Source organism: Perna viridis, chromosome 14, assembly GCF_037379345.1.
Source record: "Perna viridis isolate PV_CMFRI_1.1 ecotype Kerala chromosome 14, ASM3737934v1, whole genome shotgun sequence".
Taxonomy (NCBI): Eukaryota; Metazoa; Mollusca; class Bivalvia; order Mytilida; family Mytilidae; genus Perna; species Perna viridis.
In genome coordinates, this window is record NC_142458.1 from 19,310,096 (window position 1) to 19,444,496 (window position 134,401).

The 134,401-nt window shown below is 32.3% G+C and overlaps 5 protein-coding genes across 11 annotated transcripts; 2 read left to right on the plus strand and 3 right to left on the minus strand.

Moving 5' to 3' along the window:
* Window positions 1-871: 871 nt before the first annotated feature.
* On the minus strand, window positions 872-13,966 carry LOC148598526 (leucine-rich repeat-containing protein 14B-like). The gene is made up of 8 exons (XM_088561044.1): window positions 13,895-13,966; window positions 11,244-11,521; window positions 9,996-10,135; window positions 8,221-8,325; window positions 6,649-6,756; window positions 5,771-5,903; window positions 5,155-5,230; window positions 872-3,607 (listed from the first exon to the last, which is right to left on the minus strand). The coding sequence occupies exons 2-8, from the start codon at window positions 11,501-11,503 to the stop codon at window positions 2,783-2,785; spliced, it is 1,647 nt and encodes a 548-aa protein (XP_088417170.1). The 5' UTR covers window positions 11,504-11,521; window positions 13,895-13,966; the 3' UTR covers window positions 872-2,782.
* A 162-nt stretch (window positions 13,967-14,128) lies between these two features.
* On the plus strand, window positions 14,129-28,922 carry LOC148598527 (uncharacterized). 2 transcript variants are annotated; one of them, XM_088560752.1, is made up of 12 exons: window positions 14,129-14,253; window positions 15,101-15,179; window positions 19,604-19,656; window positions 20,385-20,451; window positions 21,831-21,898; window positions 22,057-22,096; window positions 23,092-23,877; window positions 24,750-24,880; window positions 25,339-25,407; window positions 26,093-26,207; window positions 27,283-27,327; window positions 27,953-28,922. In XM_088560752.1, exons 2-12 carry the CDS (start codon window positions 15,110-15,112, stop codon window positions 28,774-28,776), a joined length of 2,268 nt encoding a protein of 755 aa, XP_088416878.1. In that variant the 5' UTR covers window positions 14,129-14,253; window positions 15,101-15,109; the 3' UTR covers window positions 28,777-28,922. The 2 variants fall into 2 exon arrangements, with proteins under 2 accessions (XP_088416878.1, XP_088416877.1); XM_088560751.1 differs by having other exon boundaries at window positions 14,129-14,227.
* Window positions 28,923-40,761: 11,839 nt separating this feature from the next.
* Window positions 40,762-88,351, minus strand: LOC148598528 (dyslexia-associated protein KIAA0319-like protein). Of its 6 annotated transcripts, none has more exons than XM_088560746.1 (30): window positions 88,302-88,351; window positions 87,199-87,324; window positions 76,643-76,963; window positions 75,961-76,143; window positions 75,417-75,549; window positions 74,844-74,992; window positions 68,116-68,274; window positions 66,295-66,471; window positions 65,040-65,234; window positions 60,306-60,334; window positions 59,937-59,997; window positions 58,568-58,666; window positions 57,845-57,945; window positions 57,083-57,260; window positions 56,684-56,816; window positions 56,014-56,078; window positions 54,748-54,908; window positions 54,206-54,329; window positions 52,862-52,994; window positions 51,884-52,032; window positions 51,226-51,377; window positions 50,620-50,758; window positions 49,607-49,677; window positions 49,127-49,212; window positions 48,042-48,187; window positions 46,447-46,569; window positions 45,276-45,372; window positions 44,512-44,603; window positions 43,036-43,067; window positions 41,766-41,905 (listed from the first exon to the last, which is right to left on the minus strand). In XM_088560746.1, exons 2-29 carry the CDS (start codon window positions 87,281-87,283, stop codon window positions 43,051-43,053), a joined length of 3,558 nt encoding a protein of 1,185 aa, XP_088416872.1. In that variant the 5' UTR covers window positions 87,284-87,324; window positions 88,302-88,351; the 3' UTR covers window positions 41,766-41,905; window positions 43,036-43,050. The 6 variants fall into 6 exon arrangements, with proteins under 6 accessions (XP_088416873.1, XP_088416875.1, XP_088416869.1 ...); XM_088560744.1 differs by lacking the exon at window positions 43,036-43,067 and adding an exon at window positions 43,769-43,787; XM_088560743.1 differs by lacking the exon at window positions 43,036-43,067 and having other exon boundaries at window positions 41,616-41,905.
* Window positions 88,352-88,402: 51 nt separating this feature from the next.
* On the plus strand, window positions 88,403-91,513 carry LOC148598529 (putative peptidyl-tRNA hydrolase PTRHD1). Its single transcript, XM_088560753.1, has 2 exons — window positions 88,403-88,662; window positions 91,326-91,513. The coding sequence occupies exons 1-2, from the start codon at window positions 88,474-88,476 to the stop codon at window positions 91,494-91,496; spliced, it is 360 nt and encodes a 119-aa protein (XP_088416879.1). The 5' UTR covers window positions 88,403-88,473; the 3' UTR covers window positions 91,497-91,513.
* A 6,446-nt stretch (window positions 91,514-97,959) lies between these two features.
* LOC148598530 (uncharacterized) lies at window positions 97,960-115,212 on the minus strand. Its single transcript, XM_088560750.1, has 11 exons — window positions 115,070-115,212; window positions 112,500-112,556; window positions 109,354-111,783; window positions 108,790-108,883; window positions 107,340-107,426; window positions 106,260-106,313; window positions 104,732-104,829; window positions 103,570-103,671; window positions 102,765-102,843; window positions 100,500-100,652; window positions 97,960-99,186 (listed from the first exon to the last, which is right to left on the minus strand). The coding sequence occupies exons 1-11, from the start codon at window positions 115,139-115,141 to the stop codon at window positions 99,116-99,118; spliced, it is 3,297 nt and encodes a 1,098-aa protein (XP_088416876.1). The 5' UTR covers window positions 115,142-115,212; the 3' UTR covers window positions 97,960-99,115.
* Window positions 115,213-134,401: the final 19,189 nt, after the last annotated feature.

Sequence of the window (134,401 nt, forward strand, 5' to 3'; positions counted from 1 at the left end):
ATACATCAGCTAAAAACTAAGAAAAAAATGTATGCAAAAGAGAGTCTAAAATGATGGGTAAGGCCAAGTAAACTTGAATGGTGGATTCTCATCCAACCTTCACAAAAAAACAAACTATGAGGAGGTTTTGAGGATTTAATTTTTTACCATGTATTTGCAAGCTTTATCTTAGCTATTTGAAGTATTGGTTTGTTCTAAATCCATAGCCACTTCAGTTTCAGAACAGAAATGTCATTTTAGGTCACCAAGAAATGAAAGATTTGTTTGTTATCGTATCCTCAAAATTTGAAACCTATGTGAAAAAAATATTGATTTTGAAAATCCCGCTCCAAATTTTTCAAACATTTTTTGTCATTTTTTTAAGTGGCGGGAGGTAAAGAGAATCTACTAATTAATTGTATTTGGCCAGAGTCAGAGGTTAACACTAATATACTGACCAATGAATGGACATGGAAATTCTCAATTGTTTGGGATATAAAGCTAATTTGATATAAGTTACTATGCAACTAAACCAAAGAACTTCATTAGACTTCAGTGGTCCTTTTCACCAGAAATCGTAAGAGTAAAATTAGTTGTAAGTTATGACGTGACAGTAAATAAATGTATTGTGACGTCATAACTTACGACTAATTTTACTCTTACAAATTTTTGTGAAAAGGGCCATAGCTCTTGTAAAAGTAATGTGGCATATACAGGCTCGAAGGAAAAACTAGAAAATTTACCAATGTTAATCAATATTTTATTTAGAAGACATTATTTAAGCACAGTTCTTAATTAAAGGACAAACCCTTTGTACTCTGAGGCTGAATTACATTTCAGGGCAGTGTACATGTGCAGTATTCTTTTTTGGAACACAGACAGGGTGATAGAAGGAACACAGACAGGGTGATATAGAAGTTTATTTGTTCCTTCAGGAAGCAACTATTTGATCAAACAGCTGATCCACCAAACCAAGCAACAAAGGCATGTTTTATCATGGAGGCTTTGTTGGTATATGAATGGGATCTTTGGTCATATATTGCAATATAGAAAACAGAACGGACAATTACACAATTAATTGTGAGCCATTTGCTAACAAAATCCTTTGCTATGTGTAGCATGATAAGACAGCAGAGGTCAAATCCTGGACAGTCTGGTTAAGTAAGAAAACATAGTTCAAACCTGATACTACTCTTAATTTGGATGAACACAAGATAGGATTTGACCAGAATCAAAGTGGCTTCCCCCCTTAATTCTTCAATAAACTGAATTACAAACAGCCTTTCATGCTATGGCACCTTATGGTGAAATCCAGATAACAAATATCTATGAAAACAATAACAGCCAATAAAATTATACAACTATATACTTTCTGTTTTCATTTCAAAAGAATTCCTAGACAAAATAGAACAGAATATGTTATTTTCTGTTTTCTAGCAGTAGAATTTTATAAAAATAAGAGTAAAATTTTAAAACAAAAATAAGGCAGGTACAGAATATTGAGAAAATATTGTCAAAAAAATAATGACAGATTAGAAAGCAGAAAACAGAAATTACCATAATCTTTTTTTCATACAGATGCCTCTGATGATAAAAAAATACATCAGATGTATGTAGGTTAAATAAGTACTAATAGCACTGGAGGTTTTTTATTCTAGTGAAAATTGTAAGGAACAAACTTTCGAAGATGTAAAGTAAAACTGTAATCATACATTTGTGTTTCGAATATTATTAAGAATTTTTTTTTTTCGAAAATGTAAAATCTGAATGTCAATCTTGACTACTAATTTCTGAAGTATGAACTGTAATCAGCAGTGAAACAGTGTCCAATGGAGGTCCCAGACCTACCTACATTGAACCTCTGTAAATACAAATGACAGTAAATATATTTCAATAGAATTCAATACAATTCTAATTGATATTTTATCAAAGATATTACTTTTTGATAAGATTTTAGGTTCTTAACATCATCTGTTTTCCTTGTTTGTGCGATTCTTACATCATCATGTATTATTTTTTAGTAGACTCCAGATAAGAATCGTGCAAAATGTGATTCATGGTTGGAAAGCCTACATATTTTTTATTTTAGATATTTTGTTTCAAATATTATAGTAAACAGAAGTTAACATGTTGCTTTTCATATAACCATTGTTCTTAGGAGATAAAAATTGCATACAATGCACTGTATATTCAAAATTAAGGGAGATGACACTGTAAGTGACACTAAAACACAATAGCAACTGTTGGATTTTCAATGTGGATCATCTCCCTAGAACAGATTGGAATGAATAATTATACATTTCATCATATAGACCAATAAAGCAACTTAATAACAAAAATAAAAATGTGTATTGGGGTGTAACACTTATTACAGAATTTGCATTACTACTACTTAACACAATATAAAAATACAAGATTTGGTGTGATTGCCAATGATACTGTCATCCATCAAAGAGAAAGAATCAAAGAAAGAGCTGTACCACCATAGGCAAGATTTTAAGACTGAATGACAACCAAAATTCTCTTAAGAAAAAGGTTCACAAGGAAAAACAAGGAAAAACAAGATTTCACATTTCATACATAATTTCTGTGAAATTATCTATGAATTTTTTACTGTTATAGACTTAGGGAACGACCATTTGATTTCTATAAGGTATCTAGGATGAAATATGAAAAAAAAAAACAAAAAAAAAACATTGCCATAACACAATTCTTACATTGTAAAAAAAAAGACATAGAGGATCAAATTTTGTTGCTGGACCCCAAACCATGAAATAGTTGCTCCCTGTAGAATTTTTAAAGATTATTCTGGGTCCATGATGTCAACTAGATCAACGAATATTGCATAAGACAGGCTTAGAAGATCCACAACTATGTCTGTACGGCCTAAAGATGCCAGCACACCAAGTAATTTTTTCTCCATTTCTTCTGGATTGTTACCACCATTGAGTGGTCCCACAGCCTCCTCAAGTAAATTTGTGGTGGACGTTAGACGGAATTTTTGCATTGTAGCAATGTGACCAATGGCCTTTGTGACATCCACTAAATTTTCCTCTGTAAGAATATTTCCTGTAATGTCCAGTAATTTGAGGTATTTTAAATGATGGCGGAGAATGTCACAGAATTCTGACATGGAGGCATCTGGCAAATGATTTTGAGCTAAACTAAGAATTTTCACATTAGTAAAATATTTTGTAGTCTTTAAAAGAAATACTGGTGATATTCTGTCATTATCATAAATAGAAAACTGGCACACTTTACTTAAGTTCACTTCCTCTAGGTGAGATGCATGATGGGATTTTGTTAGACTAGTAAGGTCATTTTCATTAAGGTCACAACCTCTGACACTGAGAAAATCTAAGGGCTGTTTCAAAGATGTCAATATTTCACCAAGGCAACCCAACAAGTAATTAAAACTCAAATCTAGCCGAGTTAGATTAGGAAAACAGTTTAACGTTTCAATCATCTTATGACGGAGACCTGTCCGGCTTCGAGTTCGACCCTCTTGAAGATAAATATTACAGTCCTGAAGATCTAAAGCATGAATGTTTGTGAATTTCTGAAGATCAGATGCTACCAAGAAGAATATCCCTTCTTCCAATTGTTTCAGTTCTAATCCTTCAATGACCTACAATATTTCTTTTCTTTAGAATAGGGTATGTAAGTCTCGTCATGTGACCCCCTCATTTTTATGAGAATGGGTCCTCGTCTACCATTCAAAAGCATGGAGATTTGTCATTTAGAGAGTGTTGAGTTCAGTGTTAAAGGCAAAACATCTTTTTGTGTAAAAAATACCAATAAGAAATGACCAATATCTATTTTTACATGATAAAGGTATTAAAAAAAATATAAAATAGAAGATTTTGCATTGTTATACAGCGTTTCAAGTACCCGGAAGTATACATTAAAATACAGATCAGTCTTCGGTTTTCAATATGTTTTACGCCAAAATTCCGGTAAAGAAAATGAAACTAGAACGAGACTTACATACCCTATTACAAATTATCACAGAAATTTATATCATATAACACACATCATGTTATACATGTATATGTACTAACTACAGACATGTACTTTTATATACTTTCTTTATCTCATTTTTATTTTCCAACCGTATACTTGTTGCTACAACTAACATGATGAATTTTGCCTTGTGTTTGCTCCATAATAACATGTCTATTTTTATACAAATTTACATTTGTCTGGATGAATGCTTTCTATTAATATGATAAATTAAAGTGTTGATTTTAGCAATACCAAACTACAGCTTTTTTTCCTGATGGAATACGAATGAAGTCACCAATATAATTGAAAAATGCTACATTACCATTCAGTTAGGGTGAAACTAGAAATACTGTTAGTTTTTGTATGTACTCATTTATTGTTAGTACCCCTGCTAACCTCCTAGAAACCATATAAGAAACCCAAAAAATCATTTAGATGGAAAAACAAAATAGGAGGTCAAAACGGCATCGTGCGATGAGAATGTGAGAAAGTCTCATTAAATTCCATTCAGCAATTCTACAGGAGTTGCAGATAAGAAGATGATTCCCTTGGTCGACCAGTGACAAGGTCCATGTTTTGAATCGGGAAACCCCAAAAGTCCTTCAGATCAAGGAATAATCTCACTTTCATTTATATTCACAGTCAAATCTGCTGGATTGCCAATACTATTTGTCTCATACTAAAAATTCACTATTTTAGTTGGTATGAAAATGTCAGACCATAATTAGCCAATATTTCTGACACAGTCAATTACATGTACATGTATGTTTGTGAAGCTGAAAGAACACATAAAACATAAACCTTTAAGTTAGAAAAAAATATTTTTCATGCAGTGCATATATATTACCTTCAAATAAAAATTTTTGAATACCTCCTTTCTGAGGTCAGAGGCCACCTCCCTTGAGAGGTCATTTTTTGCATATTACATTGCAGGGGACAACAAGTGAATTATATCAACAATGGGTCTAGGACATGGGGGCTTTTATCCGGGTGAGGGGGGGGGCTTTTGTCCTGATCCCATCAACAATATATGTCAGACTACAAAAACTTAAATTTTGTTTGAGTAGAAAATCGAAAATTTTAGAGACATTAGTTTAGTTGCTCAATGATTAATAAATTAATACAAATAAAAGTTACCGTTCCCTGCAATAAATGTAGTATCTATGTTACCTTATGGTCCAGGCCTCTGAGTACAATAAATGGAGCAAGACAGTCAGTAACATCATCCCCAATAGAGAGATCAGACCTAAATAAGAACAAGTGAGTAGTTTTGTACAAGACAATTTTAGACTTAGGTAGGTAGTAATACAACTATAATTACTTGCAGAACTTTTTAATGCTAAAATTTATTTTAAAAAGTGTAGTGTATGTATAATACCTTCCAATAAAATTTTTTTAATACCTCCTTTCAGAGGTAATTTTTTTGCATTTTACTATTAGATTGCATATTCAATCTGGAAACACTCTTTCACATTTATCAGTGGTCAGATAATCATGGTGAAGAAAGATAACTAATTAGTGGTTATTAACACATAGCAAATGAAAATGGCAAGAAAAATGTTTTTTTTAATCAATTTTCAATTGATTTATAAATCTTACTTCAGCATTTTGATCTGTGCTATTAATATATTGAAATTATTTCTAAGATACACAGAATATATTTTAGCAATGAAATGATCTGCATTTTTTTGTATCACTGTAGGACCTGCCTGGTTCAAAAAACTATAAAAGGGAGAAAAAATGTTATGATCAAGGAGATAGTGTGGTAGAATCTGTGGATACTTACTTGATACATATATTTGATACACAGATGTTGATTGGTGTGATTGATCTCAGTCCATTACAAATCAGATAGTCCATGAAGAATGTACGATTTGTTGAAAAATGGAGACTGTCAATCTTCACCAACATTTTCTCACCTAAAACAGAACATAGCGTTACCATTGTGATTTTTTTGGGGGCATTTTTTCATTGCATTACACAAGGACTAGTTATAGTTTGGTTATTTCACGATAATCAATCAACTATCCTATTTACTATATAAAGATTTTCTAAATACATGCAATGCATTGTTATTTTTCAAATGAATTATTTAATTTTGTGAACTGTGAACTAATGTTATTTTGAATAAGCTTATCAGAAATTAGAAACATTCCTAAAATACATAACTTATTGAAATCTGTCTACAACACCAATGACAATAACAGCTATACAAAAGATTTTAGTGACATATTAAGACAACTTCTGAAAAAAATTTGACCTTTGTGTAATCAAGGTGCAATATAGCTTCTTAAATTGTAACAAATGGATCAACCGATTTCTTCCATTTAGATATTTAAATTACAATACTTTCAGCTCAACATATAGTGAGTGCTTTACAACAGTGTCATTAACTATCAAGATCGTTTATAATCCACAGTTTATAATGTAAGACTTTCTACCTTTCTCTATTTTTTTTAAGTAATGAAATTAACAACTGAAGTTCGAATTCTCCCAACCTGTGTGCACAATGTCATAAAGCATAACTAACTATTACAGCAGCATTCACCCCAACAATCTGTAAGGAACAGTGTCAGTATTTACACAATGGGTCAAGGGAAGATTAAATTTGCAGGAAATGAGAGAAACAAATTTTTTATAGACTATATATTATACAGGTTTCACCTCTAGGAATGTGTATTGAAAAAGTAGAGTTTTTAACCATTTCGTGACCAAGTAATTCCTTTAACATCTTTGGTATGATTTCATCAGTCAGTCGACTTTTCTGTACACCTACAACAGAGGATATTAATTAAAAAAAACAGATATGTAATAATTGTACATCAATTTTGCTCCCACTCTTTATAGCCAGTGATTAAAAATGTATGTGATTTATGAACCACCAGGCTGTGATTAAATTTCTGCAATAGTTTTTCGTTTACTTTTTTCAATAGGAATTTTAAATTTTGTGAACGGAAGATTGATATTCATGTTGTGACGTTTTGGTGGGAGAAAGTCTCAGTGTGAAATTACCAATTATATTTCACTGTGAATAGTCGAAATTTTTTACACTGAGTACAGTTGTAAATCACTGGTATCTATATAATAATTCAGCACATTCTGCATAAGAATCAGGCAATGGGTGCCAATCATTATTTTCTTAACTTGGTCTCAGATATATTCAAAATATCAAGATAACAATCGAAAAGCTATTCAAATCTATCCTGCAGAATCTGTGATCTGTGACATAGACATTGTTTGACTGTTTAAACCCTACCAAGTTTCCATTGTGCATTTCAACTAAATTTGACCTAACAATATCTTAAAAAGGCAAACTTAACACTTTGATCGTTATTTCTTAGGTTATGAGGTATAAGTTCTTGGATAATTCAATAAAATCTCTGCTTTTTTTTCTTTATGTGCCACCCCTTACATACATTTCTACTACATAAATGTATCTTCCATCCTCAAAGAATTATTTAATATTCACACAACTTATAAACCATTGGGTAGAATTTAAATCTCCTGCAATTTAATTTATTTTTCAAATTTTCTACAATTTCTATGGAAAAAAAACTAATGCATTTCCAGCCAAAACTTCATGAATTCAACATATTCAATTATTTTTTTACTCTTGATACTAAGAATACAGTTTTAGCATGCCCACTAAAGCTTGCAAGTTGAAAATCCAAATTAATCAAAAACAGTTTATATACCTGAAGGAGAATCTAAATACATGTACATGTATATAGTTATTCTATTTCTCAAATGAAGAGACAACACAAGAAAAGTTCATCAGACTGAAAAGGCCTTTACATTAGTACATGTAGTACAAAATGTAACATAAACAGGATACATGTAGGTACTAAAATTGTGTATGTAAGAAACAACTTTCATTCTATAGTTAATTTTTCCACAAAACATAAATTCCTGACAGTGTACATGCACGTCTCCATGTGGTTATATTATATGCCACAAAGTTTCAAAACAATGCTGCAAGCTGTTTAGAAAATTGTTTGGACAGGCAGACAGGGTGAAACATATATACCCCCACACTTAGTTTGCCGGGGGTATAATGAGTTGACCCTGCTATATTTTTTTATTTAAAGTAGACAAAACTTGTTCTGAATTTGATACAGTTATACATGCTATACTAAATTATAATTTGTAAAACTATTCCAATAAAAGCTTGTTGGAGGGATTACCAGAAAATCCATAATACATGTACATTTGACTAATATAAAAAAAAACACTTACCTGCATTTTTGATAATGGTCTTTACTAAATTTTTTGGTTTGTGTTGAGATTTCCTAAGGGATAATACTGGCCACATTTGAACAATCAGTTTACAAAATGTACCATCTAGAATTACCAATTATCAAATAATTAAATAACAGGTAATCATAATCACGCCTAGAACAAACATAGGACCAACAAAAAAATGTCTCAGGTTTATATACATTGGATGAAAAAATAGGGTAGGTAAGTAAAATCATTTTATTTTTTTTAATTCTTTTTTATTGACACTTATTGGAGGATTTCTTGACATTAATAGTGCTCAACTAGAAAATGAAAGTGACATTTCATATAAAAATACTAATAAAATGTGCTAGGAAAGGCAGAAAAAATAGGGCAGGTAAGAGTAACCTTTAACAGACATGTTTTTTTCTTGGCCCAATCATTCCAAAAATAACGTATAAATCATATACCAGCATAATTATTATCCATCAAGGGGGAGTTCATGTTGCTAGTGCTTTGTTTTTTGTTTTGGTGACATTTTGTTTTCCTTATCTTTAATTCATTTTATTGTGTTCACCACATTGTGTATGAAGATTGTCGCTGTTTCCTGTTTTCATATTTAGGCCATGTACTTGGATTTGATGTCACATTTTTCATGCTTCACTATATTTTTTGCAGATGTTTAATTTTTCAATTTATCATATGTTAAAAAGATGTTGCATGTTATATGTACATCATGCAAAGAATACGTCCACTCAATCATATCTGTCAAACCTGGAAAGGGGAGAAATAGTACAAGTCATCATGCTAAAGCAAAATACTAAATATCTAACAGTCCCCTCATTGGAAGCTGAGAAATCTTGCTTAAAAAATTTCCTTTATTTGTAACCTATAAATTACTAGGTTGTACAGTAAACAGAGAAAAATAAGCTAAGAACCTCAAAAAGGGAGACACCATGCAAAACCAGTTTACAAAATATCTTCAAGAAGCATTCCCTGATTTGTTCAATGTATCATAGTTTTCCTTTCCTCTACTATCTACCCTGGGTTTGACTTTTATGAGCAACTTGGTGGGTGTTTCTAGACAAGCAGAGGATGCTAACCCTGCTGGTGCACCTGGTCCATGTTCCCAGTTTTTAATGGAGTCTGAGTTGCTCATTTACTTCTGTTACTTTGTATGTATTATTTCGGTTACTCTATGTTCTTTGTTGTGTGTGTCTGGTCTTTGTCCCTGGATTACATTCTTTTGATTACCGCTATAACTTTGGTTCCCTTGATTACTCTTTCCCTCCAATATAAGCTGAGAAATATGTTACAGAAAAGTATACAGATGGCCAGATAGACAGACAATGTAATTGCAATATAGCCCTACTCTAACGAGTGGGGTATAAAAAGTAGAAAAATAATTTTTATTTAATCAAACATTTTTGTTGTGTTGGCACCCCTTATAACACTTTTACTACATCAGACTATGGTGTAAGGTAATTATCTCAGTTGATGGAAAGTAAATTGACCTATTAAAGGTCAAAATAGTGCCTCAAAACTAAGATTTTGCTGAGGCAGAGTGAACGACCATAAAATAAATAAATCATCACATATTTCTGGGGGAAACTTTTTTCAGTAATCTCTGCAGCATTTAAAAAGGTGGTGTAATCCAGGCCAAAAGTGGCATTTTAGCAGGTTAGTGCCTAATCTATAAGCAGTAACATCTTAAAGTAAAAATTGACAAAAAAGGTCAGCCTGTTCGGCTACCCAAAACCATCTGTAAAGAACACTAAGTTTAAATTTCTTACTAAGTTTGAGTCCCCTGAAGTCTATGCTCTTTATTCGACAATGCTTTGTTCTGTTAATGACCCCTCTAAATACAACCAAGTCATGACCAAGTTCTTCCTCAAATATGTCCTGATACTTGGGAGCCAGGATCTCTTTAAAACTAAGAACAATTAAAATAGCATGTACTTCAAACAAATTAGTATTATGATGCAAACTATGTTCTCTTAAATAATACTGTTTTTTTATCAATAATCTGGACTTTCTCCTTTGATCTCCATCAAATTAAAATGACTAAAATTACCTATAAACAGGTAAATATGTACTTACGATTTTGAGATACTGACAATATCATGTGGAATACATGTGTACCTCCACTTGCACTGATACCCTTTTCGAGATATTCCACATGATATCATCAGTATCTCAAAATCATAAGTACATGTACATTGTAACTATTATTCTATATTGAACAAGTCCAAATGACCATCTGTACTCAGATAAAACTTGTCTTCAGAGTTATGGTATAAGTGTAGTGTACTCTATCTTAAATGAGTCTGTCTCATGTGACAATGATTTTGCCCTCCCTTGGAAGGTCTGATACTTACAACAGGTTACACTGAACTCCAGGCGAGATTGTCAAACAACCATTAAAAATACAGTCTGACTTAGTACATGGATGGAGAGTAAGGATATACAATAAACTTGCGGCGTACTTATTTTTGGTACTTTTTGCAATGGTCAAATAAGTATGAAAAATTAACTTTACACTGGAAAAGCTATTTACCTTTCATGCTTTTTAAAACCAAGAAAATTGATTGCCGATTACAAATGTACCTCCAATTGTATTTTGTAAGAATCAATGAAAATTAGTAACCATGAAAATTAATGTGTTAACAGCAATGTACATGTAGTCATATATGTACTCAGTTCAAAAGTTCAATTAAATCTAACTAAGACTTTCATTCAATCACAAATCTATCAAAAATTTGAAAAACAACATTTTTGTACATCAAATAGTTTGACTGACATCCTTTCGACACTAACTGAAAAGGTATTATTTTCACGTAGGAATTGGGTGCATACATTTACGTACAACTGACCACTGTTTAACTTAAGCATGTTTAGTGAACAACTAAACCAATATTAATATACTGCAGATTTTTTGGAAAGACTACACGTACATACCCACCCCAGCCCTCCCTTACATTTATCACCTCACTGCTATTGTTACAGGGTCTATTGATCTAAAATATAACTTTATAATTTACCATAACTCAGTACATGGCCAATTTGATATAATAGTGCTGATGGCATTTGGTTGACCTTTAATGATAGCTGCCCTCAATAGATCTGCTGCTAGATGGGTTGGTATACATTGAATCGCCTGATTGGCTAATGTATCAGTTTTGTTGATCACATGACCACAGATCTGTAGTAAAGTCTCTGGCATCAAAACATTGCTTTCAGGTTCTTTGGGTTTATTTAGAACTAATGTTCTATAATTAACTCTGTCCAATGCTTTATGCATAATTTCAAATGTCTTGTTCTGAAAAAGTAAACGAATGCAAAATTTGGAGACATATAAATTGTATATAAAAATGTACTAGGATGACTCAAACAGTACATGTATATAAATGTCCATGTAACTGCTCATGGCAAATACCTACATGTCTATGAAAATTCATATTATATCTACTGGTACATGTACATGTAAATGAGTCATCACATGTAAACAAAAAAGTATCTCCATAAAATGATATTGATAAGGACTGGGAGTAAAATCTTCAGATTTCATTTCAAGCCCAACTGTTCTCCATGAGAACTGGGAGTAAACCATCAGGTTCCAGTTCAAGCCAAAGTGTTCTCCCATGCAGATCTTTGTAAGGACTGAGAGTTAAACCTGCATATTCCAGAGTAACTTTCAAGCCAATGTGTTCTCCAATGTAGATCTCCATAAGGACAGGGACAAATGTGGAAGTAAAACCTTTATGTTCCAGTTCAAACCCATGTGTTCTCCAAAAGGACTAGGAGTAAAACATTTATATTCTAGTTCAAGCCCAAGTGTTCTCCCATGGCAAATACATATGTGCATGTAGATGTACATTGTTTGGCTCTGCTATACTATTTAGTGCTGTGGTTTCTAAATTAATTTTGAATAGAATGCATGATGGCCACTGTGCTAAATGTGTACTTCAAGATATAATAACAAGATATCTTATTTATCTTAAATTATTTTGTACATGTATCTACAGGCTATCAGCCTCAAGATCACTCCTAAATATTAGCAAATTTTAGGATGCTCAGAAAAACAGATATAATGAAAAAATGTTTTGGGACAAATGACTGTCTCTACATGTGTAGTTCTCACAGACAATTCACATCTATCCAATCCTGGACCACGTGGAGCTAGTGCTATTGGATGTATATTAACAAAGAAAATGAAATGAAACAGTCAGTAAGAAAAAGGGGATCAATTCTGCTTCCAAGGACTTGTTACTATTAAATTAGTACAAGACTTCTTTTTAAAAAACAGAAAAAAATCAAACATTACAAAGTAATTTTTACCAGTCAGTCAATCAGCAGTTGGATCTTTACTACCAAATCATTTTTGCAAATTGGAAATGGGTAACCACAAGGAAAGAATATTAAAACTGAAACAAGGATTGAAATGCTTATAAATGTAGGAATAAGATTTTTTGCTACTTTTACAATGACAAAAGTTGATTTTCCAAACACAGTGAACATAAACAACAATAGACACAGTGCATTAGAGACATTCTGCATACACATGTACAATTGATGCTCTGAAACATGAACGGCTCATAAGTGATGCATTTCAGAAATGATGTATGTAGTTAGGAAGTGATTGATTTTCAAATAATTTTTTTTATTCAACCCTAGCTGCTGCTGTAAAAAATACATCGCAAAATTTTTTTACTTACTCAATATAAAATCCCAGCCCCCCACCCCCCAAACACGAAAATGCTCTGTCTTACCTACATGTATCATAATTTAGAAGTTTGAGAGACAGTACCTGCACTGATCCATGCTACAATAATTGCAACTATTTATCAGTCACTGATCAGTTTCCTATCATCCATGTGTCAAATCACTCATTTAAACCAGTGATTGATATATATTTTACAGATCGGTTCGTTTGGATTTCTGTTTTTACACACATATCCTGAATTACATAAATTCTGATATTTATTAACTTGTCCATTATATTTACTTATGAAATACAAAATATTGATTTACAATTTTAAGCTCAAAGTAAATTTACAATGGCTGATTCCTTCAAATTTACATCTACTGATCGTCTGTCATTTTAGAAAACAAAACAGTGATCAGATCTTTCACTGATCACGGATTCAGCAAATTTTTGCATAGATCATTGTAAGGACAGTATACATGTATACTGGTCAAGGAGTATATGTCTCACCGGCAAGTAATTCTCACCAACAGATTTCGTCCTCTCATGTGAAACAAGTTTATGCCTAAAATTAAGACAAAATGTCTAACAAATTGCTGATAGTATTTTCCTTGATCTATCATACAACAATTTTTGTTGAGCCTTAAGAAATAAATTTTTGACTTTTTGTTGAGCATGCTTGCGAGAATCGCTTCTGTCCCCCAAAATGTCAGGAATGAGCCCATAACATGCACAGTGAAAACCATTTTAATTTAAATAAAAAACTATGACATAAAATCCCTTTCGAAGTGATTCATTCTTTAAAACATGAAAAAAACCAATAACAAACAGGATTTTAGATGTTGTTTACAGTTTAGAATCGAGCTTCAAGGATGAAATGCGTCCACAAAACAATCTTGCTTGGCTGCTTTCTAGGGGTAAACGATATCTGGGGAGCTGTCATGTAATTCAAACTGAGCTTTTATTAGAATGATCTTGAAGAATTACCCTTTTTAACCGTTAGACAGGCCGCTTCAAATTTTCCTCCATTGCTGTTTCGAATTTTTATTTTGAAGAAACGAAACTAATTATTAATTTTATACTACATGGTTGTAAATTGATTGATGCTCGTAAACTGTAAAACTTAACACATTTATCAATACCTTATATATTATTCTTTACTATGTAGAAAACAATAAAAAGATATCAATAAAACCGTTTGCTTCGTTTTGTTAAACGATTATAGAATCTGAAGTCATGGAAGTTGGAAGGGTGAAGGGAAATATTTTAGGGTGTTTCACTTGAATTTGTTAAAATATTTCGCCCTGTAAAGCAGAAAAGGTAAACAACAACTTTTTGCACAACTGGTATGAACATAACTTGTAGCAGAGCTCTTTAAATTAGTGTAATATGCATTAATCATCTACTTTCACTTTCACCGTTCGAGGAATTTTTTCCTCACAGACTTCGGGGATTAAATATAACTAATTGAGCTGTCGTCTTTTTAATTGACATGCTCATGATTTATATATTTGTCATTGATTTTGCAATATAAATAAAAGCATTTTCACTGCATATGTGTTACTTCATTCATGAGATATGAAATGCAGATGATTTCTCCTCCTATTGCCCTAGGGTACCTGTATTTAAACACACCCCTCTAAAAGAATGTAACTCTTATTTTATGCTTTAAGATATGTTTGATATGACAAGGATGTAAACAAAGTTAGTTCTTGCCCCCTTGATACTAGTTACATTTTAGCATTTCTTTGGGCTTACAAGTTACACACATGTACATTTATAACCTACAATGTATATACATCATAGATCTGTAATTTAAGAGATTTGCAACCTACTGAAATCTCACATTATTACACTGTGGAAAACAAGATCTTGTAATTATAATCATTTCAGATCATTTCATCAAAAGGGGAAAAAGTAGCTTGATAAGTAAGTGGAAAGGTCAGGGAATCTTGTTCTCTACTGCATAATAATTTTGTCGATAAACTGGCTAATTAACAAGATTTTTATCTCTTTAATCAAAGGTCTCTGTACACGTGTACATGTACAAATATAAGAGCATGAAGATAAAAAAGATCCTCATCAATTGTATAACATGTATGCAATGTATGCACTGTTAATAAACATGATAAAATTTTTGATATATATTTATAATGTACCAAAATTATTTTGATCAGTGCCTTAATATTTTAGGCATAGACAATGGCTAGTAGACAAAGAGAAAGAAGGCGCTGTTTAGAGGTGTTAGGGGTACAGGAAGATGCAACTGATGGTATGTTATTAAAATTGGCTTATGCTATAGAGAATGACTTATCAATATGGTTAAACTGGTCAGTGCAGTAAAACCTGTTTAAATTGAACTTAAGTTAAAGAGGTAGACCTAGGGTAAGGGACATAACTCTTGAAATCAATGATATGTTTGTATCATATTCAATTTCACAAAAAAACCTTTAAAGTTTTCATTTGAAACAGAATGAAATCAATCCAAGTCACTTTGATGCTTACATGAGATTAATATAAAGAGCCTGAATACAAACATTCCAATGGTTTGTAAGAGTTGTGTCCCTTATCTTAGGTCTACCTCCTTAAGACAGGTACTCAGTTTACACAGATCTACAGTACAGCTCACAGCATAGTCTGATATATACCTGGCACACCTCATACCTGGCATTCAATGCTAGGTATTTATTGCTTATTGGCTCCTAATTAACAGGATCCCCATCCCCCAGCATCACCTTTATCCAATATACAAAAGGAATTGACTAACTGAACAGGTACATGGACTTACTGGTGGTTTTACCTGTACAATTAATTACCTCACACAGGTTGCTAACCTCAGTATTTTAAAATTGATATACAAATAGAAAATTAAAAAAAATTGTGTAAAAAACTTTTTTTTTTTGTTATTTTCATATTTTACAAAATTTTAAATATAAAACTTGACATTTTTTTTCAAATGACTGATTTAATATCAAATTTTGCTTTTAAAAGTAAATATTGTTTTTTTCTGATTTAAAAAAATCAATTTTGAATATACAATCACAGTGTACCAGGCTCCATAACATTATACTGACTTCAAATTCTTTCCTACAGTATTTTGGTAACATTTCAAGGTCATTAGTTTTACTAATATTAACATTAAATCTCTAGTTAAAATTGGAATTTCGTTATTTTCTTTTAATTTAAGTCTCAGTATCTTATTAATTTTCCCATAGACTTCTATGGTGAAGTGCATTTTTTTTAGCATTTTTTAAAAAATAAGTAAATTGATTCAATAAAACTTTCACTTATGTAGCATTTCTAAGGACATGTGAAAAAAAAATTTCCCGCAAAGAAAATAGGGTGAGCCCACGAAGATCGGACAGGAAAGTAGTCTTGAACTATAAAGTCATTTTCTCTACTTTCACTTTGTTTTGCACTCATCAAACCAACCATTTCAGTGGAACCCTTTTATGTTATTAGGTTAGATTTTCTTTCAAAAAGTTCTTCATCTTACAGTGTGATGTTTGCTCTATTTTATAAGTCATTGCTCATATCTTTTGACAAAACATTAGTTTGTAGAGAGGCAAAAAGAAAATGCACTATATTTTTATAGCATCCATGTTTTGACATACACCCGCTCAGGGATATGCAATTTGATACTGGTACCTATTACTAATAAACATTTCAATATAATCATAAAAGTTGTTGTTTTTCTGCTAGGGTATTGATTTTTATACTGAAAATTCAGAATATCATTGCCCTGCTACACACATGAGTTTTCTATTAAAATTTTTATATAGGAATATATTATATATGAATATGATGTTCGCCAGAAAATATTACTTTCAATAAAAAGCTGTTGCACTAGTCAAACTAAGCAAATTTGTGGTTTATTCTGACATGGTAGATATATAAGCTGTACTATGAGTTCCAAATCATTATTTAATCCCCACTTGGGAGTTCCATGTATGGAAATATTAATATCCGAACCTCCTTTTTTGTCTTTAACACAAGGGAGCCTCTTGTTTAAAGTAAAGTATCTGTACCGGTACAACCAACTATTCTAAACTATAGATATGGTCATTTCAATTACAATAAATCCAGAAAAAATGATACCAATATCATAGTTTTAAAAAAATATAGCTTTTCATATGCAGAAAATACAGATTTTAAGCCATTTTGGTACCCCAGGTAGATACAAATGGACCTCAATATGACAGGAAAAGGATTTTTTCTTTACTTTAAAACAGATAGCTATAATGCAAGAAAAATAGTTTACTGGTATAAATATCATAATAACATTTGTCTGCTTTAGATACTTTTTGAAAAAATTCAGTTTTTATATGAAAAAACACCATTATTTTTCTTGCCGCATTAGAATCTGTCCATTTGAACCACTAAAAAAAGTCCACTAAAAAATTGGCTGTTGACTTTTGTGACATTTCTGTGTTTAAATCAATCACACAGTTATATGGCAACTCATTTTAGCTATTTATTTGAAAGAAAAACGGAAAATAAAAAAAATATTCATTTTTTCATATACAAGAGGCAATGTATGGAAAATGACTATTTTCAACTCCTTACCACATACTTAAAATGTGTTGTAACTTGAAAACTATCCTTTATGCAGGAGTATTACTTGCGTCAGGTTACCTGAATATAGATATGCTCATCAAAAATATTTAAGATAATAATTTTATTGAACTGATATCCTAAAAATTCATGAAAACAAAATGCATTTCCAAATTTGGTAAAGATTAACAATAAATGCAAAAAAACAGCTACCACAAAAAATCAGGTTCAAAAGTTGGCTAATTCATCTTAAAAGTGTTACCTGCATTAGGGTACTACTTTTTCAGCTGGTTAAGACCACTTGCTGAATATCCAACTTTACTTGAAAACCTGGCTTACAAGGTCTCAGTATCTTATTAATTTTCCCATAGACTTCAATAGTGCAGTGCATATTTTTAGCATTTTTTAAAAAAATATATAAATTGATTCAATAAAACTTTCACTTATATAGTATTTCTAAGGACATGTGAAAAAATAATTTCCCGCAAAGAAAATAGGGCGATTCCACGAAGATCAGACAGAAAAGTAGTCTTGAACTATAAATAGTCATTTTCTCTACTTTCATTTTCGTTTTGCACTCATCAAACCAACCATTTCAGTGGAACCCTTTTATGTTATTATGTTAGATTTTCTTTTCAAAAAGTTCTTCATCTTACAGTGTGACGTTTGCTCATATCTTTTGACAAAACATTAGTTTGTAGAGAGGCAAAAAGAAAATGCACTATATTTTTATAGCATCCATGTTTTGACATACACCCGCTCAGGGATATGCAATACGATACTGGTACCTTTACTGTTCAATATTTACTTGTGTAACTGTGAAACTAATTAACTATGTATTCAAACTTCAGACTTGAAACTTTACATTTTAAGATTCAGCTTTGAGGCCTGAATAATATATACCATATCTATTCTCTTTATATTTTTAAGCCAAAATTTAACAAAAATCAAGAAAGAAAATTTTAAGTACAGTTATCTATTTTTTATATAACAGATTTAAGATTTTCTTACCCAGTTTTATTGCAATAAAAGAAACTGTTAAGATTTTAAATATATGATTAAATAAACTAGTTGAAAATGTATGAAATATTCAGATTCTGTCCTTTAAAAACATACATCCAGTGTTTTTGTAATTGATATTTGCAACCGTAATTCTTATTAACTTTTCAATTTCAGTTTTAGTACGAATTTGAAAACCATAACTGACATTTGTAACTTTTTAACTCACTTTTTACTTTTCCCATTTGAAATTGAATAAATAAAAGCATTTTTCTGCATTGGAAGAAAAGGAAAATAACAATTTTTTGCATTTTATGCACTATTTTATTACAGGAATAACCAGTCTCTTGAAGAAAAATATATAGATTCATTGTTATAAGACTAAACTCTGATAAACCAACAAATTAATTACCTCAGGTGTTTTGTGTCAAAAAAATACTAACCATAACTTAATAATTCACTAAATACCTATTTAACTTGGCTACTAGTATCTGTCCAGGTGAACAGGTTAAATTTACCTGGGATACCAAAACTTACTTTCAATTAATTGATGAGTTGTATATTAGAAATTACAGAGATAAACTTCTAAGAATTGTGCCAGGTATGCCAGGTGTTGGAGGTATACCTGGCATTTATCAGACTATGCTGCGAGCTGTACTGTATAACATGTTTTGAAACTGACTCAAAAGTACTATTGAAGATGAACGGTAACCACCAACTCTATTAAGAAAAAATCAAGAGACAAACAATATGTTTATATCAGTTTGGCATGTGTTTGTATTCAGTTTTGTTTTGACAAGTTTTACTATATATGTATATGGAAGGTTGAGAATCTGTAACATTTGTAAAAGCTCTATTAAGTGATTTTAGTTATCAAGATTACAATAAAATATAAAAATATTAGATGTGGTATGATTGCCAATGAGACAGTCATGTGCCAAAATCAGGCAACAAACAATCAAACATCAAAGTATCATTTTTATAATGAATCAAAATATCACAATCAAAGTTTTTAGCTTTTCTTTTGAATGGACATGTATGCTTTATGTATAAAAGTAGAATTAAAATTTGTATTTGCTTGAAATCAGACTGTATGGAAAAGATCAGAAAACATTCTTTCACCAATTTATTGTTTTTTTCCAGATGACATAAGAAAAGCCTACAAGAGAATGGCCTTGATATTCCATCCTGACAAGGTATACAAGTTTTGAACTTGAAATGCACCAATGCAAGTATCTAGATATCTTCATGTATCACCGGGTATACTGGCTTCAAGAATCTCTTAAACCAGATAGGTCTGTTAAAAAATGTTGGTATAATTAGAGAGACCTTTCTGGTTATGTAGCTTTGCAGTGGTACTTGTTCATGTACATGTATGTACATTATTAGGTAGTTTCAGAATGATACATGTACAAGTAAGTAGCTCTAGAATGATACATGTACATGTAGGTTAAACCATATGAAGGACCTTTGTGTACGTCATACTTTACCTTCCTGTTCACTAATTATCTGACTTTAAATATAGATGTTCTATAACTTTTTATCTGCTAAAACTCATTTATTTGTGTCGCAAAAATTTTGTAACCCTTTTTTGATTTATCTAGAAATTCTGACACTGCATTATTAAGGTTGAACTTATTTATTATTAACTCACCTGGCCGAATTATTATTTGTGAGTATTTGTCTTCACCAAAAATCACTTTCCAGTTTATTGAAGTGACATTTAAATACACCTTGATGCTACAAAAAAAGATAATTGTGTCATATATGAGTGATATATTTCTTGTACATGTAGTATGTGTTTTTTTATTTATGTAGGACTGATTTGCATAACAGACTCAAATAATAACTTATCATGTACATGAAACATCTTAATTATTCTTTCTCCTAAGGTTGAGAAACTTAAAGATTTGCTTAATTTTAGAATGATAGTGATGATGCTAAAGAAAAGTTTCAGGAAGTTAGTTATGCATATAAGTATTTGACGGAAGGTAAGATGTTACCAATGGCCTCGATAAAAATAAAGAATAAATTGCTAGTTTTTGCTTACAACTTCTACAATTATTAAAGGTTCAGTCGAAGGCAGACTAAATAAGTGGGGAATTTACCATAGTTCATTGAAGGGTTATTGTCTCTCTCCCCATCTCCACTTTATCCTGTATTTTATAATACAGTACATCAAAAGAGTATAGATTCTCAAACTCCCATTGCAGGGTAACTTTTTGGAGTGACTCCCCAAAATGCCATAAAAATCCTGGCGTGATCTTGGCATACTTCCTCCAAAAGGCAATAAAATACTCCCAGCTGGGAGATTTTTATTGCCCTAATTATCCTTTGAAGTACCACCTACATATAATTCTGTCTTACCTGTCAGGTGAACATGATTACTTTACACAAGGTAATGAAGCACTTGGAGTGACTCCGAAATACTCCCAAAAAGGCAATAAAGTACTCCCAGATGGGAGAAATCACTTGTAGGATTTTAGGAGTGGACTCTGTAAAACTCTGTGATCCACTGGACACCAAAATAAAAGTAAGAGAGTCCTCCCTCTCTTGATGTATATACTACACATAGATTTTCATTGTTTGCAAATTTTGGTGTTGCATTTAGTACTTCTTTTTAATTTTGAAGAAACACTGTGGTATTTTTTTCTAAATTTAGTACAGAGAGCTGCCTTACATCGGAACATAATTTTAGTTAAACACGTGGAACAGGTCATGTGGAAGGTTTCTCCCATGACCCCTTGACACTGTCCTATGTCAGAGATTTTTACGTTATCTATTAATAGAAAAATATTTGATGTAAAAGTTCAATTATTCAGTATTTTTCACAGAAAATATAGTAATTTTTAACCATTAATGTTGGTGGGTTGACAGGTATGGGAATAACTTACACTGATGAAGAAATAACAACTAAAAAATATTGGGTTCCTTTTTGAAGCTTCAGTATCTGTAACTTTGTGGCAGAAAAAGTCATGACTTAGAATACTGTTTAAGAACTTGATCAATATTTCCCAGCTTTTGTTTTCCCAGTGTAAAAATTCAATCACTTTCACCAGCATTTTTCTGTGATTTTTAGTACTTTTTTTTACTCATTAATATTTTTTTCTGTTTAATATGAAAAACCAAATGTTAATTTCTGTTTATTAAAGCATTTTAAACAAAATATCAAAGATAAAAATATGTAGGCTTTCCAACCATGTATCACATTTTGCATGATTCTTAGCTGGAGTACTACTTAAAAACTTGATCAATAATTACCAGCTTTTGTTGTTTTCCCAGTGTAAAAATTCAATCAGTTTTACCAGTTTTTATTGTGATCTTTAGTACTTTTTTCACCTATTAAAGATAGATATTCTTTCTGTTTAAGGCCCAAGTGCTGTTGGTTTTGAAGAGGATGGACATTTTACTGGTCATGCTGGAGGACATGATGTTCCTGTAAGTAAACTTAAAGGTTACTAGGAATTAATGAATGCAGATTTATTTCAAGTATTAAAGTACTGCTGTTTTAAATTGCTGAAGTATGCACAATTATTTTTTTAATATATAAATCTTTATTTTTTATGTCTTATTTTTGTGTATCTTTTTTGTTTTAGATTGAGATTCTCATACGATTGTTCCCCTGGATGATGGGAGGTAAGTCTGACAGAAAAGTTGTTTCTATTTAATAATATAGTCGGCAAATTTATCTGCCCATTCATCAGTATAAGGGAGCAAATAGGTTTGTAATTTGTTGTTCTGTCTGTTTTCTTTAAGTACTTAATGAGTCTGCCCATTCATATCTATGTTTTTACTTAGTTCTGAATAATTTTTTGTAGAGCATGTCAAAGTGGGAATCATATCATCATGATGCTTTGTATGAATGTTTTAAAAACTGATAAAATTGATTTGTTGTATGTATTGCTAAATTCAGACTTCATATCTAGTATCTATTATTCAGGAAATTGATCATACAGTACATTTATCTGTGCGTTCCGATTTTTGTGGTGCACCAAATTTTCTGTAGATTGAATCTGGTGTATTGCTTTTGTATGATGACTTTTATCACACTCCCCCATAGGCGTTAACCTTCAAAAATTTTAAAATGGAGATCTCCCATCAATCGAATATTTCGCAAGGCAGGAGATTTGCTGAGGTTTTGTTTTTTGCAACATGTTTTAATGTTTAGCAACAAATCTTATTTGAATTTAATTGCCATTTCACTGTGACAATATCTCATAATATCCCCTGAAAGATGACATACAATGTTTCCCTATATTACAATTATGGTCTTTATCACAGGTTGAGATCAGTTTGTTTTGACCAGAATTTTAAGTAATTATTACACTTTTAAGCTGAAATTTCAAATAGGATGGGAGAAATTTTTGAATATGGCTAAATTTCCTGCTTTGATAGAGACCAGTAAGGAGATAGTTGATTTTTATAAAATGTTGGCAGACTTAACACCTTTGCTTCCCTTTCCAAGTTTGACAGAAATTGTTGTGTACTTAGCATACCATAATGTATATATTTTTTTTTATATTTTATATCGGTTTTTAAACTAATATACAACTGTGTCCACTGATAAAACACTAGTTCTAGACAGACTGGTGACATGTACATGTACATATATACTACATGTATCTTTTCAGATTTTGGTATCTCTAGACCCTCCCCATTTGGAGGACTATTTGGTAGTCCTTTTGGTGGTAGTCCTTTCCAACACAGTCCATTTGACTCTTTTTTCATGGATCCCTTTGGTATGCATGGTTTTGATGATGACGATGATGATGAGGAGGAAATCGTTGTTATGCAAAATGGTCACATAACCATTATCAACACTGGGCGGGGCCATGGACATTCAAGAAGACGGAAAAATAGACGTAGACCTAGGCAGCACCATGATCCATTCCATGACCCATTTATGCATCACTTTGGCCATTCAAGGTCACATTGCCCTACGCAAGAGAATGTTGGCTCCCATAGCAGACATTCTGCACACAGTCACAATGCAGGTTCACAGAGCAGGCATTCTGGACACAGCCACAATGTAGGTTCACAAAGTAGACATTCTGGGCATAGTCAAAGCTTTAGCAACAGAGATCATTCTCATTCTGAAATCCACCAAAGAGAAAAAAATTCCAGTCATTCAACTTCTGCTAACAAAACTCGATACTCCAAAGACAGAGATGATAGATTTCCAAACATGGACCAATTTACAACTGATACCTCTGAGGCAACAAATAGGGAACCATTTACCACTGGTATATCAAACAGGGAATCTTTTACCTCTAGTTCTACCTGTTCTTCTGAATCCCCTTTTCTTTCTTCTAAAACCTCAGGAAAGCAAGATAATAAAAGTAAGAAGACCAAACCTCAGACTGTGATTACATCTCGAAGTGAGCGGAAGAAACAGAAGAAGGCTGCGAAGAAAGCCGGTACGTGTATGATCAAACTGCGTAATGTTTTTGGTGTATTGCTTATGTTCCGGACATTTCTGTCACTTGAGTTTTATGTGTTGTTTTTTGCTCGGCTCCTTTTAGCCTTTGATGCAAGCTATATGTCAGTACTACTTCCAACAAGGTTTTTTAAGTATTCACTAACAGGGCAAGAAACTGGTATAAGGTATAAGAGGATAAACCCTCTTATAAGGATGAAACGATTTGTCGCGATATTGATGTATCACAATTCTTATGGTCACAATATGATAATTTGACTGAGGTTTCTATATGATACGATACAGATAAAATATGACTTTTTTCCATATAACTAAGAATGAAACCTGGCTACAACAAAATTAATCATTTTTAAATTTGTTTAATAATTTGTATTCCAAATTGAAGAAAATATATGCTGTTGTGTATCGTATCCTAACATTTTGCATTGTCACACTTGTATCACGATATATATTGCATTGTGAGGTAGATATACAGTTACAGCCCCACCCTCTGAGGTAGATATACAGTTACAGCCCTACCCTCGTTCTTAGGTTAAAGTTTAAGTTTGGTTGTAAGGCTGGCCAGTTAGCTTTAACTGTGGACATTTTTCTTGGATATTTTTTTTTTACAATTTGCTGGGTCTAATTTGAAACATGGGTGTAAATTTATGGACATCTTATTATCTTAAACAGATTTTAACAAAGACATTTTCTCATTGGGGGTTATTTTTGTGGATATTTTGCAGCTACAAATGTAGGGAAAATTACTCCCCATATGAAAATTTTATTTTAACTCTTTAAACACATAAAAGTTTATCATTTCTTTTTGTGCAAACTGAGTTAATTTTATAGAGGATGATTCTTATATTACAGAGCGCCAGGCTGCTGCAGCAAAGAATGCTGAGGATGGATTAGAAGAAATTAGTGTCTCATGTGTGATTGAGTCTGAGTCTGAAGATGATGTCAGTCAATATGACAATATGGATGATGGTGATGATTCTCAGGTATTTATTTTTTTTTCTAAATTGCTTGATAATTCTCTTCATGTAAGAATCAGGCAATTTATGGCACATCATTATTTTCAATTTTTTTCTTTTTTGCCTCAAATATATTCTAGAAAACAACCACAAAGCTTTTGAAATTTTGCATTTTGACTAAATTTGACCTATGAATATCTTTAAATTTTCAAATACTTTTATGGTCATTTCTGCAAGGTTTTAAGATATAAATACTCCGATAATACAATGCAATCTTTGCAATTTGTTCTCCATGTGCCTCACCATATAAACTGTTTGCCTGATTTTGAAAGGGAGAAGTACTTCATTGGTTTTGATTATTCAAATAAGTTTGATATTTTCATGCCTCACACACAAAGTTTATGTAGGAGACGCCTTATATATGTATCTTATAGTGATTAGCTTGGAGTTGTTTGTTACTATTTTCTTTATTTCTTGTGTTTCAGAATATACCTATAAAACTAAACAAGAAGCAGAGAAGAAGACTTAAGAGAGAAAGGGAAAGACTAGAGAAGGTACTGTGAAAGTACTTTAATTCGTGGATCAGGGAAGAAACACAAGTTTGTGGATACTTGAATTTGTGGTTTTAATGTTTTCAGTATATACATTAATGGGAATCTCTTATTCTTTGCAAACCAACTTTCATGGTTTGGTCTATCCACGAAAACCACGAAATTTAGTACCCCCACAAACAATAGTACTTTCACAGTATAAGAAAATAACCACTATTTTGGTCTAGGAGTAGTATGCTTCTCCTTCAGAGCAAGGGAGTGTGTTTACTAATGTTTCTAAGTAATAAAACTTTTAAATAGAATACATTTTAAGGGCATGTTAGATGGTAAATTAGACATTGTTAGGTTGACAGGTTTTCAATTTATTGATTTCATTAAAGGTTTATCCAGTCCCTGAACTGATTCTCACAACGATCCATTATACTGTAGAAGTACTAATTTTTGCTGGTTTCATGGTGGACAGAAAGTAGTAAAAAATTGTACCCACCAAATTGATTTTTAAACACTATATAATGCTAATCATGTTTTTGAAACCACGAAAATTGCTACCCATAAATATGTTCATTTGTACGAATCCACGATAATTAGCAACGGTGAAAATTAAATAATTTCTTTCTTCTGCAGTTGCAATAATATATTTATTATAGTAATTTCCTGATCCATTATCCTTTAATTTCCTTTTGATCAGGAAATGGCAGAGGCAAGTAATGAGCCGAAACCAATGGATGCTACTGTTATAGAGGTTGATAGCAGTGTTGATGATGATGTTATCTCTATAGCTTCAAATGATATGTCTGAAAAAGGTGAAAGTTTGCATAATATACTGTTGATATATACAGTAACGGTGTATTGACTTGAAATAAAAGAGATAAATGGATGAGGCTTAAAATCAGGGCTGTGCAGAGTATTTTCTTTCCAATTTGTGCTAAATTCATATATCGTTATTATTTCTTGTCAATATACATGTTCTTTTATTGTTTTTATACTGCAATGGTAATCATTTTTTTAAAGCATATTAATCTTTATATGTCTGGATTATTACATGCCTTCTCCTCTATTGTAATGCAACGTTTCTACATCCTGGAGAAATAATAAAATGCAGATCAGTCTTTGGATTTCAATGCGATCTATATTGGAAATTCCAGTAGTGAAAATGAAACTGGAATGAAACTTACAAACCCTTTTAGCTGTAAATTTAAGTCTACTACCTACATGTACCAAAACCCAAGTAGGCTGTCATGTGATATACTGGTGCATTAAGCAGAGGTACCACAGTACACAGTGAACCATTTATGTCCTCGTAGTTACATGTTGGTGTTAACTTTTTTTTACTGCTCTGTGTCATCGCAACAACAATAGTGTGCCATTAATTTTGCTTAGTTGAAACATCAGAACCTTCATTGGGAATAAATTGAAATTCGGTATATGGCTAGATATTGGTTGTGACTTTTGTTTCTGTTACATATGAACTTTCTGTTTACCAATTAAGATTTTTTTTAGATTGCTATTTCACTAATATTATCTATTCGACAATTGCATTAGAATAAAGACAAGTTAGTGTATTATACATGTGCATTTGGAGATTTGTTATCATTAATCTTGATGTATAAAAATAGAAAATGTTGTATGATTTACAACTAGACAGTCATCCACCAAAAGCCAAGCAACAATCAATTTAACTTCTTCACCACACAGTCTCAAATTATATTGTTATTTGATAGTCCCATATTATTGTTAACAGCCTCCAATTAACTCAATTTGCAATTATCAAATCCCAAATTTTCAAATACAGTACAGCTTCTCCTTTGTTTTAACACAGAATCATTTTAAAAAAAAAAAAATTTAAACCAAACCATTGTCAACACTTTTGTTTTGCAGATTCAAATAGTATGGGTTCCAAGTCGAGACGAGCCAGAAAAAATGGTAAGTTAAAGCAATAATTGGAGTTGAGAATTTTAATGGGATGTTTAAGTATAAAATAATAGAAAAATGTTGACTTAGATGTAATTATATTTAGTGCCACAAATCTTTCATAGCACTAGTTTGTTGTTTTTTTTTTTACCAGAAAATATTCTCTTGATTATTTCTGTGGTTTGTAGATGTCTTACTATCTTTAACAACAGGTTGTGAATAGTTTTACTACTACAGTGAGACCAGTTTATACCAAACCCCTTTAGGACTTCAGAATGTGTTAGGTTTAGACTGGTATTCAGTTTATCCAAGGTTTAAAATACCTTTATACTGATTTAAATGGATATAAAAAAGTGTCTTGTTTAGATTGGTTTTTGGATTATTCAGTGTTCAGGCCCTGGTGCCACAAAAGTTAAAAAATACTTAAAAGTTTGAGAATATTCTCAACTTCCATAGTAACTCCAATCAAAGTCTTTGAAATTGATGACGTCACAAACAGTTAAGAATTGTTTTGTGGTGCTGGGGCCTGTTTGGATTCACTGTATGAGAGGAGAATATAATAAACGTTTTTAGAGTCATCAGCACATGTATTTATAACAAGTTAGTTACATGTACATGTAAATATTTGATTTTACAGAGAGAAAGAAAATGAAATCTGAGCAAAAAAAGGAGGCACCATTATTTAATGATCTTGAACCAAGGTCACAAGCAGATGAGGAAGAAATGCTTCGTGTTGCTATGGAGATGAGTAAAATGGACATGGAAAATATTGATGATGACAGTAAACTTTTTGCTCAAAGCAATGAAAGTCTAAAGTCAGACTCAAGTAGTCAAAGGTCAGATGCAAGAAGTCATAGTTCAGATACCTCAAGTCGAAGGTCATCATTGTATGATAACCCTTCATGGTACGATGACATTGATAATGCTAGCCCCTTTGAAAAATCTCCAATGGAAGATATGAAAAAAACTTATTATAAAGATTTGACCTCAAACTTCGACCCTGGGTCATATTACAAAACAAGTCAGCCAAAAGGATTCAGATCTGCTAGGAATCATCAAGAAGAAAAGGAAAACTATGATAAGGGTTACCATGGTTACAAACAAACTTCTGAAGATCATAGCCATCACAGAGGTCAAAGGCCAAGTGCAGGCTATTCCACTCGTTATTTCACATCAAGGAATAATAATCAGCCAACTGATATGAGATCAGGCTATCAAAGACCAGTTGATCGACATCATGAACAGTACTTTAAAGCTCCATCTTCTTCCAGCAGAAAACCTGCAGAAAACCACTCATTTGACTTAGATGAACCAGATGATATCAACCTGAATTTACACTCTAATATTTCTAGAGATGCTGGAGGTGGGGATTTCCATGTGCGTGATGTATTGGATGGCTCATTGAATGTTCCAAAGGGTATAAGTGTTAACCATGGCAAATATGGGTACAGGAAAAAGTAGTCATTTTATTATGATAGAGTTGCTTCACGTTAGTTACAAGATTCTCATCCACTTTGTCAAACTGTTACAGAGAGGACTAAAATGAAATGAAGACTTGAAGAAGTCTTTTGCAATTGTTTTATGTTTTTATTTACTGCAGGCACATGCTGCTGAATGATTTCTGTTTATAATTGGGGAAAAATTGTAGAAGGACCATAAAGGCAGATTATACCTCTTATACAGTGCATTCTTTTCTGTCATCTTGCAAGATCATACTGATATATGTATTTTCAATGAACTAATATTGTTTTAAATGATGTGAAAACAATATGTTCCAAAATTAATTTAAAAGAATTTTTTAACTAACCATTTCTATGGTTAATGTACAAACATTAATTTTAAAAAGCCTCTTTCAAAGGGAGATAATTGGCATGACAAAAAATGTTCTAATAGAGATGTAATGGGAATTTAAGTTTTTTTTTGTAATTTTACAAGGAAAAGAGTTTTGATGAAACCCTATTTTCTTTTATGAAATATGAACGAATGTCACGTGATTGTTTTTTAGATAAATTTATGAGAAATTCTGTATACCAGTTTTTTTTTCTAATTTGCAAAATAGTGAAAATTCCCTATAGACTCCATATAAAATGTTAAGGCTCAGTTATTTTGAAATCAAGTTCAGTGACCTATGTTTCTTATCTTTAAATTCATTCATGTTCAACTTTGAGAAAAAGTAGAAAAATCTATTGTATACTAGAAATATTGGGTATGATCTACCTTAAGTCGTGACTACATATGAAATAATTCCATGATTTTGTATACTTTAATTTTATGGAACAAACTTATATTCAAAAGGGGAAAATTTTAAGGATGTACAGAATTGAGCATCTAGGGATAAATTTGAAATGGCCAATTCTACACTTCACAAAATGAGATTGAAAGCTGACATGTAGGTAACACTTTTTTATGTTATAAATGGAATGAAATATGTAGAGGAATGTTTTGTTTTCTTAAGGAGGTAGACCTGGGTTAAGGGACACAGCTCTTAAAAATCATTGGAATGTTTGTATTCAGCATTTTACATCAATCTCATGCAAGCATGAAAGTAACTTGGATTGATTTCATTGATTTCAAAGAGAAGCTTGATAGGTTTTGGTGAATTTAATATGATACAAACATAACCCTGATTTCAAGAGATATGTCCCTTACCCATGGTCTACCTCCTTTGTGTTGTTGCTATAGTTTGTGTAAGAAATACTGTGATTTCACATTTGATTTTCATAGATGTGAGTTTTTTTACTGCTTGTTCTCTTTTGAAATATTAAATTTATTGTTATGAATGAGATTAAAGATGCATATTTTTGTTCACTTTCATTGGTTCAATTTACATGCAGTTATGCTTGATTCATGGTTTCATTACAGCAATAAAACAAAACTAAACATTTGATGGAGATTTATTTGATTTAGAATCTGTCACATTTTGTTTTCTTCAAAACGTAAAAAATGCCTTAATTAGGGCTAAAAAAGAATATCTGCTCCCTTTGATGACTTCTATTTTGGCAAAATTTTTGCAAATTAAATAGCATCTGCTATCCTCTCAATTTTATCTAAATATGTTACATTATGCATTTTTTTTGTTGATAACTTCATTTAGCAATGTAACATAAAATTATGTTAATACCTATGCAATTTGATACTCCTTTCAAAATTAAGGTTTGCAGATGCAAGGCAACTGTGTACGTTATACAGTAGATATAGACATTGAAGTAATCTTTATTATATACATGTATATTACCATACATCTACATGTATTGTATGTGTGTATTACTATATTTAGGTGACGGCACTTTCTATTTCTTGAATTATAACGATAGATATTTGTATCTAAAGTAAATACAAACTTTCAGGGGCGTAGCTAGGCCTGTTTTAGTTGTACGCAGAATTACGGCAAGGGGTCTTGGTGGGGGGGGGTCGCTCAAGGCCCCCAGCGAGTCCGGCAAGGCAAAGACCTGAGGGAAACTCCTGAATTTTAATGATTTTGGAGCCAGTTTTTTAGAATCTATACAACATTCATGCTATGCATATGTGATAAATAACCTTTATTTCATCTTTAAAATGTGTGTTTTTATTTTTGTTACTTTTTCCGAAAGTACGCAACTGCATATTTGCGTATAGGCAGCTATGCCCTGACTTTTATAACATATTTTTGCATTAGCCAAAAAGATAGCGTGTGTAAATATTGTGATTTTAGAATTTCAAGAATTTTTTGTTTTTATGTACTGTTAAAAAAACAGGTGTGCCCATCTATCTGTCAGTCTAACCCTGACAATTTGCACATTATAAGTTGAGAACAGATCAGTGAATTGTTTTGAAACTTTGCACAGTTTTTAAGTACCATACAATTCAAATTAAGTTTAATTTTTAGCAAAATTCAAACAGTTTTTCTAGTTAGGCCATTTTGAACATTTTGCCATCCTTTTTTTACCATGATGTGGCAGGGTATCACTTATTTTTTCATTAATGCCCTATATTTTTTATAAGTGCTTTAGCTCTTGGTTTTCAAATGTGTGGGTTATGCAACATCATTACAGTCTGAAATGGAAATTTTACACTTGTTGCAAGTATGAATTTGTGCTTTGATAGAATGTAAAATACGAAAGAAATAATTGTAAAATTATGATTTTTTTTGTACAATGTAGTAACAATGATTTGCTGCATCTTTACATTTTTTAATGTACTTTTTGTTTTTGTTTCTTTATAAATAAATTTATATTTACTTACCATAAAGCATGTAAATTAGGTATACGGAACTTGGCACTTGACAGTTACATGTTCAACTGCTTTAATATTATACTACATGTACATGTTCAGTAAAATCTGTTAAAACCAAACCTGTTGTAGACATTAAAATTTGTTTGGTTTAGACAGTGTTTGGTTTACCTTGGTTCAAAGCACATTTTTAACTAAGAAAAAAGGACTTTAAAAAAGGTTTATACAGATTTTCAGGTTACTGTGAACATGGTGAAAGTACTACTGTTCATGGGGTAATCATTTTTGTTGATTTCATGGGTTAGGTAAGTCAAAAGATTTGATTCCCAAAGAAAAGGATTATTTACTTAAAAGTGTATGACAGGATCATCAAAACCACGAATTCAAGAATCCACGAATTTGTGCTTATTTCCTAAACCACAAAAATTTATACCCATGAATATAAGTACTTTCACAGTATATAGTGTATGGTTTAGACACTGTACAATAAAGATATATGCAATATTTAAAGCCAGAGCAGTCATTCTTGACATAGGATGTTTTGCAAACTAAGATGAAGTGTGTGATTTTGGACTTGAAAGGAATGATTATTTGCTTTATTGACTTGTATGATTTATAACTTGGTTTCTAATCTCATATTGCTTATTTTGGATATCATTTTAATGATGGAGTTAATACCCTTTGATAACTACACTGGCATTAATGATACATCTAAATTAAATATAGTTACATAGTTGAAAATGTTTTGAAAAGTGGATATAGTTTTTCTTTATAAGCCTACTCTTGTCCTTGCTCTACAGGTAAATGCTAAACTGGATTATAGTTTTAAGGTTAATCAGTGGCACCATCTCTCTGCCATTCTACATTATTTTAAGTCCAGACACTTTTGATGTGGTCTAACATATAATTGTGATATTTAATATATAGCAGTAGTGTATAGAGAAGTTAAAATTTCAGATTTAATGATATTGTTACAAAGTTATAGCCTTTTGATTGAATTTTTTCTATTTACCATGAGGGGACAATACATTTATTTTAAAAAATGCAATTTACTTGGATTGCTTATTGAACTATGAATTTTGTTATTTGCAAAAGACTATACTATTAAATATGTACATCATTCATGGTTGTCTACTTATTTATGATTATGTTTTTTTATATATCTTTCTTGTTCCAAGAATTAGGAAGAAAGGTGCTTGTTCAGAAAATATCAAAATCAGCCCCAAAACTTTTAAAAGTATCTAAAAAAAATATCTTTAAATTTTCCTAATTCATTTGTTAGATACATGTCTTCATTGAAAGCAAAGTTTATTGCTGTTCATGCATGTATTCCATTAAAATTGAAAACATAAATTTAGACATTTTTATGCAGAAAATGTAGAGCTTATGTGTCTAACTCTTGAATATTTATTTAAAATTTTCTTTTTTTATGTCATTACAAGTTAAAGCAAAATGCTCTGTTGTTCAAAGGTTGTTCTTTTTATGGACTGAACAACTATACCATGTACTCTCATTTTCATACAAATTCTTAAAAAAAAACTACATATAATGTCTAGAATCATGAAAAGCATGAATACATTTACTTGATAGAATCTTGCAAAATTTGGTATGCTGATAGCAATTTTTTATGGTATATCATAAAGATATCCAGTTATTGGTGCTATTAATTAGTTTGTGGAGTTAGATTTTGTTTTTTTTTTTTTGTTTAATTTTCAGTTGTATTATTGTTGTTATGTTCTTTTTGTTTTTTGTTTTGTTTTCACAAATCACATAATCACAAGATCCTGTCAGATATATCTTTTCTTTTTCAATATGTGGTTTTCTTGTGAAAGAACTTGATGAATGAAAAGACTAATATATGAAGTTTTTAGAATGTTGAAAATTAAGTCTGTTTAAGGAGAAACTAACTGAATGTTAATGTCAAAAGTTAAAAAATTTGCTGTGAATTGCACAAGTAAATGAAAATTCTTAGATAGCTATTTTCAATATACTGTGGATTCCACTTAATCACATACCTGTTCATTGCATATTCTTGTTAATTGCATAGAAATCAAAAGAACAAATCCCATCTTATCCATGTAAAATATTTATTTTATTGGCATAGCATAAGACCAAAAATTAGAAAATTCCTTTTAATTGCATAAATTTTTTTCCAAATATACTCGAAAATGTACCTAAATGGGTAAAACAACAATACATTGTTAGTGAAACACCTCAGTTTTATAAAGAACTTTGTTTTTACAACAATATTATCTCTTTCATTGACTGGAAACTATAGCCACAATGTAATTAGACATGATAAAAGAATATGACATTGTCCTACTAGATAAAATATTAAGGTATTTTCCCTTGAAGTAATAATATACAATAACAGCCCTCTGAGGAGGTGAATATCGAATATTGTCAACCCAAACTAGGGTTATTTCTCTGAGGGCTTTAGCCTGAGGGGGAAAACCTGAGTGAGGTTGACAATTTTGGATATCCACTGAATTAGAGTGTAGTAATTGTTTTATTACACTCAACAAACAAAGGACTGACAAAAAATGCATGGTTTCAAATGTGCTTGATGGGTAATTCACCTACTCTTGTATTTTGGATGGGTCATTCGCCAGTGAATAATTGAGTTATTCAATGATAGCATGTATTTTGGGGGTTAATTGCTTATTTTTTTTTGAGAAATGAGCTATGTAACTAACAGGAATCCACTGTATAGATATATTTGATGTGGAATAATCAAAATTAAGTTATATGCTGTATGAATTATGCTTTTGTATGTTCTATTTGCATCTGGATGGATCATGTTATTCAATGATAATAAATTTAAGAAACAATGTCTTGTTATTTTCATTGATGTATTTGTAGCGGGAGAGCATGATTTGACTTCCAAAATTATACTCACCAAGGATCGAACCCTAGACCGCTCGGTGACAAGTATAATTTTGTGAGTCAAATCATGCTCTCCCGTTACATTTGGCACCCAACTAAAAAACCCACGGAGTTTGGTTAGCTATTGAGCTAGTGTTCGAGTTGTTTGTGGTACGAAGACTCTTAAGGTGGGGGAAATGTGGCAGGACGGCCTACCTGCGTTGTAGTAGGTAGTGAGATTTAAATAGCCAGTTAATTGACTTGGCTGAAGGATTAATTCTTTAGTCGAATTGATTTGTCGCTGGCTTGTTACCAAGCGGTCTAAGGTTCAATCCTCGGTGGTGGAGTATAATTTTGGGAGTCTAATCATGCTCACCTGTTAAATATTATAGTATACAAACTGTCCCTTCATCCCTCCGTTTGTATGTCATACAATTACATGTAAGGTAGGTACTCCAACAGAATAAAATAAAATATCAAATCCAATGTTCCTTACCATGCAAAACAATCAAAAGTAAGACATTTTTTCCTCACTTCATATTTAAGGAAATTTAATGAAATTGAAAATGCATTATTTTTTTGATATTAAGTGATTTTTTTTTGTTTGTTTTGTTTGCTATTCCAGTCAATATAGCCATTGAGTGTAAACGGAAAAAAACTGGATCATTTGAAATAACTGCACTTTGACCACTAAGATTTTGTTATATATGAAAACAAAGCAGTAAGCTCTTTCATACACAATTTGAAATTGTCCATACATTTATGCACATTCATGCTTTGAATAAAGGAAATGTAGGTTGTAAATTAAAAACCTCACATACATGTAATAAGCATTTTCAGGCAGCAGCCTAACATTCTAAATTTTGTCAATAAAAACAGCCACATTATCAAATTTTCTGTACATAAATCATCGTTGGATTAGCTACATGCTAGTAAGTTTAAAATAGCTGGGTGTGAAAGAGGTATTGGACCATTCTAATTAATATGTGATCGCAATCCTCCCTATCAGTGGAACATGCAAAATCTATTTTTTGCTTTTCTTAAAAGTTTCATCATGTAGAAATAGACATACGTCATTTTTCATCAGTATTTTTACACAAAAAGATGTAGTGTGTTAAATACTGAACTCAATCCTTTGTAAATGACAAATCTTCATGCATTTAAATAATTAACTAAGACCAATTCTTGTGAAACAACGAAGTCACATGATGAGACTTACATACCTTATATCTGCCTACATTTAACAAAACTCCCAGGGTTTCACTGTATTTTAAGGCTTTGGTATCAACAGGGTTTCACTATATCTATAATCCAATGCTTTCTGTGTTACTTGTTTAATTCTAGTATTTCAAGTATTTGATTTTAGGTTGTTGTTTTGTTTTGAACAAAAATGGCACTGAAACACAAAATCTAAACTAATTCTTTCAACAATTTTTATTAAAAATTTATTGTTAACATGATTTTAAGTGCACACAACCCTATATTAACATTAAATACTCGTAACACAAACAAATTTTATACAATGCCATAGAATTTGCATGTAAGAGTTGAGTCCCTTAACCCAGGTCTACCTCCTTAAGAAAACATTAGAATGTAAATTGAAAACTACATTTCTGTTGGATTATTTGTGTCAGGTACCAACTTTTAGTGGTTTAGTGAAAACAGAATATCTACCAACATGTTTTGTCAGAATCCTTACTTTACAGTGCTAGATTATACTTTTTTTGTGGTAATTAATTTTGCGATCAACTCGGCATATTCAAAACCAAGGCTTGCTGGAGATAATCAATTGGTCTATTTTTAACACTCATGAGATTGAGAGAGATTGGCAAAATTTATAATTTATACGGACAAATAAGTACGGGTAATCCTGTTAAACCAACTAAAAATAAATTTTGCAAAATCAACGATAGAAATTTAATCACTGCAAGGTGGTAAAAAAGTGTCACATGCATTTTTAATCACTGGGTTAGAATTGGGGTAAAGTATTTCCATCAATCTTGCTTGTCACAGGTTTAAAGTATTCAAACTTCCTATTCTATAGTAGGGCTGTATATATTAGATTTAAAAGTAATATCCTATGAAAATAAAGTAATTTACTTGGACATATTAATTATACATAGAAATATCTAAACTTGTATAAAATAAAATATGATATATATGACTAATTATTGCTCCATAATCATATGGCAGGAAAAATAAAATTAAAGTGAAATGATTAATAGGATAATTAATTGGAAGGAGTGAATAACCAATATGATCGTGAGTGTAGAAAAACGCCTAGATTTAACGAGTGTGCGGAACATATTTCGCACTTAAGTTAAATCTTACTGAGTTCTTGGCATAAGTAATCATTTCTTGTTTATTCACGATAACCAATTTATTATCCTATTTATTATATAGATTTCCTCAATTATTCGTTGCTATTTTCAACATAAATTTCAAATTTTGTGAACAGTGGATTGATTTCAAAGTTATGACATTTTGGCGGGAGAATGTCCGAGAGTGAAATTACTGAATTACCACAATGAAAAATTTATAAATCTTAAGATTTGTGAAAGGTTTTCGGTTAAATTACTATATACTCTGTGAAAAATACAAAATAATTGAAATTTTACATAAAAAATGCAAAAATCTCCCACATGAGACAATGTCAATGAAAAGAATCTCCCATATAAACTGTTCCAAAGGTTAACAGATATGCTCAAATCATATGATAATTTTCTTCAAAAGAAAATATTCACAGTTTACAGTGTCAAATATGTCTCTTGGATAGTTTAAAGATTTTACAGTTGAGAATTAAAATACAAAAGATTTAGATGTTACAAGCAGATTTGTTAGAAATAAACACCAGCAAATATTGTAGTGACACAGGTTTAACAGAATCTGCCCATCATTGGCTGACGCTGGCTTAACAGAATCTGCCCAGCATTGGCTGACGCAGACTTAACAGAATCTGCCCAGCATTGGCTGACACAGACTTAACAGAATCTGCCCAGCATTGGCTGACACAGGCCTAACAGAATCTGCCCAGCATTGGCTGACACAGGCCTAACAGAATCTGCCCAGCATTGGCTGACGCAGACCTAACAGAATCAGCCCAGCATTGGCTGACGCAGACCTAACAGAATCAGCCCAGCATTGGCTGACGCAGACCTAACAGAATCAGCCCAGCATTGGCTGACACAGGCCTAACAGAATCAGCCCAGCATTGGCTGACACAGACTTAACAGAATCAGCCCAGCATTGGCTGACACAGGCCTAACAGAATCTGCCCAGCATTGGCTGACGTAGACTTAACAGAATCAGCCCAGCATTGGCTGACACAGACTTAACAGAATCTGCCCAGCATTGGCTGAAGATAAATGTATTAAGAAAACTGTCAAAACCTGAATTTGACAAAAAAATTGTAATGCACGAAGAGTATTTTTGGCAAGATAGATGAATCAATTATAATAGCCTAGAAATTAATAGACAAATATTATTAAGGGACTATGTATATGTGAGTTACCTTTCTTTTGCTAGTTTTAAATGTGTACAATTAGCTGATAAAAATATGAAGCGTATACAGTTTTATCACAAAACTTCATTCACTTTGAAATCTTTTTATAACCCAATGGTCAACTTATCCAACTGTTGTACAATAGTTTAGACAGGTTTGATTGTACCATACTTGTACACAAATTCTTTTAAAGAAATTAACAACTGATTGGCACATGTAGGGGTGCACAAAAATGTAGAATTATTTGCAGAGTTATCTATAATTATAAGCTGAGCTTGGATAAAAATAAGTACATTTGAGCATTGAAAACACTGGATAAAGATGAGTCTTTCATAGTAAAAAATAAAGAAAATGAGATACGTTGTGAATTAAAATCATGTCATAATATGTACATGTACTAATGCACAACAAAAAATGTCATAGCACTTATAACAACTCAAAATTTCATACTGAGTACTCGGAAATATTTTTCTACCGAGTTCTCAAGAATTGAATCTAATGCCAACAGGACTGTACATAAGTAAAGGTTCAAATCGTGTCGACAAGCTTCCTTCAAAAATTCTTAAATCATGCATCTCAAAATACAAGATATTGATAAGCACAATCTCCTAAAAATTCCTAAGTACAAGCCATGAGGACACACCAAATTAATACCATGTTATATACATATGACCATAACTACATTTTAGTATTGCACATTGCCAATGCCCACACTAAAAGTTAGCAATGTAATCAGAGACTGATCCAGACACTTTGAAAAGCTGAGGTTCCTAAAAAAAAGGAAGGTGCTAGGGCATTAAATGCTATTTTTTGTCAATTTTACAAATGAAAATGACAAATTTTCCAATAAAAAGGTGGGGGGGATGTGCCAACCCCATACATCCCCTTCTGGATCTGCCACTGGTAATCTATAACAAAAGAAATTCACCTAACAAGAAACTATCCACTAAGGCTGATCATTTTCACATAAATATGTATACACATTAAATGTTGTGTAGAAATTCCCCAGTGAAAAAAAAAAAAAAAAAAAAAAAAAAAAAAAAAAAATTTAAACTATATAGGATTTAGTCAAATTTCAGATTAAAAGACAAATTTTGGCAATTAGCAAAATTAAGAAGCCCTTGTACACTCATAGCAACTACTCTATCTGTGATATTCTTACTAATTTAGGTACTTCAAACTCAGTTATTGTAAGCATGACTTTCTCAAACAGAGGAAAGTTAACATCATCAAAACTGAAACAAAAAATACTAGAAGTTTTGGATACTATTGTAATGTAAGTGATCTTACTACAAAAAGAAAAGTACCGGAAGTTTTGGATACTATTATTATGTAAGTGATCTTACTACAAAAAGAGTTCTAATGCAGTACAAAAAATACAACTGACTTTTTATAACTTTACTCAACCAGGACTTTAATTCAATATTTCCAAAATTAAATTCCACTTTGGCTCTCAACTGACAAAATCACAACAATAAATGCATACAATAATTTCTGAGTTTAGAGCAATGTTAGAACACATTGTGTATTCTTGATGTTTGATGTCAAGTCATGCGAAAAACCTTTAATATCAGGAATCAAAATTAACTTTCAAGAATGGTGATACCTGGACTTTTCCATGTTTCAAATCAATGGTCCTCTTGAGGAAACCAAAAATCCTCAAAAAGTGTCAGTGAATATGGTTCAAGGTCAAGGACCTAAGTAAATGAAATGTCAAAGGTAATAGGTCAGATATTAAGGGTCCTTGACCTTAGACCACCATTAATTCGAACACTGGGTACCATAAACCAAAAATATTTCTTCTGTTCAAATTGAAATATACCAATACTTTACAACATATTAGTCTGGTACTTATTCTGAATGATAAATGGTTGGTAGCTTTTCAAAATAATGACTTGACAAAAAACTTGCCACAAATTTGTGAATTTCAGTTCTAACTGCTGAGATTTTAGTCTTTTTGATATGTATTTCATTTGATTAAGTATTTTGAAAGGGCTAAACTACGGCTAAACTACACTCCACTTTCAGGTGTGATATTTTGCATGAAATGTGTATAGATACAACAGGCCTTAATTTGTTCATTTCTGTTGTTGAAGACAGTTTTCCAAATGTTTCAACACAAACGTAAGAACATGCAAAATGAAACAGAAAGTCGGGACAAGTTAGGAATGCACCAGTTTTTGGAATGCACTGCGAAAATTAGGGAATGTTAAGAATCCAAACGTAATATATAAAAAACCAAGTTAACACTGCAATCAAGCTTCTCTAAAACAAAATCAAAGCAGTTTTCTTCTTGGAAGAATCATTAAAAAAATTCAGTTCAAAAATTATTTCAAAAGATTCAATGAAATTTGTATGAGATCAACAAAAACATAACAAATTCTTAAATCAAATCATCAATGTATGCACCATATCAGATGACCAAGGTACAATGTGACACATCAACATATGATATGTCAGATGAAAGATCAAAAATAAAAATGACTGAATGACAGTTCTGAGTATATTGTATGTGTTTGAGTTAAGCAGTCTATAATGAAAACAAAACTGATGTGACAGTTTTAACATTGCATAAGATATTGCATGGTGTTGCTAAGATTATTTCTATAGTCAATAAAAATTATCATGGTTAAAAGTTTAAACAAAAGTTGTGAATAAATGGATATAGGGACCAATCTTCAGATGGGCAAATAAGGGCTATATTCACAAACAGTAAGACTTGGGGGACAAAGAAATCCAGCTTTTGCTATTAAATGGAGTTTAAACAGCAAAAACTGATGTGTTCAATTGTATGTTACAGGCCCTATGAATTTTGCCACATATCTCCTTCCAAATTAATTCCTTAAATGGGTTTTACACAAGGAATAAAATTTAATTTGTAAGATATTTTTATATTGCTGCAAGCCTGAGAAGTTTGTGTTGTTAACATCAATATTACTAACTTCACAGCAAAAAGTGTCACACATGATAATCATGTGTTACTTAATTCATATGGTAATCATGTGACTATCATATAATTTTATGAAGATTTACTTATGATTCTCATATGTAAATACTGGCTTTCTGGCAAATGATTAACGAATGTTTGTGGAAAACGCACCATAATCTTACGGTCATTATGTGTAACTGAACCATATGTTAATCATACCATGCTCAATTCATATGATAAACATATGCTGTACTTCCTATGATTCTCATGTGTGACATTTTCAGCTGTGTACCTTTGGTTAAATTTGCATACAATAAAATGAACACTTAATAACATTATAATCTCAATAACAATAAAATACAACTCCATAAAAGAATTATGCATAACAACTTGATGTATTTGAGACTATAAATACATGGGAAATTTCTTGATTTTTTTTATATTCAATAACACTGTCAGCCAAGACAGAAACAAGGAAACAAAAAGCATAAAGGAAAATTTCAAGAACTAGTTTCTGCAATTACTTAACATAAGGAAAAATTAAAATTCTCTGAGACATATCTGGCTTGGTAAAGATTCAGTCTGAAATGCTATTTGCTAGTACTTTTGAGAGTAAATCACAAGAATTTTCACTACATGAACAGCAAAAACTGCATATTTCTTTTATGGGATGGTATAAATTTGCAGATCTGATTCACGTATAAAAATAATTGCAATTTTTTACAAAATTATGTCATGGGTTGCCTCCCCTTCAGGTAGGCCAATAATATATCAACCAACACCAAATGAATGGATTTCTACTTCATTAACTGAGAATATAACTATCACATGTTTTTGGGACATTATCTGATCAAAAGATCTATTTCCCTTTCCAAAACTTTGTGTCAAAGGATAATCTTTAATGCTGTGTATGTCAACATAAAATTTCATCTGTTAAGCCTTCATTTTGTTCTTTAAATGCTGTTTGTTAATTCCATTTGGAGGTTTTTTGATATAGCCATTTTTCTTATGATTGATAAATAACGTTTCTTCATCACTAGTAAAGTCTGATTCAGAGATCATCATACTGCTGTTCTGTGTTTTACCTGTACAAGACAAATAGAACAATAACTTAATTGAAGGTACATTTTTAATAATCATATACTGTAAACCAACTATTTTGGCCAGTGATTATTTTTTGTAAATTTTACAAAATCCGCCCAAATACCAGAAAGTCTCTTTATAAAATGATACATTTTTGAGAGAATTTTATGAACAAAATTTAGTAGTTGCAGATTGAATCACAAAAATAAATATCAGTGGAAATAAATTAATTTACAGTAGTTATACAAAACATAAACAAAAGCCAAAAACAATTAATGAGAAAAATATAACCATAACAGCAAACCGTAAAAGTACTATTGTCCGTTGGGTATCAATTCTTGTGGATTTTGGGGGTTTAGTAAACCATAAAATTTGATTTCAATAAAAAGGAAATGTCCCCTTTGTTTGTATGATAGAGTTGTCAAAACCACTAACTAAATCCACTAACTGAGCATTTTCCCCTTAACCACAAAAACTGCTACCCACAAATAAACCACGAAAACTGCTACCCACAAATAAAAGGACTTTCACAGTAAAACCTATAAATAAAGTGTAAAACCAACTTTTTTTTGTGAATACTTCAATTTGGTGAAAACATCGTCAAGTAAAATTTCCTGGCATTTTCATGATTACCCAGCACTGTACATGGATAATGTAAGCAAATGTTAATGACTGTTAATAATTCTTGACAATTTTCCCCAAACTTTCTTTACCCTTGCTTAACTCATGAAATTAAAGTTGGTTTGCAGAACAACAAAATTTGCATGATCCAAACAGCACTTGACATTCAAAACTCTCTCTAAATGCTGCACAAAAACCTCTCTGGAAGTGCAAGTAGTTTCCAATATGATATTTTATTTTGTTCTAAAACAAAGTCGGATTTGAATACTGTCCAGAACTTGAAAGGTTTTGCTGCAGTAGTTACTTAGAGATGAAACGACTGTCAGCCACTTCATGGAGTCAAATTTAACTGTATAGAAGAAATACATTTTAAGGGTATCAATTTTCGTGATTTGTCATATTCCATTGGTACCTTAGTTCCAGTTGAAGAATTATGGTACTTATAGTATGTGGTCATTGAACCATAAACATCATTAAGTTTGTTAACCTCAAAACATAGAACCCGTGTTACCTTTCCAACCATATCTCATTCTGTGATTTCATCTGAAAGCATCACACAATATGCCAATAAGACAAACAGAAAAATGCATGTTTACATAGCATGAAGCACTTGCCCATTTCATTCAAATTCCTCTAAACGATATGCAGCTTTATACTTAAATTGGATGATTAAGGTTTAACATCTTATGGCATATATTTCATGCAATTCTTGATGAGAATGTTTTCCCAATCAAACAGACCCTGATTATTACTCATCTAACAGTGGTTGGTCAATTTTTTTTTTGGTACTAGCCCACAGAAGCAACAGCCTACAAAAGCAACAGCCCAAAGGTAGGCATGTCAACACATACAGACACATTATTCTGACTCTTGAGTCAAACAGTCTTCACTTTTTCTCCCTAAATACTAAGTGGTTGGCAGAGACTACCATTTTGAAAGATTTTGGTGTAACTAGGTCAGGGATCAAATCGACAACCTTCCTCACTTGCGGCAAAACTATGCTACACTGAGACCACTTAACTTTGAATGAAATACATAGTAATAAACCTAGATAAATATTGTTGGTTGTTCATGTGCAAGTTACTATAAGTTCATGCCAGGAAAATGAAATAGTAACTTGACAATAATTGTGGCAGCAATAGGAAGATTCCTGTATCAAATGTGAAAGGAAATTGAGTGCTTAAAAATTGTGGTGCTGCACTTCAATATGCATTGTGTTGTAATGATCCTACTTATTAACTTACATCCTGGGCCATCTTATACCTAGAAACATCATAATGTGAAAAAAACTAACAAATCTGACTTATCACTAAAACTATTTAGAAACAATTGATGCATAAAAATGAAAATGTATCAGAGCTGATACTTTCAAATTCGGTACAAATTGTCAGCATAAAGATCATGTGTGTAAATCATACTTTTATTTTGAAAACTACCATTTAGATATAACAGATTGTTTAGGTTTCAAAATTGTTTCTTACATGATATAACAGTGACAGCCAACTAAAGCATGTTACATGTATATAACAGAGCTCTGTTAATTACTGTTTCAAGTTCCATAACTCTTGAACTTCAACAAAAAATTGGAAAAAAAGTCAATATGGGAGCACCCTTTGGTCATTATGAAAATCATATCAAATAAAGTGGTAAATCCAATACCTTGTCTATGACAGTCTATGTTAATGAATAAGTCAAAGTACAAATATATTTAACTGCCCAAAAGTTTCACTGACTGTGCACAAAAAAATTAGTAACATAGATAAAGTTTCATGGAAATCAAAAACCAATATATAATGCCTTTACTATGCCATAATTTTGGTCTGTAATTTAAGATATGAAACCTAAACGATAACATTTCATAATGCAGCAAACAATGTGATTCAATTCCTAGCCACTTCTTCTCTATGGATGGACAAAGAGTCAATGAAATTCTTACTTAGCCTATTGTGCCACCTATCCGAAAAAAAAAAAATCATATTTATCATACCTTTGGGCAGGAGTTTGATTTCGTCTTTATAATCAGTATCCTGTAACAAAGAGTATCTATGCCGCTTTTTGGTCCGCCACCGGAAACGGCATCTGGAATATAGATCAATCCATAATGGAGATCTTGTAAAATAGTAAATATAGTAATTCCAATATGTACTAATTTTGCATACAAATAAACACTGTTTACACTTTCATACACTGGTCATTTTTTAAACATCACAAAAATTAAAGCCAATACATATTTATTTTTCATTATATCTTACATAATTTGTGAAATTAGCAACATTTAAAGTAATCACACCTACTGTACGTTACTTCAAATTTCGTTTTATTTATTATATGACTTAATCTTTTTGACTAGTAAAATATGTGTTGTTTTATCTTTTTATTTAGCTGTCTGTTAATATGCAGGAATAAACAACAAAAGTAGTTATCAACAAAAATCATTTTTTTATAATCCATACCCTTTTCTATAATACTATTCATGGCATTTAAAAATGAAAAGAATTACTATCAATAGTAACACCAATTCTTTGATACTATTTTTAGCCCTACCTTTTATTTTTAAACCAGCAGATAAATTTCCATACTATTGCTGCAGTAACCACCACTATAAATACTGTAGTAACACCAAATGGTTTAGTACTATTTTTAGCCCTACCTTTTATTTTTAAACCAGCAGATAAATTCCCATACTATTGCTGCAGTAACCACCACTATAAATAGTAACACCAAATGGCTTAGTACTATTTTTAGCCCTACCTTTTATTTTTAAACCAGCAGATAAATCCCCATACTAATGCTGCAATAACCACCACTATAAGGAATGTTACAATTATGAAATATAATATACTCCAATCTAAAAATAGAAAAAAAATGAACTACATTGTTTAGAAAAAAAACAAGCATTGTGGAAGTTTATTTAATGTAAACTGGGAATTTTTCTTAGAAGCTGATATGAAGAACATCAACCTGATATGGGGAACCCTACAAAAATTTGCCACTGACAGAGAGAAATGAAGGGAAATGTTGCTGCCCCAGATGGCATAATGGGCAGAAATAAGTGAAACTTTCTAATAGAAATAAAACAGTATACACAGGCACATATTGTTCACATGAAATACATGTAAATCTAGCGTCACATTAGATCAATCTGAGCTTCACAAAAAATGAATGTGATTTTTACATGAACTTCATGTGAAAAGTTCAGATGAATTTCACATGAGCTCTGTCACAAATTTTATTAGAGAGGGAAATTCAGGTGAAAATCACATGAATGAAAGGTGAAATAATTGTGCCTGTGTGCCCTTACCCAATGGAGACATATTTTATTTAAAATACTACATATTGCAAGATTTATAATTTCCAATACTATTTCATGTATATATTTTGTTTGTCTTCTCCCATTTTAATCAAACTGGTTTGCCTTATTTTAATCAACAATATTATACTTATTAATCAACAACTACACTTAGGCATATAAAATGCGCCCCCCCCCCCTGCTTACCCATTGATATTCTCAGTCCCATAACTCATCCCCCCAACCCAACTCAGAAGTTAGAAAAAAAGAAAAATAATACATACACAATCAACAAATTATGAAAATGACTGAAAATATTTTCGAAATACCATACAATATGTAAAGAAGTAGACAAATCAACAGATGGGCGCCAGTACATTAAATTACATTTATCAAATACTGTGAAAGTACATTTTTTCAGGAGTACCAATTTTTGGTGGTATAGAAAAAAATCATTAGTTCATAGATTCTTGAATTTTGTAGATTTGACTGGTCCATTAAACAAATAAATGGGTAATTTCCATTTCCTTGGGAACTAAATTTTGTGGTTTGCCCAACCCGCAAAAAACACGAAAATTGTTACCCAACAAACAATGATACTTTCACAGTAACTAGTATCCATAACATCCTTACCACAATTACTATCATCATGCAGTATCAGTGTTTTAAGGAAGTTTTCCATCCAGAAGGCATCGCACACACACTTTCTTGTCTTCTTATAACAATGACCATGACCTGAGCAATTGTTCTGGCACACTGTAATACATGTTCAAGGAAATTCTCAATAATGGTGAGAAATTTGAAATGTGGCCCAAGCACCACACAATTTGAAAAATTACTTAAGTCTAAGAAAATTCTTAACTGTTTGTGACATCATCAATTTCAAACACTGTGATTGAAGTTACCATGGATGTCAAGAATATTATTTAAGTAATTCTAAACTTTTGTGGCATTGACCTGAGCAACTTCATTAACGTACTGCAAACACTTCTTTCCTACATTAAAAAAAGCTTACATTATAATTAAGCAGCTGGCTCACACCACTGACCTATAATAACCAAGCTTGCTACATTATAATTGAGTAGCTGGCTCACACCACTGACCTATAATAACCAAGCTTGCCACATTATAATTGAGTAGCTGGCTCACACCACTGACCTATAGTATCCAAGTTTGCCACATTATAATTGAGTAGCTGGCTCACACCACTGACCTATAGTATCCAAGCTTGCCACATTATAATTGAGCAGCTGGCTCACACCACTGACCTATAGTATCCAAGCTTGCCACATTATAATTGAGCAGCTGGCTCACACCACTAACCTATTACCCACATTATGACTGAACACCTGACTCATGCTACTCACCTATATCCAAGCTTGCCACATTATAACTGATAAGCTAGCTCACACTTCCTACCCATACTAAGCTGGACACTTAATAACCTAGAAGCTGACTCAAACACTACTTATCTATAGTATCCTAGTTAGCTGTATTTTACCTGAATACAAACATATAGTATCACACTTAACATATTACTGTAAACTGTGAAATTTTGCGGCAGTTTTATTTTGGCTATTTTCGGGCCAAGATCCAAAAAGCCAAAATTAAACTGTCAAGAATATTTTCTTTGAAAAACCTAACAGTACAATTCGATGACTGATCGCAAATTTTAAAAAAAGCAGATTATAGCAGAAACAGCCAAAAAAAGATGTTGCAGAAATTTCCTGGCTTACAGAATTACTGAGTAGCTGGCTAACTTCTTACATATAGCACCCAAGCTACCCCATTATAACTCAGTAGCTGGCTCACACTACATACATTTAGTATGTGAGCTAGCAATCTTATAACCGAGTAGCTGGCTCACACAATACCTATGTATAGTATCAAAATTCAACACATTGTAACTGGCTCATGCTACTTATCTAAAATATCAACCTAGCCACATTATAACTGTATAGCTGGCTCACACAATGCAAACCTATCCAACCTAGCCACATTATAACTGTATAGCTGGTTTACACAATGCAAACCTAGCCACATTATAACTGTATAGCTGGTTTACACAATGCAAACCTATCCAACCTAGCCACATTATAACTATATAGCTGGCTCACACAATGCAAACCTATCCAAGCTAGCCACCTTATAACTGAATAGCTGCCTCACACACCGATAGTATCTAAACTATCCACATTATAGCTGAGTAGATGGCTCACACTACTTACCTATCGTATCCAAGCTTGCCACATTATAGCTGAGTAACTGGTTACCAGCTGCCCTCATTTTCTCCTTCAATAACTGAGAAATTTCTTCACCACTTTTATTGAATTTTGAGCCTTTAGGAAATTCAACATGGAAGTAAACCTTCATTCTAAAAAATATATGAAAACTTATAATTATCACGGGAAACTAGAATTACAATTAACAGAGCTCACCAAAGAATAACCTCTAGCCCATAAATTTCTAGAATGTATTTTAATCAACAAAGTTTAAGTAGCACTCCAGATAAGAATCATGCAAAATATAATTTATGGTTGGAACACCAATATATTTGTATATTTAATATTTTGTTTAAAATGCTTAAGTAAACAGAAAATTACATGTGGCTTTTCATAGAAACCTGTCCATAAGTGATAAAAATTATATAGAATTTAAAATTAAGGGAGATAACTCTGTAAATGACACTAAAATACAATAGAAACTATTGGATTTTAAATTTGAATTAACTCCTAAGAGGAGACAGATTGGAAGAATAATTATTAATTTCATCATATAGACCTATAATGCAACTTAATAACAACAATAAATATTTGTAGCCTTTTTTGGGGGTGTATCACATTTTACAGAATTTGCACAATTCTTACAAAGACTGCCACTTAAATATATAAATGATATATAGTAACAGACCTTCCCTTAATGTCTCTAGAGGATATGTCTAAGTCTTTTTAAAGTTTGTGTAGTTGTGACAAGTGAAGTCATGGTCAAAATGTCAGAAATCTAGAAAAATCATATTCAACTGTTTCAAATTCATCACCTTTTTCAACATTAAATATCAGTTTTTTTTTAAAACCAACATGTACTATGGTACAATCCAATTTACAGACAAAAGTTTAAGTACAGCCTATATTTTCTTTGTACATGTAGTTCATATACTCAAATTAAACTGACCATCATCTAGTTTGAATGATTAGAGAAAAAAAGTGTTAATAAAATATGCATGATCTGTGAAATTTGCCTGATAACTTGTAGCTAAGATGAACAGTATTGCATGAAAAACAGTAGAATTTATAATCAAAATAGATGCACTTACAGAGAAGTTTGTGTATCTTCCTCTAACCTATCCAAAACCACTATGGACTTTGGTAACAGTAATTGTAACTGACTTTGTAAATTACTCTGAAAATAGAAAATGGATCAATTAGGAAAATATCTACCGATAATTTATTGACAGATATCACCGAACCATTGCATTATAGATTCTCAGTGGATATCACATCAAGTAAAGATAAGAACACCCTAATTCTTTTCACTTAATTGTTCTAAATGGAAAATTTCCCTTTTAGCTTGTTCAAAAAGGGGAAGATTTTCTGTAATGGTGTTTACAGGATTTATTCAACTGTTTTACATACATGTACATGTGTGCTATCCCTAAGATTTAAAGATAGCACCCTGGTAACCCCTGAACTTAAGTTCTTTTCCGACAGCATCCTGGTAAAAATTATAACAGAAGGGCAATGTGATGCAATATGGCCCAGGGGAGACCACTGAATAGTATATGTTTATTCATTACCTTGTCTTTTTCCGTAAACTGTCTGATATCTGTTTCTAGATCTAACTCTATCATATCTTTCTCATGGGGATCTGGAATAAAAAATAGTTTAATCTATTAGCAATCAACATAACGATTCCCTACAGTGGACACTATTTATCAGGTGAAATTGTTGTTTTAGAAGGCAATTGTTAAATGAATCATAGCCAGCACTCCACAGTTTAGTTTAGTTTCGCTAGGGATGAAAAATGACATAAATGGAAACCGGTGGTTGCTATAGTGATTAAAAATGAAGAATCTATTGTTGTAAAACATTTTCTGAAAAAAAGGGGATTTTTAAAAGTTTTTTGCAATGTTTTATATTTTTTCAATGTTGAAGGGGCTTTTTTTCAATGACAATTTGACTTCATTGTGAAAGTGAAAGTAAGTCAATTTTTTACCATGCTAAATTTAATAAGTGGATTACAAAGTGAAATAGCTCAAAATCTAACCGGCGATGCCCATATGAGGAAGAGGTTTTTGAAAGGAAAAGTTTGAACAGTTTCAGGGATTGAAATAAAAATTTCAGATATTTTGCGGGAAATTTGATATTTTTAAACCTGATTTTATTAACTTTTTTGCAAATTGTCGCATATTTGTGCATGGTTTCTATGGTAACTCTATATGCTGTGGGTAATTTTTTTCCAGAAAATTTTTACTGCATCCTGAAGGCCTTGGCTTGAGCTATTTCTAGATATATAGATTTACAAATGCTTGACAATTTTTTAAAGTGATAAATGTTACAAAGCATCAAATTACAAGACCAAAATTAGGCAGTTCTACAATACTGTGGAGTGCTGGCATAAGGAAAATTGAAGTTGCAGTTATGCAGTCTATGAATATTGTTTTATATACCCCTTCTCATTTACATTTCATGACCCCAGCAGAAAGTTAAAAAGCTTTGTTTTACAAGTATGTAAATTACACTCTATGTGTTAATGGTTAACTTTCTTCCTTCAATCTTTGAAATTAAAATCACACACCAGTGAACTAACCTTCTATGATGCGGATTGATGCTGTATCACTAGCTGATAGCCCCTCAGCATCCACAACTGTCAGCCTAAATGTATACTGCCCAGCCACCATATTAACTAATTGAAGTACTGCCTGGTGGTCAGAACCATTCAAAGGATCCTAGACAAAAAGGAAAGAGTAATAATGAACAGTTCTACATTTAATTATGTTCTTTGGCCCATGAAAATGTAAGTTTAAAAAAAAACCAAATTATCATCAGAATTTTATTCTTTCATTGACCAAGCAATATCTCTCCCTGTATACTTGTCCCATGCTAACATTACTCAAGTGGACATATTTTCCCTCCCTACTCACCCATTCCATGCCAATAGTATTTTAAGAACATTTCCTCTCTCAGTGTGTATGTATCATGCTAACAATATTTGAGACAAGACTGTAAAAATAGTAATTTTCACAGAAACATACTCACAGGTATAAATTTTTATTTTGGTGTTTTTGAAAAGAATTGTTTCATAGCATATAAATCAATTTAGTATGTACTATTTTTGTGCCCATTTGTCTATAAAGTAGATACCTTTACAGTTTAAATTTAACAAGGATGAGAACAAGATATTCCCAAAACGTACCCCTGCAGCCAGACTGGTTGGTTCTCTAGTCCAGCTATAGGTTGCTATGCCCTTATCATCACTGGATTTGGAACCATCAAGTTTGACTAAATCAACCGGTAAGGTAAGAACTTGGTCTGCACCAGCATTGGCTACTGGCTTTGTGTTTGGGCCTAAAACAAAGAGATATTGAGTCAATAATATTAAAACAGATGTAAAAATGTACTAGAACCACCATTAATACTTTCATGTATCCGTCAGAATTAAACTGTACGTTTCTCATGTCTTGTTTTATTATTCATTCAGCCTAATCTTTAACAAATGGCTGTGATAAGTAGTTGCAAAGAAAACTGTGATGACACCATGATCACCATACACCATCTACAAAGCAGTGGGGATGTAAAATATTTAAAATTGTACCTTAAAACACAGGCAGTTATTAATGTGCCTGCTCTGGCAAAAAAATCTATTATTAGTAAATGTTCCTTGACATTTGGTATACTAAGTGGTGGTTCTTTAAATCTAGATTCAAACTGTGCATATTTTCATCAGGCTTAATTATATTCAAATAAAGCAAACTAGTTTCCTCATATACAATTTCAAACTAAGTAAAGTTGATCAACACAGGTGTATTTACATGTAAGTCAGCAAAACACAAGACACAAATTCACAAACTTACGTTCATTGACTTTAACATCATAGTTAATTGTAGAACTAATGTGTTCAACATCTCTCACTGTCAATACAAACTCATACAGTCCATTGTGTATATGTCCTGTTGCTATGGTGACTGCTGCTTTTGGGTCTTTGATAATTAATTCATTTCCCCTATAAAATGGAACAACTGCCAAAATTGCAAGTTATGTTTTCAAATGTTTTAAAACAAATGGAAATACATATGTTTTGGATCAATAACGAATTACACATGTTTGTTTTATGCATATGGATAAACCTGAAAAATACATGCATATCTTAAAAAATTATTAAAAAATCATAGGTTTTCCAGTAGTATTAAACTCCCTACAAAAAGTGTACACCTGGACACAGGTATAAATACTAATATTTCATGAAATGATTTGAGAGTCATAAATATGTCTCTCATATGTTTTATGTTGTTCCTAAACACATGAAAAACATGTTTTCCAGGTGCTGTACTAAGCATACAGTATAAAAATATTATCATGTTGCAATTTTTCCAGTGTATGCATGTTTTTTTTTCTTTTGAAGTCTTCCATATTCATATTAGACTGCTGTGCTCAATGAACATTTTTTAACATATCTGGCCACATAAAGTATATTCAGGAAATTTGTTTTATCAAACATATCAAAAGTACAATTTGACCAACTACATGGACATTGTATAATTTGCCCACCCATCTGCCACCTGACCAACATTCATCTTACCCTAACATTTTATACTACGTGAAATTCGGGCAAAATTGAGAAATTTGTCCAAATATTGCATATCAGGTACTGTAAATTCAGAACTATTCAGTGCATTTATCATTATCACATTAACCAAAAATTTATTTAAAAGGAAAAACTGTGGGAAATCATGGTAATACTTCAGGAATGGGAGTTTAATTTCTTGCAATAACATAACTCCTTCCTATTTGGCAGTACTTTCTGTGTTTATACTACAAGAAAATTTACTTACTTGATTTGTTCCCAGTTATACTCCACAATACCCTTATCATCTGTGCTATTAGAACCATTCAGCACTATAGAATTTACAGGAAGGAACAGGGTCTTTGGACCAACAACTTGGGCTACTGGGGGATGATTGGTGTCTGTAAGAAAAAAGCACCTACATCTGTATCTCTCATACAAAAACACCAGATATATTTTGTTGCCATCCAATTCATTTGTCATATACTGTGGAAGTACTTGCATTCATTGGGTACCAATTTTCATGGATTTCATGGTTAAATCAATCCATGAAATTAAAATTCCAACAAAATACATAGTTTCCATTTCTTTGTACTGTGGAAACCTCAAATTTCTGAATCCACAAACCAACAATTGGTATGCAATCCACTAAAATTGATATCCATGAATAAAAGTACTCTCACAGTACATGTATCAATCTTCATCTACTCATTCCATAACAAGTAATTATATTGAGATAAAAACACGCCTATGGAGTTTTCATATCAAAACTCATACGTTATGCCAGAGCTTGCAAACTTTTTGTATTGCGCTAGACTTCTTACAATAAGGCTACTGGAACTGGAGTTATGTTGCTACAAGACTGAAGTCATCACTACAAAAGTTTTATGATTGTCATGAATTCGTGGATCTTTACGATGTATCCATCTGCGCCATGTAAACTGCTTTGTTCAATGTGTCATAGTTTTCCTTTCCTCATTTGTCTACCCCGAACTTGCCTTTTTATGAGCAACTCGGCGGGTGTTTCTAGAAAAGCAGAGGACGCTTACCCTATCAGTGCATCTGGTCCATGCTCCCAGTTTTTAGTGGAGTCCGAGTTGCTCATTTACTTTTGTTACTTTGTATGTATAATCTTAGTTACTTTATGTTCTTTGTTGTGTCTGACTATTTTCTATGTCTGGTCTTTGTCCCTGGATTACATTCTTTTAGATTTCCGCTAGAATCTTGGTTCCCTTGATTACTCTTAGTCTAAGCAGAGAAAAATATCTATGTTAAAATTTCTACAGCGTGTAACGTGAGGATTTCAGGTAAGACCTGAGTTGTTAGATCATGGAGTTGAAAGTTACTGAAAAGTTACTACTTTTCACAGGCTTAGTTAGAAAAAAACAAACAAAGTGATGTGCCAATTCATTGAAGTTAATTTTTGGCATGGTTCTACTTTCCATGATTTTTTTTATAAATCCAAAGAGGCAAAACTGGCTGTAATCCACAAAAAACTAAATTGACATGGGAATTTTCTCCATATTACTACAAATCTATATCTGTAAATTTTCATATGTAACATATGTAATTGCAGTCTGATACAACAACTAAAGTTTTAATTGTTTTTTACCTGGCTTAACGAAGACATGAACATCAGCTGATGAAGTCTGTCCAGCTGTATCTGTAACCTTAAGTGTAAACATGTAGTCACCTTCTTGGAGGTTAGACAGATGGAGATAAGGGGTCCTCACACCCTGGAGAAAAAAGACTTTTTTTTTTAAATAGAAGCATGTCACCTTTTCAATAGAAGTATAAAAAAATTTGTGAGTTAAAATCTGCACCCCAATCCTCCATCTTTTTTTTTCAAAGTCCAAAATACATATAACAATGACAATCAACATACATATGATATATATACATTGTATTGCACCCCATTTTTAGTACATGGTAAAACTATAATTTGAGTCAACAAATGGGATGTTGCTTTTTACCGCAGCAATGTCTGTACATAATTTTACTCCTCTTCTTATTTATACATCTCATTTCACTTACAGTGCCATAGTACTACTAGGTTTTTTTTCCACCCTACAAGATACACAAGTTCCTATTCATTTCTTGAGTTTTTGAGAAAGGGGGAAGTGTATCTCCTTAAAAGTAAACAAGACACCATACCGTCATATCTGCTGTCAGTTTATCATCAGCAGATTTAATCCACTCATATTCTCTGATTCCTTTATCATCAGTACTCAGGTTACCATTCAATATCACTGACGTTTGTGGAAGGCGAATGATAACATCTGAACCTGCATTTGCCTTGGGTGGGTAATCTGTCTCTGAATAAGGAAAAATACACTGTAACAGGTATGCTCAGAATACTACTTACGTACAGCATTAGCATCATTATACATGTATAACAATGGCATGCCAAAGTCATCATCACCCATCAATTTAATTTTCTATTGATAACAATTTCGACACACAATCTAGCAAAAAACATAAAATCTGTGAGCAATGACTCACTAGTGATACCCCTGCTTTCAGTCCACAGTAAACAGGAAGTTGTCAAAATTGTCCAAAATAAATCCCACCATATGGTATACCTACAGGAAGAATGCCTTAAAATTTCAAGCCACTGAGAATGTTAATTGCTTAGAAAACTGTGCCAAAGAAATGTTATAGACTGAAACACAGACAAGGGTAAAACAGTATACCCTCCTTCCTTCGGAGTGGTCTGATAACCGATAACTGGTGACCAGTCTGATTACAGTTTTGTTATGTAAAAGGATGAATGATCTGTTAAAAATAAAGCAAATGTAAAATAAAAGTATTAATTAATATTTAAATCTACTGCATTATGTTATTAATATGTGTAAAATTGAAAAATATAACAATGGAATCCATTAAATATATTGACCGCTCTGGGGTCACATGATGCGACCACCAGTTTAATGGATTGGTTTAATGGATCTATGACTGACTGAAAACTGATCAGTGAACGATGACTGATCACAATTTGTTGCAAGGATCAATTCAGGTACTGTCAATAAAAAATTGTACCACTGGTTGTCTACCAATAACAAGTGGCTCCCAAGAGCCTGAATCACTCACCTGGTAATTTTTCCCCATTCAAGGGCAATCTTACAAGGAGTCGTCTGACAACTTTTATCCCTGGAGACTTTTTCAGGCCTTACAATAAGGTTCATTTCAGCAATTGAAAGAATTTGGATTAAACTAATGGTTTTGGAGATAAAATAAGCGAAAAACTACTCTCTGAGCCCTATGTTCTATTTTTAGTAACAGTAGCCATATTTTTGACAGATCAATAATCCCATCAGTTCTAAGCAGGATACCCAAAAGAACATTCATCCCAAGTTTGGTTCCAATTGGTGAAGTAGTGTCAAGCCAATCTTCCTGGATACAAGCTCTAAGAATATTTACCTTTAATGACAGTTACATTAGCAACAGTAGAATTAGAAGCACCATCAGAGTCTGTAACTGTCAATCTGAAAGAAATCAATCAAACATTTTCAATTATTAGTTTAAACATATTTTATTCATAAATTAAAATGAATAGGATTGGATAGCAGGCTAGGCCTATATACATCCTCTCCATTTTTAATTATTACAGTGAAACCTGCCTATAATGAGCCACTTTGAACCATAAAATTTGTCCAATTCAATATTTCAATATACATTAAAACTGCTATGAAAATTTGTCAAACAGTGTTTGGTTTATACAAACCTTTTTTTCGGTGTCTGGTTTAGACAGGTTTTTGCCTTCAGCATTCAGTTTAGGCATGTTTTTGCCTTCAGTGCTCAGTTTATACAGGTTTTTTGCATTCAATATTCAGTCTAGATAGGTTATTGTCTGCCGTGTTCAGTTTAGACAGGTTTTTTGCCTTCAGTATTTAGTTTATACAAGTTTTTTGCCTTCAGTGTTCAGTTTAGAAGGTATCACTGTACAATGTATTTCAAACATTAAAGGAAGAAAGGGCAGTTATTTTTGGACTTATAAAAGGTAAGCTCAATTCAATTTTGTTATTTAGTTGATCTAAATAAACAGTATCTAAGATAATGAAGTATACAATCTAATAAAATGATTTCTCACTCAAAAAGATAGCTGCCTGGAGCCAGATCTTTCAATGTCAACATGGCTGTATCATCTTTAAGCTGGTGTTCTTGTAATGGCCCACTTTTCTCCTCCCATTGATACTTCACTATCTTATCATCATCTGTACTGTCTGTAAACATTACATGAGTTCATAAAATTTTTAACTACCTTCTTTAATGCAAAAAAAGAATTTCATATGTATTGTTTTTGCTGTTGTTTAAATGGTGACCTAAGTCAATATAGTTACATGCACATAACATGTAGGCAATTTCAACAAGACAACTCTTTCTGATTTTTTAGTTCAAACAGATTATCTGTTAAATTGGACCATGATGTCAAGTCTGACTTATCCTCTGATATCATACATGTATACCAATTATATTGATAGTTACTTACCAGAGCCGTCAAGTATGGCGGAGTTTGGTAGTTTAACAACTTGGTTGACAGGCTTGATGACAGCAACAGGAGGAGTATTTTTCCTGGCAGGGGGCAGCACTGTTACATTAACAAAAGCTTCACCTTCCTGATGTGGTCCTGTTACATGTATTTTAAAAGTGTACAATCCTTCAATCAACTGTAATAAGAAATAAATTTGAACATTCAATTGCCTTTCATTAAAAAAAAAAATTGAATTTATCTTAGTTCAAACACTACAAATTCTGGTGAAATCATTCTTTCCACCTTTATGCAAGCATTACTAATGTGTTACACTGACCAATGTAAGAAAAATTATAAAGACTTACATCAAAACGTGTTTATTGTTAACCGTGAAATTTTCGCTACATTTGCAGTTATTGCTTTAACACGAAAAATGAAACTGTCATGAATATTTTTTTGAAGGACATTATACTAAGTTGGAGAAAGACCATGAATTTAAAACTGCACGAATTTAGATTAATGAAAAAAAATCATAAAAAAAAGATGGTGCAAAGTTCCCTGGATTACATAGTTTTGATTGACGACTCAATAAATATTTAAAACAAATTCATAATCGTACCTTTTTAAAATCATTTTGTTTCATTTCTCCAATGAGGAACATATGTATTCGTTTATATAATATTTCTCCTTGAAAAATACTTAATTGAGAAGCAAATAATAAAAAGATTTTACTAAAAATTTGTTTGAAAATTGAACCTAGAAGTGTTCATTATAACTTACCTTAGATAACTGTAATGTGTCTGTATTTTTCCCCACCATATTACCAATTTCTTTCCCATCAGGCATGGAGAGTAACACCCACTCATAATTAAACTTACTCCCTGAAGCATGTAATACAAACATATCAGAAACATAACACTGACCCATATAATGTTTTCTTTAATTACTTCATAAGTTTTTTTTTATTTTAAAATAAATTCAATATTTCTAATAAATATTAGTTTGTTTTAACATGTATGAGCAAAAAATATAAAAAAGGACATCAATGGAACACTAAATGATACACCGCAAAATGGTGAAAAAACGAGGATGGCAAAATGTTCAAAAAGGCCTTACTCAAAAACTACATTCTGAATTTTGTTGACAACTGATCTTAATCTGTGTTTTATAGCACTTAACAACTGTTCAAAGTTAAAAAAAAAAAAACCAAATTAATCTTTTCTCGAGTTTTATCATTTGAAAACCATCATGGGATGGACAGAAGTACAAACGGAAACAAAACTTTTCGAAAGACACTCAGTGTGGCAGGGTATAGAAATGATGAAAAACTGAACATGGTTTCATTTGTTAGACATACATTCTACCAAAAAAATATGAAAATAACTGAAAGCATCAATTATCAATTTCATAAGGCAGACACAGACAGATGGCAGCTGTATACCAAAATATGTCTGCCAAGAGAAGAGTATATGAATTCATTCCTCTACAATAACTGTGACCTACCTTCATCTCCTTTCCTGATGACATATGCATTCAATGTAACCTCATTCTTCGGTAACTGTATTACTTTATTTTCTCCAGCTGATACTGTCAAGTATATGACTGGAAAGGAAATATGAAATAATTATTAATGGATATTTATTTCCTTGTATGGTGCAGGGGTAGAAAAAGGAAAACTAGCTAAATCTTTTTTAATGAACTGGTCTGGAGTGAAGTTTATTTGCCCTTGTGATTTGTTTTTGGACGGAAAAAAAACATCAGAATTATGTGGCTCAAAAACTCTGTTCTTGCTGTAAGACTTGACTTGCCCATCATGGATTTTGCTTGCTGCAGGCTAGTGTGAGATTCCTTTTTTTTACCCCTGAATGAAATTCTGATGCTAAACCATCATTGCATTAGTTGTATTGTAATTTGGGTATTAATTAGTATCAGGATAAGAATTAACAACAAAATAAAAACCACATCTAAAATCTACCAACAATCAGAATAAGTCTTCTCAATGTTAAAAACCATAAAAATTAATCCCAACAAAATTAGTGTTTAATTAAAAACCACAAAACTTTAAACCTTCAAAAATAAATGTTTCTACAATATTCTGGATATTGTACTTCTTTTTGTTTACGTCGAGAATTAAACAAGTTAAGAATATAATCAACATAAGTGTCCATTATCTGTCAAAAATTTCATGGCCAATTTTTATGTGGTTGACATTGGAATTTTATTCTACTTTTTATAATATTTAAAACATATTGAAGTTAAAAGTAAATTTGATTTTATCTGAAATACTACAGATAGCTAAGATAGATGAGGCAGGTTTAATCTGTAAGAGGACAAATTTTAAGATAGATAGGCCCTATCAATTATGATCCACTTCCAGCAGACTTGGGACAACTTGTCTGTGGGCTAAGATGTTCCATAGGTTCAGATACCAAAACTCTTCATTCAGTTTGTTTTTCTCATTCAGAACTATTTGGTCATTTTGCCTGAACTAAAGTTAAAAATCCTGGAAGTTTCACTACATGTACAGTGTAACTTTGTATCAGTTTAAGGCGGTATATCTAGGGTAAAGGACACAACTCTTATAAATCATTTGAATGTTTGTATTCAACATTTTATATCAATCTCATGTAAGCATCAAAGTAACTTGGACTGATTTCATTCTATTTCAAAGGAAAGCTTGAAAGGCTTTGGTGAAATTGAATATCATACAAACATATCACTGATTTCAAAAGTTATGTCCCTTACCCTAGGTCTACCTCCTTAAATTGGATACATTAGTTGAAGGCAGACAAAATGTTGATTACAAAATGTTCCCAATAATGTTATGGAGTGATTTCTCCATTGAATCTATTCCAAGATGAACTTGACTTACTTTTCTGAGTCGTTGTTGCAGATGTGGTAGTTGTGGGAGTTGTTGGGGTCTGAGATTTATTCTAAAAAAAGACACTACAGTGATGTAATTTTACAAACAACACAAGAGGTCCTGATGTCATTGATATAAGCTTCTGAAAACATGCAATTACATGAGGAAATTGAAATGATTTGAAATTTCTAGACAGCTTTTTTACTAACCGAATTTAATTTAAAGAAATCGCTTTTCTGTAATCTTAAATATACATTTCTCATAAAAAAAACTGAAGTATTTGACAACCAAAAGTAAATTGGTTAGACAAGCAAATTTTATAAATCTTTATAAATTTTATTACTGATGTACAAATATACATAGAAAATAATCTCTTACCCTCTTGGCTGCTGAAAGGTCCAAGTCATCTGAAAAAACCAAAAGCAGCATTTACTGTATAGTAAAAAACAACATATTTTTAAACCATCAATCAATTATCTAAAACTGTAGTTGTTGGAAGCCTTGATATGGATAAAACCATACAACATAAAAAGGTGACATTGACAACAATACCTGCTCAAAAGATATTGTTAATTAACAAACGACAAAGAAAAGCTAAATATAAAAAACAATATATGCATGGATACACAAAGTTTAATATTTCTCATCCATACAAAAGATAAAATCAGCAAAACAATTTTTCAGAAAAAAAAATCATGGAAAGGTGATAAATTTTGGTATTCTATTCAACCTAATATATTAACTACCAAAATATAACAGAGATATTATAATAGATAACCATTATGATTATTAAAATTCCTGTTTATGATTTTAAGATGTAAGCACCATTAAAGTGCAAATTTCAGGTAACAGAATTAGTAAATAACCAGTTTTCTACACCACAGCTATAGAAACTAGCAGATACATAAAACCAATGCAATAAGTACAGCATACAAGGCCAATTATAACTAGGCTGGTTCTCAGATCATTTTTGTGAAAATCAATTAAGGGGAGACATATCTTTTCACTACAATGCCTCTCAAAAAAAAATGACGAGGGTATGTGGTTTTTATGTTGTTCATACCCTAAGAAGAAATGATGAGGAATTTTATTTGCTTTTAATTTAATAAAAATTGGCAATGATGCACCTTAAAAAAAATTGAGAATGGATACTGAGAACTGAGAACCAAGAAGTTATTTAAGTTGGCCTTGCTGGCATCAATAAAGTAATATTTGCCCTTCTATAATTAAAGGATCAAGGGGAAAATAATTTGTGCATTCATAGATTAATAACTTTTTCAGACACTGACATTTTTCTTATAAGAGAAACAGGATCACTCACTTGAACTAGTCAGAAACCATATTTCTCCTTAAGTAGCAAAATATAACAGAATAAAAGATTATTGAGATTTAAGTAAAACAAATTTGAATTAAATTTCATTTACTGATTTCAGTTACATGTAAACTTCTAAAAGCTTACTACAGGGACACCATACCATATTCTCCTATACAGCTCAGAAACAAATTACAAAGCTAAAGATACATTCTATTACTTCTGAAACAAAAGAAAAATATTCAAGTTTCTAATCTCCAATTAAGAAGAAAATTGGCTTCTATTAGCATTCCTGAATTAGACCAGATAATTTGATAATTTTTTTTTATAAGTCAAACAGAAGGGCAAACAATACCATAAATACAGGTAATTTTCTAGTTTATCTACAGGTAACAAGCAATATCCAATAAGTTAGTTATAAATGGTACTCTTCAGGTTGAATCAGGCCAATCTTTCTGTCTAAACCCTATTTGGACATTAAAATTGGTTAGGTTACGACAGGGCCTACCAAGGTTCAAAATACAAGTTAACTGTTAAAAGTGTCTGGTTTTTACATGTTTTTGAACTACTGTGAAAGTACTATTGTTCGTGGGGTACCGATTTTCGTGGTTTTAGTAGGTAGGTCAAACCATGAAATTTGGTTCCAAATGAATAGTAAATTCCCATTGATGTGTATACTGAAAACTTCACAACCATGATTTCAAGAATCCACAAACTGGTGTATCTTCCCTGATCCACGAAAATTGGTATCCACAAATTAAAGTACTTGCACAGTATTCTGGGTTCAATTAAAACAGGTTTCACTGTGAAGTAATGTAAAATATCATATTTAACACATTACAAATATCACATTCTTTTCTTTCAACCAAATTATATTGCTTATCTTTCAAATGAAGATAATTAAGAATTTCCAGCTTACTTTAAACACATACAGCTTTAGTATGTAATAGACACCAAATTATTTGATCTACCTGAATACAAGGTGATATAAGAAAGATCAAGACATTATACTGATGTTTTTCTTGAATAAATCACATTGTCATTTTTTAATTGCAGTTATACCAAATTAACTGAAAAGGGATCAGTCTTAATTTGGTGAATAAGAAGAAATTCATGTTAATGAAACATAATTTTTCAGGAATTTTTTAGCTTAAAAATTCTTCCTAAGTTCAAGATTGAACAAAAAAGGTGAAAATGGGCAGCAGAAAGCATGGTATCCCCTGAATATTCTGTGATCTTGATTTTAAACAAATTTTGAATAAGAAATTCATGATATATGGGAATGTCTATACTGTATTATTGACAAGACTTAAGCTTCACAATAGATCTCTGAAACTTCTGCAGTAAGGGGGGATACAATTTATCTATTAAGATATTCTTTCATAAACATGATAAAGTAATACATTCAAGAAATGGCTAAATCGATATCCCCCGCCCAAAAAAAAAAATGATTATTTGTTAGAGCCATTAAAAATATCATCCTTGAAAATAGCAATGTTTACAGTAGCTTACTATTATGTTAAATCTCATACTTTACGACTGAACTAGCTGAAACACACAACTACTATCAAATCAGAAATTATTGTACGCATAAATAATGCATTTTGTCATTTTTTTCTAAATTTTAATCTTTATGATTATCATATATTTTTTTTAGTGAGTTCGAACAATTGAGATTTAAACCATTACAGTTATTTTTTTTTTCAAATCCTAAAAATATTACAATAATTTCTGAATGTACAGTATATAAAAATCCAACTTCATGGTTAGAGAATAAATGTCTGAAGATGATGGAGGAATCCCACATCAATAAAAATAGAAATTCATTCTTATCTTTGACATATTTCACTATAAATTTCCTTTCAGACAGTTTAGACAACATTTATATTTGACTCCAAGTAAACAGGTATTTGAAGGGTAAAGTCAACATTTTTGACAATTTACAGATTTTAAGGAATTAGACCTCAGGTAAGGGAAATAACTTTTGAAATCCGTGATACGTTTGTATTATACCGTATAGCGGGTTATTTTCGCGGGTTTACCGTTGAACCAGAAAGCCCTTTGTATTTTTGATGTTTTTAGAGCTCAAATGGGAGACAAATTCTTGGAGTTCCTAAACGAAAAAACCATCAAAGTTGTTTATGTTCCCGCCTGTTGTACTGATCAATTACAACCCATGGATGTGAGTGTACAAAAGGCAGTCAAATACCATCTTCATGGTTCGCATGAGAAATGGTACTCAGAGGAAATCGTGAAACAATTTGACAGTGACAAAAATGCAGCGCAGTGTGAGATTGTCAATCAGGTGGATTTATCTTTATCTAGACTTAAACCATTGTCTGCAAAATGGCTTGTTCAGATTTTTCAGTACATCTCAAACAGTCCGGAAATTATCCAAAGTGGGTTTAGGGAAACTGGTATTAGTGTTGCCTTAGACGATTAGCTTGAGGACGAACTTCCGCTTTGCCGAATGTCACGATCAAAATGAACAAACATGAAATTTTAACTGGATTAAATGATATATTTTATGTGTTTTATTTGCATGTATGTTTTATCTTCTAATTAATAAAATATTGTACTTCTTACAACTTTAGTTTCAACATTACAATCCATTCAGGGTGTCCTATACAAAGTTTTATTGTAAGGGAAAAATTGTCATGTTTTGACTCTAATATTTTTGAAACAATGGTAAAAATTATGCATACATAGGACTTCACCCGCAAAAATATTTTGTCACACCTCTTCAGACCACAAAAAAAAAACCACGAAAATATCTTCCAGATATATGGCCTTCAAAATCGCGAAAATTTAGCCCCGCGAAAATAACCTGCTATACGGTATTCAATTTCACCAAAGCCTATCAAGCTTTTTTTTGAAACAGAATGAAATCAGTCCAAGTTACTTTGATGCTTACATGACATAGGTGTAGAATGCTGAATACAACTGTTCCAATGATTTGTAGGAGTTGTGTCCCTTACCCTAGGTCTACCTTTTTAAGGAGTAGTCTTTATAAAAATGAGGCAGGAGGTCATTAAACCAAGCCAATTCATTTTTGTTTCTAATTCAGAAACAGTTACAAACTACATAACCAGTCTTAGTTTATTTGGTTGTCACACTTTCGAGATAAAAAAATCCATGGATTGTGTATGAAACTGACACGTTGCTATAGTTATTCAATAACTTATTATTATTGGTTACATTTAACCCAATCAGTTGCTGGTAATTGATTTTATTGGGAGATAAATTTATGATTTTCTCAAAAATACAGACTTACTATGTAAAAATATAGTATATATAGACCAAAAAATTTTGTTTGGTGGGTTTTCTACACCATGAATCACCTCTACTGTAGATAGTGTCTAAATTTTATATGGACTGATGCTTAAGCCTCCAAACTTGAAGCCCTTAAAATAAATCCAAGGTTTTCCCACATTTGCTATTCTGTGAAATAACTTTCTATTGTGGTTTTCCAAAGTTACTGCAATATTATTCAGATAAGATAAGGATTTGAGGATATAAAAATGAATTGTTTCCCACATGAAAAAGTTGTCCACATTTTTGGCCAAGAAAAAAGGACAAGTGTTTCCTCTCTCATCTTTAAATCATTCAGTCTATCATTACACATGATTTGTTCAAACATTCTATAAGTCCAAAAGCATCAATTGTCTAACAGCACCTATAGAGGTGTTATAAGTAGAAACACAAGTAATTTCCCCTTGGCCATAGAAGTTAGTAACTAACTATATAATCTACAAGCAACAAAGTTATCATAACATAATATAAACTCCCAGTCGCAATACCTAGAGAAATATTAACACATGTATAATTATCATCTCGCAGAAAACCATCAAGACAAACACAGATGCCTATTCGACTGTGAGAATCGGCAGGAATGAAGCATTCTTCGTAGTCATCACACTGGCCAATAATCCCATACTCACACTGTCGTCTGTGGTGAACAGATGATGAGGTAACTGGTGAGACTGTAGAATTCACTGAAATGTTCACATCTAAAACATCACAACATCAATAACCCTACCGAAGACCCATCCTACATAAGTAAGTCATGTACCACAAATTTTAATTATAATTTCTGACTAACCATTAAATATTTTCATTTTTTGAAAGTTCCTTTATAAATTCCTTTTTAGTTTTTTGTTGGATTATACCTGAAATGAGATATTGCATGCTATGATCTGTGATCTTTCAAGAGTGGGTCATGCATTTTGGTTTTTTTTTTTTCATGATGCAAGAAAAGTAAATACTACAAATATATACAGAAACCACCAAAACAAAAATGGCAGCAAATATTGGTAATCATTCAACCAGATGTATTGGACAGAAAAAGTACTAAAGACAACAATATTACCATGGTTACCACAATCACACTAAGGATGCATGCATGAAGCCAATTATGATTTGATCAATTCTTATTGAATTGAGTATTCTAAACACACTCTGAAATCAAAATACAGTTCTACATGCTATTGCTCGATGGCAGGAATCCTAAATGATTTGAAAAATAAGGAAATTCACAAGTCAAAAAGTATATTAGACTAAATAAAACAATATGTGCGGTTCTGGTCCCACGGATGACCATAGTCTTTACTACCTCTACCGTTACATGATTTGGTCATCATGGTCTTAAATGGAGGATTAAGGTACGGAAACACAGAATCTGAGCTCATATTGAGGTTAAAGCAGTTTGACTACATCTTGTGGAGTAAACTAGAAAAGAAAAATCCCTACTTGCCAACAATTTTTTTCTCTGATGTGAATAGAACCAGGAACATTTTTCTTTATTTGGCATTATGTCTCTGAAACACTTATCATAACAACTGATCTCTAAAGGTTTGGAAAAATAAAACTGCTATTGATCTTTTTCCTTAATTCCTTCCTCAACAAATTGGTAAAATTTTGTGTTGAGGAAGGATGTGAGGAAATTCTCATTTTGAGATTGTTTACGAAACATAGCTCATATATACTATTGTGAAACAAAAACCTGAACTTTAAAACAACTTGCTGATTGCAGTAAAATATATTGCAGAGTATTACCTATGAGAACACATTGATGATTAAGATCAAACTGGTACCCCTCAATACACCTACAGGTACCAATTCTACTGTGTGAGTGTCGAGGGATGTAACACTCCTGATAATTGTCACACTGATGGAGAAGTCCATATTCACACTGGTGAAACGTGAAATGATGGCGGGTAGGAGAGGAATGTTCTGAAATGGTTTGGTTAAAAGCAAAATAAAGCAAATGTCATAGCAAGGATTTCATATCAGTAGAAGTATTTTAGCTTAAGTTTTTCTATCCAAGGTATTATGCCTTCCTTCAGATATATGTATATATCAGTCAACTTTCTCGCAAATTAAAATTAAGCACTAAATAATCATAATCCTAGCTATGACCATAAAAGCAGCCATAAGAAATAACTGCCAAACTAAGTACCCCCCCAAAAAAAAAACCATCTCTAAATCCATTCCAAAATAAGTCAAGAAATTCCAAAGGTATGTGTGTAGTCATGAATTGTTTCCCAAAAACACAGGTAAATTTTACAATTGGAACTCCTCAGCCTTTCTAGTTACACAAAAGAAAAACCTCGTAGGCACTAGGTGGCAGAGCCTTTTCAGAATTTGACCAATCTGATTCTAAAATTATAGTTTTACTAGTTGAAATTTTTACCATTACTAATTTTCCTAGCTTCTCGCGTCAAAATTCTTGACAGAGTTATTGTTCTTTAATTCTAGTGACATCTAACCATTATGATGAACTATATATGGTGACTTAAAACTTCTACAAAATTTGAAAAAAATTCATTGAGTGGTTTCTGAGGAGTTGTGTCCGTCAGACAGACACAAGGACACCAGTATTTCTTTGTACCCTTCTGTGCTGTGCCGGGGGACAAAAATACAATCTAATTTTACACTTTAAAGCAATGTCATAATCCTTTTTTCCATTACCGTTATACCAAAGTCATGTAAAATCTGAACACCCTGACCTTGGGAATCTCTTGAAACACAAATACCTTCTAGTATTTCTATCAATTTGACAATCTATTATGAGCAAAATAAACTCTTCATATCATAGAAATTAGTACAAATTTAATTGAAAATGTATTAGGGTCAACTGAAAAAAGTCATATAGTTTTTTTGTTCTTTTTCATTTGTTCCAGATCAAATGATAGACATACTAACCTATAGGTAAAAATCCCACATTTAAAAATGAAACTATACCCAGAAAACATAACATGCATTAAGTTCATTCATAGAAGAATACTAGCAAATGATTCATTGTTAACACAATGCAAAGACAAGATATCAACATGCACTTATTTTATTAGACAGAAAGTTAATTGAAAAATTGCAGTTTACACCAATATTATAATCTGTAAAAATGTGCAATGCCTGACAAGGCTATGCAAAGGTAATTTTTTGGTTCTCAGGACAATTTTTGTTAGTATGAAAGACTAGAGATACAGGCATTTCTCTTTGACCTTGTTATTGTAAAAAAAAATATGACCAGGTTCTTGTTTACATTGTTAAAGACTGATCAAGTTACAAGAGAGGTGGGTTTTCTTTTATATTTTATTTATAAATGGGTAATAAGACATCTGCAACAGAGATCATGGAGGGCATGAGAACCAATGACTTAACTTTGCAAGGTCCAAAATATGAAACACAAGGTACACGACAAGACATTTACAGCTGAACAATCAACATGACAAAAACAGAACATTAACACTTGAAGTTAACACTAAACCATGCCAGTATACTTACTGGGGATTACAGATTAACACTAAACCATACAAGTATACTTACTGGGGATTACAGAGTGAAGTTAACACTAAACCATACAAGTATACTTACTGGGGATTACAGATTCACACACACCATCCTGATTCTTCTCAAAGCCTTTCTTACATACACAGATTCCCATGGAAGAACTAAGTGCTGATGGTAAGTAGCATTCTTCATGTTTACTACATTCATCTCTGTCGGGGTCACAGATTGTTGGTGTTTTCTTCCCTAAAAATACAAATTATCTCCCTTGAATAAAAACAGTCAAGTTTCCTGACAAATGTTACTTAGGTTCGTATACATGGATACATTTGTATTGAGATTTTTTAAACCTAAGTATCAAAGAAAACCCTAACAAGCAATAAAAGCGTGAACAGCGTACTGATCATCTAAAAAAATCTTTACTGGTATATAAATATGAACCTATGTAACAAGAAGAGTCTTTTCTAAACTGCAGTTTGATTAACAACTTTTGTTAGTCTTTTTATCACAAATATAAAAGATGCTCCTTTATCTAATACCAAGATAAAAGATACTCCTTTATCTAATACCAAGATAAAAGATATTCCTTTATTTAACATCTAAGAGTAATGACATAAAACTTTGTTTATATCATATATATTTCACTTTTGTGTGTCTTCTTTGAGGGGGGGTCCTTTTATAACAAGTACTTGATGCTTAATGTGATATACAAATGAAAAAGCAACTTTGATGACGTAATTAAATCTTAAATTATTAAAACAAGAAATTGCTTACTAACTTGATACCCATTAAATAACATATACCTTTTGACCTCCATATTAATTTGTAACTAAGTCTAAAATAGGACATTCCTCGCACGTTAAAAAACCCTACTATGGTATTCTCCCGGAGTAGGAACCATAGGGCTCTGCCACAGGAGGCTAAATTGCCCGACCCTACCCACCTCTCCCTATTTCCAGTGGCAATCAAAATTTCTCGGCCCATTATCCTTGTGTCCCATACCATTTTTCATTTCATCATCATTTCCTGTTCATTTTATCATCCACTTCATGTTCATCGCCTGAATATAGTTGAAATATTTCTGCTCAGGTGTTAAACCCCAAAAAACAAACAAACAAACTAAAATAGGAGGTGCACAATGGGAACATGTACATGTAACAAAGATTCTCTGAACGTATTAGTAAATTCCATTCATGGTATATGAGGAGTAACAGATAAGAGATGGGTCCCACCGTGTCCCCACGTTCATAAATGACAAGTCCATGTTCTCCTATAAGAAACCCCATATTGATTCCAATCAATATAAAAAATATATTGTGCACAATGAGAACATAATATGCAGATTCTTTTAAAGTTTCATTCAATTCCATTCAGTGACATATGAGGAGTAACAGGTAAGAGATACCCCCACCCCATTTGACATCCCCATATCCATAAAAAGTCCATGTTTTGCAATGTAAAATCCCAAAAATAATTTAGATCAATATTGAAAAAAAAAGAGGTCCACAATATGAACAAGTAATAAAGATCCTGTGAAAGTTTCATTAAATTCCATTCAGTGGTGTAGTATGCAGAATAGATAAGAGACAGGTCCCCTTGCATAGTGAAAGGAAGGACAGATGAACAGAAGGACAGCCACCCCTATCACTATATACCCCCAATTTGCAAGTGGGTGGTAGGCAGAAAACACCTTAATGCCCCCAATGCCTAACAGTAAAAGCATATTTTTTTTATATTGCAATACTGTGACCTTGACTTTTGAATAACTGATCAAATTTGCCCTAGTCTGTAAGAAATATAACATATTTTATATCATAAGAAAAATCAATAAGCCTTTTTAATGTTCTATACATAATATGCTTTTATAATGAAACATGCTTCCTCAAGATTACAGTTAATATGTTCATTGAAGGTCACGATAAGGACATCTCTACTCAAGTCAACAGGAAAATGGAGTCTGAAAAATCTAATAAATAAAAAATAAGATATTAAAAAAAACACAGCACATGCATCCAAAATGTGAATGTAAAGACAAGAAGACTTTCACTAGGATGAGAAAGACGATATTTATAAACCGGAGGCAAAATATTCACCAAGAAAACAAAGAAAACAAAATAAAAACCACAACTTAGATAACATAGAGATAGAAACCATCATTAAAGACACTGCCAGCCACAAAGTAGTGAGGTTCTAATTAGCTAATAAACACAGAAACTAAAGAATTAAACAAGCAACCAAGACTCCAATTATATCTGGTGGTGTGTGCATTAGCCGGGTAACTCCTTTGCTTCACCTTTAGAAGAAAAAGGTTAAAATGTGATATTAATTATGTAACTTCTTCAAGTTTTACTAAATACATCTCCAAATAATTTGTAAGTAGAGACAGAGATAAAATGTCCAGACAAACATACTGCACACCATGACAAAGTTATATCAAAAGTCACAAATAGTTCATACAGATAATGAACTGAAGCTTCATTTCAAAGCCTTGGAATGATTTAAAATAAATTCAGTCAGAATTAAAAATCAAGTGAATACACACATTATAGTCATATAAATTACTTGTGGTAAAAATATATACTCAGAAGTCTGTCATATGATGAGCATGATGGTCCATTAGAGACAAGAGTTCGACATTTACATCAATGGCTGTTAAATACTAGTTTCATAAGATTCTATACAGTTTGGAACCAGAATTTCTATATCAACCGATCAATATGACTAAATGAAGTTAAAAACCCTGTTTTCTGAAATAAAGTACTTGTAAAACAACACACTGTATGGAGGAACATACATGTAGTCGTAGAACGCACTTTGATCCCATTTGACTATATATATATATATAGACAAACATAAAAACTGTGACTAAGTCTACCATAATTTGCCGATTCAACAACCCCTTAAAAATGTAACATGTACATGTAGAGAACATGTTATATGTTTCATAAGAAATAACTTTAAAATAAAAATGTAAACCAGGCAACATGTCATATCTTGTTTTAGAAAGTATAACATGACTACAGATGGTAATGACATAACATTATAAATCTGTTGTATTATTTTCCTTGAAATGAAAAGTTCTCTTCTTTCTCACATTGATGTTGTTCAAGCTAATTAGAGCATTGATCACTAAGAGAGACACCCATCAAATAAATAAAATTAAAATGATTTCATAGATGAAGCTATATGTACTCAAATATGCCTTTGTAAATAATACATAATTCTCTCTGATAATGTTGTTATACAGCTGATGTCTCAACCAATGGCAATGTACAAGAGTTTATATAACACATGCTGAGTATCTGCATTTAAAGTTCAAACAATTTCTTCTTCACTGCACACATCCATTTTGAAATAAGTCACTTCTGACAGAACATATTTGAGCCACTCGTGTTTCAGAGCGTCTACATATGTAGAACTTCTGTGATGCTTCATCCATATTAAACTGCCTGCAACTACTGATAGAGAAAATTCTTTCAAGAAAATTCATAAATTTGGTCCTGCTCAATTCCATTATGCATATCCTGCAAACTTTTAAAGCTGTTACTCAAAAACATAGGAGATAGGTAAAAGATCCATGAACCCCCACCACTTATACCCCCATTGGCAACTTGGCACACATATAGTATCTCTAATTTTGACAATATTTTACTAAACTTAAAGTTTTGCAGTGGCAGGATTTGACAATTGCCCTGGGAAGGTAAAATTACCCCTCAGACAAGTAAAGATTGATTTATACTTATCCAAAAGACAACTTAAAAATAAGTACCTTACCATGCATTAACTATCAAAAAGGTTGATCTAGTTTTCAATTCTGACAAGTAGATTTTTCATTAACTTGATAGGACAAAGACCCTAAAATATATGTATCATACCCTTGAGCCATGTAGGAAAAAAAAACAGTGAACACACATTACTTTGCTTTTTTCCTGTTTTCTTGTCTGAAAAGCAAAATGACTTCTTTTCAATTCCGGAAGCAGTAAACACGTACTTGACCTATAGATGGTCCACAACAATGTGTCAAAGTTTGGAAAGATTTGATCGACCTGTTCTTTCATTATCAAGTATAAAAATATGATGACAAACAGACAAACAGACAAAAATGAAGATAAATATATACCACAATCTGACTATTAGCTCAAAAATGCAAAAAGTATATATTTTCTAAATATAAATCTGGTTCGACTTGTTATGTATATAACTGATAATGTCTTAAGATCCAAATCATATTCCAAAGCATTGCAACCGATCATGGACACTTGCACTTTATCATGTTTATCAAGAAATCAGAATAAAGCTATGAACATATGTGACAAGAAATACCCTTGGGCTATATACCTGTAGGGGGAAAAAAGTAGAGAACCTACATTACTTTGCTTCTTCCTTATTTTTCTTTTTTGTTTTTTTTTGTCTGAAAAGCAAAATGACTTCTTGTTAATTCCTAAAGCAGTAAACTGAACTTTATCTATAGATGATCTACAGTATTGTGACAAAGTTTGGACAGATTTGATTGACCTGTTCTTTGATTAACTTGTATAAAAGTGAGATGGACTGTTAGACAGACAAACTGACAAAATGAGGATATGTACCATAAACTCACAATGAGCAGGAGTTTCAAAATTCAAATAGAATGTATTTTCTAAATATAAAACTATCTGGTTTGACTTATGCATATAACAGGCATTGCCTAAAGACCCAAATCATATTCCGAAGCAATGTTTTTGATCATGAGCAATTGCACTTTAACATGAAATCAGAATAACACTACAAACATATGTGACAAGAAATACAATGCATCATTCACATAAAAGTATATAAGCAAGACAGCCGGTGTGTTTACTGATCAATAAGATTAATAAGCTAGAAAAACCTGTGTCAAACTGTTGAATACATGATATAATCCATTATTCACTATTTTAAATTTGTTTCAATAAAATCTTGAACCAGAATAAGTGATTTTTTTTTCTATTTTATTGTACTTATCCCATATAACCTCATAAAAATCATTTCTATTTTTATCATAAATCAATAATATTCAAGACAGAATACATCTCTCATCTAATAGTTTTATATATGCATACACACTGTGTAAAGTTAAACACTTCAATAACTTTAGTTGATCGGCTCATTATTCATGATATTGAAAGCTAAGCAAAAACAAGAAAATCCTACAAGTAGACCACTTTGCCCATGAGGCTTTGTGATGACAAAAACGTACTTCTACTTTGTTTTTGCTAAATGCAGTCAAACATAGCCTCACTTAATCCTCAACCACTCTGTAAAACACAGATCTACTCTAAAATGCAGACAAAGGAATGACACCTGTGGTATTTTTTACAATGCAAATGATATTGGTTTGCAAAAGCAAGAGCTCTTGAGGCTACTGATCAATTACTAATTGACAAATCATTTTTTTGTAACTCTATGTACATGGAATAGGCTGTACCAAGGATTTATAAGAAGTGTCTTCAGGAGTGGCAAATCCAGGGAGGGTCAGAACACCCCCCCCCCTTTTCCACCTACCATGTGTTGGAAAATTTTGTTAGCTTTGTACACAATTTGGGTAAATTTAAGCAAATATAAGGCTGGATCTCCTCTGCCAGTCTTTTTAACACTTTAAATAATTTTTTTAGGAAAATTTCGGTAGTTAAGAAATTGAGAACTATGCATTAAGAAAGGGTGCCCTTTTCCCTGTGTGCACAAAGGAAGAATCAGTAACATGCCACCCAACTGTTTGACCACACAGATTGTCTACACCAGTATATTTCAGTTACTGTGCCTGTTGAATCAAAAAGACTAATGTAAACACCTATGTCAAGCTGTTGCAGGCCTTATGTATACTAATCATTAATTGTTTTGTATTTTAGATTTATAATAAGAATCTGAGATAACAACCATCAATAAGATGAACAAACAATCCTAAAGAATTATGTATTTACCGTGTTTACATAACAATAACACCATGTACATTGTATCAAAGGGCAGCATGAATGGGCGTTAAAATTTACTGTAGAAATACTTATATACATGGGGAATCAATTTCACCGTTTAGGTTGATAAGATAAGGAATACAGACAGACGCAGCTGTATACTCTTGAAAAAATGCATCATGATTATCCAAACAATTGCACTGACTATGTTTTTTCTGAAAATTTCAAATATTAATAGCAGATCATAGCAGATCCAATCCTCATCTTCAACCTATATTCCAAAAACATGATATATAAACCACATTACCTTTGTATTGAAATTTGAAATGTTCATGACAATTAACACTTCAGCAATGTAGTACATGTCACAATCACAACTGTGGGAGATAAGGACAGTGCTCTCCCTGATTATATGTATATTGCAAGTCAAATGGAATTTTTTTTTACTAAATACTAAGGTACTTTCATTTGTCTCTATCATAACTCTGAAATTTATTCCTCTTTGTGAGAAATCCATCTTACTGTGAAAGAACTTTAATTCATGGATACCAATTTTCGTGGATTAAGGAAGAAACACAAGTTCATGGATTCTTGAATTCGTGGTTTTGTGGTTTTCAGTACACACTTCAACGGAAATCTTCTTTTCTTTGGAACCAAATTTCATGGTTTGGCATACCCATGAAAACCACAAAAATTGGTACCCCACAAACAATAGTACTTTCACAGTAATTTTATTCATTCCTCTGTGTACAGCATATCAGCAGAGGGCAAAAACAGATGAAATCACAAACGAGCCAAGTAATACAAACAGTAATAGGCAACTGAAACCCTACTAAAGTAAAAGAATTAACTTTGGTGTTTCTGAACAGTAAGCAATTCACTTACTTTCACTAACATTAACATCATATGCCATTGTAGAACTCATGTGCTCAGCATCTCTCACTGTCAACACAAACTCATATACTCTGCTACCAATATCTCCTGTTGCTATGGTAATAGCTGCCTTGGGATCTTTGATGGTCAGCCTGTTCCCTCTGTGATAAGTATTTAAAATAGAATTGAATTACTTAAAGTTTTAACTCCCAATGAACATAGCCTTTGAAGGCCCAAACATCTTTAACAGACAGTGGAGAAACATAACTTAATTCATTTGTACAAGTATCATTAATAATGATAATGTGGTGCAAGTATAACTTAATTTTAGCAGCATTTACACATTTAATTTTAGTATCTTTGTTTCTCACATTTAATAGAGCATTAGAACTTTTGCCAATGAAAACCACAGCCATCATTTTTCTAAAATATCCCAAAACACCTAGACTTCACAAAACAACTCATCAGTCCAGTTAAAATTGGAAATCAAGTTATAGATATCCCTAATGTGTTTCATTGAAATTTATTGTCATTTTCTATTACTTTATGGAGAACAATGTAACAATATAAAAGGAGTCTACTTACTTGGTTTGTTCCCAGTTATATTCTATAATACCCTTGTCATCAGTACTAGTGGACCCATTCAGGACAATAGAATCCACAGGTAGGAACAAGTTCTTTGGCCCTATAACCCGGGCCACTGGAGGGTGGTTGGCATCTACAAGTGTACAAGTAATGAGAAGGCAGACAAAACAATATTCAGCTATACAGTTTACTCATACAGAGATACTCATACCTAATTATGGTAGTTCTTGAATGTACATATGCAAACCTCCTAGAAGCTCTCTTAAGTCCTGTTACATCTTTGAACACTTGGAATAAAAATAATTAAAATCCAATCATTGATCTTTTAAAATGTAGGGTCTTCAATGCCAAGGAATGTTCTTTTTTATTTTATTGTTATTTTTAAATCCATTGGCATGTTATGTCTATCAAAAATCTATCTGAATAGACACAACTAGTGCAGTAAAAAGAGTTTTTGCATTTGGACCAGTTTTGGTGTTTTTGGTGAGTTGGATATGATCTAACAATTCAAACATTGAAAAGACCTAAAAAAAAATGTACAAACCTTTCACACAAATATCTTGATCCTGATCATACGTGTACCCCTTGATACAGACACATTCTGTTATGTAAGATGAAAGTGTCGGTCTAACACGACATTCCTCATTCTTTCGACAACCCGAGGGCTGACCTAGAATATTGCAACTACCTTCTGGAACTGATGGGGCACTGCCACTTGGTGAGTATTCTACAGGTTCAAAGGTGATATGTTACTTAAAATCAAACTGATTTAATGTTTTGGATACATAAAGATATCTGAATATTCCAAAAGATAATATTTAATCCAAAGGAAGCTTTGGAAGTTCTTATACTTGTAGACAACACTTTTTGGCAGAATAAAATTACAAATTGGTGAATGTATATAATAAGACTGTCTTATTCTTTGATTCAAAAGGATTAAATAATGAAGAAAAGCTCTAGAAGTTGGTTATGATGAAGCTTTCACAGTCAATTTCTGTACAATACTTTTCCTTTATAAATTGAAATAACATTTGTCCAATCCCTTTGCTCTATATGCAATAAAATATGTTCAGTTCCTTACAAAAGTTTCCTTTTAATATAATTGGTAGGTAACACTAACAGCAAGAATATATCATAGATATTTAAATTAATTAAAGTGACAAACCTGTACCTTTGCAGAGCCTTCTAATAGTATCAAAACTCATAAAAAGTATGCAAGTACTCACCTACATTACGAACATTAACGAAATAAGTTTTATTAGACGTTGAAGCAGGATCCCCTGGGTCACATGATCCAGGATACGTCCTATTGCACTGGATCAAATAACACGTATCAGACTCCAACTTTGGATTGTGGAAGAAAAATACAGCATCACAAGTGTCTTGGCTGCAACAGCTTAGAATGCATTTTGAAAGTTTAGTTGCTTTAAGGTCTTTGGAGAAGTTTCCTGCCTGGAAACCTCCCTTTGGTAAGGCACCTGGGTGTAATGCTGAGGTCACTTCTTTAGCATTAGTTGTTTTACTGCATATGTCTAGTGAACGTATACCTAAAATAATAAATCACGACATAAATTACAATGAATGTACAATGATCATACATGTTGTGAAAAAGCATTGAAAGCATTCCAAACCAGAGACCAATTTGTATATTCACAATGTAGTTTGGCTACTTTTAGGTACACCCATACATTGCATTCATTATTAGAATTTTCTTTTTCATATTATTACCAAACTTATCATAGTGTTAACATGAGTAAGCATCACTTTTTTCAATCATAATTACACATAAGAGGTTTTTGTTGATAATATGGTAGCTTTACCCTTATAAACAGCCACTTCACCTTCACATGCTATTTTTTTTTTAAATGTGAGTTGGGAACCCACACTTGTAAATACAAGATGAGATTTACAAGCCTTATTAAGATCAGGGACAGAAATAAATGGTCAGTTCTCAAGAATAAAAAACTGGTTAATCATAACAACTTGATTATTCATAAATCACATCATTTTCCTGTTGAGTCATTCTCTTTTTGTTTTTTGGAAAACTTCATTCTAAGAGAAGTTTCAACCAGTTTCTTTTATGTGTTCTTAAATGAGTTCTTAATTATAAAGACTTAACTCGGAGTCTGTGGTTACTGATTCCAAGAATTCAGTTGTACAAGAAAAAAAAAATATAACCTCAAAAAACTTTGATTTAAAAAGGTCCACAATTAAGCTACAATCCAAATTGATGGAGTACAAAACTTGGTTTGATTTTTTAAATAAAAATATGGTATCAGCCATTAAATGTCAACTCTACTTAAAATTTGCTAATCTGATACAAATGTAACTTTTTATATAAGAAATCCTCATCAAGATCAATAGTTGTTTTTTGTACTGCTTATTGAAGCAAAGTAGTTGAATGATTGATTAATTATTGGGGTTTAACACCCGAACAGCAATATTTCAGCTATATTCAGGCGATGAAGCAAAGTAGCTTTAGGGCTATATAAGTTTAATTTCCACAATAAAATGCAACTTCAAGTTATCTGAATGTACAGTAGTTAAATTTACAAGCACAAGTCAATTCACTGACCTACAAACTAAGTAAAGTACAGCAGTTTTAGCCGATATTATACAGTGAAGAATGTCTAAACCAAACCCCATTTACACTTTACAATTAGTTCAGTTTACAAAGGTTCAAAATACATTTAATTTGATAGAGGAAAAGCCCTCATAATGGTTAGAAATGCGGATTTAACCTCTGACCTGATGCAGGTACTTGACTGGACTTTTACCTTCACTGAGTGACCATTATTTTATATATATTCTATCCCTTTGTAAAGAATAATAATAGACAACCTGTAGGCAATCATGATCTGTAATGAGAGGTTATTAGTACAAAATGACAAAAGACATATCAGGCCAGGCGTAAAAAATATTTGTTTCCCATAGACCGAGTATTAAAAAAAGATTGGATTGGAAGGTAGGTAAATAATTTATTTTCTCTAAAATCATTCCTAGTCTGTACATTAATTTCAAAAGATTACTAGATACATAAGTATAATATGTGTAACACAGTAATATTGTCATTATGGGTAAATTTTGTTGTTTAATGAGGAGAGGAATAAGATCAATGATAATTGCACAAATGAAACTGTTTCTAGTCAGCAGGATTTAGATTGGTCTGTCAGGCTTTGGTAAACATACTTAGTTTTAGTATTGGCCTCAGCTATTAAACACGATTTGCCTCTGTATGCCTGTTAAACTGACTGAAGTCAGATATATGTATACTTTTCTTGTATGTTTCAGAAATAATTCTAGGGGGTACTATGTTGCACACATTTACAAATGGTCGCCATATTCGATTATTTCATACCAAGCATTAGAATATAAAGGCCAGCTGAGGTGTTAATGAGTTCTACACCATACTTACAATATGTAACGTGAATTATTTCCATTTTAATCAAATAAAAAGGTTATTTCTGCATCTGAATCCCACATGGGTAGATACTGTAAAAGTATTCATTTTAGCTGTACTAATTTTTGCTATTTTCATGATAAATATTTAAAAATGCTGAAAATAGTACCAACAAAATTTACTTTTAACACTACATTTGTATATAATCTTAATCATTCTTTCAAACCTCAAATATTGATATCCATGAATACTAGACAAAAATTAGAATACTAGACAAAAATTAGAAACTACAAAAAATGAATACAGATACAATATATCAGGTTACATATAACTTTACATTTTCATAGGACGTCATATTAGAATCAAAATTTTGACTTTTTTTTTTTTGGCATTCTTTTGACCTTTTGAAATTGAAGCTCCATCAGACAAGACTGGCTCAGTCTTGCAAACACATGCATTATACATTTATTCATCTAAGATGATAGATTGTTTATGTGATAATTATGACAAACTTCGAATGTCCATAGGGACATATTACATGTAGCTACATTTCATAAAGAAATATTTGATCAATTGAGCATACCACTCTTTGTACTTCACCAAAACTAATATGCTATGCTAAATCTTGAACATGCTAGCAAGCTAGCTCATTTAAAAAAATGGCCTGCAGGAAGATATGGAATCCCAATTAGAGAAATAACTCAGACTCCATACCAAAAGTCATATTATTATTGTCAAATCTACCTTCTTTGACAAGAAATGAAAGTTCTGTATCGCACGTATGAAGATTTGTTTGTAGTCTATAGTATTGTATGTATTACAAACATTCATTAGTATATTGTAATTTCATAAATCATTACCTGTTTTAAATGTTGAGATTTTTGTCATTTTAGTGAAAGTGCAATTTGTATTTTTTCACAATTTTAGAAAAATTCAACATTAATTATGTTTTACAATGTGTATATTCAATAACAAGAGTAAACATGCAATCATAGTGATTAAGTATGTTGCATTTTTTTTACAAAAATAACAAATATCATAATATTGTCAGATTTTACAGTAAACTATATTGTACTCTATTTCAGTAAATATAATACATATATGACCTATTAATAAAATTTGAATGAAACTTGAAATGTCGGTGTTCCAATTATATCCTCACTGAATTCAAGTTACTAGGCAAGGAACACTTCATAATCTCCATAACTTCCAGGTACTGATATGTAAATTCATTTCTATAAATACTGCTGATTATTTATCCCTTATCAATATTTGTCAATATATAATATTAACTGTAAATACCAAAGCTAATTAGGTATTGATCATAATAATACAGTCATACTTTAAATTGTTTAACAACTTTAATTCAACATTATCAATTGTGTGTAACATTAGATCCAGCACAGATATAAAGGTACTCCAATTCAAATGTTCTATAGACCTGTCAGGCTGTTCAATTTTATAAATGCAGTTTATTGATACTATGAAATGCATACAGTCACTGGTGACATGAAAAGTAGCTACCATACCCCCTTTTTTTCTCAACAAACATTAATTTCTGTTTCATTCTTCAGTCTTGGTTGCCAACATCTTCACTGAATGGCATCCATAGTCGATCGGGTGTTGATTATGCATACCATACTCAGCAGTGAAAGATATTAGCAATAGACCTACAAACTGAGTCTATATAAAATCAAACAGGTCTATGATGAAATTGGCTCAATTTCCTTTGAAATGAACAGTGCGGTCTATATAAAATTATGATGGGTCTATGTTGACCAAAAATTAAGTTTCTAATACTCCACACAGCCATTCTGATCAAAGAAAATTTGTAGAAGATATAGGACTTCGGCAACTTCAAATCAGAGCCACAGGACATTTAGCTACATTTGTACATGTAGCAATGTTCTCATAGTGAAACCTTTCTTATACTTTTCTGTCTTTCATTCCAGTCTTTAGATGTTTACAAACGTAAATTCACTTTCACAAAAGAAAGAAAATGAGTCAAAGACAGAAATGGTAGAATTTCATTAGACAGGAAGACAGGAAGATGTTCTGAAATCAAATCCCATGATTTGGGACCAATATTTGATGCTGGATACCAAATATCAAGAGGCTGCAATTAGTAGTTGCTTAAAAAAGTGTTATGAAAATAATTCCCCCTCTATCTGCCACTCACTTCCAACCAACATTCATCATACTATAACCTGATTTTCACTATGTGAAATTCAGCCAAAAATTCCTACTTTTATAGAAGAGTTCAATGTTCTAATGATAGAACATTTTCTAGACGTAAATGTAATTCATTCACAACAAAAAAATATTGTGTAGGTTGACAAATACTTTTTGTATGAAGAAAACAAATCTGAAACATTAAACCATTGAATCAATAAAACAAAACCAATCCATGCATCAATAAATTATGCATTGTGTAACACAATATATCTCTTTCATTGCAGCATAACAAATCGTGTGCATAAATGCTACAAATAAATATTCAAATAATAATAGGGCTAATCTCTGGAATTTCCATTTCAGCATGTTAAACTAACATCCACAGCCAGCTGCTATACTGAAAGCATAATTTACACTAAAACTTTACCCAAGTTAATCTTATTTCCAATCAAATGATCTCAACAACTATGGATCCTATAAAAAGAATACAATTAAAGTTTATTTTAGCCTACAAGCACATATGTCCCCCCTCCACCATTTTCCAAGGTTCAAAGGAGTATAACTCCCAAAAAATTCAGTGGATCATGAATTCCTGGTAATATGCACAACTACAATTGTAAATATCATGTCCTAATTACCTCCTAAGGTTCATGAAATTTGATGTAGTAGTTTCTGAGGAACTATGCTTACAAAATTGTGATTGACAAACAGACGGAGAGGTAAAAAAAAATGATGATTCTCCACTGAAGTAGGAGGGGGAAACAGACATGTAATTCAAGCTGCTATTTTCATTATTATGAACATGATATATATATATGTATATATATATATATATGACATGTACTTTGCTCTCTATACCTTCCTTGTTTGTACTTCCTTAACATATTTTCTCCCATCTGAACCTCCAAATACATGTACATGTACATATTACTCTATTTTCATTGTTTATACTACTTCAACCCTCTTATTCCCATCGACAAAGCATGTATTACTGTGAACATACTTTTTATTTGTGGGTTCCATTTTTCATGGTTTGGGAAAAAATATCAATTGTAGATTCATTCTTGGATTTGAAAAGTCCATCATACAAATGCATGGGCATTTTCCTTTTTGTTGGGAACCATATTTCATGGTTTACAGAATCCACTAAAACCATGAAAATTGGTACCTTGTGAACAATGATTAATTTCACAGTACTTTATATTCCTTCTTCATACTCCCCCAACCTGTTTCTCCCCATCTATTCCACTGAATACCTGCATTATCACATTACTCTTCAGTTTTCCCTAACCAACTTAGGAGTCCTTTTCATTTCCCTTGTAGTTGTACATCTTTCATTTCTTCTCACCGTCCTCATTACTTGTTTATTTCTATTACAAATAATGCTTTTGTAATAAAACCTTCAAACCATTCATAAATACAAACAGAAAAACCAAAAAATTTGTGAATGAAGTCAAGATGAATTTCAATCTAATATCTGATGGATGCAACAAATCCACCACCATTACTGCACAATTACATCAGAAAACTACCAGATAACACTATATAAGTGGCAGAGAAACATTCCTTGATTGACATTTTGACAGGTTAAGTGCATTTTATGGATCTTTAAGTGAAAATTTTCTTGCAATATTTTCAATATAAATGCTTCATGATTCCTCATGGGGTTTGATATTAGGCAAGAAAGGAACCTCAATTAATTGAATTATAAATAGTTTTTGACACCAATATATTCAATTACAAATATGTCCAAAAGACTAGCATAGAAATTAACAACTGCAGCACTGCAATGAAATCCTTATCCTCAATCATTAATAAAGCATTCATGACATCCATGATAATAGCACTGTACATTATCTTTCATTCCTTGATATCTTTTTTTTGTTCTAATTTCTGTAGTTTGTACATATTGGAGAATTTCAATTTGGCAGGAAAATTAAAATAAGGGATTTAATAAAGTATTTTCATAAAACAACGTAGAATAAAAAAAAAGAAATAAAAATAATAAGAAACTAAGGGCAGATGCAACTACAAGTAAAATTCAAATTTTCTAAAAAGAAGGTACATGTAAGGAGAGAGTATTCATAAAGTACTAAAAATCTATCATTTGGAAGTATTAAAAATTAAATCAAAATTAATAGTCCTTTCACCTAACAAACAAGCTCTCTTCAGGGTTGGTTTCCCTAAAATCTATCAGAGAAAACTACAGTGGGATTTTTTTTTTTTTTGCAGACACTTGCATTTTTTACATAAAAATCTCTTTTTTTTAAATATTGTAATGTTGACCTTTAATCAACTGACCTACATGTAAATGTAACATCCATTCAAAGGGTGAAAGTGTGAAGTTAGAAGCTTAGGTTAACAGAGTGAAGACAAAAGGAAGACTGAGGGAAGGAAAAACAAAAAGAACACAAATCTTTCTGAAAATATATCAGTGATTTTCCTATAGTTTTGAGGAAGTGGCCCAAGGCAAAAGCAATTGGGAAAAAGGGTGTGAAAATTGTAAATCTGGAAAATAATCTATATGCATGAAGGCAAAAATTATTTTTGCAGTATTTAAAGACAATTTCTGATTAAAATCCTTTACCATTACAGTTTCCATTTTATTGAAGTCCACAAGAACCATAAATTAGATGCAGCAGAGTGGAGAGAGATTCTGTACATCTTACAAATATCACACACAAATTTTGAGACGCTGAAATTGGGAAATTAGGTCCCAAAATAAAGGTGGGAACAGTCTTCGAATTTAACCAGGGGCCAGGTAAACCAGGCCCCTAAAATCTGCCTCGGCCCCACTGGAAAATCACTGTATATATAAGTACATGTATATTCTATTACATGTTTGTTGTTGAACTGATGGCCTAGTTAAATAAGACCACTCTCTATATTATAGAAATTTACTATCAATATAAGTTTTCTTATCATGCAAGCATTTTCTTGAAATTTATCATTCATACATACAGGTAAATCTTCTAGATCAATATCAGTTTCATAGCTATAACTTCCATAAATTTTATGATAAGTTCCTGTACATTTATGTCTGAGCTACATGTAAATGTTTAAAAATGGGACTTTACAAGAATGTTGTACCAAGTATTATGTAATTCTCATTCAACTGCTTAGGGTTTCCTGTACATGTAACAGTGTTAAAGTCCCTAGTTGTATAATAAATACATATATATAATTGGATGAAGACACATATTTCTATCATATGAAAAATATATAGTGCAAAATAGCCACACTTTTTCTCTTTTGTCTGTGTTGGCAGTTGGTGTCTTCCTCTCGGTGCTATTGGTCCCTGATAAAGACTGTAAGGCCAAAAATTAAGGCCAAAAATTTGGGCCTCCCTTTCTTTGTTTGATATTTTATATATATTTAGTTCTATTTTACCTTTTATTTGTGGCTATAAAGATTATAGAATGTCATTTAGGATATCAAATAAATGGTCTATAAAAATTTAAACGTAAAGAAATGCTGAAAATGGTCTATTATCAAAATAATCTTCCCCAACCACTGCAAGGTTGCCATGATCGGTCATCACCATAAAATGATGTCAAATATGGGTAAGCTTATTCTTGGGCTTCTGAAATTGTCCATGTTATGTAGATCTATCTGGGGCCTTGTATGATAAACAAAGATTGTTTTTCCTTGGCCTGTGATCTTCTGGAAGCTTTCAATTTTGAAATTGGACATTACATGTAGGTCTGACAGAATTTCTAATTTTCATGAACCAAAACAAGGTTTTTATGTGGTCCATATCCCATGAGCCAGCACTCCACAGTATTGTAGAGCTGCCTAATTTTGGTCTTGTAATCTGATGCTTTGTAACATTTATCACTTTAAAAAATTGTCAAGCATCTGTAAATCTATATATCTAGAAATAGCTCAAGCCAAGGCCTTCAGGATGCAGTAAAAATTTTCTGGAAAAAAATTACCCACAGCATATAGGGTTACCATAGAAACCATGCAAAAATATGCGAAAATTTGCAAAAAAGTTCATAAAATCAGGTTTAAAAATATCAAATTTCCCGCAAAATATCTGAAATTTTTATTTCAATCCCTGAAACTGTTCAAACTTTTCCCTTCAAAAACCCCTTCCTCATATGGGCATCGCCGGTTAAATTTTGAGCTATTTCACTTTGTAATCCACTTATTAAATTTAGCATGGTAAAAAATTGACTTACTTTCACTTTCACAATGAAGTCAAATTGTCATTGAAAAAAGGCCCCTTCAACATTGAAAATATATAAAACATTGCAAAATACTTTTAAAAGTCCCCTTTTTTCAGAAAATGTTTTATCAACAATAGATTCTTCATTTTTAATCACTATAGCAACCACCGGTTTCCATTTATGTCATTTTTCATCCCTAGCCAAAAGTGCGAAACTAAACTAAACTGTGGAGTGCTGGCTGAAAGTACTATTAACTCAAAAGCAATTTCTGAAATTTGGTCCAGAATTTTAGACATTCTAGACCCATTTCTAGAATAGAAATGACAGAGTACATTTTTACTGGAATTTTGACTGTTGGTCCAATAATTTTCACATTAATTATGGTAAATGCCATTAAAAGTCAACATAATCAACAGTGTACATGTATATCAATTCAACTTTAACCTATACTGAGCTACATCATGAGGTGTCTCTTAAAATTTGAAGTCACTCAAAACAGTTACTTATATTGACAATAAAATGATGATTATTGGTTAGCACATAGAAGACAGTGGATATTGCTTTTTCATGTCACTGGACAGAAAACAACTGGATCAATTAGCCAAGGCTTTTATTGCCATGATAAGTTTATGGTTTCTCCATTAAAGCTTACTGCATTATAGTATTAGTGCCACTCAGATTATTTTCTATATAAGTTATCATGCTGCATCAAATAACAATACCATAATGTGTAATTACAGCATCCATAGCATTATAGCAAATGTAACCAGAATGGATATGGTAAACCTGGTAAATATGTCAAAGAATAAACATCCCCACCAGATTGAAAAATGTATGACAAGAGGTTTTGAATGAAATTCTAAATTCATCTGTCCAAATACAAAGTACAGCCTCATTTGTACATATGTATATCTACATCTAGATGTTCTAATATCAAAAACCATGTTAAGGCTTCCACAAAACCTGTATAAACAAGCTTGTAAGAACAGCAGATGATACATGTACATGTATGCACTTGAAATATGTTATGGTCTTAAGGTAAAATGTGTATAATAATAAAAATGTACAACAGGGGTTCAAATTATTGGTGGTCCAAGGAGAAGGGCCTTCAATTTCTGATCTACATGAAAGACATTCAAGATTGATTTTACCTACACTGTTTGTAGACCCTAGACCTTGAACTCTTTTTATTTCCCTTTATTGAGGACTTTTGGTGTTCCTGAAGTGGACCATTGATTTCAAACTTGGGGAAAGTTCAGGACCTTCCACTTTTGAAATTAAATTTGAACCCCCTATAAATAAACAAGTCTTTAATTGATGAATATAGTCAGGTAACAATTTGACATTTGAATGCATCACTTAAATTCAGGCTGGTAATTTGGTCTTCTAGGATTGCATGCCTTTACGTAAAAAAATATGTCTGATATCAAATTTGCATTAGAGCAATTAAAATTCATAGCCATAAGATAGGTACATGTATACACTTATAGAGTCTATTTTCAGCCATTTTCCAACCCTTCATTCTGGTCCCAATTTGGACCTTTTTCAAGTGAGGAAAATACTCAAATTTTCTCAAATTTCAGCAGAGTGATTCAAAATTCTGACTTAAAGCATTGTCACAAAGATATATACATGTACATGATTAAAATGGATACATGTACATGTATTTGAGAGATAAATACATGATCCTCTCTCAATTCTACAGTATCCAATTTGTCATTCTGGGGTCACCTCATGGACTTCAATTCAATGAAAACTGTAATAGTCTGCATGGGTTTTCATCAGAAATCATTTTTAAAATACTGTATAAAAATCCTTGCCCTAGTATATATGGATTTCGTAATGTCGTAATTTTCATATTTTTTCCCAAAAGCATGAGACTGCATGGGCTTCAGTCCAATGCTCATTCCCTAACACAGTAAGAATATTTCTGCTCTTTATCATTATACAAATAAGGCACAGATATACTTTTAAAGGGAAGGAAGGTTTTACCATGAAAATAGACAGTATAAAAAAATACATTTTTAAACCTTACCTTTTACAAAACATAGTACAACACAGAAAATTAAAGTGAAGGATTTTCTTCCTATTAACCCTCCATAACACATTTTAATCTTCATCAGTTAGCATCCATCCATCCATGTTTATCACAGTATAACAGCTGCAATACAAATATTTATAAATGATCTTTTGGTACAGGTGTCTGTATTTAATGTATTTGTCAATTGCAAAACACAAGACTGTGTTCAATATACTTACCATGTATGTACATTGTCAATGACTCTCATTGTATGAATATTTTGTATGGAACTCAATAACAGGACAGAAGTACATGTACTTTAAATGATAAAACAATTCCATAAAACTACTAAAAAAAAACGAAACCTCAATAATGAATAACTGTCATAAGTACCGGTAGTACATGTGAAAAGAAGCTCTGAGACTGAAGACAGCAAGAGTTACATGTATGTTCATGGACACCAAACATCATTAAGTTTTTAAAATCAACCCGAATATCTCAAAAAATTACATGGTATGAAAATGTACCTTTGTCATGTTTGAATGTGTAATATCAACTAAAAATATGCACTGTCACTGATTGTATATGTACATAGTGTGTTCTAGTTCATATGGAACAGTACACCTACAAATTTGTCCAAACTATATTTTTGTCTAAAGGTTTGGGACCTCAAAACTCAAACTGGGGTTTTATTACCTGTAATTGGTCATCATTTTCATTTTAAAACTAAGTATGTTAGTATATGCTGTGAGAGTTGAACTATATTAATCATGATAATAATACCAACAAAGCAACATAAATAAAAAAAGCCCCCTCTGTATATAGTCTGTAAAATTACAGATGTTAAAAGTATCATTGTTATACCATTTGTTAAAATACTTCATTCACAAGGTAAAGACTGAACAGCTGATAAATAGATAAATATACATTTGTAGTGAAGTTTTGTTTGAACATCATGTCAGATGAAATCGATAGGCTGTGTTACATGTGTAATTGCTTGTAACCTGTTATTTTCTAATCAATTTCAATTAGGACAGACGTATTTATAACATGCCAGTCTTAATTAATGACAAAAAGTACCCCGAGGCCCTGATAAAACTTATTTTGATAATATTTACCTTTCCTGACGTGTATCTGGCTTTACAAATCTTGACAGCTTTAACTCTCTAAACAAACAGCTTTTTTATTGGTTGTTACAAGCAATTTTGACCAATCAAAAGGAGTTTGACTTTGTAAACAAATACGGTCCTACAACATGGATGCGCCCATAAAAAAATAAAATTTGCAAATATGGGCACTAACATCGTTCAGTATGTGATTATTAGGAGAGATGTATTAAAGACATTGAAATGGCCAGTTGGAGCATTGATTGCCCAAGCCTGCCATGCTTGTACTGCTGTGATTCACATGTTTTACCAGAACCAAGACACTCAAACATACCTGTCTGATTTGGACAGAATGCACAAAGTGATACTTGAGGTAAGAACATTTTATCTTGAAAAGTGCCCCATCTTAAAAAAAAAAAAATAAGGTGTTGAAAATTGATGATCATGATTTTCCTTATACTCGCCAATCTTATTTGTGATGTCATTTTTACTAATTTGCATATCATTAAGTGTCAAATTGGTTGGCAAATAAACAATTGACATTTTCATGATTAGAATCCCAATTTTCAAAACTTTATAACTTTGTTGTTTTATATCCAATTTTGGTTCTGTAAAATGTTTCTTAATTATGTACATGTATGTTAATTTATAACTGTTTTACTTGAAAGAAATAAATTTGTAGTAATATTTATATGTAAACCTCTATTTTTGCATAAAATTATGATTAAAATCTTATGTACATATAGTCTAATTACTGAATATTTATTTAAGAATTCCATGGATGAAAAGAATTTTATTTGCAATATTGGGAACCAAAAGAATTTTTCAATGATCTTTAAAAATGAAAAAGTTATGATGATTTAAAGTTTTTAATATGCAGTCAGTTTTATAAGTATTTTTTTTTTGGATTTGATTCATATTAATCATCATCATCAAGATGCTTCTTTTGTGGTAAAATAGTTTTATTAGAATAAATAATATTATTTTGTGTTACATCTAGCCATTCAAGAAGCAACAGAAAATACACAAATAACATATTCTTTACAAACTGAAAATGACATTGTGAATAATGGATTAGCATTTTGGGATCCTTTTTGTATTATTTAAAAGAAACTTAAAATACATGTATTACTTCTTATGCATCTTATTCAGAGATAACAATTTTTTTTTTATCTTGCCACCCTTTCAGCTTAAGTTATTACAGTAACATAGCTTAGGTAATTGTTCAAGTTATTCTATAAATTATCTTTATTGTTGTTTCTTAAATAAAACTCTTTTTTTCTCAGTAGTTTTTAGCAATTAATCAAAAGCATGAATGGTAATTATTAATATTTTATTCATCTTTTTTTTTCTACTTATGAAAAAATGCTTCTTTAATCAATTATTACTGTAATTTTATAAGTTTAACGCATTCAAAAATGTATGGATGAAATATACTGTGGCAGAGATAACTACGGCCGAAGTGACTATGGCCAAGGTGATAGTGTGGCTGAAACAACTTGCATCAATCTAAAACAGTTTATGATGAACAAATAATAATGTATTAATACAATTACTTTTTTTGTTTATAAGAAAAAATTCACGCATGCACCTAAATGCATTTAAACTGTTGAGTTCTGGAACATATAAATTTTATCTCGAAATCATATCTACTGAACTTAGTGTGCTTGGTGACAGTCTGCTGGTCTAGTAACACACTGAATGAATCCTTTAGTGTGCTTGGTGACAGTCTGCTGGTCTAGTAACACACTGAATGAATCCTTTAGTGTGCTTGGTGACAGTCTGCTGGTCTAGTAACACACTGAATGAATCCTTTAGTGTGCTTGGTGACAGTCTGCTGGTCTAGTAACACACTGAATGAATCCTTTAGCTGCTATTTCATATCAAAATACCTACATATACTACAGTGAACATGTAGGTAGGCCATCCTTCATGTCTGGGCTTTACCAATGCACCAATATGTGGCTTTGGGCCAACAGTTTCATCCCGATGGAGTTGTCTTTTTGACATATACACCATAACTATTCTCATGGTATAAATAACTGTATTACTTCTCAATATTTTCAAGTCAAGAGAGCTGTTATTGGTACACTATCTAGAGATGCTACAACATTCTTACAATGCAGGCCGAATTTACCTGAATGAAGACAAAAGCAATATTGTTGCCCTTCCATGAAAATTAAAATTCAAAATATATTATGAAACTGATCATTATCTGAGAACCTAGACCACTTGCTGACAGTCTAGTGACAAAACCATTAAACAAATGTATGGGCAATATCGTATTTGCTTTTAGAAATAATTTTATCTGGCTCCTTTGTTAATGACATGACTTACAGTTCTTACCAGGCTTATTTTTGCAGAAATTTTAAATTCTGAATGATTCATAGATGAAGTTTGATTGATATTCTTTATGAGAATAAATATTTCTACGATTTTTCAATTATTTCAATTTAAAGATGACTAAATTTCCTGGTCTGTAGAAAGATTCAGTAGGCCTAAGACCAAACCTTCACAGACATATAAAATAACCTATACACACATGGTAAATGCATATTTCTGAACCTTTAACATACTTGATTATTTTACTGAGGTATGTATATTGCCATAATAATGAAAAAAAAAGATAAATTTGCATATGAATTCTGGTAGTAATGGGCTATATAGTAAAAGTGCATATACATGTACATGTACCAGTACCTACTATGTTTCTTGTGTTCAAAGAAAACTCCCTCTTACTGTTTTTGAGGCTCCATTCTCAATCACATTCTGATTCATTCTTATTAATGAATTCATATTTCTGAACTAACTAGAACATTGAAATTGCTTCTGTGATTGAGAAATGAGATATTTACAACTCAAAAGTATTGTAAATGACCTGATGTGACATCAAAAAGTAATGTTGTAGGATTTAAAATTTTTGAATGATGCATAAATCCCATCCATGATTGGCAGTATAAAGGAAATTGATATAAAAATAAATCAACTATACAATGTATGTTATGTACTCTTTGAGTTTATCTAATTCTGTTGTAGGCAAAAGATGAACAAAGTTTAAAAGACTTATCCAGTACCCTCACAGAGAACAGTATTGACCATAAATTATGGATTGAACAGCCTGAAAACATACCAACCTGTGTAGCTGTTAGACCGTACCACAAGGAATCTGTCCAACAATATTTTAAAGAATTTAAATTATTTAGATAAATATTATATGAATTGTATGTCTATGTAGATTTTTTTCGGGGGTTTAATTACTGGTCATGCAAGTGAAAATGTTACCGTGGATCAAGAATATCATGTATCTGTTCACTTCAAGCAAAGTACAAAAAAAACTCTTTCCTGTGACCCTAGTTTTGCATTGCCAAAACCCACGTCTGACTATGCTTCATTCCTCACACCATCAAATGGAACCTTCTTTCACAAGAGCAATTATTGTAACAAAATTTATTGATATAATCCCTCAAAGCTTTTTTTGGTACTACATCTTAAGTAGATGAACGGACAGAAGTAACAAAAACAAAGACAAGATAAAGTACAGGATGGCAGATTGTCAACTACAAACAGAACTTAGAAACATAAAGTAAAAAAAACTGAAACTGTCCTTGATGCAGTATGTGTAATCCCGAAGTCCATTAACAGCTCTTATATACCTTGACAAAAAGAAAATTCCTAACACACATCCATAATAATACAGATACAAGACTGCATACTTAAGCTTAATGAAAATTCACAGTAATATTCAAGAAATTGTGGACTAAATATTGGTCAGATACTACAACCATATTTTTTGGATGCAAGTCAATATCTTTTTCAGCCAAATGTCAGCCTAGACTTATTGTCCACTTAATAAGAATTTTTCCAGAAAAAAATTCATCTACAAGTGATTTCATTAGAATTGATTACATTTTATTGCTTTTTTCATTATTCGGTAAACTGCAATTTTTATGAGCAACTCGGCGGTTGTTTCTAGAAAAGCAGAGGACGCTTACCCTACCGGTGCACCTGGTCCCAGTTTTTAGTGGAGTCTGAGTTGCTCATTTACTTTTGTTACTTTGTATGTATGATTTTAGTTACTTTATGTTCTTTGTTGTGTATGTCTGTTTTCCATGTCTGGTCTTTGTCCCTGGATTACATTCTTTTGATTACTGCTATAACCTTGGTTCCCTTGATTACTCTTGCATGTCTTAGGAAAACAAAAGCAGTTGATGCAAATCAAACCGGACATTGATTGAACTAAAAAAAGAATTGATCAGATCTAACACTGCATCCTTATGCTTAATGGAAATCAGAGATATATTCCAGAAATTGTGGAAATTATTTGGCAGGTACTTATATATATATACCTCCTCACCAATTTTTATTTCAAGGGTATAAGTAATCTGCACCACATCTGTTTACAACAGAATTTTTGAAATGCATCCTAGCATAAAAGTCCTTTTTTTTTCTAAAAATATATGCTGAATTGCTGATACAATAATGTTGGGATCACATATTACAAAACAATAGGAATATCATTATAATAAGGCCATAACTGTTACCAAAGCAAAACATACCAGATCAGTACATATGCAGGTCAAAACTTTTTTTTGGACAAAATATACCGGTATATAAAACAAATTTGGTAAAATGAACTTGAATTTATTCCTAGTGATTTAGACATTCTTTTAAGGATAATTGTTATATGTTCATAAATATATTGGTCTAACTGCCACAATTGTAGTTCCGATAACGTAATCCCCAACCCCCCCCACTACGATCATATCTACCGCTACTGGGAACAGCCTTTTCATTGATGAAGCCAACCAGGATCTGAACTGGAAACAATTTACAAGAAATTTTATCAGAATATTTCCAGATCGGTGGTTTCAAGTTCAGTTCAGGGTAACTGGAAATAATTAAATTTGTTTTGGCGTAGTTATCATACTGATAAATGATTAATATATAGCATTTAAGAAAGTTTGAAAAACTGCGTCAAATGACAGACTTTTTCCACCAGTTTAATCTGATTATCACTAAACTTATACTTAATCTGAAACCCATCATTTAATTTGTATTAAAGCAATCTGAAGTGATGTGATACAAAGAGCATGAAGACAAATAGGGAATGAATGTTGTATATTTTTTTCTAAAAATAGGGAATTACTACAGGTAGCCACATTACTGTTGTAATCTTATTCTAAATAAAACTCCATCTGCCAAGCCCATATTTATTCAAAATACTCAACAACTGTATTTACATATCACACATGATTTTATATACACAGATTTAACAACAAACTGTTTAAAAACCCTAATGTAAAATCGATAGACAGTTTAAAATGAGGAAAATGTATGAATTAATCTAGTTTTAAAAACAGGATTTGATATATTATTTTAGATTATTTTAGCACTACAGGTAACATGGGTAGCAAAATGTGGCAACTTCAAACCAACTTATAAGTCTAAAAATGACAATTCAATTTTGAAACCTACATGCTTTCTAATATATATAGTGACTTATTTGTGACGAGTTATTTTTGCAATTATTTCTGGTCTGCAAAATTAGCAAAAATAAACTGGGTTAACAGTATTTAAGTAGCACTCCAGCTAAGAATAATGCAAAATGTGATTCATGGGTTAAAAGCCTACATAATTTTATTTTTGATATTTTGTTAGAATTGCCATAGTAAACATTCAGTTTTTCATTTAACCTGTGTTCTTAGAAAATAAAAATTATATAGAATGCACTGTAGATTTCAAAATTAAGAGAGATAACTCTGTAAATGACACTCAAATACAATAGAATCTATTGCATTTTCAACGTTGATTACCTCCTAAGAGCGGGTTGATTTGAATGAATAATTATACATTTTGTCATATAGACCTATAAAAATATATAGCCTTTTATTAGGTGTATCACATTTTGCAGAATTAGCGTGTTTCTTACAAAGACTGCTACTTAATATTTATCAATGGAAAACTATTTTTTCATGCATTTATTCGACAGAGAGAACATTTTCCAACTAAAGTAAAATAATCAATATTTGCCCACGGCTTGTTAAGTTCACACTGCATCATATTTATTTTTTAAATATACAATGATATTCAAATATTTCAAGCAATTCAATACATAAAACTGAGCTGAGAGTATTGAGCCAATTATCACTTTTTTTTACCATTTAATGTTGAGAAAATAAATGCTGTCTACAACAATTTGACTATAAGAAATAGAATATCTAATCTGATATTCAGTTATTGGTATCAATGAAAATGGGAAATAGAGGAGACATATGCACCAACAACAACTGGCAGTCACCTCCCTTATAGGTAAGAATCATGAGGAGGAAATGGCTGTGTACTGAAATTTAGATCAAGGAGTTGGATAATCCACACTTCCCGAGAAGAACTATCAGTGGAATTTAGATCAAGGAGTTGGATGATCCACACTTCCAGAGAAGAACCATCAGTGGAATTATTTTCTAAGTTTGTATTTGCTAGTACATTTTATGGACTAGAAAATGACAAAAAGAATATTTCTTATTAAGATAATTCTGGTCAAGATCAATCAATATGAGATCAACACAATAAATTGAAAGTAATAAATACAAAGTAAATAAATTCACAGAAAATTCTTCCACTGGGAAACTGTAGACATTCACCCATAGTCATATGATTTCTATCTGTTTATATAAGATATAAATTGTTGAGCAAAAAAAGAACAAATTGCAACAGATTAATATTTTTACTTAAGTAGTTTTGTTTTGTTTTTTTTTCCAAAAAAAGAAAAACTTTAAGTACAAAACATTTGTATAATTAAAAATGTTTCAAATGTTCCATTCTTATGAGAAGATTAGCATGTATACAGTTTGATACAACCACAGTGGTCTTTAAACTTGATACATCTTTAAAATTCGTTGTGATTAGACAATTAACACAATATAAGATTTGCCCAATACCAAAGTTGTTCCTTTATGGCCCATTATTCCTAAAATATTTCAAGTCACAACCTCTAAGATCAATCCAAAGCTTCCTTTTTGGAGTATGGAACTTTGTGGTGTAATTTCAAAGAGAACCATTCCCTTTAACTCCAGTAATTATCCAGAAATAAGAAAAATGCTTGTATTGTGGCTCTTAATTCTTAATCAGCACGTCAAAACCCCAAATCTCCATCCCAGACTTCCTTATATGGTAAGACACCATGTAGTACAATTCAAAAGATATCTATTAACTCAGTCAATTTATTGTTTAAACATCAGGATAATACTTGTTTCTGGCCCTTGTTAAATCCCTCAATACTAAACAGTTCAAATCTAAACCACCATTACCAAACCAATTATGACCATAGAATATTGTGGAACATTATCCTAGACATCCATGTTTTTACTGGACATATATAGTTCAATTCACTGAAAACTTATCTGACCCTAATACCAAAACATTCCCATTACCCCCTAATCCAACATCAACCTCCCTTTAATTGTAAGGAATTTATAGGGATTCAAGTGATTGTAGAAAACCAAGTGTCCATGGACATAAACGCAGACAGCAAACATTATACGACTGCAAATTGTCTGTGGTTTTATGAAAAAACATGTCTCATGTACTATTTATATAGTCTGTTAACAAAATATTGAGATATGATTTAATTCATTCCACATGTAAACAACAGGGTGTCATTTTCACATTGTCAAGTAAAGACAAGACATAAAAATATGAAGAAAAAAAACAAGTGTACTTAGAAATTTAAATAAACAGCAAGTTGATATTAAGATTTTACTTAATAAACTAATAGTATGACTATCTTATTCAATTTAATTGAACAAAATGAATAATAAATATGGAATGGCTCAAATTAAACAACAGAAAAAAATAAAAACATTGCACAAAATAACAACTAATACCACAAAATGTGTATACTTTGTGACTGTATGGAGACAAAAACGGAACCCAATTATTGGAATTTAAGTACATGTTAGTATATATATCATAAGTTGAAGTACATAAATAAATTAAGGGCCTGATCTAAACATTAATGACAAGGACAATTGTGAAGAGAATTCTGTTTAAAAAATAAAATTGTTGACATTTTTGAGTATGTCATCTACTACAAAAACTTCTCACTCTCAAAAAAGAAATGGGGAAAAGTAACCTCAAACAAAGAGAAATTTTTGCTCAAATCCCCCCTGGATTAGGTTCAACTTCAATATTAAAAAATAAAAAAAAACTTAAGCTTGTGAATGTACCAAATAAGTATTTCAATTATGAAAATGAAAGACAAAACACCATAAAATCAAAAAAACCAAGAAATGTCAAGTTTCAAATTGTTTTGAGAAGTTCATAAATTAAAACTATATCATCAAGTTCATGTATTTTCAAAAACTACAGAAAGAAGCTTACTGATAGAGAAGTCCAAAAATGCATTAAAGGGGAATATAGGATCTGATACTATGGTACAAAAAAGTTCTGCATAATGGCAGAAAAGAAGTTTTCAGCACATCAAGTTTCACCTACTGTGCTAATGACCAGGAAGTAGAAAACTGCCATGACAGATTTTGTCACCAACAAAGTCCCATGATACATTTACAATGTGTATGTCCTGGCAAGTCTTCATAGTTCCTACATGTGTGATTCAATGTTTCTTTGAAAGTGTTTCACATATTAAATGACATTAAAATTACCTTCACAGAATAAGCTTTGAAAGTTTTAAGTAGCAGTTTTATAAAAATCAGACAGGTAATTCATGCATGTCAAAAACCAACCAAATTCAGTTCTATTTCTTGTACAAAAACATTTACCAATCACAAAACCAGTTTTAGTTCTTCATTTGGTTGTTGCGCTTTTGAGATAAAAATAATATAGATTGTACATAAAATTGGCACTTTGTAAGAGTTATCGTTCTTGATTTGTTTTCATTTGGTTGACATACGTGGGAAATAAATGTATGATTTATCTACAAAATGCAGAACTGAATGCAGAAATGATTACTGTTATGTGAATATGTAGCATATATATAGACTGAAAGAGCATCGTTTGTTTGATGGGTTTTTCTACACCATAAATCACTTTACTATTTCTAGTGTCTGAATTTTATGTGGACTGATACTTAACAGACAAATCAAAATAGTTAACACAATATCATATATTATACTTGAAAGCACTAATAAATAAAACTAAGTACAACTAATATAAAGCAATCATTCTCCAGATCAAACGATGAATTAAAAAAAAATAATGCCTTGAAATAAAATAGTTCCGATCAGACTTGAGGCATAAAATATGTCACAACTATGCTATCAAATTAATCACAGGTGTTCAGTTATAGCACAAATTCAACTTCATGTTATGCAAATGCTTAAATTTCCCTTGTAATGAAAAATATACATGTATAATGAAGTACATCATGAAAACTGTCATAAATATTTTTATTTTTCAAACATGAGAAGTTTGGTATGAAATGTATAAATAAAAAATTGTGTTTCTCTTGAATCATCTGACAATATTTCATGCAATTTCATAATAAATAAATCACTGCTTCCTATTTTGACAGTATTTGTGTGTACAATGAATTGTAGGATTTAGATCTTCCTATTTTGACAGCATTTGTGTGTACAATGAATTGTAGGATTTAGATCTTCCTATTTTGACAGCATTTGTGTGTACAATGAATTGTAGGATTTAGATCTTCCTATTTTTTTTTCTAATGTTGCTGATGGAGGTTACTCCTTAAAACATGTGTACAGCATATCAAAATTTGCAATATATATGATTGGAATTTTTTGTATTTAAATTATAATCAGAACCATATTCCATCATTATATTTAAGTCATAAATCATGAGTAAAAGAAAAATCCACAAATTTACACATTTTAACGAAACTGAAATACAAGGAGTGGACTAACTTAGGAAAAGGTTATTAGAAACATTCCTGGAGTAAATAAAAAAAACATTTCATTGATTGATTATATGTAAAGAAGCTTAATTTGTTTACATAATTTTCATTAAGCTCTATACAAATCAATATACTGTGTATAAAGGCAGGGGCAGTTAAAATACAACTCAGAGCCTACATACTATGCTAAATAGCACTTAATACAGGGAATCTGTCTAAACCAATCTAAATGAACTAGAAACCTGTCTTAACAACCCTGAATAAACTGGAAATCTATCTAAACCAGAAACTTTTAGAAATTCTCTTTTTTGTAAGATTACATACATTTGAACCTGTGTTAACTAAATATCTATTGGAAAAGCACCAGTCCAAATTTCCCTGTATTTACAGTTCACACTGTAACATTTAATTCCATCCGCTTTTTTTTTTTCATTTTCCCAATCAATCTGATTTTGGTCAGTTATTAATTTAGTTTACCTTGAAGAAGTATTGCTGCAGAACTCTTGTGTTCTGAGTTAATGTGAAAGTACTGTTGTTCTTGGGGTACCAATTTTCGTGGTTTTCGTGGGTAAGCCAAACCACTAAATTTGGTTCCAAACAAAAAAGAGATTTTCATTGATGTATATACTAAAAACCACAAAACCACAAATTCAAGAATCCACCAACTTGTGTTTCTTTGTTAATCCACAAAAATTGGTATCCATGTATTAAAGAACTTTCACAGTATAAGATTTTCTTAGAAAATACCAAAAAACTAGCCTGAAAAAAATACAGAATTTCGAACTAAAAAAAAACAAATTAATATCATGATAGAAAAATACTTTAACAGAAAATATTTCATCACAGAGGGGTTGCCCATTTTTATAGATCACTGTACAAAAACAACTGATAGACTGAATAACTCTGTAATCAACTAGACTGTTCCTCCAACATATACATACAGAAGCTGTTCCTTTCACCTCCTTATTTTTCCAATCATTTTCAATGTCTTTGCCATCATTGGTGCTTTGGTAGGTGGCTTTGCAGCTGGAAACATAAATGAACAATACATTATGAATTGAGACACAGGAAAAGTATTTTCTTTTAAATTTCTTAGTGGGTTGTTGATGAATTAGTTGATATTACAAATGATGTTATGTAGGCTGGATGGTTGCCATGAACAACACTTTTATATTATATATGTAGGTCTATGGTATGACTTACTAATGACAACTCCCATGATGTTACGACAATAAAAACCAAGAAGACATATTACTCATAGATTAATACATGCATTACCCTTGTATCAACCCTCTATTGATATCGGCCCTGAGGGCTTTAGGTCATGGGATGATATCAATAGAGGGCTAATAACAAGGGCAATATTTGAAAAGCCTTGTATAAACCTCATTTTTCACATATTTTACACCAGTGATGAATTATTTACCACATCTTCTATTGATACAAAAAGCATATAGGTTAATGAATAAAGTCTGCTGTCTATTCTGTTGATTCTTTTTTCATGTTTCTGTTGTATTTGACTTTTTCACTAATTCTGGCAGTATTGCTACCCATTGTAACATGGGATTTTTGTTTATTGGGGAATAATCATTTTTGAATTGTTCTTACCGCCTTATTTTCTATCTCATGCCACTCCTGTGATACTAAAAAAACATCTGCAATTTCAAACGACAATGTATGGTCAAATCAACTATGGCGTAACCGATAAACAGAATGACACCTGACTTATTTTTTAAAAGGAGTGATATCAGGGAAGATCAAAAGAGAGCTGATAACATGTTATCTACTTTCTCAAAATGTTAGGGGCAGACAACATACAGACATAAGATTTCTTTTATTGCAACACAAAATCCGTGTTATTTCGTTAATAAATGATTAAGTCTTTAATATAACTTACACAAGAATTAAAAAGAGTTTCAAAAGTATTTATTAATGAATAGATGCGAACTGATTTTTGATACAATCAGTAAAAATGAATTTAGTTGTACATAATTTGGCACCTTTGTCAGTAATTATTATTAAGTTTGAAATTTGTTTTAGGTGAAAACGTGTTTCATTCACTATTTGGAAACCAGATCTTAATCGAGATCGAAAACACATGTGATACCCAAATGCACTGCACAATCCAAATCTTCATTGTGATTCTTTCGAAGAAGCGTCTAATTGATCAGAATATGTTTTTTAAACCTGGAACTAGTCAAACTGGAAACAACTGAAAATCCATTAAATAATAGCAGTTGACTGCAAGACCGTATATTATACCAACAATTTGCAAAAATTACAGACAAATCATAAAGGTTGGCATCTTTGTAAATATACCTTATTTTTTGTTTACTCACCTCTACCCAGAGGAACAACATCCATTGAGGCAAATTTACTGATCCTTCCATGAGTAACTGGGGCATTACTAATCCCATGTTTTATCTGCTGACGTCTCACCTCCCTTGGAGGTTTGGCCACCACATCAACATAGGCTAATTTAGTTTGTCGCACTGAAAGTAAAAAGGACTAAATCATGTTAAGTTTTTATTGAGTTTCTTGGCAGAAGTCAACTTTTGCTATTTATCTTCTTCATTTAATCATATTCTACAGAGAAAAAGGAACAAATATGGTGAAAGGCAAAAAAAAAACAAACCATAACAAAATAGTAAATACTTACAGAGATCACTAAGTGAAAACACAGCTTTAAGTAAGCTATGAAAGGCCCTGATGACAAAAGCAATAAAACCCATGGTAACAGAACAACAAAACATCTTAAAATGGAGGTTTTATCACATCACAGTGATGTGGATGAGTGATATACCACTATACAACTACAAAGGTTTTGTGGTCTCAATTACTGAGACAGGTCAGTTACTGAACAGTTTTTGTTCTTGTAGGTACATATAATTTAATTTCAGAAATAACACACTTTCTGATTGGATAAAAAATTTTGTCCATCATCTCATAGACCGAATTTTGTAATTTAACTATGTCATTAACCTTTTTCAATGATTTACTTCTTGAATTTTTATATCAACATTAAATAATAAAAAATGTCTTTCAGTCTATTTGAAATAACCTCAGTGCCCTGGGTGCACACTTGAAAATAACCTGCTATGCCAGTTATTTAGTGTGCACCATGTGATTGAGGTTAACTCTTCATAGACTGAAAAAATATAACAGTCACTCCTTTAATAGATGAGATTTATATTGATTAACAGTAATTTTAGAATGGCCCAATGAAAAACAAAGAGATGTATATTGTGCTAGTTAAAATGTGAACATTTAATGGAAATTTTGAACTATTAGTACATTAAGTAAAATATTTGATACATTAGTTAAAAAATGTATTGTCTCTATACAAGTAAAATATTCATCATTGTATAGTAAAAGGATTATTGCATTGTTATCAGTAAATATCTTCATATTGCACACACAAGCTTGTGCAATATAATATATACTTGGGACAATATGTACCACTATAAATACAAAAATACCTTATAACATATTAAAAATACTTTTTCTTTTAGTTTCAGAAAAGAATTCAATAAACATTTCAGCAAATACAGTATGTTCAGCTGACTGGATTTACATCTTTGAGACATGAAATACCATTGATTATAAAAATCAAACCCATATTGCCGCTCCTAATTATAATACCTTACATTGGACCAAAACCTGTGATTTTTGTATTCTTAAAGAATACTACTAAAGGATTTAAACAACAATGAACATGCATGATCTGACCATGAAAAATAAAGGCAATGCTTACAAACCTATAGGGGCAAATGTGCCACACATGAGAATCATATGGTTTGCATCATATAATTATCATATAAATCGAGGACCATATGATAATCATATCTTTCGGTATACATATGATTATCACATGATTATCATATGATAATCATATGTTTTTCACAAACATATGATTGTCATATGTTTTTATGCCAAAATTATCATATGAAAATCATATAATAATCATATGATTGTAATATGATTACCATATGATTATTATATGAATCGAGCACCATATGATAATCATATGTGGCACATTTGGCTGTATTGTGCGCCTAAAGGATTAGGTTTAATTGGTCGGATGTCTTGTCTATGCTGGAAGTCCAAAGTGCAATATCACATACTAAAGAATTGAAACCTACTTAACTATGGATATGCAAATGGATCTGGTGATGCATCATCAGATATCCAGAATGTGGTAAAAAGAGTTAAAGAAAGGAGATTGAATAACCATTCTTTGCAGAGGTTATGGCACCACAGAAAAAATACTATCATACTTCATAGAATATCTTCTTTCATAAGTCTGTCTAGATAACAATTCTTTTAGTAAATGTAGGCTTTGTCACAAAATGAAGCAGATACATAACTACAATAAAATGCTTAGCAGGGTGCAACTTGGTACTACCTCAGTAGGAGTAAACATGGACAAACTACTTAAGCTTGATACAGCCTTGAAATTTGATTGTGATTAGATAATTGACACATGATATGAATTTGATCAGAATCTCAGTGGCCCCTTTTTGGCCTTTACTTCCTAAATGGTTCCAGTCATAACCTAAAGAATCATTCCTAACCTTCCTTCCTTTTCACTCACTAAAACTTACTTGGATCTTTTTTAACTTGAGCGGCAGATATGTTTTGTCTAACAGCTTTAAGTTTTTCCTCTCTTTCATCAAATTTCCTCTGAAAAGATCAATGTTCAAACCTGTAACCTTTTTTTTTCTAAAAGTAAATTTTTCCAGAGCTGGTTCAAAAATCTTCGAAATTTGATCAAATCCATTTTCAACTCAAGTATTAGTACTGACTAATCAGATTGCTGAAATTTAGGATTTAAGAAAATGAAAATGATTTGATGAACATTTCAATGTTAAAATGCTTACTGTTTTATGTAATGAGAAAACAAATATTCTTCACAAAAATATTATCCATGTACTACATATGTAAATATATTTCTAGGATTCTGTTGGTAACAGATAATGTTTTTAAAAATCCCATATACACAGATGTTGCTATGACATATACTGGGTACCTAGGTGTTATTAACCATTTTCCTGTGGAATGTCACATGCTAGTCAGCACTAACACAACATCCATTACAAATATCTCTAGTTGACTATTGGATATTAAAAAAAAAACAATTGTTAGATTACGTAACAGTTCTTGTTTTTTACGTTACGTCCTAAACAATGAACATTTAGTAGACGCAAAATATTGCAAAATAAACTAGTGAAAATTGTGAAATTTTGAAAGGGGTTCTAGCTATCATAAGTCATTTTTTTTGCCAAAAATAGTGCATTAAAATCAACAATTTTTCAAACAAAATGAGGATCTAACTCTGGAACTCCTACCCTCATCAGAATCAAACGTAAAACTGACTGTCACTAATTTTCAAGACTAAAGGGAGATTACCCAGTATAATTCTCTCCATGATTCCATTTCCTCACAATCTGAGCCTTTGAATTCCTTGTTACAATGGAATTTCCACAGGTAGTCAGTGTCTTCAAGGAAATGCTGAAAATAGCCCATACAGATAATACATATATAACACAAAATAGATATATAATTATTACAGTAACCATCTCGAAAATCTGTCCACAAAGGCAATGTTCATTTTATATGCACATCAAATATATAAAAGTCATGAACAACACTTAATTTTGTGACATATTTTGATACAAGAAATATTGGCAAAATCCACTTACAACCTTAAAAAAATTTCAACTGTAAAAGACAGCTTTTGACAAAATATTTAGTATGTTGAAGCATGTGACCAAAATATTTCCTGATAAAAAAATCAACCCTGAACCTCCCAGTTTCATAAGAAATAACTGAAAATTTCTTGATAATGGCAATTCGTGACATCATCTTGAGTGTGCTTTCGTTGCCACTGAAAGATCGAAGGGAAAATGATGGATTGATCAATCTTTTTTTTATTCAAATCAAGTAATAAATGTATGAAAATTTTCTGAGTCGCTTCAATTAATTTGTATACGCAATGGTGCTGCACATGTAGCTTTAATTTAATTATGCAATCAACTAATCAGTTACAGGTAAAACAATTAGACAGGTAGACAGGATATTTATACAGTAATAATACCACACTGACTGTAATCTATAAGGGTTTACAGTTTTTTATGTCCGATATTGGAAAATGGTCATCGGTCATTTGCAAAATATGTCGGTCAATGACCGGCATTTTTGACCGTTTCCGGATCCTTGATCTGGACATGTTATTGATGTGACAGCTTGTCAATATTACTGTATGGGTTAAGCAATATCTTAAAAAAGGAAATATGCCAAAAAGACATTTCAGTGGTTAGCCTAAAGTTCCATGTTATAACAGGTCCTACAATTGGTCAAATATAATATATCCATTTTTGACTGCCAGAATATAAATCAGAGAAAAAGTAAAATTTACTACAAAATATGCTTTGAAAAGGAAAAAGTTCTACAATTTCAGAAAATCATTTCTTAAGAACATCTCTTGATCTTCAAATTTCTATTGAGAATAATTTTCTACAAAAAAGTACTCATAATCATAGAAATGAGAGTTGCAAGAGAGATAACTCACGGGATTGTAGTCCTCTAGTCTGTAGAGATCAGTAGGAGAACATTTCTCTAGTACTGGCTTCAATATATAGAAGGGTATACCACCGACATAGTCAAGACCTAAAACAAACCTGACAGTGTAAACATATACATTTAAAAGGGTACACCTTCTACAAAGTACAGACCAAAAACAAATGTGAAAGTGTGAACATGTATACATGTAAAAGGGTACACTTTCTACATACTGTGAAAGTATTATAGTTCATGAGGTCCCAATTTTCCCTGTTTTCGAGGGTTTGATAAATGATGTAACTTGATTCCCAATGAAAAGGAATTTTCCAAATCGTTTTTATGATAGAGTGGATTCCAGAATCAACGAATAGATAATTTTTCTCTAAACCAAGAAAGTTGGTACCAATAAATTCAAGTACTTTCACAATTGTACAGACCAAAAACAAACATGAGAGTGTAAACATATAGAAAGGTATACACCTGCAACATGTGTAATGTCGTTCAGGAGCCAGCTGTGGCCTACCCAGTGGGTACCTATGTGTCATGTCATTTAGGAGCCAGCTGTGGCCTACCCTGTGGGTACTTATGTGCCATGTCCTTTAGGAGCCAGTTGCGGCCTACCTAGTGGGTACCTATGTGTAATGTCGTTTAGGAGCCAGCTGCGGCCTACCCAGTGGTGTGTTTGTTTACTATTCATTCAATGAAGACCCACTGGTGGCCTTGATCTGACATTTTTCATCCCTGTAAAATTGTTGTCTCTTTGACATATTCACCATATTCATTCTCCTTATATTGTACCTTTTTTTACAATCTTATTTCAAATGGGAAAAAATGGTTGCATTTTAATATCTTTCAGCAACTTTGTTAGCTGTATTAATGCTCTGCAACTGCATGATGCTATGCTGCTACAACAAAAGTATAAGTGTTCTGCTGAATGATGCAAGTAAGAATTAAATTTGGATACTCATAAATAACAATTGCATGAAGGTAAATTTTAACAACCAATCTATTTAAGATATTTATGGACAGGTATATAAAAAGCTCTAAATGATGGATGGTGGATGTATTAATTGATTTTAGAGACAATGTATTAGTTTTCTTAAATTATGATATACTCAAACTGGATTGCTCGTGGACAGACAGACCCTGATTGCTCAACAATGAATTACTAAATAACTATACCCAGAAGTGACCTCCATAATGTGTTCCGCTAATACAAAAATAATTGAGATTTTTTTTCCTTTGACCAAAAACTCTTCAGTGTGTCATTGTTATTTTTTTTGGATCGTGGTTCACCTTGAATTGTGGCTACTGATTATTCATATTCATCCTAAGCTCTAAAATGTGGATGTGTTAATTGATTATTTAGACAATGTATTAATTTTCTTAATTGTTGGAATCGTACTTATTATTCAGTTTAATATATATTATATTCATCTCAATAGATAAATACTCATTATATTATTTCTGATATCCTTGAAAACAAGAAATAATTGTAATAGAAAAATTCACGTCATTAGTTAACTACATGTACTTACTTTCAATATTGTTCATCAGTATCTGCATACACAAGTCCTGAAGTTTGTATACCTCTGTAAAGTAAACAATGAATTGAAATCTGAATGATGCAAAACATAGAATATTGTTTTGTATGGCTTTACCCATGTCTTTTCTTGAGTGTTTTGAGGTTGAAATAAGAGGGTAAAAGGTCAGGGACAGTCCATTTCTGACCTTGAACTTTTGAAAATTTATTACTTAGGTCCTACACCTTCAACTCTTTCCATTGACACTTTACTTATTAGGAGTTTTGGTTACATTAACCATTGATTTGAAAAGTCCTAGACCTACTCCTGAAAGTAAATTTCAATGCTACAGTTAAATAATCTATTGCAAAAAACTATTGTGCTGTTTTAATAGCACACAATATAGTTATGTAATAAACATAATTTTGCCTTAATACAAGTATATCTACAAATGCATGGTTTAGACATATTAAAGCATAAGTAGTACCGGTATCTATGCAGAGTTATTATTGTAACTATAAATAAATTCTGTACATTTATTCTTCCCTATTCTGCCCCGTGCAGGTCCAGGTGTTAAAAGAATAGGCCTGCAGCAGCGCTAAGCTTGTCGTAAAAGGCAACTAAATAGTGCTCAGAACCCTAGCCGGGGGCTAGGGCACTCTGCCCACAGAGCAACTGGGATGTGTGCCCCAGGTGGTGAAATGGGGTACCCCTGGCGTGGGTTGTCAGGCTATACTACGGAAAACCTGACCGCAAACCATAGTGGTGCACCGTGTTGGGAAAGATGCCACGTTCCTCGCATGTTTAAGAACCCTACTGTGGTATTCTCCTGGAGTAGGAACCATAGGGCTCCGCCACAGGAGGCTAAATTGCCCGATCCTACCCACCTCTCCCTATTTCCAGTGGCAATCAAAATTTCTCGACCCCATTGTCCTTGTGTCCCATCCCTTTTTCATTTCATCATCATTTCATGTTCATTTTATCATCAATATCATGTTCATTGTCTGAATATAGCTGAAATATTGCTGCTCGGACGTTAAACCCCAACAAACAAACATCTTCCCTATTCTGAACCGATTCTGTATAAATTCTTACCTGGCACAACGTTTGTCTTTTTACCAGAGTAAACTTTTGTCTTTTCATAGTTTTTCAGACCAATAACTGACTCATCAAATCCTGAAGCTACAATAACAATGTTAAAGTCTAATACATACATTCTAATTTTTAATGATGTCAAATAACGGAACTCCTACATGGCTTTTAAAGTCATATATAACAGGACAGCAATATGCAGATTTATAGGGACAGAGTGGTTGATATATAATTATGAAATATATTACCCGCGAAATTGATCTTAAACATAATATAACGCTAAACAATTTCTTCGAACTCAAGAAATCGGTACCCGTGAATATGTTTACTTGATCAAAACCACAAAAATTACTACTTTTAAGAGTATAGTTGCTTAGAAACATAAATGGCTTACAATCGCTCTGTTCAAAGTGATATATTTTGGTGATTGTTTGATCTTTTAACATGTGTTATACTAAGTCCTGCATATATTTATGTTTGTCGAGATATCAACAATATAACAACATAGCCATGTATTATCCTAGTCAAATGTTATTTGAGTACAAACAGCCCCACCTCTTATACCCAAAGCCTTAAGTAGCTGTCTTTGTAAGAATCATGCAAAATCTGAAAAATGTGATACACCCCAAAAAAGGCTACATATTTTTATTTTTGTAATTAAGTTGTTTTATGGGCCTATACTATGAAATGTGTAATTATTCATTCAAATCTGCCTGCTCTTAGGAGATAATCGACATTGAAAATACAATAGATTCTATTGTATTTGAGCGCCATTTACAGAGTTATCTCCCTTAATATTGAAATCTACAGTGCATTCTACATAATTTTTATCTCCTAAGAGCACGGGTTTTATGAAAAACCACGTTTACTTCTGTTTACTATAACATTTCAAACAAAATATCAAAAATAAAAATATGTAGGCTTTTTACCCATGAATCACATTTTGCATGATCCTTAGCTGGAGTGCTACTTAAATGATATTAATACTAGATTAAACACAGTATCCTAAATCTATCTGATCTTATGTATGTTCCTAAATTGGCAAAAGCATAGCAACAATGATAGCAAAAAAAGCCTTCTCATTTTCATATTAGAAAGTTTTATTTGTTCATTATTCCATATCAATATTACCTAGATAGTTGCTAAAAGGTCTTTAGAATTTCCCTTAATCTGGCAAGAAACATTCGCCATTAAGTAAAATTACATGTACATGTATAGTTTAAGACAAAACAGACCTCCCATGACAATTCTGAGCTTTGCACTTGGGCCTGCTTTTATTGCAATGTAATAGACCAGCTTGGGAACTGGGTGGTCCATTATTTGTTATTTAGGGTCATATAGGGCTTGTAATGAATTGCAGTTATCTAATATTATTGTCATGTTTATAACCCAATGTATAATAGAATTTTAGCACTACATATTACATGTATATTGACTTTACATGATAGCTTACCTTTTTTGATTTCGTCAGGTGGTGGAATGTATTTCCTCGGTCTGTAATCAGCCATAGGTTCTGGCAGACTACTGGCCACTGGCTCTAGCTTGATCTGAAAGGAAGATATAAAAATATTTTAAAAGAATTCTTTCAGACACATTTAAGGAGATAAACATAAGGTAAGGGACACAACTCTTACAAATAATTGGAATATTTGTAGTAAGCATTTTATCTCATGTAAGCATCAAAGTAACTTGGACTGATTTCATTCTGCTTTAGTGAAATTGAATATGATACAAACATATCACTGATTTCAAGAGTTTTGTCCCTTACCCTAGGTCTACCTCCTTAAGGCAGTAAACAAAATAGGGATAACTCTGAAACCCCTTGGCCCTGGTCACTGGGAATATGTGTGAACCAGTAAATCTCAAATTTTGATGTCAGTTCAACCAATTAAAGCTAGTGATTAAGAAAGTCTTATTTTTATTTTACATTCTCATTAAGTAAAAATGTACCTGAAAGCAGATATTTTCAAGGTTGGCCTTACAAAAAATCTTCTTTATACCTCGAACTATTACCCACCAGTTTAGAGTTAGATTTTAAGTCTTCCGGATCTGCCTTTCGTTTACTGCTTGTTGAGATGTTTGACGAGCTGCTATGGCCACTACTTGAAGATTTGCCTCCCCTTGAATCAGAAGGTTTACTTTTTGCAGGTTTTTCACTTTCATCTCCTTTCTTTTTTATCTTAAATTTAGATATAAGCTGCTCATACTTGCTATCTACCTCCCGTTTTTTGACAGGTTTTTTCTTTGAAGTAGTCGACATAACATCACCAAATGATAGTCCCTCAGAATTACAAGTACCACTTAGCTTCCGTGATTTTGACGACTTCTTGTCCTCATTTTCACTCTTTCGTTTTTTGCTTTCATTGTCACTTTTAGATTTGTCCTTTTGACTAGATTTATGAGAAAATTTTGAACTGTGTGAATATTTCCCTGAAGGCAATGGCATAAGAGGGCTTTCATAACCATTTGTCAAATGGTTTTCAAGCACAGAATCGTCAAAATCTGCCAAGTGATATTTCTTAGATTCATGGTCTATAAACTTCATCCTTTCACTCACACTTTTATCAATGTCATCGAAAGAAAAGTCCATGAAGTCATCATTGCTTACTGGATTTCCAAGATCTTCAATACTCCATGAATTTTGCCTCGGTTTCTCGTCATCACTGTCTTTTTCTTCTTTCTGACTATCACTTTCAGCATCATGCTTGCCAAATAAAGGACTTGCAGACTTCTCATCAATTTCATCACCAGACATTTCAAAGTCTTTAGATGCTTTCACTTTCTGTTCACATTTAGAAAGTATGTCTTTGGCAAGTTCTGCCATAATGTCACTAGCACTTTTAGTTTTATCACTATCACTTGATTTATGCTTGCTTGAATCACTTCGATGTTTATCTTTGTGATCAGAGTCATGCTTATGCTTTCTTTCAGAGTCCCTTCGATGCTTGTGATCAGAACTACTTTTCCCCTCCTTATGAGAAGAGTCTTTACTTTTCCCTGAACTTGATTTTTCATCAGACTTACTCCTATGTTTCGAGTCAGAGTGCTTATGTTTTTCACTAGAGTGTTCCTTACTTTTATGTTTGTCACTTTTCTTGTTATTATGACTTGATGACGATCGATGTTTTGAAGAACTATCGCCTGACTTACTGTCCTTTTCAGTATGTTTTTCTATGTTCACATCACTATTTCCTTTGTTCTTGATTTCACTTGAAGATTTGTGTTTTTCACTGTTACTTCTGCTAAGTTTGTCCGTCTCTTTTTCTTTCTTACAGTCATTATTTTCATTTTTCTCACTATCACTTTTACTCTTTGACTTGTCACTCTTTTCCCTTTCTCTATCTTTTTCTTGCTTTTTCTCAGTAGACCTGCTTTTATGACCATCACTTTCTTTGTCTTTATTTATACTTTCACTTTTGTCTTTATCTGACCTACTTTCTTTTCTATGCTGATGACTTGAATGTTTGTCACTTTTGCTGCCTGAGCTAGTTTTCTGCTTATCGCTGCTATGTTTTGAGCTTGAGGTACTTCTACTGCTTTTGTGTTTGTCTTCACTGTCTTTTGACCTATGAGAATCACCATGGTGATGTTTATCACTACAATCTTTACTGTCACTAGAATGTTTTTCGTTATTTTCACTAGATTTTTCTGCCTCCTTACTATGTTTGCTATCATGTGACTTACTATGTTCACTTTTCTCATGCGAGTGTTTGCTACTATCACCTAAACTTTTACTTTCCTTGCTTTTTTCACTAGAACTGTGGCTGCTTTTACTACTAGAGCTCTTACTTTCCCATGATGAGCTACTATGTTTTTCATTCTTTTCACTAGAATATTTTGAGTGACTTTTGCTACGCTTCTGTTTTTCTTTTTCCTTCGAATGACTACTCCCCTTTTTGTCACCATGTTTACTGCTAGAATGTTTGTTTTCAATGATGTTTCTTTCCGATGATGATTGTTTGTGCTCCTTTTTATTTTCTTCATATTTTCTGGAGTCATGATGCTTCTGAGAATCTCTGTATTTCTCAGTTTCATGTCTCTTGTCTTTTTCTCTAGAAGACTTCTCTTTGTGGGAGGTACTTTCATGTTTACTTTCTAACAACTTAGAATTTTGGTATTTAGAGACATCATTGTGTCTGTTTTCTTTCTCAACAACACTGCTATCACTCTCATTATCTAAATATATTGAGGCTTCTGATTGGCCAGATTGTGATTCTGCTTCTGACTGGTTCCCTTCTTCAGATGGGGCACTCTGGTATTCATTGCTGTCAGGTGACATAGATTTACTTTCTAACTGGTCACTTTCTGCAGCTCTGCTCTCCTGCTCCAATCGTATTTGTTCAGCAGCAACTAATGCCTTCCATTTGGCAACCAGTGCTTTAGCATACATGCCAACCTCTCCATCAACCTTTCTGAAACTGTTGATAACTTTACCAATGCCTGTTACCTGTAAAATTATTGAAGAAGATAATAGATAAATTGGAAGTAATTATGATTGTAAATGAAAAAAAATGACGTGATGATGAATCTAGAGAGAGTCACAAACTCAAACTTACCTGGTACATACATGTATAAACAAAAGAAATTACTTTCATTCTTTGCTATATATGGAAGTAAAGTAATATACTCATATGAAGCATATTTTATGTAAAAAAGAAACTACCCAAAAAATTTGTTATTAGTATGCATGCATAACTTGGTCAGATATTTAAATACATTACTTATACATATTATACATGTTGTAGTATTATCTAATTGATTTCCAGTCCACAGTAAGTATGGATCCTAAATTAAAATGTTCATCTGATTAGGAGAATTTGAATAACAAGCATATTAACGATTATATGTCAATTATGTCAAAACAGTGTATTATCAAATAAATATTTTTCTGAAAAAAACAACAAACACATCAAAAAGCTGAATATGACTCCTCTCCTAATCAAATCATTATGCTTTCTACAGAATACATAAAATTGTAGATGTGGCTTTCTCTAAAAGCAAGATTCAAGTATGGTCATTTTGGCTACTGTCATACTCCTCTACTCTAGTTAACTGAGTGTCTTCCTTCATTATTCACAGATGCCCATATTTTTCCAAGACTGGATTTTTGTAACTCACATAGTGTTCTATAATTGCCGAGTCATATTACTTAACAATAAATACCTGTAAATCATCAACTGTAATAGGTAATTCAGACAGCCTCTTAATGGCATGGAGAACCTGAAAAATATATATAATCTAATTAAAATATGTCAGATATGACAGTATGATTACAGGTAGTCAAACAAAACGTGCAATGATGTTGTTACTGGTGTCTTAAGAAAATGCAAGGATACATGAAAAAATATGACCTTGAGAAAAATACAGTAGACTTTGGATTCCACTTAATCGCATACCTAACATGTTAATCACATAAAATTTCCATCTTATCCGTGTAAAACACCCTCTTTTTAGCACAACATGAGACCAAAAATTAGAAAATTCCTCTTAATTGCAGAATTTTTTTTTCAAAATTTACCCAAAAATATACCTTAATAGATAAAACAACAATACATTGTTACTGAAATACCTCAGTATTTTAATGAACTTTGTTTTAACAACAAAATTTTCTCTTTCTTTTGACTAGACACCTCAGCAGGAATCTAATTAAACATGATAAATGAATATATCCCACTTAAACATTGAAAATATTCAGGTATTTTCCCTTGAAATAATTCCTGTTAATTGAATATTAATGTCTGACAAATAGGCTATGCAATTAACAGGAATCCACTGTATTCTATCAGTCACTTAAAGAATACCATGGCTTTGGAACATTACTAAAAGTATACATATGTAAGTGTACAGGAAATTCAATTTAACCATGTTTTCTCAATAAGCCAGTGCAATCAACTTTATTAATCAGGACCCATGGACAGACAGTTTTCAGGAAGTCTGACAGGTAATTCTTGAAGTCTTCATACAGTGAAAGTACTATTGTTTGTGGGGTACTAATTTTTGTGGTTTTCATGGGTAGGCCAAACCACAAAATTTGGTCCCCAAAGATAAAAAGATCTCCATTGATGTGTATAATGAACACCTCAAAACCATGAATTCAATAATCCATGCACTTTCACTGCACTCATATAAGTCCGAAAATATCCCCAAAAACTTAGATTTTGCAGGTGTAAATTTTCAGTACTTGCTAAATATATAGTGTAAAAATTTCTGAAATTCAATCCCTGATGACTGAATATTCTTCTGATCAAGATTTCTTAGAATTTGTAGAAATTTGAAAGGTGTCTTTCGGAAGTTAGAACAGAAAAAGTTAATTCCGCTTTGATTCAGATTTGAATATTAGAACAAAAGAATTAATATCAAATAAACAAAATAACTGACTATAATAAATCATGAATACATTAAGTGTGTGTACATGTAGTACATATAGTGTGTGCTCACACTTGAATTTGTAAATTTTCTACATGCTTTCTAATGTCACTATGTGTAAAGCCCATAGAAAACCTGATTTGTTTAGGAATATCAAAGTCACAACAGTTTCACTTTCAGTCAATGTGGAGTTTGAATTTAAAAATATTCTTGCTTTCAAATTACAAGAATTACCAGGTGAAACAAACATGTTAATCTATTAGAATTATCCTGTGTTACGATTGATTGATTATTGGGGTTTGATGACTGAGCAGCAATATTTCAGTCATATGCAGGCGATGAACATGAAATGGATGATAAAATGAACATGAAATGATCATGATGAAATGAAAAATTTGATGGGACGCAAGGGTAATAGGGTCGACTAATCTTGATTGCCACTAGAAAAAGGGAGGGATGGGTAGGGTCAGATAATTTAGCCTCCTGTGGTAGAGCGCAAAGGTCCCTACTCCTCTCGAATACCACAGCAAGATTCTTTAATGTGCAAGGAACATGGCATCTTTCCCAACACAGTGCATCACTAAGGCTTGCAGTCAGGTTTTCCATATTATAGCCTGACGACCCCAACATGTAACACAATGAGGATACCCCATTCCAACACCTAGGGCATACAACTCAGTTACTTTGTTGGCAGAGTGCCCTAGCCCCCGACTAGGGTTCTGAGCACTTTTTAGTTGCCTTTTACGACAATCTTAGCGCTGCTGCAGGCCTATTCTTTTGACATCTGGACCAGCATGGGGATGGGGCTCCTTTGTTATGTGATTTCACAGCAGTCGATAATAATATGTTTGATTTTATTTGAAAAAAAAATGCATTCTACATCTAGAATCATCTTTTTCATTATTTTAATGTATATGTCTCCCTGTAAATTTGATAGTGGGAACTAGCCCCTAGGTGTTAACTTAGCCTGATACTCACAACTAGAAAATGTTTGAAACTCCCAGGCCAAGGTAGGTACCTAGAAACCCTGACACATGTGGGGCTTGATTACAGTGATGTGGACCTAATGATAAAATCCAATGCCTTTACCACATGGCAACCTGCCAACTGTACATTACTACATTATATCTCAATTTAAATGAATGTTTTCAAAATTTAACTATTAGTTGGTTAAACCTTTAATTAGTTATACATGTGTATCCTAAATACTCGTTGGGAAACTGAATTTGTCCAATAAACGTTGGAAAAGCTGTAGTACGACGGTATGTGCAGATCCTGCTGCACGACCACGGGATAAAAATAAGGTGTTATGAGAAGAAACATTTTACAGATAAATCGATGTCTATTATTGTGCCATGTCGGTTTACCTTATCTCCATCAAAATTGCTCCTTGTCAAATAAGATTTATATTTCAGAACTTTGTTGTTTATGTCTACCATGACTTTTCCCAGCTGTTTTTCTTCGGTGTCAGTTTTTGCTGTCTGTCAAAAAATCAACTTCCGGTTTGACCATTTGGGGTTCCAAGGGGAAGTGAAGTTTCATTTTTGGTAATTGGCTGTTAACACAATGTTTCAACGGTTTAAAAAAATTTATTGCCCCAAATCATCTCAAATGTACCGAAGAAAATGGGAAATCTCTATAAAACCGCTTCATTTTTCAGCATACGAAGAAGAAAAAACGAATGATAAAAATCAAAGTCCTGTAAATTCTAAAAGATGAATTCCCGGGGATGGAAATGTTCAAATATAGATATATTTTTTTCATTAAGTTTCCAATTAATTTAAAACTGACATGCCAGTACAACTTCTACGTTACCATAAAATATTAAATCATCCTTTTTGGGGTCACCGTTGGCATATGGTGCCGTAAGGGAATTGTTCGAATTCATATCTCATAAATATAACACACCATTATTGAAAAGATGTCGTGCAACGCTAATTCACAGTAGAAAATTCCATGTTTATTTTGTTTTAATGAATGTAAAATTATTTTCTCAGTTTTGGACCATTTTTTCTGCTTGTATTAAAAAATGCTTATCCGATTTTCAGCAATAACAAAATCATCCTTTGTTTGGGGGTGGGGTAGCGTAACATAATCATACTTTTTGGGGGAATGACCTGTGGCGTAATGGTTATTTAGCTGGACTTCGGCGGTGAAAGGGAAAAGTTCGTATTTCATTAACACATGGATACAGATATTTTGACGACTCTTGTTCAATGCCGGTGTCAAAACAAGCAGAAAATTCCGTATTATTGCACTGACCATCGTCAATGAAGTAAATTGTTATTTTGTCTATTTTAAGAAGAACATTGTTATTTACTTTTGAGAAAATTACAAATATCAATGATATAGTGTGCGTTTTAGAGTAAAAATCAGTTTTCGAAATATTGTAACTTTTCTTCTGCAAACTTTCTCTAAAGTACAAACAAATTCTTGGAAATATTTTCAGAATTTTATCTCCACGAACAATAAACATATCTGTTAGGCTAAATGTTATTTCAATTTTATTTTTTTTTTTTTTTAACTTTTACTTTTTTTTTTTCTTTTCTTTTTTTTTTTCTTTTTTTTTTTTTTCTTTTTTTTTTTTTTTTTTTTTTTTTTTTTTTGTATGCTCCAGTATTGGAAAAGCTATCTCATCAGACACCAACTCATTTGAAAAACTAAGATGTCACGATAAACGTGCTTTTTAATCTTGTATTAATATTGGCATCCTGATATATTCAAATTATTTGACCCAACTTTATAGTGTAGCCTGACTATATGGATCTTGTTTATATTTACATCAAATATTCACATAGCTGTTCGAACAGTCAAAAAATAGATTAGGATGTTTTAAAATACGATTGATTTAAGCCTAATGGCCTAATATTTTCAAAATTTTATCTCAAATTGAGAATTTCCTCAAGTTCTGTGTTTATCCTCAAATCTTCAATTTTACGTGATCTGATTGGTCAAAATTTGAGTTGAGAAAGGATTTGAGGAAAATCTTAGTAATAGATGTTTTATGGAACCGGCGATAAAATTTTGAAAATATTTTTCAAAGTTTGTATACTTGATTTGAAAAACAATTGGAATTGAAAAATTGAATTATTTTGAAAATAAATTTTAAACGCATTTCACCCAAAGATTTATAAACCCATACGGACTATAACTACCAACGTATTACTTAATATATAGCAACAAATAATAGCAAAATGTCTGATGGGACAAGATGGCGACAGGTGTAAACAGCTAAGTAAAACTCCAAAGAAAAGTTCGGAAATGTACATGTTATATTTTATGCTTATCATCGCAAAAATGTGTCACTGACTGAATATTCATAGAAAACATAAAAAAAAATTGGTATATTTAATCAGACTGACTTGTTAAGACTTGTAAAAGAAGAATGTTTGACCCGTGTTTACACTTCTGTATATTGATCGAACAGACCGCTTAAAGGTAAGCAAACATTCAAACATAGAAAATTGTAATGTCATCCAACCTATCAAAGACTGATACACCAAACACACCAAGCAATACGAGTGATGGAACTAACAACCCCCATAAACCCCCGGAAACGTCAAGCACTGAGCCACAATTTTGATAGTCCACCACACAGTCATCCATTACTATCCCCGTTGGGTAGCTCGGCCGGACCTGTCCCGTGTAAGTCAGCCAGGGTCATCACATGATACGGTTACATTCAAACCAATAGGGGAAAAGTGTAACATGAGCCATTTAATAAATACCACCCTCAACGAAGTGCGTTCAAGCCCAAAATTTATAACTCATTGGTAGCTAAGATGGCAGATGCCATGGAAGCAGTTGCAATGGATATAATTGAGCCAATCGTAGGAAAAGCTGTAAGCAATGCAGTGACCAAATACGAAAATAAATTAGTAAAACAAGATGAGCGTATCACAGAACTATCTAAAGTTATTGAGCAGGTTGAGGATCAAAATCAAAGCCTCACAGATTATGTTTACAAACTAGAAGATCAAATTGAGGAGTTTGAACAATACGGTCGCCGAAATTCACTGAGGTTCCACAATGTACCATTGCTACAACATGAGTTACAAGAAAGAGACCAAAAAAAATAGTTAGCATTTGCAACCAAATGCTTGGTGTTCAAATTTCAGAAGATGATAGTTTTAGATCCCACATCATTGGTGAAATTGACCGACGAGGTAAGGCCCAAATTATATGCCGTTTCCGTAACTGGAAAGTTAAAAACTCTATCTACAGTAAAAAAAAAAAGCTAAAAAGGAATTCAGAACGCGCAATAAATACCGAAGATCTTCCCAAATACAGACAGAGCATCATTTTTCATGGCAATCTTGCCAGACGTAATCATGAACTGTCCTCCTTTTGGACAAATGACGGGCGCATCTTTGTAAAAACGTCGGAAAACAGTCAGAAAATACTCATCCGATACCAGTGCGAATTGGACAAACTTTCAGGGAAAACGCCAGATGACATTCCAGATGATCTAATTTACTAATTAAACAATAACTATTAATATTCAGAGGTTTTTCATTTTTCAGTCTGTTCTGAAACTGTTTAAAATCTTTATTTATAAAAAATACTTACATGTATTTCGTTTTGATTAAAAAAACTTTTTTTTCTTTTATCACCACCATCAAATATTATATTCCAAACTTCAAATGTACTCAGTTAACACTTTATACTCCCAGTTTGTGTTCGTTTTTAAAATCGGGTGCACTCGAAATGCTTATGAATGTTATGACGGGTAGTTCTGTCTATTTATATCATATGTTCTGGTTAAATGTGGCTTTAGGAAAGGACGTGGATGCATAGACCAAATATTCACGCTCCGTAACATCATATAGCAATGTATAGAATGGAATATGCCTCTTTTCATCAACTTTATCGATTTTCGAATGGCATTTGATAGCGTCCACAGAGAGACCTTGTGGAAAATTCTAGTAACATATGGAATTCCATTAAAGATTACCAACTTGATTAAACTTTTCTACACCAACTTTGAACGTAGTGTCATGCTGGGAAATGCCATATCTCAACCATTCAATGTAAGATCCGGTGTAAGACAAGGCTGTATATTGTCACCGATACTGTTCCTAATGACCATAGACTGGATCCAACGGAAAACCACAAGAACAAGTCATGGGATACAATGGACAATGTTTAGCAAACTCGACGATCTGGATTTTGCAGATGACCTTGCAGAAATATCAACATCAAGACAACACTTGCAAGAGAAAACAAATTCTTTGAATAACTATGCAGAAGAGGCTGGCCTAAATATAAACACCACCAAGACCAAAGTGATGGCCATCAACAAGACACTTACAACCCCAATCACTATTAACAAAAAGCCAGTAGAAACAGTTGAAGACTTCACATATTTAGGCAGCATAATAAGCTTTGACAACGGCACAAAGAAAGACATCCAGGCAAGATTATCGAAAGCTCGAACTGCCTTCGTCAGATTAAAACCTGTATGGAATTCAAAGGTATACAGCAAGAGAACAGAAATACGTATATACAACAGTAATATCAAGCCAGTGCTGTTGTATGGGTCAGAATGTTGGCGCATCATTCAGAGGGACTTGCAGAAATTGGAAGTTTTCCAAAACAAATGCCTAAGAAGAATCCAGAGTATATTTTGGCCAGAGAAGATAACAAACGAAGACCTGTTAAGAACGTGTAAATGTCATTCCATTGCAACAGACCTAAAAAAGAGACGCTTCAGATGGCGAGGCCACGTGTTCAGAATGCCAAATGACCGCCTGCCAAAAATTGCCCTACGATGGACACCACCTGGGAAGAGGAAACCGGGCAGACCTCGCACCACCTGGAGGAGAACAGTGCTGGAAGAGCTAGAAGAACTTGTTTACAGCCTTGGCGAAGCTCAACACCTGACCCAGGACAGAGACAAATGGCGGGATCTTGTTATGGCCTTATGTCCCACTGGGAATGAAGAGGATAGGTGAGGTAAGGTTGTGGTTAAATTGATAGAATGGTATTCATATGCAAATCACTGTTTGTACCTGATTTTTAATTTGTCAACCCATCATTTATACATTGTATATTTTATGTTAACATTATATCTAGAATTCCTTTATATTAAAAAAATCTTAAAGAATGTCATCAAACGACAAACTTGATTGCTGATTAAAAATGCAAATGTCACTTTCATGTTCAAGCCGGTTTAATTTACCACTCTAGATGTGCAAAATCTATATTCTCCCTTAACATTCAGTTCTGAATATTCGGTGATGTCAATAGTTTATTGTTATTTATCTTTAATGATGTAAATATGTATATTTAATTTCTGTTCTTCATGTGACATGCCACTATATATTTTAAAATTAAAAAAATTCCCAACATTACTTTCTTAACCCTCTCTATTTGAAAAAAAACACATGGTAAAATAATCACTTTATGGGCGTTTTGTTTTGTTTTGTTTGTTTTTTACATCATATAAAATATATATGTGCTTCGCAAGGACTTGCATGTTACTATGTCTTATATAGAACTAACTAGCTGTCAGTACATTATGATAATTGATCTTTTCTTTTCAAAATATACATTCTGACTATTTATATCATATTTGACATTAGCGTGGTATTTACTATGGTAACGTGTCGTTTTCTTTTATCGGGTTAAAATATTGGCTTCTTTTAATTTTAATTTTCAAAAATCTATCCTTGTGAAAAAGGAAACCGTCTGCTTGAAAGCATGCTTAGTAGTTTTTGTATAATGTTTATCTATTATTCTCATTATTTTGAAATTAAATTTAGCTACACATATTTACCAGCTGACAATAGAATAGAGTTTACTACTATTAAAACTACAAATGTATATAATAATTTTGTCTTGCGGACTTTAAATAAAGCTTGTCTATGTCTATGTCTAGGTCATAATATGCAAGATGTCTGCTAAAGGAAATACAGAAAACATGACATAAACCAATAATATGGAAAAATCCGAACTGTTCCTGACCTGTTGTATTTTCCATAATGGGAAAACGTTTTGTAAACTGTATTTTAGTTTATTTCCTGTTTTCTTTGTTATTTTTAAATTTGACTATTAAGACCTCGAGTGCTGAATTGTGTCGTTTTTTGAAAACTGCTTGCGTTGTTCTTTACCACATGACAGTCTATGACGTGGACCGACTACATGCTTTCATGTTTGACTACGGGTAGTGATATAAACTTGCATCGCTCCGAGATGGGCTTGTTTTATGGTAAAGTCTATTCTCGTATCCGGACGAAATCTGTGTATATATACAGATACAGGACATACAATATACTATTTTTGTTTCTAGGAATCCTAATTTCAGCCTTAAAATCGCTTGTCTTTGCATATCACAGGTACATTTTTGAGCCATTCACTAAGAACCCTTATTACATACTCATACTAGTGATTCTTTTACTGCTCAGCAATGGCGCCAGTGAAAATCCGGATCCCCATGTTGATAATCTTTTCGCGATCATGCATATTAATATTAGGAGCTTAAGGCACAAGCTTTCTTACGTTGAAAGCCTAGCTCATGGAGCATCGATCTTGTGTATTACTGAAACCCACTTAGATGGAACAGTCCCATCTGATGATATTCATATGACCGGTTTTTCTGACATCCCTATCCGCAAAGATCGAAATTGCCATGCATGGGGGCGGTGTCTTAGAATATATTGCCCTCCGTGCAGGTCCCCTGTAACCGCGCTAAGTTTGTCGTAAAAGGCGACTAAATAGTGCTCAGAACCCTAGCCGGGGGGTAGGACGCTTTTCCCACAGAGCAACTGGGATGTGTGCCCCAGGTGGTGGAATGGGGTACCCCTGGCGTGTTACATGCTGGGGTTGTCAGGCTATAATACGGAAAACCTGACCGCAAACCATAGTGGTGCTCCGTGTTGGGAAAGATGCCACGTTCCTCGTACGTTAAAGAACCCTACTGTGGTATTCCCCCGGAGTAGGAACTATAGGGCTCCGCCACAGGAAGCTAAATTGCCCGACCCTACCCACCTCTCCCTATTTTCAGTGGCAATCAAAATTTCTCGACCCCATTGTCTTTGTGTCCCATCCCTTTTTCATTTCATCATCATTTCATGTTCATTTTGTCATCCATTTCATGTTCATCGTCTGAATATAGCTGAATTATTGCTGCTCGGACGTTAAACCCCAACAAACAAACAATAGTATATATGGCGGATGAGCTTACAATAATTTATCGTGATGATCTAGAATTTCCAAACGGAGAACTCATATGGCTCGAACTTTGCTTTCCTCGTTTTAAGTTGCTACTATGTGCTGTCTATCGAATACAAGGAGTTACAAATCCCTTTTGAGAACACTTTCAAATATCAATTGCATGAACAAGACTTGAATTACACGCCAAATATCGTTATCACTGGTGATCTTAACGTGAATTTATTATCGGAGAATAGGAACATATTGAAGGACATCATTGAGATCTATAACATTCGTAATTATATAAATGATGCAACGCGCTATGATGTTAATGGGCAAGTAACTCTTCTAGACCCAGTCCTAGTATCTCCTGCAGGTCCGGGTGTCAAAAGAATAGGCCTGTAGCAGCGCTAAGCTTGTTGTAAAAATCGACTAAATAGTGATCAGAACCCTAGCCGGGGGCTAGGGCGCTCTGCCCACAGAGCAACTGGGTTGTGTGCCCTAGGTGGTGGAATGGGGTACCCCTGGCGTGTTACATGCTGGGGTTCTCAGGCTATAATACGGAAAACCTGACCGCAAACCACAGTGGTGCACCGTGTTGGGAAAGATGCCACGTTCCTCGCATGTTAAAGAACCTTACTGTGGTATTCTCCCCGAGTAGGAACATAGGGCTCCGCCACAGGAGGCTAAATTGCCCGACCCTACCCACCTCTCCCTCTTTCCAGTGGCAATCAAAATTTCTCGACTACATTATCCTTGTGTCCCATTCCATTTTTCATTACATCATCATTTTATGTCCATTTTATCATCCACTTCATGTCCATCACCTGAATATAGCTGAAATATTCCTGCTTGGGTGTTAAACCCCAACAAACAAACAAACAAGTATCTCCTGTGATGTGCAGCTTGCTAAAGTCGTTGATGTTGACAGATCTATCAGTGATCATCAAGCTACACAATTGCATTTGAAGATACCTCAGCGACTTAATAATTCATGCTCCAAGCGGACGGTGTGGTTATACAAACACGGAGATTTTAATGGGATTAACGATATTATCAACTCGATCGATTGGGTGGAATATTTCAATAATATGGGTAACAACATCTATCTGATGTGTACCGAATTCTCAAACAAAATTATTGAGATTAATAAACGACATACATCGTCAAAGGAGGTAACTATTCGCCCAGACGATAAACCGTGGTTTAACTCTGAACTGTGTAGCGAGATCAGAAAACGTGACCGATTACGCGAAAAGGCGATTAACAGCAAAACTAATACTGCTATTCAAAATTACAAAAGGCAACGTAATAAGGTTACCTGATCAAATACGCTAAGGAACAATTTTTCTTAAGCGTAGATGACATGCTTTATGCCAGTTCTAGCCCAAAGACATTCTGGGGTTTAGTTAAGAACATGGAAGGCTCGGGATCATTTACCCATGTACCAGCACTTCACGATTCAACTAGAAACGAACTTGTTGTTGATGTCGAATCCAAGTCTGACCTCCTTAACCGATATTTTTGTTCGATTTTTACAAATAAAGATACAAATCGAGCAACTCCAGAATTTGCACCTTGAATTGACCAATCACTAAACGACATTATAGTTAATAGATAAGACGTTCTGGATGTGATAAAAGTCCTGAAATTGGGTAAGGTGTCAGGACATGATGTATTAGTCACCATATGCTCACGTACACCGCTGATCGCATATCGGTCCCGTTATATATACTCTTTAATAAATCATTATCGACTGGGGTGTTTCCGGAGTTTAGGAAGCTTGCCTCAGTTATGCCTTGCTTTAAAAAGGGGGAGAAGTCTCTGCCTTCTAAGGTCTCACTAACCACTTCTAACGTTTCCATTACTTTACATGTTAAAAAAGTAATTTTCAAAGTCTCACTGTGAATTCCCAGGACAAATGACATCTTAAAGTTGCATACCGTTGCGAAAGTAAGGCTTCCAAAATCAGTATGCTAATGGTACGATGATTGTAGAAATTCTTCACAAAATTTACTTGAATAAATAATACTGAAAATCCACATTTTTACCTGTTCTGCTAACTGACAGCATGGAGGCAAATTACTCACACATGTAAACAATATTCATACACTTTTGTAATTAATTACATATAAGGTTTTAAAGTACACATTCTCAGCTTTATTTTGACTACTTTTAATCATAATACACACAAATAATGCACTTACAATGCATATGTCTAGGTTCAGTGTGTTTTGGTACTACATAGGGGGTGGCCATTTGACCCGGAAGTGGTTAGTGAGACCTAATTATCGACCGATTGCGTTATTAAGCTGCGTCGGAAAGGTTTTTGAGAGAGTAGTATACAAGTACCTTTACAACTATCTAATTTCAAACTCATGGTTATATAATATAAATTTCAGTCGGGTTTCATGGCTGGGTACAGCACAGTCCATCAACTGACTGAGATCTATCATAAGATATGTGAAGCTGTAAACAAGAGATACAATACTTGTGTAGTGTTCTGTGATATTTCGAAGGCATTTGATAAGGTATGGCATAAGGGGTTAACAGTAAAGCTTAGATCATATGGAATTAACCATAACGTTCTTTAATGGCTTCAAAGCTATTTATATAAAAGACGACAGTAAGTCTTTGTGAACAATTCTATGTCATCTGAGTCTTTTATCAACGCGGGAGTTCCGCAAGGTTCTGTTATTGGACCCTTACTATTTTTGATCTTTATAAATGATATATCTGGTTATTTGAATAGTTTTACTAAATTATTTGCTGACGATACCTCACTAGGCTGTTCGTCACAGAATCATTTAACAATGGAGCATACCATTAACTCTGACCTCGATAAACAACAAAAATGGTCTGAAGACTGGAGGGCAGACTTCAACCCTGCCAAAACCAAGGCTGTATATTTTACAAACCAAGAAATACAAGAACCAATCAATATTAAATTTAATAATCGACGAATAGAGATGGTTGATTCTCACAAACATTTAGGAGTAGTATTGTCTTCGGATTGTAAGTGGACAACCAATATTATTTATATATGTCTGAATGCAACAAGACAGTTAGGTGTTCTGCGAAAGCTCAAGTTCACTCTGAACAGATCAAATTTTAATAAGATATATCATACTTATATTTTACCATTACTGGAATATTCTTGTGAACTGTGGGATGGATGTTCTGCAGAATGTGCAAATAAATTAGATAAAATACAAAACGAAGCTGACAGAATTGTAACTGGTCTTCCAAGATATGCCAGTATTGAATCTTTATATTTTGAAACTGGTTGGGAGACAGTCGACGAACTGTGTCTATTCCATAGAGTACACTAAAGTAAGGTAGCAGAATACTTAAAAGACTGTTTAACACCTATTGTAGGCACAACCAATCAAAATAATTTGAGAAATGAGGCCAACTATGTTTATCTTCAAACTCGTATTAAAACGTTTTCGAAGTCATTCTTTCCATCTACAATACGATTGTGGAATAGCTTAGACCTACGATTGAGACAGGTGCCAACCTTAGATAATTTCAAACAATTACTGAGAAATCAGAATCTTGTGTTCAAACCACCTTCATCTTATTATAATGGAATTCGAAAGCTTAATAGTTTGCATAGAAGACTACGTCACATGAGTAGTACACTCAAAGCTGATCTGTTCAGAGTGGGTTTGGTGCCTGACCAGAAATGCACCTGTGGCTGGCCTATTGAGAATAGTATTCATTTCTTTCTAGAATGTCCATTGTATGTAGAACAACGCAGATTATACATAGACAATCTTCCAGATACTAGTGAAGATCGAATAAAAAAATATTTTATTTGGTAGCGCAATACTTGATAACACCAGCAATGATGACAACTTTAAAACAATACAACATTTTATTCAGCACTCAGTTCGATTCTGTTCAGACTGATCAAAATATCTTTGGCATTTTTCTGATCTTTTATTACTTATTAACGTTTTACACCAATTATGATTTTTTTCCCTTTTTGCGATTTGGACCATTATCAATTTCTGTACACTACACTTGTCGTTATTTGTTCAATAATTTATTGTGTGCTGTATTCCATGTATGGAGAAGACCATGTGAGTTGGAATTGCTTGTGTCTAATCCAAATTTGTTTATTTACAAATAAAATATATTTAAAGAGTTATCAAGGGAACCAAGGTTATAGCGGTAATCAAAAGAATGTAATCCAGGGTCAAAGACCAGACATGGAAAACAGACATACATAACAAAGAACATAAACTAACTAAAATCATACATACAAAGTAACAAAAGCAAATAAGCAACTCGGACTCCACTAAAAACTGGGAGCATGGACCAGGTGCACCGGTAGGGTAAGCGTCCTCTGCTTTTCTAGAAACACCCGCCGAGTTGCTCATAAAAAGTCAAGTCCGGGGTAGACAAACGAGGAAAGGAAAACTATGACCCGTTGAATAAATCAGTTTTCGTGGTGCTGATGGATACACCATAACGATCCACGAGTTCATGATGGTGACCATAAAACTTCTGTAGTGATGACTTCAATCTTGTAGCAACATATAATATATAGCATAGGTATAGTCGAGATACATAAATATATCAGATAAGTGCATGAAAAATCGTGAGATTTTGTAACTTTTTTTAAATGTATATAAAATGATGAATTAACACCTTAACAATTTCAATCACTTAGCTTAGAGAAGAGCCATTATTGTATTACCGGCAAATGTTCTCGGCCTCCAACGTTGACTATAGAAAAGGCGATAAAGGCTCCACCGTAAATTTTATCAAAATTACCAAACCCTAGCCGACATAATTCACAGGCACTACAACTGACATTCTTTAATAAAAATCAGATTACTATATTTTTACATAAGTAGCTAGTTTGTTGTCAAAACTTGTCAGGCAAACAACTAATTATGCTCATATCAAATTTCTATTTGACGACTGTAGATATAATATATACTGCCTTTAGATAATATGTTGGAACAACAAACAAAATGACCGGCAGTGGCGAAAATGTATCTATTCAGAAAACTAAGCAACACAAATAATTTCTGTGTATTGCGTTTAAAAAGAAAGATAATTCAAAATGTATAATTAAAATGCTCAACGTGTCAAGTCTACAAGTTGCAATTTAGTGAATTTCATACTAGCATAAAACGGAAAAATTAGGATTATACAAATTGTACTCCACTCCTTAGGATCTAAACACTTTGAATATTAAGGTCCAATGAAGAAATATTTTAAGAACAAACAGTATACCTTTTTTACGGAACAAAATTTGTGACCGAAAACTTCAAAATAGATAGTAATCAGAATGTATAAAAAAAACATGGAATGGTTTTGTTTATCATGCCAACAGAGATACTTTACAATAGTCAGAACTCAAATAATACACTATATTTACATAAGTAATTTGATATAATTATGTTTACATTTTTTTTAAATTAAATGTCAAATCAGCTTCTAAATTTGGGGTATGTTCAGGCTTTGTGATATTTTAACGGTCGTCAGCACAATTTGATTCACTTATATGAAGATGAGACAAGATAGCTTTAGTTAAATTCCACGTCTAACCGGATTGACAACCTACCCTTGTTGCAGATGTGTAGCTCCCTTGACACACTCTGTCGGAAGAGCCACAAGAGAGCATGTAAAAGGAGGCCCAATGACTCAAAACGGTATATTTTTTTCAATTACAGTTTTTATATCAGGTTCAAGATTAAATGGCCAATGTTTTATGGTGACTTTCGATAATCTTTATTTAATTGTCTATTTAGGATAATTATCAACCATTTACAAAATCAATTAGGGCCACAGTGTCAATCATCTACGCCAATACACAGTAATTTCCAATCAAACCCACCGCCACAACATATAAATTCCGTACAGTGTCAAGGACAATACACACAATTGTCAACAATGGGACAGTTTCCTATTAACAATAGCATCGGTGTTGTTTTGAACGACATTCAAAATAAACTTACAAAATTAAACCTACTGGATAGTATCGTTGATAGATTACGAAACATAGAACAACGATTTAATGTGGTTGAAAATGACATTGTACAACTCAAAAGGTCGGTATCGGATCATCAAAACAATTTTGAAAAGAACAATAGTGATATGCAAATTTTTCATACAAGATTACGCGACCTAGAAGCAGCAAAGGGGGAGCTTGAGGACATGACTTATAAAATGCACGAATCGTTCTTGGACCAACAAACCCGTGCGATGAAGTACAACTTAATTTTTGAAAACATCCCCGAAGTGAAGCCTGATCCTACCACAACTGAAAATACAGAAATGGTATTAATCGATTTTATTAAAAATGAAATGAAAATTGACTCTAACATATCGTTTCATAATGTTCATCGTTTAAAGCCACGGCGTGATCGAAAACCACCATCAATTGTAGCAAAATTTCTTTACAACAACGAAAAGGAAAAAGTTCTCACCGCTGCTAGAACCGAACTGTCGGGAAAACCGTATAAAGTATACCAGCAATACCCGCAGGAGATTAGCGATAGGAGAAGGCAGTTAGTGCCAGTCATGAAGGAACTACGCGAACAAAACCAAAGGGCATATATAGTACGTGATAAACTTTTCGTAAATGGTAGACCGTATATCACAGACGAACCAAGACAATGTAACCATATTAACAGGATGCAACAGGAAGGAATGAATTCCCAAAATGTGCGCGGTACAGTTCCGGATTTCAGGCAGGTACATTTCAGGTAGGCCAGGCGGCATAGTGGTGCAAAAGAACAGTACAATAAAAATTGTAATAAACATTTTCTTAAGTTATCATGTCTGAACGTATGTGGTTTAATTTCAAAATTAAAAAACCCTGATTTCTTGCAATTTATTGAAAACTATGACATTTTATTTTTTCAAGAAACAAAAACTGATATATATGATCACTTGTGTTAACCAAAAGGTTATAGTTACAAAGCCAAACACAGGAAAAAATGTCATAAGAAATATGGTGGTATTATAATTATTTATAAAAATTATCTATCCAAATTTCTGGAATTTCCGGAAACAGAGTCCGATTATGTTCAGTTGGTGAAAATTGATAAATCCTTATTACAATCTGATCACAATTTTATTTTTGGATGTATTTATGTCCCACCCGAAAACACTAAATACTCTTCTCACGAAGCGTTCAATGAAATTGAATCGGAGATGATTGATATGGTGAAAGAGGGTGATTATATTGGATTTCTTGGTGATTATAATGCAAAAACTGGTACTTTACTAGATTATGTAGAAACAGACAAGTCATTATTAGATCTGTTTGATTTAGATGAGGATGTAGACTTGATAAAGTTCATGTATGACTATGAAAATTTAACAAAAGCAGGTATACCATTAGATAGAAAAAATTCTTGTACAGGTCGACCAAATGCATACGGCCACAGGCTACTTGATTTTTGTAGAAAAAATAATATTTATATTGTAAATGGTCGAGTAGGTAAAGATAATATGAAAGGTGAATGCACAAGTGGTGACATATCACTGATTGATTATTTTTTAGCATCTTCAAATTTATTTCCATATATTATTGATTTTGAAGTAAAAGATTTTTCGCCATTATTTTCCGACGTACATAAACGTTTACACATTTCCCTTGGTATGTTGAAACGCGACCGGACGATTACCGAATCCGAGACACCTGATGACAGTATCCCGACTACACGTCCACGCGCTTGGTCCGAAGATAAAACTGAAAACTATATAGAATGTTTTCTGTCAGGCTCGAGATTTGAAAATATAAATCGCTTTGTTGATTTACTTGATGAAAAGCATAATAACGGAGAAGTTATTACAGATGACTGTGTTAACAAAATTGTTGACGACATCGGCGAACTTTTTAATGACACAGCAAAATCTGTGTTCGGGATTAGAAAGAGTCCTACAAATCGAGATGGACCTAATAGTGATAATTCGCAACAGACCCCGTGGTTTAATACCGCTTGTAAAGATAAGCACGAAATTTTTCATACAGCTAGAAAAAAATATAACGTTTGTAAAAGCGATTTAAATAAAGCGCGAATGAATCTTGCTAGTCGAGAATACAAAAAAGAGCTTAATAAAGCATACGATCAATTTCAAAACAAGATGACGGGTGAAATAAGAAGCGTTTCTAAGAGTAATCCAAAGAAATTTTGGGATATTCTTCGCCGCTGTACCAACAGCAAGAAGTCAGATATTGATGTCGCGTTAAAAGATTTGTACGAATATTTTAAAGAAATAAATCGTGGTGACGACACTCAATTAGATTTTAATCCTGATGAGCAGAACGATATTAATTCTGAAATTTCAGACCGTATACTGAATGGTAAAATAACGGCAGCAGAAATAGAGAGTGTGGTGAGAAAATTACATAGTAATAAAGCATCTGGTTTAGATTTTATTACTAATGAATATTTAAAGCACACACTCATTATTATGCTTCCTGTTTATACGAAACTGTTCAATATAATTTTTGAAATGGGTATTGTCCCCGAATCATGGACAACATGTAATATACATCCAATCTATAAAAATAAAGGGAATTCGATGGATCCGAAAAACTACCGTCCTATAAGCCTAGTAAGCTGCTTCAGTAAAGTCTTTACTACTATTATAAATAACAGGCTTACTTCGTTTTCTGACGAAATTAACCTTATTTCGGAGGTACAATGTGGATTTAGAAAATCACATTCAACGGTTGATAATATTTTCATCTTGAATTCTTTTATTGATTTATATTTGCATAAAAAGAATAAATTGTTTTGCACGTTCATAGATTTTAGTAAAGCCTTCGATAAGGTGAATCGAAGTGGTCTCTGGTCAAAAATGATAAAATCTAATATTCAGGGAAAATGTTTTAATATCATTAAGAATATGTATCAAAATATAAAGTCATGTGTAACTAAAGGGGGTATTAATTCAGATTTTTTTGCTTGTGAACTAGGTGTGAGGCAAGGGGAAAATCTTTCGCCCTTCCTCTTTGCAGTCTTCATGAATGATTTAGAATCATATTTTGAAAATCATTATGCTGATTCATTACACATAGTTGACGATTTATTTTTCGAACATTTGAATATTTTCATGAAGGTTTTTCTCCTTCTTTATGCGGACGATACTTTGTTGTTTTCGGAAACTTTGGATGGCATGCAAAATACATTAAATATTTTTGATGATTACTGTAAATTATGGAAACTTGAGGTAAATACTGAAAAAACTAAAGTTGTGGTTTTTTCAAAAAGAAAATTTAGACCAGATGTAAAACTGAAGTTGAATGGGAAAGAACTAGATTATACTGATACTTATTCCTATTTGGGCATACTATTTCAATATCATGGTAATTTTAATGCTGCAAAAAAGAAACTGGTCGAACAGTCACAAAAAGCTTTATATGCTGTTATTATAAAATACGAAATTTACGACTACCAATAGATTTACAGTTAAAGATTTTTGATTCTTTGGTATCGCCTATTCTTTTATATGGTAGTGAAGTTTTGGGTATTGGAAAAAACGATAATATAGAAAAGGTGCATTTACAGTTTATGAAGAAAATACTTGGACTCAGAATTACAACTCCTAATTTTCTAGTATATGGTGAATTAGGTCGATACCCATTATACATTAATATTAAGATTAGAATGTTGTGTTTTTGGAGTAGATTGTTAGTAACTAATAAGTTATCGTCAAAAATTTATGAATTGTTGTACTCTTTGTATATAGATGGTCAATATCAGTCAGCTTTTGTGAAAAATATTGCAAACATTTTTGATGATACTGGTTTAAGTTTTATATTTAATAGCCAGATGCCAGTTAATCCAATATGGATAAAAATTATGTGAAACAGATATTTATTGATCAATTCATTCAAAAATGGCGTAGTGATATAGCTAATTCATCTCGTGGACACTTTTATTCTTTCTTTAAGCAAGACTTTTGTTTAGAGCCTTATTTACTACGTCTTCAATATAATTATAGATGTTATATTACTAAATTCAGATTGAGTAATTTCAAAATACCTATCGAAACTGGCAGATGGCTAAATATAGCAAAGGAAGACAGAAAATGTCCAAAATGTTTAAATAATGATATAGGAGATGAATTCCACTATCTTTTTATATGTACTAATCCAGAAATCAGTAACCTCAGAATTAAATATATTCCCGATTATTATATCGAATATAGCAGCGTCGAGAAAATGGCTGGTATTTTTGCATTATGTCATGTAGATTTACTGAAAAATGTATCTTTTTTTCTAAAGAGTTTGAGCAAATTATTTGTGTAATACCGTACCATCTCTGTTAACCATGTTTTTTCCTTTTATGTGTTTGTATTTTGTTCTTTATCAATGTATATATGTTTGTAGTTAAAATGCTGTATTGTATTCTCATGTTGCACTCTGTGCCTGAGTTATTAAATAAAGTCTTTTGAATCTTGAATCTTGAATCTTTACTTTATTTACATCATGAAACTTTGTTTAATTAAATGATATCATTCAAGCTTGAAATGTGACTTGAGGGGATTACTTTGCATCTGTCTGCAAGTACTTTAGTTTTGTTGTTGTTGTTTTTGGGTTGTTTTTGTGTGCGACGTTTTATTTTTCTTTTCTTCGGGTATCATTTGTAATCTAAATATTCATTTTTACGTTGTGTTTTTATATAGATCGCCTTTGTTTCCTGTTTTTACGTTCTGTTTTGAAGATTCTGAATCTTCTCATTATTGTCCTTCAGACGCTTCGGTATCTTTAATTGATATTTATTTAAAATGGGGAATTTCGGAGTTTTCGAATTTTCCTATACAACATTATCAAATTTAAATTGTTTTTATTTTTTAGGTTATCTCGTTACAAGTAGATAACGATCTTATAGAGAAAAAAACCTTAAATATATTAGTATTTGACTATTTCATATCATTGACTAAATCAATAAAAAAATAAAACATTTGATTTTTTTGTATTCTTTTACTTACTGATTGACCAATATATGTAAAATATATATGCACTTTAGTACTAAAAAATGTAAGCAAAAACAAAGAAGTCGTTGGTGTGCCCAAACGAGTATAATTAATTTTAATCAAAATATTTTGAAAGGCTATCTTACATTTCTTGATTTTAATACGAGATGTATTTACCATTTGTCCGATAAACCATCTATATGGTTCAGACCACTAAAAGGTACCAGAAATTTGCGACGAAAAAATATGGGACGGGGAATTCTATTGGCTTATTAATGATACTATTATTTTAGACATTTACACATTCAAAAGCTTAAAACGTAAGCCTTTCAGTGGGATCTAACATTTTTGCATCTTGTTTATTTGTTCTTAAATGTGTTTACCTAATTTCAAACCGCTTGATCGGATAGAAATGTGTTTTACATATTAAACCAACGAATTGATATATGTTTTCAAAAATCATTTTAGGTCACAGGAGAGGCTTGTGTTGGTTATTGGGCCACCATGGTCTAATACTTGTTTCTATAAAATCGGTTTGAGTTGTTGCCCTTTGATTATGAAATGAGGTGGTTTTAAACATAAATATATACAAATCTGTTATCTAGATTTGTAACTTACAGACCGTTTACACAAGTTATGTTTGTATAACACATATTTCTGTTTCCAATGTAAAATGTGTGTTAATTTCTTATCCTTTACCCTATACTAATGGTTAAGACATTTGTTTGAAATATGTTTGGCCTGCAATCAGAAAACAACACCTGCAGTTATTCATTTATTACAAAATGTGCATGTAGTATAATCCACTGGCAGATCCGGGGTCAAGGGGTGGCGCATGAACAAAATTTGGACGAAAATGAACACTTTAAAATCTTGGGATCCGCTGCTGAAATCAGATAGTCTGTGTATACATCACGTAAATATTCACCTCATTGGAATGATTGCGTAGTTTATTCTATTCTTTTCTATAATTGCAAGAACGTTTTGAATACATTTGTAGACAGAATGTACACGCAGCTTCTTAAAGCCGTTCTTTCGTGTTAAAACAAGCACCTCTACACTTGGCTGCGGCAAAAATTGAATATATTTTTTGTCGGTAGCCAGGGCATTATAAATTCAGAATGTCAATTTGACACTTGGGCAATAGCAAAAAAAAAAAAAAAAAAAAAAAAAAAAAAAACTATGTTCTCTGTCGTCTACCATACTTTGTCACACTAGTCTGTCTGTCTGTCAATTAACTTTGTCACACTAGTCTGTCTGCCTGTCTGTCAATTATAATTTATCTTTGCCTGTCTCCACTTCGACCTACTTAATTGAGATGGCATTAGGCCATGTATTAAAGTCTGTACTCAAAGCAACTAAATATAGAGACTATATTAACTCAGAAGGACTAAACTGGCAGCCTTTAGCCTTTTCCATTGTTAAACGGGCTTTATTGTTATCCCGTTTGTCCATATACTTGAAATCCTTTCTCCAAAAGATACGTGTACATAGCAGGATCTCCTAAATATAGTATTCCAAACATTAATATTATAAAATTTAAACAGAACGTGCAAAAGATCGAGAGGAATATAATAGACAAAATAATT

Bases quoted from the DNA above. Each gene is read 5' to 3' on its own strand.
- LOC148598530 (XM_088560750.1), bottom strand. From the start codon at position 115,141: ATGGTAGACATAAACAACAAAGTTCTGAAATATAAATCTTATTTGACA. The intron at 106,314-107,339 runs GTAAGAATTTAT...TTTACTTTACAG, and splicing joins AAAGACAAACGTTGTGCCAG to AGGTATACAAACTTCAGGAC. The intron at 104,830-106,259 runs GTAAGTACATGT...GGTTTGTTTTAG, and splicing joins ACTGATGAACAATATTGAAA to GTCTTGACTATGTCGGTGGT.
- LOC148598528 (XM_088560743.1), bottom strand. From the start codon at position 87,283: ATGAAGATTAAAATGTGTTATGGAGGGTTAATAGGAAGAAAATCCTTC. The intron at 58,667-59,936 runs GTAAGTCAAGTT...TTTCCTTTCCAG, and splicing joins TGCAACAACGACTCAGAAAA to TCATATACTTGACAGTATCA. The intron at 48,188-49,126 runs GTAAGTGCATCT...TATATTTTTTAG, and splicing joins GAAGATACACAAACTTCTCT to AATGAAGGTTTACTTCCATG.
- LOC148598527 (XM_088560752.1), top strand. From the start codon at position 15,110: ATGGCTAGTAGACAAAGAGAAAGAAGGCGCTGTTTAGAGGTGTTAGGG. The intron at 19,657-20,384 runs GTATACAAGTTT...GCTTAATTTTAG, and splicing joins TGATATTCCATCCTGACAAG to AATGATAGTGATGATGCTAA. The intron at 20,452-21,830 runs GTAAGATGTTAC...TTTCTGTTTAAG, and splicing joins ATATAAGTATTTGACGGAAG to GCCCAAGTGCTGTTGGTTTT.
- LOC148598529 (XM_088560753.1), top strand. From the start codon at position 88,474: ATGGGCACTAACATCGTTCAGTATGTGATTATTAGGAGAGATGTATTA. The intron at 88,663-91,325 runs GTAAGAACATTT...ATTCTGTTGTAG, and splicing joins TGCACAAAGTGATACTTGAG to GCAAAAGATGAACAAAGTTT.
- LOC148598526 (XM_088561044.1), bottom strand. From the start codon at position 11,503: ATGCATAAAGCATTGGACAGAGTTAATTATAGAACATTAGTTCTAAAT. The intron at 8,326-9,995 runs GTAAGAAATTTA...TGGTAATTCTAG, and splicing joins CTTCAGGGGACTCAAACTTA to ATGGTACATTTTGTAAACTG. The intron at 5,231-5,770 runs GTAAGTATCCAC...GTTCTTATTTAG, and splicing joins GTATCAAATATATGTATCAA to GTCTGATCTCTCTATTGGGG.